General features: G+C 55.4%; 7 protein-coding genes across 23 annotated transcripts in view; all 7 read left to right on the top strand.

Moving 5' to 3' along the window:
- The window catches only part of EHD1 (EH domain containing 1), a 22,558-nt gene extending 22,545 nt beyond the window's left edge, over nt 1-13 (top strand). The window contains exon 5 of the mRNA XM_036764558.1: nt 1-13. This exon is cut by the window's left edge and continues 2,112 nt beyond it. The gene's annotated coding sequence lies outside the window, so the exon portion shown is untranslated.
- Nucleotides 14-15,658: 15,645 nt separating this feature from the next.
- CDC42BPG (CDC42 binding protein kinase gamma) lies at nt 15,659-39,917 on the top strand. Its single transcript, XM_036763931.1, has 37 exons — nt 15,659-15,963; nt 20,282-20,373; nt 20,463-20,546; nt 20,826-20,921; nt 21,334-21,482; nt 22,019-22,112; nt 22,198-22,398; nt 23,052-23,300; nt 24,532-24,602; nt 24,911-25,017; nt 25,100-25,183; nt 25,745-25,824; nt 26,151-26,330; nt 27,197-27,289; nt 27,731-27,864; nt 27,962-28,037; nt 28,183-28,289; nt 28,413-28,527; nt 28,960-29,108; nt 29,697-29,785; nt 30,086-30,138; nt 30,438-30,545; nt 30,987-31,040; nt 31,508-31,613; nt 31,754-31,887; nt 31,990-32,129; nt 34,083-34,164; nt 34,420-34,636; nt 35,018-35,080; nt 35,208-35,792; nt 36,023-36,120; nt 36,367-36,451; nt 37,045-37,165; nt 37,382-37,490; nt 38,349-38,475; nt 38,606-38,691; nt 39,370-39,917. Exons 1-37 carry the CDS (start codon nt 15,795-15,797, stop codon nt 39,424-39,426), a joined length of 4,644 nt encoding a protein of 1,547 aa, XP_036619826.1. The 5' UTR covers nt 15,659-15,794; the 3' UTR covers nt 39,427-39,917.
- Nucleotides 39,918-44,608: 4,691 nt separating this feature from the next.
- MEN1 (menin 1) lies at nt 44,609-50,520 on the top strand. The gene is made up of 10 exons (XM_036765641.1): nt 44,609-44,659; nt 46,299-46,749; nt 47,435-47,643; nt 47,803-47,931; nt 48,109-48,149; nt 48,244-48,331; nt 48,903-49,039; nt 49,235-49,370; nt 49,621-49,785; nt 49,902-50,520. Exons 2-10 carry the CDS (start codon nt 46,305-46,307, stop codon nt 50,349-50,351), a joined length of 1,800 nt encoding a protein of 599 aa, XP_036621536.1. The 5' UTR covers nt 44,609-44,659; nt 46,299-46,304; the 3' UTR covers nt 50,352-50,520.
- A 235-nt stretch (nt 50,521-50,755) lies between these two features.
- Nucleotides 50,756-67,345, top strand: MAP4K2 (mitogen-activated protein kinase kinase kinase kinase 2). The gene is made up of 32 exons (XM_036764584.1): nt 50,756-50,936; nt 51,172-51,229; nt 51,340-51,430; nt 51,700-51,764; nt 52,145-52,200; nt 52,613-52,660; nt 52,981-53,023; nt 53,394-53,466; nt 53,544-53,675; nt 53,760-53,822; nt 54,071-54,152; nt 54,362-54,469; nt 54,561-54,639; nt 54,779-54,837; nt 55,940-55,983; nt 56,078-56,116; nt 58,949-58,982; nt 59,147-59,252; nt 59,424-59,512; nt 59,635-59,676; nt 59,903-59,987; nt 60,202-60,281; nt 60,568-60,628; nt 60,991-61,114; nt 61,569-61,627; nt 62,789-62,892; nt 63,311-63,488; nt 64,275-64,343; nt 64,447-64,533; nt 65,912-65,982; nt 66,070-66,125; nt 66,777-67,345. Exons 1-32 carry the CDS (start codon nt 50,841-50,843, stop codon nt 66,862-66,864), a joined length of 2,469 nt encoding a protein of 822 aa, XP_036620479.1. The 5' UTR covers nt 50,756-50,840; the 3' UTR covers nt 66,865-67,345.
- Nucleotides 67,346-83,796: 16,451 nt separating this feature from the next.
- SF1 (splicing factor 1) lies at nt 83,797-98,186 on the top strand. Of its 11 annotated transcripts, XM_036762931.1 has the most exons (14): nt 84,055-84,252; nt 85,668-85,796; nt 88,491-88,566; nt 91,667-91,819; nt 92,031-92,120; nt 92,425-92,608; nt 93,181-93,296; nt 93,398-93,505; nt 94,603-94,783; nt 95,049-95,322; nt 95,717-95,776; nt 95,902-96,078; nt 96,767-96,971; nt 97,425-98,186. In XM_036762931.1, the coding sequence occupies exons 1-14, from the start codon at nt 84,222-84,224 to the stop codon at nt 97,549-97,551; spliced, it is 1,911 nt and encodes a 636-aa protein (XP_036618826.1). In that variant the 5' UTR covers nt 84,055-84,221; the 3' UTR covers nt 97,552-98,186. The 11 variants fall into 11 exon arrangements, with proteins under 11 accessions (XP_036618821.1, XP_036618823.1, XP_036618826.1 ...); XM_036762926.1 differs by lacking the exon at nt 96,767-96,971 and having other exon boundaries at nt 83,797-84,252; nt 95,049-95,326; XM_036762928.1 differs by lacking the exon at nt 96,767-96,971 and having other exon boundaries at nt 84,053-84,252.
- A 4,150-nt stretch (nt 98,187-102,336) lies between these two features.
- PYGM (glycogen phosphorylase, muscle associated) lies at nt 102,337-120,784 on the top strand. Its single transcript, XM_036762831.1, has 20 exons — nt 102,337-103,035; nt 104,163-104,264; nt 104,524-104,602; nt 104,753-104,856; nt 105,109-105,240; nt 109,198-109,309; nt 109,634-109,716; nt 110,179-110,322; nt 110,720-110,812; nt 111,079-111,225; nt 111,312-111,475; nt 111,681-111,795; nt 113,167-113,268; nt 113,516-113,663; nt 115,845-115,903; nt 116,095-116,236; nt 118,506-118,713; nt 119,596-119,730; nt 120,055-120,121; nt 120,317-120,784. The coding sequence occupies exons 1-20, from the start codon at nt 102,793-102,795 to the stop codon at nt 120,464-120,466; spliced, it is 2,529 nt and encodes an 842-aa protein (XP_036618726.1). The 5' UTR covers nt 102,337-102,792; the 3' UTR covers nt 120,467-120,784.
- A 1,439-nt stretch (nt 120,785-122,223) lies between these two features.
- RASGRP2 (RAS guanyl releasing protein 2) lies at nt 122,224-134,164 on the top strand. 7 transcript variants are annotated; one of them, XM_036762832.1, is made up of 17 exons: nt 122,224-122,357; nt 125,289-125,427; nt 126,952-127,079; nt 127,188-127,273; nt 127,554-127,685; nt 127,811-127,961; nt 128,299-128,472; nt 129,160-129,276; nt 129,551-129,832; nt 129,964-130,041; nt 130,192-130,314; nt 131,228-131,343; nt 132,001-132,142; nt 132,621-132,657; nt 132,814-132,987; nt 133,578-133,645; nt 133,896-134,153. In XM_036762832.1, exons 2-16 carry the CDS (start codon nt 125,355-125,357, stop codon nt 133,640-133,642), a joined length of 1,878 nt encoding a protein of 625 aa, XP_036618727.1. In that variant the 5' UTR covers nt 122,224-122,357; nt 125,289-125,354; the 3' UTR covers nt 133,643-133,645; nt 133,896-134,153. The 7 variants fall into 7 exon arrangements, with proteins under 7 accessions (XP_036618727.1, XP_036618732.1, XP_036618731.1 ...); XM_036762837.1 differs by lacking the exons at nt 122,224-122,357; nt 126,952-127,079 and adding exons at nt 122,457-122,530; nt 126,200-126,302 and having other exon boundaries at nt 127,211-127,273; nt 133,896-134,164; XM_036762836.1 differs by lacking the exons at nt 122,224-122,357; nt 126,952-127,079 and adding exons at nt 122,487-122,802; nt 126,200-126,302 and having other exon boundaries at nt 127,211-127,273.
- The last annotated feature ends 1,250 nt before the right edge of the window (nt 134,165-135,414 follow it).

Here is a 135,414-nt window from a genome sequence, read left to right as displayed (position 1 = left end):
AAATAGTGCGTAAGCTGTTCACTGGTGATTATTGGCACATTTCTGTGGACGCTGGGTGCTGGGTCTCTTGGCCTCTCCCACTGAGTTTTTTCCTTGCTGAAATGCTGGGGCCAGGAATCTGCCTTACAAGCCTGCCTCCTGTTTGGTCCCATTCAAAGTGGGCTAGTTGAGAGAGGGAGGGAGAGGGTGGAATGGGCCTCGGCATTCCCTCCCAGCTTGGCTCCCCCAGGCCTTAGCTGGAGGGGTGGCTACCTGGCCTCTCCCATGGCCTTAGCTGGAAGGGTGCTGCTCCCTGATGAGACATGATAAGCCACACCCTATGGGGAGGGGGTGGGGCAGGAAGAGAAGACCACAAGGAATCATTTATTGGGCCCTTACAGACAGTCTGGCTCCAAGTTAGGCACCTGAGGGTCTCTTAGAGGCCCATCACCCATAGACTCAGAGATTTTTATCAGGAACTTAGCCCAAATAAATTGACATTTTTGTATAATCTACCTCTAATTATAGCATTCTAATGATAGGTCACTAATTAAAGTGTTTGGGAGGGTGGGTCTGAAGGAACAGCAACGGCCCACACCTCCATGACAGCTCCAAAACACTTCTGGTAACAAACGAGCCCTGGGGAGTGTAAGATGTTAGACCCATTTTACGGGAAGTGAAGTGATTTACCCAGGGTCAGACGGGTCTTGAACCCAGATTATCAACATGCCTCGGCCCTTTGGGTGGGGAATCTGGGTGAATGCAGGCAAAAAGACCACAGTTGACTTGAGTGGGAGGAGAAGGGTACAGATGAGGCCTTGGGGCTTTGAAGGCCAGTTGCCAGTGCCAGGTCCAGAGGAGGGATGAGTGAACAGCGCCCTGCTGGTTACGGAAGGTGCCCTCGGGCTCCAGACCCTTGTCTATGTCCAGTTGACTTAAGACAAGTCCGAGGCACTGTTTGTATTGGAAGCAGGCTGCAGTGCAGGTGTAGCGAAGGACCACCGGCCATTCCTGAGGCCCCTCCGCAGACAGGGACATCAGGAGGAGGAATAGGACCGCACCTCCATCAGGACAGCTGGCTACATCCTCCTAGGCCCCTATAGTTGGCCCACAGCAGCCTGAGCCCTGGAGCACAGGGCGTGAGGCCACGAGGGGATGCCCATCCACTGGGGAATGGCTGAACAAGCTGTGGTATATGAATGTAATGGAATACTATGGTGCTATAAGAAATGGGGAAGATACAGACTTCATAATAACCTGGGAAGACCTACATGATATAATGCTGAGTGAGAGGAGCAGAACATTGTACACGACCGCAGACATACTGCTTCTGTGATGACTAACCTTGATAGACTTCGCCCTTCTCAGCAATACAAGGCTCAAAGACAGCTCCAAAGGACTCAAGATGGAGAGAGCCGGCTACATCCAGAGAAAGAACTGTGGAGTCTGAATGCAGATTGAGGCACACTGTTTGCTCTCTTTTTCTCTTCTATTTTGGATTTGTTTCTTCTTTCTCATGATTCATTCCATTGGTCATAATTCTTCTTTACAACTTGACTATTGTCTAAGTAAGTTTAATGCGAAGCTGTATGTAGAAGATATATTGGATTCCATGCCTTCTTGGGAGGGAGGGGAAGAAAATCTGGAACTCAAAAACATGGGGAACTGAGTGTTGTGAACTAAAAAATAAAAAAAAAAATCTTAATTTAAAAAAAATAAAAGAAAACATGAGGCCAAGGGTAGGACAGCCAGGGCTTTCGGTCTCATTGGCCAGTCTGGCAACTCCTGGGATTCCACCCAGCCCAGGGAGAGCAGAGCACAAGATACCCCCTCCCCACTGCACCTGACATGCCCACTGCAGAAAGAGTCCCTTGGAAGAAATGCCCCTTCCAAACAAAGCCGATAGTGTCAGAAAGGACCTGACTCAGTCACTAATCAGCTATGACTCTCGGCAAGGTGCTTCACAGTTCTACTGGCCTGTTTCCTCGGCAAAATAAAAATACCAGATGGGTGAATCAACCACCATGCATTTTTAACAATTTTCAGTTTCCGATGAACCAAAATCCACCTTCTCTCCCTCCTCCTTCCCTCTCCTCCAATTGAAAAAGAAAGAAAAAAAGTCCCTTTTAATAAATTTGCAGTCAAGCAAAATAGATTATGGGCCATTTCATATATACATATACGTGCATACATATACATACATACGTGTATATACACAAGCATGCATACACACACACACACACACATATTACATGTCTCAATCTGAAATTCTGCAGAACGTGCCGTCTGCCCCAGGTGTGGGGAGCTTTCCTCAGTTTTCCCTCATGGAGCTTCCAGTTTACTCAGTAGATACAATGTATACAGAGAGAACATAAAGGCTAGATACAAAGCAAGAAATCCCCGCTGATAGGGAGAGAGCGTTAATCACTCGGGGGCATCTGAAAAGCCTCTCGAAGGTGGCCCAGGAGCCTGGAAAGGAGCTGGGGGTGAGGGAGAGCATCCGGCATGGGGGACGGCTCATGCCAAGGTGTGCAGGCAGGAGGTAGCCGTGTTTGGGGAGCATTAGGCCAGTGTGGCTAGAGTTGAGAGCACAGGAAGGGTGGTGATGTATAATCCACTTGGAAAGGTCGGTGGCAGCAGGACTGTGAAGGGCTTGAATTGTTCTAGAGAAGCTAACTGGGGCGTGGGGGGTTGGGGATAGAGGGAGTAACCAGAGCTTCTCAGGCAGATTGAAGGACGGCAGGAGGGCTTGAGGAATATCCAATGGGTGGTTGTGTCGGGGATGGACCAGAAGCTGGGGGAACAATTCACTGTAGAAACAGTTCAGGGGAAGAGAGATGAGGGCGGAGGCCGGGGTGGTGGATGGTGCAAGGGGACCATTGTGGGGGTGGAAAAGATGGGATGTGGGGGCTGCGGTGGAGAGTACAAGTCAAGATGGAGGTTCCCTCATCGCTGACCAACCTGAAGGACTAGCAGAATGGCGGCATCCTCCACCGTAGCCAGAGAGATGGGGCTAGAGAGAAAGAACGAATTCTGTCAGGGAAATGTTGGTTTGAGATGCCCATGGGCATGGAGATGTGGATTCGGGAATAGTCTGCGTGGAGAAGCTAGCTGAATCCCTAGGAGCTGATGAGTTCGAGTCAATGTGAAGAGAGGGGAGGAGGGGAGGGTCCAGGTTCCACCCACTAGGGTCCTGGAGAGTGAGCCTGCAAAGGAGACTGAGGAGGAGCCATGAGAGTCAGGAGACCAGAAGGTGTGCAGGGCCACATGTTCAGTGGAAAGGCAGGCAGATCCACCTATGAATGGATCAGACATTGGTGACCGGGCAGAGAGCTTTTGGTTTAGCGCCAGGAGACAAATGACAAGGGATTGAGAAGAAAGTGGGGGCTGAGAAATGGGAGAGCTTTTTCTAAGAGGCAGGCTGTGAAAGGAGGGAGAAGTGTAGGATGACTTGAGGGCATGGTGGGGTTAAGGGAAGGTTTTCTAAAGGCTGCTGGAGATCTAAGGAGGCTTGTGGCCAGGAGGAACCCAGGCAGCAGATAAAGAACGCTGGACAATTAGGGATTCCAAGGGTCAAGCTTCGGTAGGAGACAGGTGGGTTGAGTTGAAGGGCGTGAGTAGAGCGGGTCGAGGTTGACTGATGAGCACAGGAGCTGCCTTTTCCTAACCCAGGCTGGAAAGAAAGAGAAGAGGATGGTGTGAAGAACAGGAAGGTCCTCTGCTGAGGATGTGGATGGGAGTGGATGGGATGTGGATGGGAGAAGTGGATGGGAGCAGACGGGGAGAGGAGTGGTAGAGTGAGTCAGGGCCGAGTAAGAACTAACCACTCGGGTCAGATTCTCCCTTGAGCTCTAAGTCTCACGAGTCTATAAATAAATGTTTTCAAACCAAGGCCATCCCTCCCTAAGTCACCCCCTGACCCCCTCTTTGGAGCCTGGCCTATACTCCCGCCAAGGGTGGAGCTGGAGACTAGTCGGCGCCTGAAGGGGTTTGGGCCTGCGTGCCCCCAGCTGGGGAGGGGAAGCTTCATCCAGGCTTCCTCTGGGCCCAGGCAAAGTTGATAATTAGAATAGCAGACGGGGCGCCTATCCCCCAGTTGTTCAGCCAGGCCAGCTGGGGGTGGGTGGGAAGCCATCTGGCTTATTAACTGGAGGCAGCAGGAGCAGAGCCGATGAGGATAATAAATGTCCCTCCTGTTGGGGTGACACTTCATAGTTTGCTGGGCTCTGATGCACACATGAGCTCATTTGAAAACTTTCCGCAGAATTCTGAGGCTTGGCTGGGCCCCTGGTGAAAGCTGACCAGTCCCACCCAGGAAAGGGAAGGTCAACAAGCACTGAGCATCTGGGGAATGCCATCATAGCCTGATCTGCAAGAATCTGACCTTAGCCTCTATTCTGTCCTGGGACTGGAACAAGGTTCAAAATCCTGTGCAGTACTTGAGGACCTCCAGCTCACTACCTTAGGAAGCAGCCCATTTCACTTTAGGACAGGGCTTTTTTGTTTGTTTGTTTTAAATACCGCATCTCTCCATCTTAGCAGCCTGAGCTGATGGGAGGCAACTCAGGTGCCTGATCCACTACTGGTCTTTGATGGGCTCCTTTACTGACCTGGGCCAGTTTTAGGCCTTCCTTGGGCACTCTGTGGCCCCTCCTCCCACCCCATCCCTGACCCATGCAAGGGCTCATCAAATTAATGCCAAATTTAGCACAGACACCCAATAGCCACAGCCTGTGGCTCCAAACCCTAGAGTTGCCAGATCTGCCAGCCTCCCTGGTAACTGTTCCAGGTGTACATCACGGGTGACCCCATCGGTCATTTTAATAAATGTAGAAATCTGCATCATCAGTGCATCACGAGAGGCTTAGCTTTCTGAATAGGGAGTGACTATTCTCATTCAGTCCTGGGAACCATGGATTAAGAAGAACATCATCAGCTGGAGAGTGTCTGAGGAGGGCGATCAGGCTGGTGGAAGGCTGAGCTGAGACTGTTCAGGCTGGTGAGGAAGCCTCATGAGGACAGGAGAACTGTCTTCAAGCAACTGAGGGTCTGTCATGTGGGAGGGGGAAGAGCCATGTGGGAGGGGGAAGAGCTCTGCTCTGTTTGGCTCCAAAGGGCAGAATCAGGATCAGCCAAGGGGGAGAGGCTACTAAGAGGCCAGTTTAGGCTTGGTGTCTTCCTGCAGCTAGAGCTGCCTTGAGGTGACAAGGGACTGAATGGAGAAGTCATGGGTCTCCTTCCTTGGGGCTCTTCCAGCAAAGGCTTCTGGATGGTGCCTTGTCAGGGCTGCTCTGTGAGGCTGCCTCTCAGGCAGGGTTGGATTCAAGGTCCCTTGTGTTCCTTCACAAGCCCGGGAGGGCCTTTCTTTGCCCCTTCCCCTCAGGAGGTTAGACCCAAGGCCAGTGAGCTTCCTGAGCTCAGCTTTGGCATAAGCAGTTGACACCCCTGATTCCAGTCAGGACTAATGGGGGCAGGAAGAAGGGGGTGGAGCGGCATGAGAGTTCAAACTTGAATTGGACCTAACAAGGGACTTTGCCAAGGTCACACCTGTTGGTAGGAAGGTGCAGAGCTGAGATTCAAACCTAGGTCCCTACCTAGGACCCCCAAATCAGTTCTCTTTTCACTCTAGTACCTCATTTCTTAGGTTCAGCAGCGGAAAAAGGAGGGGACAGGAATGTCCCTGGCCCTTCTTGCTAGCCTGTGAGGGGACTGGCCAACGTGTCCTGCTCCAGCATTGGGTTAAAGGAACTGGAGGCATAGAGAAGAGCAGGGATCTAGGGAAGAGCCAGAGATGGAGCCTAGAACCCCTCCCCTTGGCCAGTCAATCAGCCAGCATTGGGTAATCACCTGTTATGTGCCAGGCCCGGGGCATGGTGCCAGTGCTGAAAGTCGAAAATGAAACAACGCTTGATCTCAAGAAGCTTCCACTCTGACCTTCCTTCCCAGTGCTTCTCACCACCCTCATTCCAGCTGAGGGCAGGGGAGGCCCTGGAGGCCATGGCAGAGCCTAGGGCAGCCCTCTTCCAGCAGGGTGAGAGGGTGAGGGAGCTTTTGCTTCCCCTAAAAGAGATAAGGAGGGCCCCAAGAGCACACTCCCGCAGGCAGCTCTGTGAAGGCAGAGACCATATCATTCTCACTTTTGCTTTTCTAGCACCCCCCAACTAGGCCGTGCACATAGAAGGGACCTAATGGTGGAACAGGAAGGAGCGCCCAATGTCAGAGTGCATTGAGAGCAGGTTCAGGTCAGAGGAGAGACGATAGAAGGAAACACCAGGGGCACCACTGGGAAGCCTGGGCCATGGAAAACTCACCTCACCATGCCGCTGCTAAGAGGGCTCACCGTCACAGTGCTAGACATTCTGCCATTAATGCTCCCTTCTCTCCACCGGTTCAAGATAGCTTTCTCCAGGATCCAGCTTTAAAGTGCCAATGATCCTGTAATGAGAGGAGCCCCCTGCTCCTCACCGTAGAACCAGAGACTCACAGAATCTCACAACTAGAAGGGATCTCAGCAACTATCTACTGACTGTTATTGCTAGCATTCGTCTAAGGCTTCATGGTTTACAAAGCACTTGGCATGTTCTCTCCAGCCTCACAACAACCCCATTCTCCCCATTTTATACATGAGTAAACTGAGGCTCAGTTAAGTGACTCGCCCAGAGACACATAGCTAGTGTCTGAGGATTTGAACTAGGGTCTCTCTGACTCCAAGTCCTCCTAGTTGCGATCTAACCCAGTTAAGTGAATTTTGGCCCATATGTAAAGAGTCCAGAAAGATAGGTTGGGGGAGGCAGTTATGAAGGACCTCGAGTGCCAAACCAAAGCCTGGGTCATTTATTCTCAAGGCAGGCAGTCGGGAGCTACAGGTGCTTCTTAGGCCACAGCTTAGCTTTTGTGGGTATGAGTTTAGCCTCAGGCAGAGGTGAAGAGGGAACAGGCTGCGGAACTGCCCAGAGGCGGAGGAGGGGGTTCAGGAGAGAGCTCGTCTAGCTCTGACCCAAGATATCTGAAAAGGTAGTATGGAGCCAGATTGTGGAGGCCCCAAAATGCGGGGCTGATGACTTTGTGCTGGACCTTAGGGGCGATGGGGAGCCCTGGAAGGCTTGTGAGTGGCAGAGCGATGTCATACTGGGGCTGTCAGTGCCCAGTTCTGCCCTAGCTAGAGGAAAGAGATGTTTTTTTCTTTCAAAAGGTAGTGGGAAAGAATTTAAGTTATTCAGTTCTGAGGCAAAACTTATAAGGTAGGATGAGAAATAGAGAGGGGCATCAGGGTGTCATAGAAATTGGAAAAACTGACTTGGATAGAATGCCTTGGTGATGGCACAGGGCTTGATGGATATTATCTCAGTTAATCTGCACAATAACCCAGGGGGCAGCTCTCCTTGTTGGGGAAACTGAGGCAGAGGGAGGGTGAGTGAGTTTCCCACAAGAGCCACAAGGAGAGTAAGGGACAGGGATGGTCACTTGAATCCCAGCCTCCCTAACTTCAGGTCTGCCTCTCTTCGCTCGGGGCCACCCTTCCCTCCATAACTGGTTATCTCTAGCACATCTGGTATATGAGCGGGAGGGACATAGCACCCAGTTCTTGCTGCACACATTATGTTCTCCATCGGCTGCTAGTCCACAGCCGGTTGCAATGATGCAGAGTTGACACTACGTGATATCAGAAAGTCTTGTAATTGTGTGTGAGCTGGAAGAGTTGGTGACTAAGCAGTGCTGAGCCTGAACTGAGCATCCATGCCCAAGGTGGGACCTGCCCGTCGCCCTGTCTCTCTTCCGGTGCCTGCTGGGTGGGGAAGGGGCAGATGGTCACTTCCTCCCCTCATGTGTCCGTGGTGCCCTGTTCCTTTGTCTCTGTCCTCTCCTGATCTTAGGTGAATGAGTGTTCCCAGGCAAATATGGGAGTTCTGAGAGCCCGTCAGTCCTTGTTGGTGAATGGCCTTCATAGCATGAGCCCCATGGCAGGGACGTGATTATAGAGTAATCTTGAGATGCAAGAAAAACCATCCAGGAGAAGGAAGTGGTCAACATCCTCTGGGGGTGTGGTTCCTGAGGAGAAAGGGCCAGGCATCCCTACTAACTGCAACTCACAGGGTGGGCAAAGCTACCAGGAAGCCTGGGGGAGACACAGGAGGAGGCATGTGCCATGTGGGAGGACCAGACCAGTATCCTGACCCCCATCTCCCCTCAGACCCTGATGGGCTCTTCCCTACACAGGATTAGGAACAAATGGCAGATAATACGTGAACTGAGTGGGTCGGCAGAGAGGAACCCCCACCCCCTTCCTGTCCTAAACCCTCTGATCTAACCACTTGCTTCAGACCGGCCCCTTCCCCTGCCTGTTTCTCCCCCAGAGTTGGCCCTATCTGCCACTTGCTGCCTGTCTCCTCCCAAGGGCAGAATTGATGATTTCCGTTTTCACAACCCAAAGCTCTATGTAGGGACCAGAGTCCTCCCTACCCCCACACCCGTGGTTGGTGATTTCCTGAATGGTTGAGACAGAGACTACTCAACCTTGAGTCCAAAGCAGAACTCATCTTTTTCTTCCCCTACTCTTTCCTAACACCATTGGCTCGAGCCCCCACCGGCTGTGCACCTTCCTTTTGCTTAAAGATAGAGAACCAAGATACAAACACTTCCCTTTCCAACACCTCAGGGACATACCTGTCCATCAGAGGCAGGGTGGGGGCAGATTCAGGCCAGGTGAGGTCACCTTCCCAGAGAGGAAGGTGACGTCCTGAGTGGAGGGAGGATCCTCAGTCTCTGGGTGACCCCGCCTGAAACTTAGCTCAGTTCCTACCTAGCACTGGTCCCACCAACTCGGTTTCCAGATTAGCTGAGGAAACCTTCATCTCAACTTCCAGTCGACAGGAAACCCAAGGTCCTCCCAAAAGCAATCACTTCTCAAGGTATCCTCAAGGTATTGACATTGTGTTGGCTGCAAAGCTGAACTCTGGCATGATACGGAGCCCTCTGGACCTTTTGAACTCCCAAAGTCTCAGCTCCACTGGGCTCTCCTCCCTTCACCAGCCTCTGAGCCACCCATCCCTACCGCTTCCCCACCCCCACCCCAGGAACTCTGAGGAAGAGATACACAAAGTTGAACAGGGAATGTCAGAGATAGGAGGGACCTTGGAACAGGGGATGTCAGGGCTGGGAGGGGCCTTGGAACAGGGGATGTCAGGGCTGGGAGGGGCCTTGGAACAGGGGATGTCAGGGCTGGGAGGGGCCTTAGAACTCAAACAACCAAAAATAAGCCTGCTTTAGTTCAAAGAACGTTGGACCTGGAGTGGGTGGGGTGGGGTAGAGGGAACATGTTTTTATATGGCACCTACTATGTGCAGGCACTGTTAAGCATTTTTTTAAAAAAAACAATGATCTCATCCAACCTTTACAACAACCCTGTGAAGTAAGTGCTGTTCTTACCCCAATTTTACAGATGAGGAAACTGAGGCAACCAGAGGTTGAGTGACCTTCCCAGAGTCCTAGAACCATGAAGTGTCTGAGGCTGGATCTGAACTCGGGTCTTCCTGCCGCCAGGCACCTGGATTCCGATTCTGTCTTTGGCTGTCATGTGACCTGACCTCTCTGCCTCAGTTTCTCCATGGAGTCCCTAGCGCCATTCTCAGCTGAGACTCCAGAATCAGGACCGTTGCAAACCATAAAGTGCTCCAGACATAACAACATAACCCAGACACATCGAAAGTCCTGTAACCGCAGCAGAAGCCTGCTTAGTGCGGGGGCAGGGAATACACACCGGCATCGAACAGTCCCTGCCCTCAGGGAGCTCACGTTCTAGGGCTGGGCAAGGACCCAGAAGCATCTTCAAATCACAGAGCTTTTAAGCTGAAAGTCCAAAGGGAAGGTGCTGAGGGGTCTCTGGGCACGAGCTAGGTGACCGGACTTCTGTCCTGTGTGGCTTGGGGACTCTGAGGTCCCTTCCAACTCCTCGGATTCCCCTAATTTTACAGACGAGAAAATGGAGAGCCAGAGGTGAAGGCATGGCTGGAGAGCTACGATTTGAATCCTGGACCCTTTGACTCCAAGCCAGCCCCTTCCTCAGGGTGACATCTCGCCCCTTGTCATAGTTGTGAAAGTCGCTCGTTTGTCCCACAAACATGAAGGATGCTGCCTGCAGTAAACAGGGCCCTAGGCTGGATGTAAGTGGTTCTGTAAAGTGCCTTTAACGGTCCTTGTGGCCAGCCGGAACTCACACCAGTCTGCACAGCTCTAAGAGAACATGGGATGTGAGAACCAGGCTCAAGAGCCGCAAGCAGCTACTGTGAAGGGCCCCCTTCCCAGCTGGGAGGAATCCTGGAGGGCTTCCTGGAGGAAGAGGCGTTTGCTCTCAGCAGGGTAAGGGTAGGGAGGATTCAACTGCAAACCTCTCCAGAGCCCTGCCCAGATGGGCTTTACTTCTGGGTCTCCACTAATAGGGTGGTTGAATGAGTGAACCATCAAGTCCTGGTGAATCTGCTGCCCTCTGGTGGTTGCTGAGGGGCAGGGCAAGGTGCTGGAAACCCTGTGGAGGCATCTACCCCAGCATCCCCACCCTAGGCCAGGGCAGGCCATTTTCCTCCCTCCTGGTCTCTGGCGCCCCCATGTGGCTACCTGAGGAAGGAGCCCTCCCTAGCCCCCTCCTCCCTCTTGGGAAAGCACCCAGAGAGCATCTGCTCCTACCCCATCCAGCATTTTAGAGCTTGCTCAGCCCTCCTGGCACAGTGGAAAGAGGGTTGGCTTTGGAGTGAAGAACCTGGATTCCAATCCCAGCTAGGCCACTGGGTCACCTGTGTGACCTTGGCCGTATCTCTCACCCTCTCTCGAACTCAGTTCCTTATGTGTGAAACTTAGGGATTTGGACCTAGTGACCTCTAGGGTCATTCCCAGCTGTCCATCATGATTCTATGATCCCCTCACTTGACAGATGGAGAAACTAAGGCTTAGAGAAGGAAAGGGACTAGCCCCAGTTGTGAGAACTCTCTGCATCCTCAAATTAATCGATCAACCAACAAAGCATTTATTAAGTACCTACTGTGTGCCAGGCATTTTACAATTATCATCTCACTGGATCCTCTGAGATGCCTGTGGGACACCCCGTTAGAGATGTCTCAAAGGCATTTGGAAATGTGAGTGTGGAAGGCGAGAAAGAGGTTAGGGCTGAGTAAGCAGATGCATAGAGATGATCCCCAAGGGAGAGAGGGTAGAGAAGAGGACCCAGGACATTCCTTTGGGTGACACCTCTGGTTAACAGGCAGGACAAGGATGGTGATCCAGTAAAGGACTATGAGGAGGAGTGGTCAGAGAGGTAGGAGGAGAACCAAAAGGGGGGGGGAGACAGAGAGAAGAGACGGACAGACAGACAGACAGACAGAAACAGGCAGAGACAGAGAGACACAGAAATAGAGAGAGATGGACAGACAGAAACAGGCAGAGACACATGGAGAGAGACAGAGAGAGAGAGAGGGAGACAGATAGACAGACAGAGACAGAGGCAGAGATAGGTATCCTGAAAACCTAGAGAGAAGAGAGTATCTCTGAGAAGGTGGTGAAATCTTACAGCATCAAAGTCTGTCGAGGGGTCAAAAAAGGTAAGGCTAGAGAAAAGGCCATTGGATCTGTTAATGAAGAGAGCACCGGTACTTTTGGGGTGGGGGAGCAGTTGTGGTGGAATGATAAAGTCAGAAGCCGGATTGTGAGGAGTTAAGAAGAGAGTGAACATGGAGGAGCACAGCCTTCTCAAGGAATTTAGCCAGGAAAGGGAGGAGAGATCCAGGACGGAAAGCTTGTGAGGATGCTTGGATCTGGGAGGACTTTTGAAGGATGGGGGAGACCAGGGTGCATATGTTGGCGCCAGCAGAGATGCTGTAGGAAGAGCCTGAAGATAAGTCAGTGAGGAGGGTGGGAAGGTGGGTCTTCTCCTGACTCCTGAGCACCTAACAGGCTCCACTTTGGGAGATGCCTCTATGGGCCCAGGTCTGGCTCTTCCAAGTCCACCGGGAAAGAAAGCAGTCATTTCCTAAATGTCTCTTGAATGGAATGGCTTTGGAGCGGGGAAGTGATGCCCTGGGTCAGGGGCCTTTGCTGGTCAGGTTTCCTTTGAAGCCCAGGCATCCACAGCCCGGAGCAGCCTCTCGCAGCCTGCTGAGCCTGGGTATGGGAAGGCTTTATATTGGACAGAGTTGTGATTTCCTCACAACAGCCCTTTAAGAATACAGATGGTACTGTCTCCATTTTTCCAGGTGAGGAAACTGAGGCTTAGAGTGTCTTGGTCTCACAGCAGACACTGAACATGGGGGAGGACCGATGCCACGGGGGACCCAAGCACGATGGAGAGAATGTCAGGGAGGAGAAGTGTTGGCTGGAAGCTAGGGAAGCAGCCACACCAACCTCTCCTCCTGTGGTCAGGGCCTGCCTCCACGGGGCCCAGGAGGAAGCACTGAGGCTTCTCTGAGCCCCACTGTAGAGTGGGGGACCTGCCTTTGTCAGGTGCCTACCCTGTGCTGAGGGCTTTGCAGGTATTATCTCCGCCAGGACGGGAGGAATATGAGGGAAGGAACCCTTCAGGATGGACAGAAGGTATAATGGAGGGAGACCGGAGGGCGGGGCTGACTCTCACTTGTTGCTGCTAATCCCCAGTGAAACCCCAAATGTCCCCTTTGTGTGGGTCAGATCCCCAGGCCAGGCAGCTCTGGCGCAGAGAAAACCCTGTGGGGAGGTCTGATAACCTCGTGGGAAGGCAGGTCCAGCAGCTGGAATTTGCCAGAGAACAACGTCCAACCACCCCAGGGGAATGGAAGTGTGCCTCTCTGAGGTTAGGGCCCGCCTGGGGCAGGTTTGCTTTCTGCTCCTGGACCATTGTTCGGAGGCTGAGCAGGTGTGAGTGAGTGATCTGTATTGCTGGAGGGGAACCCAGAGGCAGAGGGCTGCCGGCCTGTGGAAAATACTAGCTATTTACCTCAGTTTCCCCATCTGTAAGGCAGGCATAATAAGAGCACCTCCCCCCCCAGGGTTGTTGTGAGGATCCCAAGAAACAACCATTGTAAAGTGTTTAGCACACAGTAGGTGCTATCTAAATGCTTATCACAGCCACACAGGCCCTGTTCTTCCTCTCCTGAGACATTCCTTTCCAAGCCCTGCCTGGAATGCTTTCTCTCTCAGCATCTCCTGTTGGCTTCAAAGTTCAGCTCAAGCCTGACCTCCTCCTCCAGGAAGCTCTGTGGGGGCAGGGCCTGGCACACAGTGGGCCCACAGAATAAATGCTTGTGAATCCTGATCTCTTACTCCATCCTGGAAGCATGGCGTCAGGGCAGTATTGATGGGACCTAGAGGGAGGGAGAGGAGCTGAAAAAAAATTCTGAGATAATGAGAGGAGGAGAGACCAGGAAATGACAAGGCTGGAAAGATTGGGGAGTGGGGCAGAATAATTCCAAGAGGGAGAGAATGCACTAAGACTTAGAGGGCTCAGAAAAAGTCTTATGGAGGAGGAGACCCCTAGTGCTGAACTTGGAAGGAAGCTAGGAATTCTGGGAGGGAAAGATGAGCAGGGAGGAACCCTGGGCATAGGGCCCGTGGTGGGAGATAGAAGCCAGAGCCTACCATACAGTACTTGCCTTTCACATACTCAGTAATCCAGTCAAAATGGCCTTCTGGCTCCTAGCCACCACAGTTCATCTCCCCCTCTCCAGGCCTTTGCACCGGCTGTCCCCCATGCCTGGAATGCCGTCCCTCCTCACCTCTAAATGTCTTGCAAAAATTGCCTTTAGTAAGAAAAGATAAGCAAAAATTGTCTTTACCTGATGCTTCCTTTTCTTGCCCCCTGCTCAATTCTCAAACCCTCGCAGTTGGGTTTGGATTCCAGAGACTCCACTCCAACTCTCCTTCGGAAGTTCAGTTCAATTCAACCAAGCATTTATTAAGCGCTTACTGGGTTCCAAGCACAAAGACAGAAGGGAAGCCGGTCCCTTGTTGCAGATCTGACTCCTTTCCTTTGGTCTAATGAGATGTGACCCAAAAAATCCATTCTGTGCAAGCTGATCCAATAAGCATTTATTAAGCACCTCCTGTGTGCTCAGGTGCAGAGGCTACAAAGACAAGAGCCCAAAAGAAGACAATCCCGGCCAGCACGGGGACCATGGGACAGGGACTTGGATTCTTCTGGGGATGGGGGCAGGGAGCTCTACACAGATAAGTAGCTGAAAAGAAACACAAAGGAATCTCTGGGTAGGGGGGCCAGTGCTTAACAATTGAGAGGATATGGAAGTTCTTGCAGGAGGCGGCCCTTGGGCTGGGCTTTGAATGGAAGCAGGAGCTCCAAGAGGTGAAGAGGAAGAACATTCCAGGCATGGGGGGCAAAGGCTGGGTGGTTGGAAGCAACTAGGATGCCAGTTTGGAAAGGGGGATTGGGAAGGGCCAGGAGAATGAAGCTCTGGGTTTGTGTACTTGGAAACTCAGGATGGAAAAGTGCGTGCTCTGAGGGTTGAATCACTTGGGGAGCCAGCAGTGGGGCAGGAGGTCCAGAGAATGACGGACAAGGGACCAAAAGAACCTCTGCTCCAGCTCGTCCCTGGGCCAGAATTCCTTTACAACCTGTACCAGGAGGGGTCCTCTGGGCTGCCCTTGGACCTCCCCCCGGGGCCAGATCCCTCTCCCCCCATTCCCTTGCTGGCCCACTCTGACACCAGGACGGCTTTTCTGGTCCAGCCCCAATCTACCACTTCGCTGGGAAGCAAGCAGAGAAATCAGCCTCTCGTGGCTTGTTTCCCCTTGGGACTAGATGCTCTCCCAGGGTTCTTGTGCCTCTAAATCTTTTCTCCTCATACTGACCACGGTTTCTGTAGTTCCTGGAGGTACAGGAGAGGGTTACCTCGGAAAAAACCAAACCAAAGCTCTGTGAGTCTGCAGTGCAAGTATAATCACCTCCTCATTTTACATACGAGGAAACTGAGTCCCAGAAGGGAAGTGATTAACCCAAAGGGAGCCCAGGGAGCCCTTCTAACCACAGGTCTCCGAACTCCAAATACAGCACCTTCCACAAGCCCGCGCTGGCCCTCACTTCTCCCTGGGCCTTTCCAGCGGTGATGCCTGGGAATTCTAGGTGAAAGGGTCCTGGGGAGGCCGGGAGGGAGACATGGCGTCATTGTCAGTAATGGCCAGGACAGAGGAGGGACTACATCTCCCAGGAGGCCCTGGGCCGCCCCAACGCCCCAAGGCCCCTTACCCAAGACCGAGACCAGGACCAGATTGGCCTGGGGTGGGCCGAGTTCGTGGTCTTTCTGCTTGATGCCCCAGGTGGGGCCACGAGTTTGGTCGGAGGAGCAGGGGAGGCGGCAGGGACAGGCTTGGGAACCCCCCCCCCACACACACACACATACACACACACACACACACACACACACACACACACACACACACACACACACACAATCGCTCAACTTCCTGAACAAGACTTGGGCACCCTCCCCGTCCCACCCATGCTGCCACCTCCACCTCCGGCCGGCGGCCCCTGATTGGCCACCAGCTACCTGTCCGTCAGGGGCGGGGCTGGGACAGCCCCAGCCCAGGTGAGGCCGCCAGCTCGCCCGCCCGGAGAGGAAGGTGACAGCCGGGGAGGGAGGGAGGGGGGTCCAGACGCGGGGGGAGGGGGCCGCGGGTCATCGCCAGCCATGCAGCCGGCCGGGCCCTAGCCCAGGAGCACCGGGGGCTGCCGGGGGGCCGGCTCCTCCGGCCCGCAGCACCTGCCCCCCTCCAGCCCAGCGCAGCCCAGACCAGACCAGGCCGGCGCAGCGGAGCCCCGGCGGAGCGCAGCAGAGCGCACCATGGAGCGCAGCCTGGAGGCCCTGGACAGGCTGGTGCGCGGGGAGCGCGGGGGCCCGGAGCCGGCCGGCCTCCTGGACGGGCTGCTGGATCTCCTGCTGGGGCTGCACCAGGAGCTCTCCAGCGCCCCGCTGCGCCGGGAGAGGAACGTGGCGCACTTCCTCAGCTGGGGTAAGTGGGCTGGAGGTGGGCCGGGGTGGCCGACGCTCTCCCCATGCCCTGCTGGGGAAAGCCACCTGGCAAAGTACTGCCCGAGACTTGGAAGGGCTCCGAGGAGAGGGAGGGACGAGCCCAGCCATTCCAGGGCGCATCCACGCGGGGCTAAGCCTGCCCGCCCACCCACACACTCTCTGATGCGCCTCTCGCATACACCTAGGGGGACGCTCCCCCATTAGGACTCAGGCACATGCCGCGCTCACACACGCAGCCGCTCCCTGCCCGGTCGCACACATGCTCGGGCAAACGCTGCCTCTCCAGCCCTTTTGTTACTGGCCGTGAGCAAGACTCTGGCCCTCTTTTAGCCTCCCCACCTGTGCAGGGACCCCTCTGGTGGAAGGGACATCAATCAGATGACGCTCCACCTTCCCCCATCTCAAATCTCCCAGAGGGACCCAGCCCCCTTTCGGTGGACCGTGGCGGCTGAGTCACCTGGGAGTGTCTGGCCCAGGGTGACCCTGAACCCCAGGCGGAGGAACTCAGCTAGGGCTCTGGCTGCGGGGCCACAGTCCCCCAGCCCTGCCCGCCCCAGTGTCCCAGGTACCCAGCTGCAGAGCTGGGCTTCCCGAGGGTGGGGCCTTGGCTGAGTGTTTGCCCAGCCCAGGGCCTTTGGCATTCCTGCTGCTCCTCAGCCTGCTCAGGCCTCCGCTTCACAACCCAGATGTTCGGGGACATCCAGCCCCTGCTCTAATCATGGCATGCAGCCTTAGGAGCAAGCGGGTGCCCCGGATTTTCTACCTATGCTACCTCCTTCTCCCTCTCTAACTCTGTGCTTCCAGGAACTTCCTCTCCCCTGACTTTCCCCAGTGAGGCTGCTGTTTCTGGACTCTCTAACTCTTCTCTGTAGAGTTCTGATCCCTGGGTTGTAGGTTCCCACTAGCTGTTTGTTCGTGGGCAAAATGCTTCCCTTCTCTGGCCCTTAGTTCGCCCAGCTGTAAAATGAGAGCATGGACCCAGATGGCACCTAATAGATGCTTTTTGAATAGAATTTAAGCCCAGATGATGTTTAAGGTTCCTTCCAGCTCTGCCGTTCTCTCTCTCTCTCTCTCTCTCTCTCTCTCTCTCTCTCTCTCTCTCTCTCTCTCAATATTTGGCTCTCATTCTTCTCCCTCCTGGACTCCTGTGTGTGTGTGTGTGTGTGTGTGTGTGTGTGTGTGTGTTTATGTGTGGGGGTGACTCATTCCTCCTCTGCTGTGACTCGCCCTGCTCCCCAGGTTGCGTTGGGGGGTCCTCCCCATTCCTACAGAAGCCTAGAATTAGGGTTAGAGACTGAACTTCATCTGCCTAAGTGACCACTCTCACCTAATTCCCCTCTGGGCACTCTAGGGCCGCTCCCACCGCCACATACGTTTCTCTTCTTCCCTTTTCTCCCCCCCCCCCCCCAGGCTAACGAGGCAATTAATTTCTGGAAGGAGTCTCCCATACCTCCCCCGCTATAGGGTTTCTGTTTATTAAACCTGTGGAGCAGCTCTGTGTGGAAGCCCACAAACCAGCCTGGTTGATGGGGAGCTTACCTCCTGAAAGGAGAAACTGAGGCAGAGAATGGACCTGAGCTTCAAGACCCAGGAACTTGGCCTTTCATTTTCCCCGGTCCCTAATTTCCTCTCTAGCCCCTGGCCCACCTCTCCCTCCTCCTACTTAGGACTGATCCCCAGGTCTGCAGTGATCCAAGTAAATTCACCAGGGACTGTGCTAGGTTTGGAGGCGCTGGAGGAAAACAAAGCTCTCTGGGAGCTCTTGTCTGGGCCTCAGTTTCCCCTTTGGCAGTGAGGGAGTTAGACTAGATCAAGGGTTCTTAACCTGGGGTCTGGGAACTTAAAGTTTTTGGATAACTTTTTCAATATAATTGCTTCAGTGAGTTTTATCTTATGCATTTAAAAACAATTCTGAGCAGCTGTCTGGGAGCTGCCGCAGACACAAAAAGGTTAAGAAGCCCCTTCCTGCTCCGAATCCCAGGGGCCTGTGGTATGCCCTCCCTGGAGCAAGGGTGGGGAGAGAAAGGCCAGTATGGGGGGGGGGGGGGCAGGACACGGAGAAGGGGCTGCCTGGATGGGAAGATCAGAGGTATGGTTCCAGGTGGAGGCAGGGGAGGCGCCTAAGGGCAGAGAGAGAAAAGGATTGGAGGGGACCAGAGAGGGGAGGATGGGGGCGGGGGGATGGGAGGGCCTGGGAGGGGTGGAGGGAGGGTAGTGGCTGTTTATTCCTCTCTAGGCTGTGTTTACACTCTCAGTAAAAGGTTTCTTGCCTGGGCTTCCCCAGGGGAGTCAGCTTGGGGCAGGGCTTGAACCCTGCGTCATAGCCCGGAGGGACTGAGTTGTGTGCCCTGGGTTTAGCCAGATTGTCCCATCATTCGGGCTTCCCTCCCCATCCCCAGCCTGGCCTCCCATCTGCTTTCCCCACTTCTAGAAAGACCCATTTATTTGAAGCTTGACTTGCTGGCTACTTGTTCCCTGTGGGACCTTGGGCAAATAACCTTACCTCTCTGGGTCTCAGTTTCTCCTTATGTAAAATTGAGGGAGAGGCCCTTCCAGGTCCCCTGATCCTTTGCCAAGATCCCACTCCCCTCCAGCTCCCCCATCCCGCCCTCTCTCCCTCTCCCCTGGCTCCCACTTTGGCTTCTCTCCAGAAGCCAGGCAGATGCCCCCCAGCCCAAGGCTGGCAAGGGCAAGGGCCCCAGCCCAATGCCTCCTCCTCCTGCCCCCCCCATGCTTTCCCTATGAAGAATGTCACCAATCCGGTTCCCCAAGACAGGTCCAGGCCTGGCCCCTGCCAAGGGGAGCCTGGAGCTCAGAGCCTGGAGCCTGGGTAGGGTGAGCTAGGGATGGGGTTATGCCCCCCAGTATCCCCGGTGGACCTTCCCCAGCTTTTCTTCTTAGGGGCTGGGGGACTATAAGTCTTAGCCCCCATGGAGATGGCCATTCACACTGGGTCAAGTAGAGTGTGGGTGCTGCCCTAGAGGTGGGGGGCAGTAAGTAGTAACCCTCTGGGTGGGTTTCTAGGTAGTTGTGGATTAGAGGGAAGGGTAACTGACAGTGTTCCGAAAATTTCCCCCCTCCTCCTGCCCATTACTCAACTCCTACCCATTGTCGGCGATGGCTTAGACTACAACTGCCATCAGCCCCTGGGAGGAGAGCTAACTGACCTGGACTCATGGGAATTGTAGTACTCCCACCCAACTTAGAGAAAGCATAGTCACATAGCTCGTGGGGTCTGGAGAGCACTGCAAGTAGTTCCTTACAGCTGGGATTGGTTCCTCACCTGGACAGTGGAGAAAGCTATCAAGGGACCCCTTCTCAGAATCAGCACTTTGAGGCATAGAATAAAAGACAAGAGGATTCTAAAGGAAACCAATTAGATTGAAATAGATTTTATTTAAAGTAAGTTCACAGATCTCAGGCTAAGACCCTTATCTCATTGGATCAGAAGACCTTGAGCCAAAAAGATATCTGACATCTGGTCTGGCTGCTTCAGTGATTTTTTTTTTCTCTTAATTTTTTTTTAAATTCTGAACTTAACAAACTCCAAATAAAGTGGGCATTTCCATGTAAAACATAGAATGTGAAAGTGTGACTGGTCTATGTCACTTACTTTTCTTTAAAAATATATAAAATAAATTCATCCTGTAGCTTTCAAAGCAGCCCTGCTTATCTGGGATGCTTTCTGGCTTTCTGTTCTGTGAATTCAAAAGAAAAGAAAGATGCTCCAATGATCCTCCCTCCCTTCCTTCCTTCTTTCTTTCCTCACTCCCTCCCTCCTTCTCTCTACCTCCTTTACTTCATTCCTTCTCTCCCTCCCTCTCTTCCTTCCTCCCCCCTCCCTTCCTTCCTTCCTTCCTTCCTTCCTTCCTTCCTTCCTCCCTTCTTTCCTCACTCCCGCCTTCCTCCCTCCCTCCTTCCTTCCCTCCCTCCCTCCTCCCTCCCTCCCTCCTCTCTCTCCCTCCCTTACTTCACTCCTTCCCTTCCTTCCTTTCTCTCTCCCTCCCTTTCCTCCTCCCTTCCTCCCTCCCTTCCTTTCTCCCTCCTTCTCTCCCTCCCTCCTTTTCTTCCTTCATTCCTTCCTGGAGGGGGCAGAGGCAGGATCCAAAGCCAGGCCCCCCAATGCTGTATTACCTGTCTCCTTCCTTTTACAAAGGGGGAGCTGAAGGTCGGGGAGCAGTGGCATGCCCAAGATCCCCGAACAAGCTTGCAGCAGAGCGGGATCAGCGTGTGTTACCTGAAGCCGTGGGCAGGGGCTCCTCCTCTCCCCTCACTCAAGCCTTTCTCTCCCCTCCCAGCTGCCCCCTTCGTGACAAAGGTGAAAGGTCTGAGGCTTCAGAGGGACGACTTTGAGATCCTCAAAGTGATTGGCCGGGGGGCCTTTGGGGAGGTGAGTTCCCAAGGGCTGGAGGTGGGCAGGGACCAGGGTCCTCGCCTGGAGGGCTACATGACCCTTGCTCTCCCTGGGGCCCCCCACAGGTCGCGGTGGTAAGACAGAAGAACACAGAGCAGATCTTTGCCATGAAGTTGCTGCACAAATGGGAAATGCTGAAAAGGGCTGAGGTCAGTGGGTCCATCCCTGTGCCTTCTGGGGCACAGAGGGCCGAGGTCAGCGGGTCTGTCCCTCTGCCTGCTGGGGCATGGAATGTCAGGGAGTTGTCAGGAACTTTGAGCTTAACTGGTTCAGACTCCTCGGTTTACAGTTGGGGAAACTGAGTCATGGAGGGCCACTCAGAGACTTGGCCAAACCGGGATAGGACCGGTTAGGCGGGAGCTTTTGTGAATGGGGCGAGGGCTGTTCTGGTTGCCCCATGCACCGACGTCTTTCTTTCTCTCCTCCAGACCGCCTGCTTCCGGGAGGAGCGTGACGTCCTGGTGAAAGGAGATGGCCGCTGGGTGACAAAGCTCCATTGTGCTTTCCAGGATGATGACTATCTGGTGGGCTTTGCAGTGAGGGTCTGGCCAGGGCCTTTGTGGCATAGGATCAGGGCAGGGCCGAGGCACGGGAAATTGTCTGTGAGGCCAATTGACCAGTCCATAGCTACTGCTAACCCTCCATCTGGTCCCCCTATCTAGACCATGGGGTAGCTGGGAGAGGGTCAGCACTGAGGGTCTGAGAGTGACACACGCCCCCGGGATTCACAAGGGAGGTTTGGTACCTTTGGGAGCAGGGGTGCTAGGGCCCATGGTGCTTTGAGCTGCCGAGTACTCCCCGGGGGGGTTGGGATATAAGGGACAGGGGGTGGTGACAATGGGTCAAATGTGATATTGTGGGTAGAGCACTTAGTGAAGTGCCTGGCACATAGTAGGAACTTAATAGATGCTTATTCCCTTCTCACACCCTGCCCAGTACTTGGTCATGGACTACTATGCTGGTGGAGACCTGCTGACCTTGCTGAGTCGCTTTGAGGACCGGCTGCCCCAAGAGCTGGCCCAGTTCTACCTGGCAGAGATGGTGCTGGCCATCCACTCCCTGCACCAGCTGGGCTATGTGCACAGGTGCCAGGCTCCTCCAAGTCCCTGTACTAGGACCAGGCAACCCTCAAAGTTGTCTCTGTCCCCTTCCCACCCACCAGGTCAACCCGCCTGCCCTTCCTCCCCACAAGGATCCAGGAGTCCTGGTCCCCTACCCTCTACCTCCCAAATTTGAACATCTGGCCCCTTCCCACCCCGCCCCCATTCTACCTTCCCTCCCCCCAAGGACCCAGGAGTTCTGGTCCCCTGCCCTCTATCCCTCACAGACTCTAGTTTCCTTCTCAGAATCCAGGGACCATTCCATGTTGTCCTGCTACAGAGCAGGAGCATACCTCAGAGGTCATTGAGCCCAAGCCCCTCATTCTATAGATGAGGGGAGGGAGGCCCAGAGAGGGAAAGTCAGGTAGTTGAGAGGCCTGGGCTCTCTGTTCTGCTGTGTGACCCTGGGCCAGATGCTTCCCTCTCTGGGCCTTGGTTGTCCCTGTACAATGCGTCAGACTCTGAGGTCCCTCCCTGTTCGTTCTGCATCCTCTGACCTGATCCCGGCTCTCCTGATGCAGGGATGTCAAGCCGGACAACGTGCTCCTGGACACAAACGGGCACATTCGCCTGGCCGACTTTGGCTCCTGCCTGCGGCTCAATGCCAATGGAATGGTGAGGGGAGGCTCCCTGGGAGCAGTGTGAACTCAGGCACCATCTGACACCCCCACCTCACCCTGCCCTTGTCCCTGACCTCCAGGTGGACTCCTCGGTGGCCGTCGGCACCCCTGACTACATCTCCCCTGAGATCCTCCAGGCCATGGAGGAAGGAAAGGGCCACTATGGGCCACAATGTGACTGGTGGTCCTTGGGGGTCTGTATGTATGAGCTGCTCTTTGGAGAAACCCCCTTTTACGCTGAGTCTCTGGTGGAGACCTACGGCAAGATCATGAACTATGAGGTCAGCAGGGCGGGATGGGAGAAGAAGGTGGAAGAAGGCCTTGGGGTGCCAGACAGAGGGCAGAAAGGGAGAGGAGAGGCGACCACAGTAGCCTTTGTGACCCTGGCAAATCCCTTTCCCTCGCTGGGCCTCATCTGTGAAGTGAGGGGCTTGGACCTCTACAGACCTGTGAACTCAGGGTTCTAGGCAAGGGGAAGTGGATACATACCCAAGTTCTAGACTCAGGAAGAAGCCTTGGGGTTTGAGCTAGGGGATAGCCAACTGAGTTCTAGGACAAGTGTCTGGGTTCTAGGATGAAATGAGGTGGGGATGCCCATGGGCTTAGACTATGGGAAGGGAGCAATGCCTGGGGTTCTAGGCTAGAACAAGGATGCTCAAGGTTCAAGGCTAGGGGCTGAAGATAGCCACCCAGGTTCTAGCTTGGAAGAACATATGCTTAGGTTGTAGGGAGGGGCCCAGAGGGGCTCTAAGGTTCTAGGCTGGGGAGGACTTTGAGGGACCAGGTTCTGGTGTGGGTTCTAGAGTCGAGTGAGGAGGCCTGAGGTTCTAGATTGGGGGTGAGATGCAGACTTCTGGGTTCTGGTTCAGTGACTGGGCTCTGGAGAAGGGGGTCAGCTGAATCTGGGGTCCCAGCACTCTCTCCCCTCCTTCAGGACCACCTGCAGTTTCCCCCAGATATCCCTGAGGTGTCAGAGAGCGCCCGGGACCTGATCCGCAAACTCCTGTGCCGCCAGGAAGAGAGGCTGGGCCGGGGGGGCCTGGATGACTTTCGGGGGCATCCCTTCTTTGAGGGGGTGGACTGGGAGCAGCTCCCAAGCAGCACTGCCCCCTACATCCCAGAGCTCCAGGGGCCCGTGGACACCTCCAACTTTGATGTGGACGATGACACCCTTAACCACCCGGTGAGGGGACAATGCCAGGCTGGGGGACTGCCTGCCTCCTGGGTCTCTGGGGCTGTAAGAACTACAATTCCCAGAATACTCCTAGGCCCATAACTCAGTGTTGGTGTTCGCATCCTCCCACCTTCAAGATGACGGTAGTTTAATCTGGACTCAAGAGAGCCAACTTTGGGGTGGTGCGGTGGGGCAGCTGCCCTTCTCTCCCAGCCCAGGATCCCTAGGGCTATCAGGGTGAAGCCTAGATGCAGGGCAGGACTACAACTCCCAGCAGCCTCTGTGGGTGGCCAGCCAGGTCCTAGGGAGGCCTACCCCATAAAGTCTCATGGGAGTTGTAGTCTTTGTGCCAGGAGGCCTGGCCAGGATGTGGGGAAGCCGCCCTTTGGTCCATGTTTCCCAGAGCGGAATCTCACGGCTTTTCCATCTCTGCATTTTAGAGCTTGAGTCAGTTCAGGCCTGCAAGCACTTATGAAGTGCCAGTTGAATATGTCGCTGGGCTAGTCAGGTGATATAAAGAGAGGGGACCTTGAGAGCCATCCTTAGGCACCCAGGCAATGGGAAGGGTGCCTAGCTCTGCCATTGCCTCCTACCTGTGGCCTTCTCTGGGCCTCGGTTTCCCACTGTGAAATCCCCCAAGTTGGGACCCAGTGGTCTTCAGGACCCTCCTTCAGTTCTCAGTCCTCCGATGGGGAGAAGAATGATTATGAAAACAACTGACATGGGGGAGAGGCCCTGGCAAGATGCCAACCAAGGGGCCAGGGATGGGGAGGGGTCCCATCTGTCCTGGAAGGAAGAAGTGGATTTTAAAAGGCAGAGATGGGGAAGGGGGATGGGGTTGGTCGTAGGCATGCGACACAGCTTGGGCAAAAGCTTAGCGGTGAGAACGAGGCACAGAGTTTTGATTTGAAGGTAAAGCAGAGAGAGAGAGAAGGCTGGGCAGACATGGAGGATGCAGCCATGTTAGGGAGAGCCTCACTGCCTCAGTTTCCTCCTCTGTAAAACGAGAGGTTTGGACTAGACGGCCATCTCTATGGCCCCTTTCAGCTCCAAGCAGAGCAGGGGAGGCACAGGCTCAGAGCTATGCCTCCCACATCGGTGGCCGAGGGAGGCTGGATCAAGTCGAGGAGGGACCAGAGGCTCTTGTGCCTTTGGCAGTTCTGGGGCAGTCACCTCGCCTGACGCCCAGGGAGTGAGGATGTGTCTATCCCCTCCCCTTCACCTTCCTTTCTTCCTCTAGGGGACCCTGCCACCTGCTTCCCACGGGACTTTCTCAGGCCACCACCTGCCTTTCGTGGGTTTCACCTTCACGTGAGTGTAACCTTCCCCCATTATCCCCAGCCCTTCTTGGCTTCCACCTCCTTCCGCATTGTTGGGAATCTGTGGGCAGGGCTGGGGTGGGGGAGAGGATGACCAGAGATGGGGAGGACCAGGGCTGGGGTGGGGGGGGCCAGGGCCAGGGGGGATGGCCAGGGCTGGGCCAGGGGCCCTTTAAGTTATAGCTGCAAGCCAGGGGCTCATCGTGCCCCCACCCCCATCTCTCCCAGTGGAGTGCAGCTGTCGCCAGGGTCCATGGCGTGCCTGCCTCTCACTGCCCCCGGTCTCCTCCTCATCTCCAGCCCCAGGTCCAGCTCAGACAGGAGCCCTGACCTCCCAGCCTCTGGTCTGGAGCAGAGAATGTGGAACCTGGAGCAGGAGAAAGCAGAGCTGAGCCAGAAGCTGCAAGGTGAGTGGGCACGTGCCCACTGGGGTCCCAGGGGAGGGAGGCTGTGTCTCCCTAGAGCTTCTCAGGGACACCTCTTCCCCAGATGCCCTGCAGAAAGCCACCCCTGGCCAGAAGGAGCTGGAGCAGCTGAGGAAGGAGACGGAGACCCTTCGGAAGAAGCTGGCAGGTACTGGCTGGGTGGGGGACGCAGCTGGCCCCTCACTCATCTCCAGGCCTGATGTTCAGTGGAGAGCACACCAGCTCTGGAATGGAGGAGAGGAAATAAGCATTTATTAAGCACCTACTGTGTGCCAGTCCCTGTGCTAAGCACGTTACAGTCATCTCACTTGATCTCACAACAACCCTGGGGGGCAGCTGATGTTTTGATCCCTATTTTACAGTTGAGGAAACTGAGGCAAACAGAGTTTGTGACTTGCCCAGGGCCTCTGAGATAGCAGGATTTGACCTCGGGTCTTCCTGCTTCCAGGCCCAGCTCTCTATCCATTGTGCTTCTGGCCGCACTTGCCCGCTTTGGGCCTGAATTTTTCCATCTCTACCAGTGGCTTTGGCCTGAGCTCCGGCTAACATCCGGAGGTGCCCCGGCCCCAGGCCCACTGGGGCCTCTGCCCTTCTTGGCTCCTCTGCCTGAGGAGCCCTGAGCTTTCACGTGCAGCAGCCATGTGGGCAGGGAGGCTGCTGGGACTGTAGCCACTCCTGCGTCATTCACTTCTGTCTCTCTCCCCGATAGAAGCCCAGGCTGAGGGTGCTGCAGGTGAGTGGCCGGTCCCTGGGAGCAGCTGGCAGCAGGAGAGAGACCAGCTTGGCCAGGTTTGTGCCCCCTTGTCACTGCCTGTGGGGCTTGTGGCACTGGGTGGGGGCGGTGCCGGGCTTTGAGTTGGGCCAGGGTTTAAACCCTGGCTTTGCTGTTGACTGACTGGGTGGCCTTGGGCCATTCACCTCCATTCTGAGCTTGTTCTGAGGTCACTCCTGGCTCTCTGCCAGCCAGACTCTTGGGCCCTTCCCTTCCCTAGGATGCTCCGGGATCCCTGGGGGGCCCTGGAGGCTGGGGGCGGTTACAGAGCCACCTCCAAAGCAGGCCAGGCTTGCAGATCCCAGCTGGAGTCTCCATCCCATCCTTGTCTCTCTACTCCTAGGACCTGTCAGAGGCCCGGGCCCAGCTGCAGGCCCAGGCCCAGGAGCTAGTCATCTCTGACGGGAGGCAGAAGGAACTGCGGCGGAGGCTTCAGGAGGCTGAGGAGGCCACAGGAGCTGCCAGGAGTCAGGCCCAGGCCCTGAGCCACCAGCTGGAGGATGCCCGGGAAGCCCAGAACCAGGTAGCTGAGCCCAACACAGGACCCTGAGGCTGGGGGCAAGCCCCTTCTCCGCTTGGGGCGTCAGTGGCTCATTTGGATTAGATGATATGAGCTCCTGGTTATTGCTGGCTCGGCCTGAGGCGGGGCCTGGCATGGTGGGTAGAGGCCAGCCTTGCATAATAGCCTTGGAGCCCTGGGCATCATTCTCAGTGCCTGGGGCTGCTCTCTCATATTCTCAGTTAACCAAGTGAGCATCTGTCGAGTGCCTGGCACCCCTCTGGCCTCTGCATGGCCCTTGTCTCCTGGGGCAGTGTGCGTCTGCATTGGCATCAGCAGAGGGAGTTATCATGCTGGGAGTGCTCAATGGTGATGCAGGCCCAGGCCCCAACTGCCTTGGGATTTGCAAACGGGTTTCCTCCCCCAGCCTGGCGAGGCACGTGCAGCCGGTTTTCTCCATGTTGTCTGCTCTCCATCCTACAGAGGAGATACATGGCCTGCCTGTGGTCATGGGGCTCCTGAGCGTCCGAGGCAGGATTTGAACCCAGCTCTCCTGCTGAGGCACTCAGGTGACCTAATGGATGAGCTCCAGGCCTAGAGTCAGGAAGACCTGAGTTCAAATGTGGGCTGACATTTGCTAGCTAAGTAGCCCTGGGCACTGAGCGCATGGGCCTCATTTTTCTCATCTCTAACATGGGAATGGTAATGAGAGCACCTCCTTCACAGGGGGATCAAGTGAGATAACATTTGTAGCGTGCTTAGCAAAGTGCCCGGTGCACAGTAGGGGCCTAATAAATGCTTATCCCCCCGAGCCAAGCGCTTTCTGTGCTCTGCCCAAGGTCACGGTCCTAGGGGATTTCTGACCCTGTGACCTTTGCCCCCCACTTCAGCTAGAGGCCAAGGTGGCTGCCCTGAGCAGTGAAGTGACGCGGCTCCGGAAGCAGAGGGACAGGAGCAGGGAGAAGGAGAGGTCCAGAGTCAAGGTAGCCTGGAAGAGCAGGGTGGGGGCCACGTAACGGGCATTGTTCGGGTCCTTAGGCCTCTGTGGCGGGTGCTTAGTAAATGCTCGTTCAGTCATTGAACCCTGCTCCAATTGAGAAACCTCAGGGACTTCCCTCAGCCCCTTCTGACTCTTGGTTGATGCCTGAAAATCCGCCATTAGAGTTTCATTCCTTTAGCTTAACTGTTTTCCTGAACACACATGTTTTTGTTCATCTTTCTGCCTTGTGTGTGAGTGAGCTGCTTGGACCCTTGACTGAGAGCACACTGATGGGGAGGGAGCACGTGGGCCCTGAGGTGGAGGAGGGCACGCACAGCCTGTGGCTCCCGAAAAGGGCTTTGGGGATGAGGGCCCTTTCGACTTTGCTCTTTGGGGAGGGGCGGAGGCTTGGGGCTGGGAGCTGATTTTTTTGTACTGTCTACAGGCCATCCATCCACCCCCTGAGACCAATGGCTCTGGCCCCAGAAGCCCTGTGCACCCAGGGGCTGGCCAGCAGGAGGCCCTGAAGAAGGAGCTGGAGGCTTTGAGATCTCAGCTGGACCAGGCTCGGAGCCAGGGGTGAGAAGAGAGGGCAGGGCAGGGCGGGACCTTGGGGCACTGGTGCCAGGGGCCACCTTGAGCTCAGAGAGCCATCAGCTGTCTTCTTCCCCGGCAGCACCAGCCCAAAGGGGAAGGATGAACTTATCCGGCTACAGGAGGAGAATAGACGTCTAACCCAGGAGCAGGAGCAGGTGAGCTGGGGCCCTCCTGGGCTTGAGTCCCTAGCTTCCCCTCTTTGGCCAGCCTTGGCACAACCGTATCTGGGAGGGCTTCCTGGAGAAGCTGGCATTTGGGGATCTCATTATTTGGGGCTCTCTGCTTCTCCCTTCTGGGAAGCTCTCGGGAGAACTGGAGCGAGAGAAACAGATCAAGAAACAGCTGGAAGGAGAGAGACGGGAGAGGGAGAGCACCTGGGAGGCCCAGATTTCCGACATCCTCACCTGGTGGGTGAGGCTCCCTGCTGGCTGCTGCAGGGGAGCCCAGGGGGTGGCGGTGGGGGGGTGGGGTGGGGAGCAGGGAGGGGCGAGCAAAGGCTCCTGAGCCAAGCCCCTCCTGCCCTCCCACAGGGTGAATGACGAGAAGGTCTCTCGAGGCTATCTGCAGGCTCTGGCCACCAAGATGGCAGAGGAGCTGGAGGCCTTACGTGCTGCGGGCGCCCAGACGCTCCCAGCCCGGCCACTTGTGAGTCCCTGGGCCTGGGGCATCTGGGTGGGGGGCCTAGAAGGTCCCCAAAAGTCTCCTTAGTGTCTGGACATTGTGCCTGGAATTCCAGCAGTGGCCCAATAGTGCCTGCTCTGGACTCCTCTATTCAAATGGAAATCAAGGCAGAGAATGTTAAGAATCTGAACCCTGACTTGGGAATGAATCGCTCTCAGAACCATAGACTGTTAGGGCTGGGAGGGGCCTTTAGAGATCCAACAGGTTAACCATCATAGAGCCCATTGTACGGATGAGGACCCTGAAGCCCAGAAAGGAGAATGGATTTGCCTACAGTTCCACGGCCGATTAGTGATGGAGCCCACCTTGGGACATGCATGTGGGATGGGAGTCTGGGGCAACCTTGGAGGGAGGGAGGGCGGGCGTCTCACTGGATCTGGCCTTGTTGTGGGCCAGGACCACCAGTGGAAGGCCCGGCGGCTCCAGAAGATGGAGGCCTCGGCCAAGCTGGAGCTGCAGTCCGCCCTGGAGGCTGAAATCCGAGCCAAGCAGAACCTTCAGGAGGAGCTGGGTCGGGTGCAGGAAGCCCAGCGCCAAGCTGAGAGGTAGGCCCCCTGAGGATAGGGAGGGGCAGCCCTGGGCCTCCCTGTCTCTGGGGGGCTACTGGATGAGGGAAGGATGTGGTCCCAGGGGAGAAGGAGGCTCCAGGGGCATCCCTGGAGAGGATGTAGTCAGGGAGGGGAGGGAAAGGGTAACAGAAGAGGCTGGTTAGCAGAATAGACATTCCAACTTAAGCCCATGTGACATTATAGCTGAGAATGCCCACCGACTAGAACAGCGGAAGTCATGGCTGGGAGGGACCTAGAACACAGAACTAGGAAGGATCTAGAACACAAAACCAGGAAGGACCTAGAATACAGAGCTGGGAGGGACCCAGAACTAGAAAGGACCTAGAACACAGAGCTAGGAGAGGCACCTAGAACACTGAGCAGGGATGGCCCTTAGGCCGCCCTCTAGACCATCGCCTTATTTTCTCTGGCACCTGTGGCCTGGGAAGCCCCCCTCCATCTTCACCTCACCTTGTCTCTGGACTCTAGCTCCCAGGGGCTGGGTTTGGGGAATGCTCCCTGATGGAGGGAGTTAGTGTTGTGAGGGGGCTGCTGTAGACAAGGTCCCCCTCTCTCCGTCTCCAGCCACCTGAAGGAGGCCGAGAGGCGGAACCAGGCCCTGCAGCAGGAGCTGGCCACCCTGCGGGAGGAGCTGAAGGCCCGGGGGCAGGGGGGTAAGAGCCCAGTGGTGGGAGGTGGGAGCCTTCCCAGAGGCCCGAGGGTTGGGGGTCAGATCCTGGCCTGGCTGCCTGCCTTCTGCCCCTTCATCTCTCAGCTTCTAAGATGAGGACAGTCACCATGCCAGGCTTTGGTCCTAACCAGAGGCGCTATGCCAGTGACGGTACAGGCCTGAACAATAGATGGTTACAACCAAGGACAAAACCGGAGCTGGGAGGGCCTGGACAAGCTTGTGACACCCCCCTTCCCGGGCTCTCCCTCCTGGACTCGACTTCCTATTCCCTTTCTCTCTCCAGATTCCAAACAGTCCAATTCCCTGATTCCGTTCCTGTCCTTTCGGAGCTCAGAGGTGGGGTGGGGGTGGGGGAAGAGGCAGGGCAAGGGGGGATGAGCAGGGGGTAGAGACAGGGCAGGGGGGGATGGGTAGGGAGTGGGGGGATGGGTGGGGGGTAGAGGCAGGGCAGGGGGGGATGGGTAGGGGGTGGGGGAGAGGTGGGGCAGGGGGAGAAGTAGGGCAGGGGTAGGAGGTGGGGAAGAGGCAGGCCAGGTTTGGGTTCTTCCTGGGTGGTTTGGATGGAGGAGGAGGAGGGAATGGCTTTTTACCCGCTGCCTTCCTCCTCCCACCCCTCCCCTGACCCGGCCCTGCAGAAGGATGCTTCAAAGGAGGCTGCCAGCTCCTCAGACGTCCCTGACTCCTGGCGCCTGGGGGCTGAGGCAGAGCTGCGGCCAGAGGGCCGACGCAGCATGCGGTTGGGGGTGAGGCCCTGGCACTGAGTGGAGGCCAGACCCTTCCCTCCCTCTCCCCCAACCCCTGCCCATCCCTCTCCAGCCCTCATTTGTTTATTCATTCAACAAGCAGTTATTAAGTGCCTACTGTGTACTGGGCACTATATTCAGTGCTGGGGATACAGAGACAGAAATAAGCCAGCCCCTGTCCTCAGGGAATTTATGTTCTATTGGAAGAAATAACATCTTCCATGGATACAGAAATACAAGATATCTGCCAAAGAAATGCTATGTAATGTGGGTGGGGGGCAAGGAGGGAGGGGGACTTATGCCTGTGGCAGATCAGGAACGGCCCAAGCTGGGCCTCCTAGCTCCCGCTTCCCTCCCCAAACCCAGGCATCGTTTCTACTGGCCCTGGGTCCTGGTGCTCCCTGACCCCCTTGATAAGTGTCTCTTTCTCTCTGGGTACAGGCTGTGTTTCCCCGAGCCCCGGCCCCAGCCCCAGCTGACAGTCTTCCAGCCAAGGTCAGAGCCAAGGCAGAGGCTGTGGGCAGGGAAGGATCTGACACAGACTGTCTAATTAGAAAGCCCCTTCATGGAGCCCTCCTGTGTGCCCTGGCCTCAGCTACCTGCCTGTGGGAGACCCAGGAGGGATCTTAAGACAGGAAACCTCCTAGCTGGGAGGGATCTTAGAACAGGGAATGTCTTAGCTGGGAGGGATCTTAGAACAGGGAATGTCCTAGCTGGGAGGGATCTTAGAACATGGAACATCAGAGCCTGGAGGGATCTTAGAACAGGTTACATCCCACCTGGGAGGTATCTTAGAACAGGGAACGTCCCAGCTGGGAGGGACCTCAGAATGGAGAACGTTACTGAAGAATTCCCACTGGGCAGAGTGTCAGGAGATGACACTGGATGCATAGGGGGTGCAGCGTCTGCCTCAAGGTCGGACTTGGTACCTGGAGTGTAACCTGGCTGTCTTCCCTTCCCAGCCTGGTTCCCATGCCCTGCGCCCCCGGAGCTTCCTGTCCCCCACCAAGTGTCTGCGATGCACCTCGCTCATGCTCGGCCTCAGCCGCCAAGGGCTGGCTTGTGAAGGTGAGATGCCTTTCTTCTGCCCCAGACTCCCGAGCTCCCTCCTTGGTCCCATGCCCCTCTCTCCTGGTTGGCTCTGTGCCTGCACTGCCCGGTGCCCTGGCTCCACTTACTGTCCCTTCTGTCTCTCCTGCATGCCCCAGCCTGCAGTTATTTCTGCCATTCTGCCTGTGCCCCCCTGGCCCCTCCCTGCCCTGTGCCCCCTGAGCTCCTCCGGACAGTCCTGGGGGTGAACGCCGAGACTGGCATTGGTACAGCTTATGAGGGCTTCCTGTCGGTGAGTGGGGCCCCGGGAGGGGTGAGGTCAGGAGGGACGGACTCAGGGCTGGCTCAGGGGTGGCCCCCCTGATCCGTGGCTCCCTCCTCCACCCCTGCCCAGGTGCCGCGCCCCTCGGGGGTGCGCCGAGGCTGGCAGAGGGTGTTTGCCATGCTCAGCGACCTCCGCCTCCTCCTGTATGATGCCCCTGACCCTAAGCTCTGTCCCGCAAGCAATGCCCTCATCCAGACATTAGACCTGAGGTGGGTAAAGTCCAGGGGAGGGAGGTTTGGGCGTGGACAAAGGCCTACAGTGTAGACAGTCTGGGAGAGAGGCTGCAGGAGGATGGGAAGGAGGATGGCAGCTGGGAGCCGAGGGTCCTGGAGGTTGGATACAGGAGAGGAGAGGCTGCAGGAGGCAGGGAGGGAGGAGCAACGTGTTCCTTAACCAGGAGGGAGGTCTCTGGTGGAGTGCCCCAAGGATCTGCCCTGTCCCCGTGCCATTCTGCATTGTCATCGATGATCTGAGGACACTTCTCCTGAATCCATGGCTCGTTGGTCCTCCGCCAAGGGGCCCCAGAATGGTCAGGATACACTGGAGCCCTGGGCCTGACCTGGGAAGCCAGAAAGAGTAGGGATGGATTGCAGAGGGACAGGAGGCCTCGAGGCCAGCCCCTTCTAGGCATCTCCGATGGGTCAGCCGGCCCTACACCATCTACCAGCCACGTGGGTAGGGAGGGCTGCCTTCCACCTAGGGCTCCAGGTGCTTCCCTGGGGGCCTCTGCCCATGACCACCCTTCAGACACTTGAGGACAGCCATCACAACCTCATGAGTCTTCCTTAGGATGTCGAGGCCAGGTCTTGGGTTCAGACAATCCTTGTCAGAAACCCAAAGCGAGGGAGGCTGAACATTCCCATCTACTTCTGGGCTATAGAACCCGGCTTCTCTTCCCTGTGAATGGGCTCTATCTCCCCAGTAGGATGGAAACTCCTTGAGGGCAGGCACAGCCTCCCTGTTGTATTTGTAGCCCTGACTTGGCGCATAGACAGCAGGTGCTTAACAGAACATTGACAGAGGCGTGGCTAGACAGCAGCCCCTGGGAAAAAGACCCAGAGATCAGAGTGGGCAGCAAGCTCTCCCAATATCCGAGGCTGCATTGGGACGTGGCAGCAACAGAAGCCGATGGTGCTAGAGGGATGCGTTCAGAAATGCCGAGCTTCCAGAACTAGGGAGGTGACGATCCTTCTGTTGTCCTGGAGAGCTGTGGGCGCTCTGGGGCTGGGTGCCTGCTTGTGGTTTAAATTGATATCTTTGGGTTTCCCCTCTGCCTCCCAGAGAGGTATCCTTCAAGACAATGAATAGAGAAGGAAAGAACGAACAGCTCAGCAAAAGTAAACACATCTACTGATTCTGAGTCCTATGTTGTATTCCACACCTGCAGCCCCCTACCTCTGCCAGAAAGGGAGGGGAGTTGGATCTGACTGTTCAGGAAAGATAAGCTAGTCCAATAAGAGCTTGTCCAGAAGAGGGTAAAGGACCTTGGTGGAAGGAGTCCTTGAAGGACCTGGGAATGTTTATTTGGAGAAGAGAAGAATTGGAGGCTGGGCAGGATGTTTGTTGTTCAGTCTTTTCAGTCATGCCTGACTCTCTGTGCCCCACTGGGGGTTTTCGTGACAAAGACACTAGAGCGGTTTGCCATTTCCTTCTTCAGCTCATTTTACAGATGAGGAAACTGAGGCAGGCAGGGTAAAGTGACTTGCCCAGGGTCACACAGCTAGCGAGTGTCTGAGGCTGGATTTGAACTCAGGGAGATGAGTCTTCCTGACTCCAGGCCCGGCACTCTGTGGTGCCCTCTGGCTGTCCCAGGCAGGGCGCATCTGAAGGGGAGTCACTTAGAAGAAGGGTCCACTTTGCTCTGCTGGCTCCCAGAGGGGAAAACAGGGATGCTTCAGACCTGCTGTCAGGTCCAGCCCCAGGGGTAGCATGGCTGCCTCCAACAGGGTGGGCCTTGCCCCACTGCTGAGCTTGGTCCTGTGCCCGAAGGACCTCTTCCCAGGGACACCATCGGGAGGATTCCTCTTTAAGTGGGCATTCGATGCCTCTGAGATTCTGGGCGGGTGGTTGAGCACCAGGAGGGTGCTGCAGGGAAGAGGGGAGGGAGTGGGGACCAGGAGATGAGAAGGGGAGGTGCCACTCCTGTTCTCTGTGGCTCTCAGGGACCCCCAGTTCTCAGCCGCCCCAGTCCTGGCATCTGATGTCATCCATGCACAATCCCGGGACCTACCGCGTATCTTCAGGGTGAGTGTCTGTAAAGGGAGATTCTGGGCCATGGTCCCCTCCCCACACTGTCCCCAGTGCTGGTTGTCCAGACCGTCAGTCCTGGGGAGTCCCCACAGGCCCCATGTCCAGTTGTCACAGGTGGGCATCCAGTGGGCAGGAGGGTGGGATGAGCGGAACCCTGTTAGTATGGTGGATCAGAACCTCCCCACCCTGTGATCGCTGGGGCTCCCCACCCTCCCCATCGCCAGCATCTCCAACCTGACTTCCCCTCAGGTAACGGCATCCCAGCTGACTGTCCCCCCGACCCTGTGCTCTGTGCTGTTGCTGGCCGACAGTGAGGCGGAGAGGACCCGCTGGCTGCAAGTCCTGGGGGAGTTGCACCGCCTCCTGATGGACATGCGGCCCCGGCCCCTGCCCGTCTATACCCTGAAGGAGGCCTATGACAATGGGCTGCCCCTGCTACCCCATGCTCTCTGTGCGGCCATCATTGGTGAGACTCCTCCCTACATGTGGGCTACTGTGGAAGGTGGGGCTCCCCGCCACACCGGTGTGCTGGGGGAGGGGCAGGGCCAGCCTGGGTACAGTGGGGAAGGCACAGGGCCAACCTGGGTATAGTGGGGAAGGGGCAGGACCAGAGTCAGGAGTCAAACTTGAACCCTTCCCCTCTGTCTCCACCTCCTGGGCCACTTTGCTCCTGCGGCCTGCAGAGAGTGCTGGAGGAGGCTGGGAGGTGCTCTGAGAGGCCAGGGCCTCCTGGGGAGGGGGCTAAGGCAGGAGCTGAAGTGTAGGTGAGCTTGGCCCCAGAGGCTAGGGACTCGCCGGGCCAGGCAGCTCCTTTACTTAGGGCTCCCTTTACTCCTCCTTCCTCTAGACCAAGAGCGTCTGGCCCTGGGCACTGAAGAAGGACTCTATGTCATCCACCTGCATACCAACGGTGAGGCCGGGATGGGGCATGGAAGGCTGGAGGGTGAACCAGCAGCAGGGGCTGATGGGGAGATAACTGGGCAGGGGCCATGGGTGATGGGCACAGTTGAAGCTGATGCCCTCGCCCCCTTCCCCAGATATCTTCCAGGTGGGCGAGTGTAAGCGGGTCCAGCGCTTGGCAGTCAGCCAGCCCGCAGGGCTCCTGGCCGTACTGTGTGGCCGAGGCCCCAGTGTCCGCCTCTTTGCCCTGGATGAGCTAGAGAGCAGTGAGGCAGTGGGGGCCAAGATCGCCGAGTCCAGGGGCTGCCAGAGCCTGGCAGCAGGCCGGGTCTTACAGGCCAGCACAGCTGTACTCTGTGTGGCTGTCAAGCGGCAGGTCCTCTGCTACCAGCTGGGTCCTGGCCCTGGACCCTGGCACCGGCGCATCCGAGAGCTGCAGGTGCCCGGGCCAGTGCAGAGCCTGGTGCTGGTGGGTGACCGGCTGTGTGTGGGGGCAGCTGGAGCCTTTGCCCTCTACCCGCTGCTCAACGAGGCGGCCCCTCTAGTGCTGGGCTCAGGGCTGGCCACCGAGGGTCCGGGCCCCAGTGAGGCGCTGGGCGCTGTTGAGCTCAGCCTCAGTGAGTTCCTGCTCCTCCTTTCCACGGTGGGCATCTACGTGGACAGGACAGGAAAGAAGTCCAGGAGCCAGGAGCTCCTCTGGCCTGCGGCCCCCATAGGCTGGGGTGAGTTGGGGCATCAGGGCTGGGAGGCGAGCACAGGATGAGGGGAGGGCCCAGCAGAGACAGAGCCCTCAAATCTTTGTTTGCACCCTCTGTGAAATGGGCATAATGATGCTTGAACCTTTGGGGTTGGTGTGAGGAGGTTGCTGTGTAAACCTCGGGAGATGAGAGCTGCTGTTAACAGTGATAATGGGGGTAAGTATGCCCCCTTCTTCTCTACCTCCAACCACCAGGCTACACAGCCCCCTACCTGACAGTGTTCAGTGAGAATGCCATTGATGTGTTTGATGTTCGGAAGGCAGAGTGGGTCCAGTCTGTGCCACTCAAGAAGGTATGGCTGCCAAACCCCAGGGAGGGGAGGGCACAGGGTGAGAGGGACAGATGTAGAAGGGGGTGACCCCTAGCCCTCCAAGGACAGGGTTGGTCTCCATCCAAGGAAATGAGCTGAGGATCCCTCCCTGGGCAGCCCTCCCAAGTCCCCTCTCCTCCCTGGGCCTCAGTATCCCTTCCTGTAAAATGAGAGGGTCCCTTCCAGCACTAACTCTCTGGCTCTGTGCTCTATGCCACTGTCCCTCAGGTCCGTCCCCTGAACGCTGAGGGCTCCCTTTGTCTCTATGGCTCCGAGAAAGTCCGACTGACCTACCTCAGGAATCGCCTGGCTGGTAAGTGTAGCTGTGCATGGGCAAGCTAATGGGCACTCTCCCTGGGACCCCCGGAAGCCTTAGCCACGGGCCATTCCCCTTTCCGGAGATGCACCAGGCTACACCGGCAATGTGTGGCACTCAGAGGCAGGACCTGGGGCCTAGCCCCAGCTCGGACCCTTCCCAGCTGTAAGATCTCAGCAAGTCGATTTCCCTCTCTGAGCTTCAGTTTGCCTTCTCTGAAGTGGGGAGAATGATCCTGTGCCGCCTTGCCTGCTGAGAGGCTGACGGGCTGGCCCTGGAGTCAGGAGGAGAGATCTGGCTTTAAGTATGGTCTCTGCCCCTGCCTAGCTGAGTGACTCTGGGCATTAACAAGCGGCCAGTCTGTATGAGTGCATAACAGGTCTAGACCAAAGCGGCCAGCTGCTCAGGAAAGGGCATCTTGGGGATCCTCCACAAGTGCCCGCCCTCCTTCTGCCGTGGCTGGAGGTGACATGGCCCCCTCAGGGCCCCCCAGCTGGACCGTCCTAGCACAGCTCAGAGGCAGTCACTGGCCGCCAGGGCTCCCTGTGTTTATGCTGGGGATTCCTGAAGCGGGAGGGCTGCTGTTACAGAGAAGGATGAGTTTGACATCCCTGACCTGACTGACAACAGCCGGCGCCAGCTGTTCCGGACCAAGAGCAAACGGCGTTTTTTTTTCCGGGTCTCTGAGGAGCAGCGCCAGCAGCAGCGCAGGTAGAGGCCAGTCCCTGGGCGGCAGGTCCCTGGCTCCTGGCCCCGGGGCAGTAGGTCCTTGGCCTCTGGCCCCAGCCCATCTGTTTCCTTCCTCTATCAGAGCCCAGAGGCCCCTGTTGCCCTTGAGGTCTGTCCCTTTTCTGGGGTTAGGGGCTGCCCTGCAGGAGGGCGTGTTGGGCTGCACACTCCTTAGTGCCTATCCTGCCATCATTCCAGAGAGATGCTGAAGGACCCCTTTGTACGCTCTAAGTTCATCTCTCCACCAATGAACTTCAGCCACTTGGCTCACATGGGTCCGGGAGATGGGAGGCCAGAGCTGCCCCTGGTGAGTGGCCAGTTGATGGGGAGGTGAGGGGGGTGGGAGGGGTGGCCAGTGTGCTGGAGAGTATGGGAGCGTGTGAGGGCGGGGCCAGGCCTCAGTATATCCTACAGGGGCCAGAAGGCAGGGAGGGGCAGAAGCTTCTTTGGAGGCCACCTTAGCCAAGTGCTTGGAGCTCTGCATATACCTCCCCCCAACCCTGTCTAGACTAGTCTAGGGCAGCCTCTTGGCCACATATGGCCCTCTGGGTCCTCCAGTGGGGCCCTTTGACTAAATCCAAACTTCACAGAAGTGGAAAGAGCACAGAATCTGGAGTGGGAGGACTCATTGACCTTGGACAAGTCATCCCCCCTGAGCTTGCATGTCCCCATCTGTAAAGCGAAAGCATTGTTCCAGATAACGTCACTGCCAGGGTCAAGGCCTCGGCTGCGGCACCTCCAGTAATCTTAGCATCAAAGGAGAGGGTCCCCAGCCATCACCCCCAGGAGGGAATTGGGTGTCGCAAAGGCCAGTGACTTGCCTGGAGTTGGGCTCCTGGTTTCCAGACTGGGCTCTGACTTTGGCTGGGGCTCTGACCACTGCACACTGGTCCTGTTTGTGCCAAGTGAGGTGAACAGGAAGGAACAGAAGCTGCCAGAGGGCAGGGATTGTCAGATTCTTTGGATCTGCCTCCCCAGTGCCTGGCAGGGCACCTGGCCCATGCCAGGGGGCTGACAAACGCAAATTGACTGGTATTCCCAGTACCTGGCACATAGTAGGCACGTGGATAGAAACTGAGGGCAGGCAGCCAGCGGCTGAGTAGAGAATGGAGCTCAGGGTCTAGGGAAGGCTCTTTCGTCTTGACATTGCGCCCCTTTCCTGTAGGCTCCTGAGGACAAGGGCCGGGGAGGAGGCCGCAGTCATGGCCCTGTGAGGCCCCACAGCTTTTCAGAGGCTCCCCGACGCCCAGCCTCCATGGGCAGCGAGGTCTTTGTGCCAGACACAGACTCCGGTAAGAGGCCTACCTCCTGTTCATCCCATTCCTTCCCTCCCACTCTGCCCGGGCCCACAGGTCCGGGGCTCACCCGGCTTCCCTCGCCCAGGCACTGTGCGGCCAGCTCACCGGGCCACTCTTTCCACAGTGAGGAGGAAGCCCAGGACGTCCCTCTCCAGTGAGTCGGTGTCCTGTAGCCAGGCCCTCCTGAGTCCAGCCGTCTCTTTGAGCCAGGTGAAGAGCCCCGGGTGGAGGCATGTGTTCTAGGCTGTGGCTAGCTCCCTCTTCCCTCTTGTCTCATTCCCAAACTGAGGCAGATGCTCCCCTGGGAGAACCTTTTCTCCCTAATAATCACCCCATGGGTGTTTGTCCTGTTTATACATGTAAGCATTGGCTGGGGACTTGGAGCAGAAAATTTCAGAGCAGCAAAGGGTCTTAGGATAAGGGTCCTTAGAATACGGAATGTCAGATCTAAGAGGGTCCTTAGCACACGGAACATTAGAATTGGAAGGGAAACAGTTGAACCCCCTTGTTTTAAAGGGAGACACTGAGGCCTAGAAGGGGGTGTAGCTTTCCTAAGGCCAAGACTAGAACTAATTTCTTGTCCAATGTATTCGCCATTGGTCTATACTGTCCTAGATGTCTTAGAACAGTCTAGATTTCAGTTCTTTTAAGGTTTTACAAAAAGAATCTCCTTTTAGACTTTGAGTTCTGAATTTTGGTTCCAAAAATGTGGCCTGGGGATCCCTACCCCCTCATCCTGGGGGGACCTTCTGACCAGAGTGGGGCCCTAGGGAAGGAGTCCAGGGTACCTATGAGCACCTACGATGGGGTGGGGGGAGCCCGGGGTGCCTATGGGGACCCATGAGGGGGTGGGGGTCCTTTCCCTGATCCCCTGCCTCCTCCTCTCAGATCTCAGACCGTCCCCGGAGCCTTCCTCCGGCCCCTGAATCAGAGAGTTCACGCTGAGTCTCCCTGGCTAGGAATGCCAGCCCCTCCCCACACCAGCCCCGAAGAGGGGGAATGGAAGGAGGAAAGTGACCCACAGTGGACTGTTTTGGATCCAGGAAGGGGCTGGAGCGCCCCCTGTGGGCCACGGAGGTGTACAGGAGGGCATGGGGGCAGCAGACAGCACTTGCCCAGGGTCCAAGTTCAGGCAGGACCCGGACCTCTCTGACCAGGGTCGGCTCGAGCCTTATGATCCCAATTTCCAACCTTCCCTCATCCGCCCGGCCCTGCCCACAGAGTCAGCCAAACATTCACCTCCCCTGCTCTGTGTTGTCCTGATCAAGGAGAAGAGAGCCCTTGGTAGGGCTGTGCCCAAACAGCTGCTCAGCCCCCTGGTGGGGAGGACCCTGCTTGTGCCAAAGCCCTGTGCCCCAGGCATCAGGCTGCTCTTGGATGGAAGGGTGGGTGGGTCCAAGAGAAGGGAAGGGCCAAACTTTGGGGAAGTGGAAGGAGGAGCCCCAGGTGGCAGGTTTGGGGCGGGGAGGGGAAGGGGGGCCTTGTCAGCTGCGGCCGCTTTCTCTGCCCAGATATAAATGACTGAGGGACTGGGGCTGTGGAAGCAGGGGAAGAGAACCTCTGGGAGACCACATCCTGAGAGAAGGCTGACGAAGGCACTTGGGTAAGAGAAGGAAGGTGGAGGGAGAGAAAGAAAACGGGCTAGGGAGAGTCAGAGAGAAGTGGGGAGAGTGTGGAAGCACAGATAGAGGACAGGATTGGGACAGAGGACAGGGTTGGGACAGAGGACCTGGGATCCCAAGGTAACTGCTGTCAGTCAGTCAACACTTAGGAAGTGCCTACTGGGTGCTAAGGGCTAGTCCCCTCACCAATCTGGGCCTTGGGGTTTCTAAGGTGCTTGCAGATCTAAATCATACAATCCCATGATCCTGAGAGAGGGCCAGGGGGAGAAAAGGATGAGAGGAAGAGGAGGGACAAAAGAAAGGGAGAAGGTAGACAGTGAAGTGAAAGGGAGAAAGGAGGAGAGTTAGAGGAAGAATGGGGAGGGGCAAAGACAGGAGGAGGGCAGGGATGGAGAAAGGCATAGAAGGGGAGAAGGAGGGGCATGGTGCTGGGGGTGAGGGGAGGCAGAAGAGTGATGGAGAAAAAGCAGGCAGGACCTAAAGCGGGGTTCCCCTGGGGCAGGGCTGGAGGGAGAAGCCTTTCCTACCCGCCTTGCCATCATCTAATCAGCCTGGAGGTGGAGATGATGGGGGAGGGGGAGAGGGGGTCGGGGTTATTTATGAGGGGCTAAATTGTGGGGGATGGGGAGGGCTGCGGGGATGCTGGGGGATCCGTTCTGATTTGGACTATCTAACCCTTTGTTTGGAGGGAGGGTGACTTCAAGTTTCCGACAACTCTGTATTAGGGAGATAAAGGAGGGGATTTCATTATTGTATCATTATGGTTATTATTATTTTGAAACCTCCCGCTGTCTCAGTTGGGGGACAAGCCAAGTATTTATCTGATGGACACTGGAAGGATCAACACCAATATTGGATGTGACAAAAGAATCTAATAAAGATGTCTTTATAAGCTGCCTTCCGGCCCCTCCCCTCACTGCGCCCTGGGTGCGTGTGGGGAGGGCGGGTCACAGATCAGCCGGCTCTTCCCAGCAGACAACGTGGGGCTGGGTGGGGCAGAGGGGCTCAGGAGAGGACTCTGGGCTACACCCCTCCTCTACCCAGGGCGCTGTGCTGGCCGCCTGGGCTAGGCACGAATTCACCTACTGCTCGGGCTTCCCTCACCTTTTCTGGATGTCTAAGTGATGTTGATGGGCGAGGCTCTGGAAACCCTGGGGATGGGGGGCGTCCCCCTCCCCCCGTTTCCAGCAGTCATGCTCTGCCCTTTGATCCTCAGTTGGGGAAGGGTGTCTGCTTTTCATTGGCCAGAGATGTAGAGGAGGAGGCTGGGTCAGGGTAGGTGTCTTGGAGCTCTTCCCTGATTCCCCTGGACGGTGGCCAGGACCCAGTCCATGGTTCCCAGGGGCCAGGAAAGAGATTGCTACATTTTATTTCTGGTCACACTGATAGTGGGTGCTTAATAACCTAAATTGCAGAGTGAATGAATTACTCAGGGCTACACGGAGTTCCCACGGACAAGCAGGGAGGCACAAACCCCAAAGAAATCAAAGCTGGAAGTGCACCCGGGGAGCAATGGGCCAGTACACCCACATACACCCAAATCTTCCTAGGAGCATGTCAGAAGGGTAGCAAAGAAATAAATACAAAGTATATGTCCGTGGCTCCCACAGCTAATCAAAATGTTGCCAGCCCCTGCATGTGGGGGGGGGGGGGCTGTCCGCTCACATGTAGCCGGCTCCACTAGAGAAAGAAATGGCAAACCAAGCCAGTATTTTTGCGGAGAGGACCCCCCAGGGACAGTATTGGTGTCCTATGGTCCAAGGGGTCACAAAGAGTCAGATACAACTGAACAATTACATAGTGTAGGAGGTGTGATTTTCGAGTTCAAGCTAACTTCTGATCCCTTTCCCTTTTATTATTGGGGGAGGCTGGACCCCAAGCTTGATAGCCGAGGCTTGACCCTTTTCCTACCAAATACCAGTTCCACTCATAGCACTGAGCCAAGAAAACCATTTATCCTAATCAGAGAAAGTATACATAGGAGAATGTATGCCCAATAATAGAGAGGAGGAGCTCTCCCATAGGGAGCAAAGTAACTCAGCTTCACCAAGAAAGAAAGTCCCAGATCTCAGCCAAGGGGACACTCACCAAGTCTAGTCCAGTCTAGCCAGCCTCGGGAAGGGATGTGGAGACTGCTTGCTCCTCTCATGTTGGCTTCTTCCCTGTCTCAAAGGATTTATTTCAGGAGATCAGAGTTGGAGCTAGAACGGACCTTGTGGGTCATCTATTCTCACACTCATTTTTCTAGATTTAAAACAAAACAAAATAAAACGAAACTAGGGATTGTGGAGAGAGCTGCGAAGCAGGAGGTAAGCTTGTACCTTGCGCTGTTTGCAGAGAGCTAGGGTAGCCCAAGTTTCGAGCGCCACCTGGTGGCCCGTGCCCTGTAGAGACCACTCCAAGTCACAGCTAGTGAAGAAATACTGGGGCGGGGGTGGGGTGGGGGGAGGAAAGGAGGTCGACTTGAGCATTGCAAACTATCAAGTATTCTACAAACCATCTTTGCCCTCAAAGAGCTTCCATTTTACTGGGAGCATACAACATACAGGTGGAAAGGTGGGTGGGGGCCAGCTGGTGGAGGCCCTTCAGTCTCTGGAGGGGATGGGTGCTGGGGGATGGGCTTGGAGCTGCAGGAAGACAGATCCCTTTGGCAGCAGAGTGGAGGCACTGTAGGCAGGGAGATCAAGAAGGAGGCCATCACAAAAGTCCAAGCGCAGGGCAAGGAGGGCCTGAAAGAGGGCAGAGGCTGTGTAACTGGAGAGAAGGGGATGGATGAAAGAGACAGAGATGTGGAATCTATAATTGGCAACTTGGAATGGAGATCACAGAAGGACTGAGCTGCCAGCAGCCTCGGGACACTGAGCACAATCCCCGTCATCTCGAAGATTTCAGGATGCCATTCTTTTTGGTTCTCCTCCTCCCTCTTAGATGGTTTCTTCTCAGCCTTCTTGGCTGGATCCTCCTCCAGATCCTGCCCTCAAGTACAGAGCTCCGGCCTGGGCCTTCTCTTCTCCTTCTGTCCTGCTTCTCTTGGGGACCCCACCAGTTCTCATGGATCTATGCTGAGGATCCTCACATCTACCTCTCCTGCCCCGGTCTCTCTGCTGACCTCGAGTTTCACATCTTCTTTTCCCTGAACCTACTCCCGGTGACTGTACAGGGCACCCCCATCTTCCCAGGTCCCCAGGTCCTCAGACTCCCAACCTAGTCCTGGGATTCCTCACCCTTTCTCCGCCCCCCATATCTGAGCCTATCATTTTCACCTTTGGAATTTCTCTCGAATTCTCCCCCTTTTCTCCTCTAACACTGCCCCTATCCTGTTGCAGACCTCCATCTCCTTACACCTGGATTATTGTAATAGCTGCTTGGGTGGGGGTGGGGGCGCTGCCTGCCTCAAGCCTTTCCTCACTCCATTCGGCATCTAAAGTGATTTTCCTGAAGTGCAGCTCTGACCAGTCACTCCCTGCTCACTAAACTCCAGGGGCTCCCGATGGCCCCCAGGATCGAATACAAAGACTCTGTTTGCCTTCAAAGCCCCTCCTAACGTGCCCCCTCCTCCGACTCGGATCCAGCCACCCTGGCCTCCTGGCGGCTCCATGGACAAGATGTTCCATCTCCCTATGGCCAGCGCTGCCCGTCCTGGTGCGATCTCTGCTCCCTCACCTCCACCTCCTGCTCTCCCCGGCCTCCTCCCGGCTGAAATCTCCCGTCTACAGGAAGCCTTCCCACCTCTCTCGATCCGAGCGCCTTCCTTCTGCTATCAGCGTGTCTTATTGTCCCATGCACCCTCTCTAAGTACGGGTTTGTTTGCGCGGCGTCTCTCCCAATAGACCGTAAGCTCCTGGAGGGCAGGACCTGCCTGTTTTTGCATCCCCAGGGCTCAGAACAGTGCCTGGCACACAGCAGGCGGTTAATAAGGGCTGACTGATTGACTGACCTTCCCGAGTACGTCTTAGCACTGCCTGAAATGTCACCATTGAGGCTTCGTTGCTCTTCGCCCACCCGTTGGGGGTGATCCGAGGAGCACAACTAGAAGTGGGCGCCAGTTAACAGAGAGACGGAGGGAAAACGTGCCAAAGTCAGATCATTCTCCCTCTGAAGGCAGTGAGCTCCCCTTCCTTGGAGGTCTCCAAGCAGCGGCTAGATGGGGTGGGGGGCGAGGGGGTACGGGGTTCCCAGAGAAGCACGCTTAGGCTGGTACTCCCTTTGCAATCCTCGGAACCCGGGACACTTGAGCTGTTCCCGCTGTTCCCGCAGCCGAAACTACAACTCCCAGAATCCAGTGTGGCTGAAACACGTGCTTCCGGCGTCCGCCTTCCGCCCTGCAGGTGCCGAGGCGCGTCCGACAGCTTTTCCCAAGAGCCCCTTCGGCTCCGCCCTGGTCCCCGGAGGGGCCTTCCGGCGTGGGGTTCCCGCGTGAGCGTCAGCGGCCGGCGAGAACTCCATGTTCCAGCAAGCTCCGCGCGGGTGGGGGGCGGAGCGGACTCCATCTCCCTGCATGCTCCGGGCCCCGCGGGCTCCTGGGCAAGCTCCTTGTGTGGGATGTACGAGCGGAGGTGGGCGCGGGGCCGGGGGCTTGGGGCCCGGGGGAGGGGTCGCAGATGACCACTGGGGCTCTGGCCCGGCGCGAGGAGGACGGGGGAGGGGGCAGCAGGCCGGGGGGAGGGGGAGGAGGAGAAGGAGGGGGAGGGGGAGGAGCTGCAGGTGCGAGGGAAGGGGAGGGGGCTTGAAGTGACAGGGAGGGTCGTGGGGGAGGGGGCCGGGGAGGTGTAGGCGAGGGTCCTGGAGGGGTCGAGGGACGTGGGTGACGGGAGGGAGCAGGGTCGTGGAGGAGGGTGGTCGGGGGAGGGGGTGGGAAGTGAAGGGAGGGGTCGTGAAGGGGGAGGGGCAAGGGTGACCGGAGAGGTGTAGTGATCCTGGGAGGAAGGGAGGGGTGGGGTCTTGGGGAAGGGGGGGGAGCTTGGGGTGGCAGGGGAGGGGGCGGGGTGACAGGGGAGGGGGAGAGGTGCCTCCCCATAAGGGACGTGCCAGAATGGGGAAGGGGCTGCTGGGGGAGCCCCTCTGCTCCTCTAGGGAGGGGTACCCTGGAAAGAGGAGGCTGGAGCTGGCGAAGGGGCCCCGGAATCAGGCTTAGGATCTGTCTGTGGAGAGCCACAAGGGCCCTTCAAGGTCATTTCACTGATCTGTTAGTTTTACTGATGGGGAAACTGAGGTGCAGAGCAAGGGCTTTGCCTGTGGTAGGCTGGTGGGGGGTCTAGTGCTCTTCTCCAACTCAGCAGGCATTGAAATGCCAGGAGAAGGATACAAAAAGAAAAGTTCTTGTCCTCAGGGAGCTTCCTCTCTAAGGGGCCTGGAAAGCAGTGCCTGAGGACCTGGGAGAGTCCAGGGAGTAGGAGGCCACACTTCCTGCCACCCTGGTCCCAGGGGCAGGAGGGGGGACTCCAGCAAGGGATCTGAGGCATCTCTGTCACTTGGAGGGAGAGAAAATGGGGTGGGGGGAAGAGTGTGGGTTTATAGGGAGGTTGGTAGGACCTCCCTGATCCTCTGGGTCACACCCTTCCATTGTGCTCTTGAAGCTGCCACGGTTAGAGCAGAAGAGACTTATTTTAAGGTCCCACTGAGGCAGAATTCAAATCAAAGACACCAAGGGAAGGGGTGTGTGAAGCAGGAGTGAGGTAGAGGGAAACAGAATGAAAACACCAGCCTCAAATCCTTCTCCTTACCTCTGCCCTTGGCCAAATGCCCTTTCTCAGCGGGCCTCGGTTTCCGTATCTATAGAATGAGACTTTTGGTTAGATGGTCTCTAAGGTTGTCATCAGTCCTATGTCCTATAAGTCTATGGTGCAGAGGGATGGGAGAGGTTTATGATGGGACTCAGGGAAGGGGAGGTGAGACAAGGGTGACGGGATGCTTGCAGAGAGGGATAGGGGACACAAGGAAGATGTGGGGCCCCCTGAGAGAGGGATTCCTTAGGACAGGTAAAGAGAAACAGGAGGAAGTCCTGAATTGGGATGTGTTGGTGGGGAGGTTGTAAAGGGGACCAGAGAGGGCAGTGAGAGGTGAAGGCCTTTAGGGAGGGTCAAGTAGCAAAGTCCGATGGGGGCCACTGGACAGAAGGGGGAGGGTGAAGGCCCTTGGGATGGCCCCACCAGGGCATAGTGACAGGATCAGAGTCCTCCCTTTTCCTCTGCCCAGGTCACCATGGGGCTGAAGGCTGCCCAGAAGAACCTGTTCCCTCTGCGTTCCATCGATGATGTGGTGAGGCTCTTCGCAGCCGAGCTGAACCGGGAGGAGCCCGACTTGGTGCTGCTGTCCCTGGTGCTGGGCTTTGTGGAGCATTTCCTGGCAGTCAATCGTGTGATCCCCACCAATGTGCCTGAGCTCACCTTCCAGCCCAGTCCAGCCCCCGATCCCCCGGGGGGCCTCACCTACTTCCCTGTGGCTGACCTCTCCATCATCGCGGCCCTCCATGCCAGGTTCACGGCCCAGATCCGGGGCGCTGTGGACCTGTCTCTCTACCCCCGAGAGGGGGGTGTTTCTAGCCGAGAGCTGGTAAAGAAGGTCTCAGATGTCATATGGAACAGCCTGAGCCGTTCCTACTTCAAGGACCGTGCTCACATCCAGTCCCTTTTCAGCTTCATCACAGGTTTGGGCTGGTGGGGAAAGGGACCCTTTCTGCTAAAGCTGAGACCCCTCAGACCCTGGCATGGAGCTTGAGGGAGGACAGGCAGATCCAAGGTGTACTTTAGGGGGGGTACACTCTAGAGATGTGTGTGCTGATCTCTTAGGAGGGAGTCAGGAAGCCTGGGCTCACTCTTGCCCCAGGTCATGGATGTGGCTTAGCCTTGGGGAGGAAGCTGGGTTCTGGTCCCAGGATCCTAGAGGCAGAGCCAGAAGGGACCTGAGAGGCTGCCCGGACCACATGAAGATAGGGTTCTAGGCCAGTCCTGGGAATCCAGAGCCAGCTGGGAAGGGTCACTGGATATCTGCCCTGTCTCCCCCTCAGGAATCTTGTGAGACAGTAGTGGCGGGGATATTCGGCAAAGCACGGGCCAGATGTTGATGCCTTGTAATTTACATGAATATCAGTGCAGAAGCTGCTGAAGGGCACAGGCAGAGACTACAGGGCCCTGGGGACAATGAGTTGGGCTCATGTAAACAGACTTCCGGGAGGAAGGGGGAGACAAAGAAGGAAGGGGATGGAACAGGAGAAGGAGGCCGCTAACTGGCCAGGGGATGGCTTGGGCCCAGGTAGGAGGCCCAGTTGTGGTTCTCTCTGCCTGGCTCCAGGGCAGGGGCTGGTAGAAGTCCCCTCCCCTCTCTGCTTACAGGCACCAAGCTGGACAGCTCCGGGGTGGCCTTTGCAGTGGTGGGGGCCTGCCAGGCCCTGGGCCTCCGAGATGTCCACCTGGCCCTATCTGAGGACCACGCCTGGGTTGTGTTTGGCCCTGATGGAGAACAGACGGCTGAGGTTACATGGCATGGGAAAGGCAATGAGGATCGACGGGGTCAGACAGTGAACGCCGGCGTGGCTGAGCGAGTAATGCCACCTCCCCCGCCAATTACCTGACAGCTGTAGCCCCTCCCCAGGGCACACAGTTCACTGGCCCCCAAGTCATGCTGCTTCCCGGGAGAGGGGGAATGAGAGTTTGTTTGTGGGGTTGGGAAGCTAACCAGAATCTCCTGTCTTGTCCCCAAGAGCTGGTTGTACCTAAAGGGTTCCTATTTGCGCTGTGACCGCAAGATGGAGGTGGCCTTCATGGTGTGTGCTATCAATCCGTCCATTGATCTGCACACGGACTCTCTGGAGCTGCTGCAGCTCCAGCAGGTGAGGCCCCAGGCTCCCTCCCCCTACCGCTGCCCCCCCCCCTTAGTTCCTCATGGATTTTCCTCAGGATTGGGCTCTGAGTGCCTTGCCAGACTTGTCTCCCCTCTAGCCTTCCAGGGTCAGGCTCCCAGCCCTGTAGGACCCCCAGGTCACATCTCTGTCATTTTTCACCCACAGAAACTTCTCTGGTTGCTTTATGACTTGGGACACCTGGAAAGGTGAGCGATGGAGAAGGTCAGGAGGAAGGTGGAGGGAAGGGGAGAAATGGGTGCCCAGGTCATGGCGGGCATCAGCCCCATGCCTTCTCTGCAGGTACCCAATGGCTCTGGGAAACCTGGCGGACCTGGAGGAGCTGGAGCCAACACCTGGCCGGCCAGACCCTCTCACCATCTACCATAAGGTGTGTGTATCTGTGGAAGAGAGGGGCATGCAATTACGTAGGGTAGGGAGGACTTCAGGGAGCCAGGGAAGGGAGGTGGCTTGCTGCCTGGGAGGCAGAGGGGAAATGAAAGCCAGGTCAGAGCAGAGTCCCTGCATTGCTCTGGCTCCAGAAGGGCGTCTGATTGTCACACACACACAAAACACAGTGGACACCTACCTGCGTGGAGCTCCCAGCCTGGGGAGTAGGACACCCACAATCCACAGTAACCAACCAGCAGGTGTGTGCCTGGCTCTGCTGGCCTTGGCCTGAAGACATCCTAATTTACATCCTGGTGGGGAGCCTCATAGGGATCATCCTTAGGCCACCTCCAGGTGCTTTGTAGGCCCCAAGGGCCATAAGCTTTCGAGCTGCTGCCCATTGTCATGATGTGCCCAGCTGGGGTCAGCAGCTGAACATTGTGTCCTGGACAGCAGGAATGGGCTGATTTAGCCTTGGGTGGTCAGGGAGTTTTTGGTGATGGTGACCCACAAAGAGCAGGCAGGCCAGCTGGCTGGATGGTGTCCTGAGCTTCTGAATCCCCCACCCCTAGGGCATCGCCTCTGCCAAGACCTACTATAGGGACGAGCACATCTATCCCTACATGTACCTGGCTGGCTACCACTGCCGTAATCGAAATGTCCGAGAAGCCCTGCAGGCCTGGGCGGACACAGCCACCGTCATCCAGGAGTGAGGCACCTGCCTGTTCTTCCTCTCTCCCCTCAAGCACACGGCCCTCCTTGGATCCCCCAGACCCCTTCTCTCTGCTTGGGTGAATGGGGAGTTGGGGACAGTCCTTTCCTCCTTGTAACTGCCTGAGGGGCTAAAGAGGGGGATGGGGGAGGAGGCTGGGGGCTTGTGCTCACTCAGCCTCCCTCCTCCCAGCTACAATTACTGCCGGGAGGATGAGGAAATCTACAAGGAATTCTTTGAGGTGGCCAATGACGTGGTCCCCAACCTGCTGAAGGAGGCTGCCGCCCTGGCAGAGGCTGGGGAAGATCGAGGTGGTGAGCATGCTCAGGTAAAGGGAGCAGCGGGCCTGCTTCCCCTGGCCCTGGAACCTTGGTTTGAAATCTTTGGGGGATGGTTGCCATTGCAACCTGATCTTCTGCATTTAAAAATGTTATTCTGAGAAGGGGGTTTCCTTGGCACCATGGGGGGCACGTTCCTAGAACTCTGAGCTGCAGGAGACGAGCCCCCTTTGTAGCTGAGCCCCCAGTGTGTTCCTGTGGGGAATTTGGCTGCAGGGGCCTAACCTGTGTGTTGCCCAGGGCTCCCCGGCCCAGGGTTCAGCCCTGCAGGATCCCGAGTGCTTTGCCCACCTCCTGCGCTTCTATGATGGCATCTGTAAGTGGGAGGAGGGCAGTCCAACACCTGTGCTGCACGTGGGCTGGGCCACCTTCCTGGTGCAGTCGTTGGGACGCTTCGAGGGGCAGGTGAGCTGGGGCCCCCGGTGCTACCCACCAGAGGCTGGGACGGGGAACAGATTAGGGTGCCCTCCAACAACCAGGGGTGGGGTGGGGCAGGATCAAACCTTCCTGTGGGTCCCCAGGTCCGGCAGAAGGTCCGGATTGTTAGCCGGGAGGCAGAGACGGCAGAGACTGAGGAGCCCTGGGGAGAGGAGGCCCGGGAAGGCCGAAGGAGGGGCCCCCGGCGAGAGTCCAAGCCTGAGGAGCCGCCACCCCCCAAGAAGCTGGCCCTGGACAAGAACATCCCCAGGAGGCCTGGGGTGACCCCAGGGGTTCCCAAGGGCCCCGAAGGGGGAGGACCAGTCCCAGCCCCAGCCCCTCCGGCCTCCCCGCCCCCTGAGGGCCCTGTGCTCACCTTCCAGAGTGAGAAGATGAAGGGCATGAAGGAATTGCTGGTGGCCACCAAGATCAATTCCAGTGCCATTAAGCTACAGCTCACTGCCCAGTCCCAAGTGCAGATGAAAAAACAGAAGGTGTCCACACCCAGCGACTACACTCTGTCTTTCCTCAAGAGGCAGCGAAAGGGGCTCTGAGGGGCCCCTCCTCTCCCTGGGCCCTGCCCTAGTTCTGGGCCTGGGCCATCCTGGATCCCCGGAGTAAGCCCGAGGGCCCCGGGGGTAGCTTAACCCTTTCCTGCCTGTTTGTACATAGATTTATTTTTCAGTCTCCAGGAAGATAAATAAATTTTTGTAACAAAACCGAGACTCTCGCGGTTATGCCGTTGGGCGCGGGGTCGGGGGTGGGCACCCACTGGTGAGTGGGCACAGGCTGGCGGGCTCCCTCCGCCTGCCCCTGAGGGCCGGCCGTGCCGTCCGGTCCTTTCGCGGGGCGGGGCGGGGGCGACGGGGAATCCCCGGGACGCCCCCTGCGCCCCGCCCCGGCCCCGCCCCGATGCCCGCCCGCCCAGCTCCGGCTAGGGCTCGGCTCCGACTTGGGCTCCTCCCCTCGGGGCGGGCGGGCGGCACTGGGCTGCTGCTGCTGCGGGCTCCCGGGCGGGCCGGCCGGCCACCGCCACCGGGGCCATGTCGCTGCTGCGGGACGTGTCGCTGCAGGATCCCCGGGAGCGCTTCGAGCTGCTGCAGCGGGTGGGGGCTGGCACCTACGGGGATGTGTACAAGGTGCGGGCGGGGCGGGATGCACCGGGGGTGGTGGTGGGAGGGAGGGGGGCAGCGGGGGGGGGGGGGCGCTGCGTGCTGCCCACCCCGCCTGCGGCTGGCCCTCAGCCGCCCCCAGCAGCCCGCTGCCGCCTGCCGGGCGGACCCCACCCGGCCCAGCCCCGGAAAGGGGAAAGAGGCCAGGTTCCCCTTCATCTCCATCCCGGGGGAACCCCGCTAGCCTCCGGACTCCTTACAGGCCCGGGACACGGAGACTTCGGAGCTGGCTGCCGTGAAGATCGTCAAACTGGACCCAGGTGAGACACCTTGGCTGCGGGGCTTGGGGGGGCTGCCTCCCTCCGCTCTTCTCCCCCCACCCCCGCCAGCAGAGCTCGGCAGGTGACTCAGGCCTCTCTCCTTCCTTCAGGAGATGACATCAGCTCCCTCCAGCAGGAGCTCACCATCCTCAAAGAGTGTCGGCATCCCAACGTGGTCACTTACTTAGGCAGCTACCTCAGGTGACCACCCCTCCCCTTGGCCTCAGCTGGGTGCCTGCAGCCGGAGGATGCCATCTTGGGACACCCTCTTGGTGTAGCTGAGAGAACATGCCAGCCGTAGAGCTGGGACGCTGGCTAATGCATTACCCTGTCATCCTGGCCGGGTCACTGGCCCTCCCTCAGCCTCTTTCCTTCTCTGTAAAATCAGGAGCTGGGTCTAGATGTCTCAAAGTCCCCTCCTAGGACCCTTCCCCCCTGGGACTGTAAGTCTCTCTCCTTGTCTTCTTCAGAAATGACAGGTTATGGATCTGCATGGAGTTCTGTGGAGGAGGGTCCCTTCAGGAGATCTACCAGGGTGAGGCCCAGGCCCCCTTTCCCCCAGAGCCCTTGTCTCCAGCCCTGAGCTGCTGCTTCAGCCGGTGGAGAATGGGGCATCTTCCCAGGCACAAACTCTAGGTGGGGGGCTGAAGCCCTCCCAAGATCCCCAGGCTCCAGGCTTCTCCTCATCTTCCTCAAGAGGCACTGTGAGGGCATGGACCCTGACCCCATGGGGGGAGCCTTCATGCTGCTCCCAATTATGCTTTGGAGCTCAGGTCTCTTTGCATGTCCCCAGCCTGGTCTGGAGTGTTGAACTGATTTCTCCTTCTTCCCCAACCTTAGCAGGGCTTTTCCCTTTGAGTGGAGAGGGCCCTGGCTTCACTGGCCTGCCTCTACCTCCATCTCTCCTTTTTTCAGCCACTGGACCTCTGGAAGAAAAACAGATTGCCTACGTGTGCCGGGAGGCCCTAAAGGTGGGGGGCCTCCTTCCTCTGCTTTCAACCCCCTGGTAGTTCTTTTCCTGCTTCTACTCTTCCTTTCCTTCTCTGCCTAGGCTGGGCTAGGGAGAGAGCCCAGCTGTTCCCTAGAGGCCCACTCATTGGTCCTTAGGGTGGGGAGGGCCTCTTGGTCCTGGTGGGAGACTGGTGCCAGAGGGGGAGGGCCTGTTCCCCTGTTGCCGGAAGCTGCTCATTTTCCTCTTGCCTCACCCGCTTCCTGTTTGGGGGAGAGTAAGGTGGGAGGAAGCAGCTTGGGGTGGGGGGCCCCTCCCAACCCCCCACTGAGCTCCTGCCCCTGCCCTGCCCCTGGGGGGGTTTGGGGACCCTGGAAGTGGAAGGGAGAAGCTGGCAGCCTGAGGGCTGACCCAAAGGTTTCTCTTGTTCTCAGGGTTTGCATCATCTCCATTCTCAGGGGAAGATTCACAGAGACATCAAGGTGGGGGAGAGAGAGAGAGAGAGAGAGAGAGAGAGAGAGAGAGAGTGTGTGTGTGTGTGTGTGTGTGTGTGTGTGTGTGTGTGTGTGTAGGGGGAGAGACAGACAGAGAGATGGGAGGTTTGGGGACCTGCTGGGGCAGCAGTTTTGTGGGCAGAGTGTTGTGGGAGCTATAGGGCCCCCACAGGATGGAAAGTATGTAAGCATGGGAGGGAGAACTAAGCAAGTAGGGGGGCTCCCTGGGGGAAGGCAAAGATTATAGAAACTGTCACACAAATACTGTCTAGGTGGGGCACATAACTTACCCTCCTCTCTCCCCACAGGGAGCCAACCTTCTCCTCACTCTCCATGGAGACGTCAAACTGGGTCAGTGCCTGGTGGGGGGGAGAGCCCAGGGGTGATTGAGGGGATGAGAACTGGGGTGGGCAGAGCCAGAAGAGATGGGGCTCTGGGAGAATCCTTGAACACCCCCCTCAAACTGCCTCCTAGTCTCTTGGACGGAGGTTGGGTTAGTCAGCTAGCCTGAATCCCTATGGCCTGAATCCATTTGGAAGCCTGGGGATCTGGGAAGCTTTGAGCCCCTCTGAGGGGAGGGGTGGGGTGGGCTCCAGCTGAACCAGAGACAGGGAGCTGAGCCAAGGGGCCAGGTGTATCCTGATTCCAGAGCTGGAGGCAGAGGGGGGAAGTCTGACTGTCTGGGTTGGGGACCTGGCCGCTCATCCCCTGCTCTCTCTAGCTGACTTTGGTGTGTCTGGTGAGCTCACGGCATCAGTGGCCAAGAGGAAGTCCTTCATTGGGACACCGTACTGGTAAGAGCTTCTCCCATGCCCTAGAAGGGGCTCCCCTGGGGGGCTCAGAGAAGGTGACACTGTCTCCCTGCTCCCAGGATGGCCCCCGAAGTGGCCGCTGTGGAGCGGAAAGGGGGTTACAACGAACTCTGTGATGTCTGGGCCATCGGGATCACTGCCATCGAGCTGGCTGAGCTACAGCCTCCACTCTTCCACCTGCACCCCATGAGGTCAGTCAGTGCCTTCACCCCCCACACCTGAGCCCCAGCCCTGAGCCTCTGACCACTGACTCTGCTCTCCCATTCCTCCTGCAGGGCATTAATGCTGATGTCTAAGAGCAGCTTCCAACCTCCCAAGCTGAAGGAGAAGGCCTGCTGGTGAGTAGCATGAGCTCCACTTCTTACCTCCAGACCTTTGCCTGGGCTGCCCCCCATGCCTGGAATGCACTCCCTCCTCAGCTTCTACCTAGTAGAATCTTTACCTTCTTTCAAGGCTCTGCTCTGGTGACTCCTCCCATCAAAGCTTTCCTGATCTCCCCTGTGCCAAGCTGGGTGTGTGTGTGGTAGTGGTCACTGGGGCTGCCCCAGGGACCTTGGCCCAGCTCTGACCCTGTCCTGGCTCTCAGGTCCCAGAATTTCCACCATTTCCTCAAGCTGGCTTTGACCAAAAACCCCAAGAAAAGGCCCCCTGCTGAGAAGCTTCTGCAGGTCAGAGAAACTTTGGGAGAGGAGGAGGAAGGGAGTGCTTTGGAGGGTGAGCCGGGACAGTTAGTGGCATGGGCGGCTGAGGGGAGAAGGGTTTCTGTCACTTGGAAGGGCCCTAGGCTTTTGAGCTGGCAGCTGGGGAGGGTGTGTTGTGTTGGGGTGGCTCAGAACCTCTCTGAAGTTTGATTCCTTCTCCCCCCACCCACCTCCAGCACCCTTTCACAGCCCAGACCCTCTCTCGGACCCTCCTCATGCAGCTCCTGGACAAACTCAACGATCCCCACCTGGGCATCCCTACCCCAGAAGACTGTGACCTGGAGGTGAAAGGAGCCTCAGGCCTTGGGGGGCTGAGGGTAGGGGGCAGCAGGCATCCTGGGGTGGGGTGAGCCTCACCAAACCTTTCTGCTGCAGACCTATGACATATTTCCTGACACGATCCACTCCAGGGGACAGCATAGTCAGGCAGAAAGGACCCCATCGGAGATCCAGTGTGAGTTACAGCAAGTAGTGGAAGGATGAAGAAGCTGGGCTCACCATTTCTGCCTCTGTCTTCTCACCCTTTCTGTCCCCTTGCCCCAGGTTCTCAGTCCCTGCTGGGCTCCCTGCCTTATTGTGCAATCTCATTCTAGTTCACCAGGTCAAGTTTGGTGCTCCCAGGAGAAAGGAGACAGAGCCACTGTGTGAGCCGGTAGGAAGCCATGGAAGGGGAGAATGTGTGCCCAGGGTCTTGGCCCAGCATTTTTATAGGCCTTCAAAATGGGCATGGTGTTATACCAAGCCTGTGGGATGGTTCTTCTCTAGGCCCAGGGCCTTCTGGTGAGAGGCTGCCAAGAGTGCTTGGGGCTGGTTTTCCCTCCCACCCCTGGCTCTGGGTTAAGAGGCCCCAGACTCAAATGCTGCTTCTAACCCTCACCTTGACCTTGACCTTGTCTACCTCCTCCGGCCTGTGGGATGGCTCTCGCACTGGGCCCAATCCTCAGGACTTTGGTACTTTTTTTGTTCTTAATTTTTATTGGTGTGTTTTGTTTTTATGTTAGAAACATTTCCAGGTTACTCCTCCCTCCCCATTCCCAGCTCCTCCAGTGTGCCTGTTTTCCCACAACCCCTCCAGCATTCATCATTTTCCTTTTTTTTTGTCATCTTTGCCAATCTGATGGGGCTGAGGTGGAATCTCACGTTGCTTTAATTTAATTAATGGCAATTAGTTGGCGTAGTAGACAGAATTCTGGACTTGGAGTCAGGAAGTCCTGAGTTCAAATCTAGCCTCAGATCCTTTCTGGCTGTGGGAATTTGGGCAAGTTATTCAACTTCCATTTGTCTCATTTTCCTCAACTCTAAAGTGGGTTTAATGATATAATGAAAGAAAACCTCCCAGGGTTGTTAAGATAATAAAATAATATTTACAAATGCTTTGTAAACCTTAAGCATTTTACATATGTATATATGTATGTATGTATATACGTACGTGTATTATATATATAATCTATATCTAGGTATTAGTTTTATTTTTCTTACTAATTTGCATTTCTCCAGTAGTGGCTTGGAGCATTTTTTCCTTTGGCTATAAATGGCCTAGGCTTCTCCACAGGGTATGGTGGGGAATCCCTGCACAGGTCCAGCAGGGCCCTTGCATTGCCCTTGGGAATTGTCTGTACATTTCCTTAAACTAGTTCTCAGTTGGGGAATGATTCCTATTCTTGGGACTTTGAATCAGTTCCTTATATGTCTTGGAAATGAGGCCTTTATCCCAGAAGCGTGTGATTCTCGGTAATGCCCTTCTCTCTTCACAGTGGGAGGAGGAATGGACGCTGTTAGAGAAGGAGGAGCTGACCGGGTAGGTGAGGACAGTGGCAGGGGTCTGGGGAGGGCCGGGCCGTACAGGGGCTTGGCCTCTGGCTCAGGGGCCCCCTCTCTGTTTCCCTTCTTAGGAGTCTGCTGAAGTCAGTCCAAGAGGCCTTGGAGGAAAGGTGAGCCTGGGACTGGAGGGACAGGGAGTCCCCTGGAAGCTCAGAGCGAGGGTGGCCAGCCCTGGGCAGCGCTCCCTGCTAAAGGCCTCGGGTGGTCAGAAGCCACAGCCTCCTGAGGCTGCCCGCCGCACTTTTGTATACAGCTCTGTCTGCTAGCCACCGTCTTCATCCTCTCTTGAGACTCCTCACCTAAACTCAGCAGACACTGGCCCTGGGGGTGCAAAGACAAAACTTGAAGAATCCCTGCCCTCAAGCAGCTTCCATTCTCCCAGGGCACAGGAGACACCCTGTGTCCCCTGATGAATAAATACAAGGGCATTTGAGAAGGGAGCAGTGACTGCTGAGCTGGGATGGGGAATTGGAGAGAGGAATCCCTCCCTCCTTTGAGAGGGAGCGTGTGAGCAGAGGCCGGAGGAGGCGGGGGCTGCTAAGGGGTGGACGTCCTGCGCCTGGGCCGAGGACCTGTGTGTAGGAGATGAGAGGCTGAATTCGGGGGCAGCTAGTTATCCTGTCTGGCTGGAATGGAGAGAGGGTGAGGGGAGGACAGGTAAAGGGGAACCTAAGGCAGTAGGATCGTTGTTGAGGATCATAAATGCTGGGCCAGAGGAGTCTGTATCTTGTCCTCAAGGTCATTGGGAGACGTCTTAACCCAAGAGTGACAGACGTGTGCCTCAGGGAGATCACCTTGGCAGAACAAGGGAAGGACCAGAGGCTGAGGAGGAGGCCTGAATGAGAGGGTGACTCTGTGAAGGGAGTGAGTGGAGCAGATGGGAGCTGTGCTGGAGAGGAAGAAACTAGGAGATTTGGCAGTGTGCGTCAGAGGGGAGGTTCAAGGCGGACACTGAGGTTGTAAACCTGGGAACCTGAGAAGATAGTGGTGCCTGCCAGAGACATGGCATGGGGGGTGGGGAGGAATGATGAGGGAGAGGACTTTCTGATGCCAGTGGGAAATCCAGAAGCGAATGCCGTGAAGGTAAACTGGGCTTCTGGAGGTGAGGGAGGGGTCTGTGGTTGGGAGTCATCTGTGTAGAGATGATCATTGAGATCTCCTAGGGGGAGTATAGGGAGAGAAGAGAAGAGGGCATGGACATGGCCCTGGTTGGGGGACACACTCCTACTGGGTGACGCTGGTCTAGCCAGAGACAGGCAGTTGGAGAGATGAGTGTTATATAGCCCACTGGGCCAAGGAGGGTGTCGTGTGTGTGTGTGGGGGGGGGGGTATTGGGGGGAAAATTGATGAGTTCAGAAGCAGCTGAGGGAGGATAAGAATTGCAATTTAAAGCCCTCCAGGAGACCATTGATCACCTTGGAGAACAGTCAAGTGGTGAGGGTGGAAACTGGATCACAAAGGCTTGGGAAGGGATGAAGGGAGATGGGAGGCCAGTCCTGTGCATGGCAGAGTCAAGTAAAACCATTTGCTTCAAAAAGATGGTGGAGGCCCAGGCCTGTTGGTAGACCAGGGAAGGAGCTGGTAGATATTGAAGACAAGAAGGACACATTGAGGGGCCAAGCTGGAGAGGAGGGGCAGCCAAGCATGGCTTTGCAGGAGTCAGAAGAGGGATTGATCTTGTCAAGGAGAAGGAGCATCTCTGTTAGAGACTCCTGGAATAAAGGAATAAACAATAAAGGATGAGATTTCTTTTTTAAAAAAAGATTAGTTATTGTTTTCAATGAACAAGCCTTGGGACCATAGATTCTTAAGGTACAGAGTGGGAGAGCCCACTCTTTTCTCTATGAAGTAGGAGGTGAGATTCTCGGCTGGGAGAAGAGACGTTAAAGGTGCCAGGGGGTGTTGAGGAAGAGAAGCTTTGGGAGCCAGGAGTGTGGTGCGAGAAGTAGCACTGAGTGTGCTGCTTTGGGCCCAGTGTGTGCGGGGGGGGGGGGGGGGGTCTGAGAGGAGCCCCCAGGACTGGAGAGGGCAGCCAGGGATGAAGGGGCTTGTGGGGGGGGCAAGAAGATGGAGGGAGTGGAGAAGGAAGAGGTATGTGGTGAGGGCAGTTTGTTAACCATCGAATGACATTTCCTGAGGGTCCTGTGGACGGGTGGCAGAGCAGAGTGGGACCTGAGTGAGGGGGGAAGGGCGGTGCTGGACAGGGATAACAGAGCAGGAAGTGGCCACTGGGCAAGGGAGTTTTTCCTTGGCAAATCTGAATCACAGGTACAAGAGGAAGAGGAAGTTGAAATATGTTAGGCCCAGGCTAGAAAGGTACTGATTGAATAGGGGCCCCACCCTCCCTGGCCAGTGTTCATGAAGGGCTGTGTTCACTTGTTCTCCCTCCAGACACTTGGGGGCAGGAGGGATATTGGGGTGTGTGGTGGGACTGGCAGGTACCGGTTGATCAGACCCCCCAGGGGCCTCCCAGGGGGGTGCCCACAACAGATGTAGAGGGGACATTTGGCTCTTGGTATTGCTTGGTGCCCATGTCCATATGATGCCCACCCTTCCCTCTGGCTGGAATGCCCTCCCTCCTGACCTCCCCTTCTACATGAGTCGCTCCTGATCCCTGGGCCATGAACATTCTCTCTGGAAGTTGCTTGGACTTGCTTCCTTCTAAATGTAGATGATAAGCTCCTTGAGGGCAGGGACTCTATCTCTAGTGTCTCTGAGAGAGTGTGGCCTGTAGGAAGTGCCCATGGAACTAAATGGCATTCAAGTCTGTGGCTCTGGGCCTGGCCAGAGTCCTGCCAGGGAGCAGCCGGGTCTGGGGGACCTTTAGGTATGGAGTGATATTGGTTTTCCTCATAACCTCATGGTGGTCATGAGGAAGGTACTTGGCCAACTCCTGCATGGTCCAAAGAGCTTGTTGTCATCAGCGTTCTCTCCCCTGATAGGAGTCTGACCATGAAGCCGGCTCTGGAGGAACAGGTGGGACTGAGACAGCAGCGGGCCTGGGTTCGGGGGTACTTGGGGGTGTTGGGGAGGGAACATGCCTGGGTGCCCAGAAGGGAGCAGGGCCTAACGAGCTAGGCCCAAAAGCTTAAGGAGCTGGACGCCTGACTCAGGGTACCACTTGGTCTCTTCTTCCCCAGGACCTGGACTCCCCTGAGGATGGAACAGGAACCATCAAGCGGTCACCATTCGGGGGGCCCGGACCCCCAGGACCTTCTGATGTAGACTCTCCTGACTCCCCTCCAGGTAAGGTTTAGGCAGATTTGGGGGTCACTGAGGTTCTAGAAAGCTCCTCTCATGCCCAGGCCCATATGGGGAAACCCAGCGGGGAGAGGGAAGGAGGAGGGGGAGGAATGGATCTAATGTGGGGGAGGGGAAGAGGAGTGGAAGATGACAGCAGGTCCCTGTGCCCTCCAGAGACCCCAGACTTGCTTCTGCCCGGCTCTGAAACCCCGCCATTGCTGTCTACGGAATGGGCCACCATGAAGAGAAAAGAAGACACTGAGGTCAGCAAAGATTCCCGAGACCCGGGGTGGGGATGGGGGGACCCAAGGGGAGGAGGAGTGGGGAGGGATCATGGGGAGAACTGGACGGAACTGGCTTTGAGCCCCCTCCCTTCCCTTCTCAGAGATCCTGCTGTCATGGCCTCCCACCCACCCCCAAAGTTCATGTAAGTGTCTCCCTTATGGCGCCTGCCTGGGTCCTTCCTTCTCCTACCCCCAGCCTCGAACCTACTAGTCTGTGCTCAAATCTGTGCTGTTTTTACAGATGAGGGGACTTAGGCCCCAGTTACGCAGCTGGGAAGGGTCTGGGCTGGGCTGAGAAGGCATGCCCATGGTCTCTCCCTTCTGTCCTTTCTCTTCCCTGTCCTTGATCCTGCCCATTCTCTGCCTCAGATGGGCGCTTGCTTCTCCAAAGTGTTCAATGGCTGCCCGCTTCAGATTCACGCTGCTATAACCTGGATTCACCCTGTTACCCGAGGTAGGACGGTGTCAGCAGCATCACCTGCCGTGGGCCTTCTGTGAGGCCCCCAAGGAGCAGGGGCTGGGGCGGGGGCAGGAAAGAAGCCAGGCCCCTGGACTGTGGGGATGGCCTCGGTGGGGGGGACTTCTTATCTGACCCCCACCCACCCCACCCTCTCCCCACACTGGGGGAGGCAGCTGATTGTCTCTGACCCCATCTTCTGCTATTCCAGACCAGTTCTTGGTGGTGGGGGCCGAGGAGGGGATCTATACCCTCAATCTACACGAATTACACGAAGATACCTTGGAGAAAGTAAGGAGGGGGGGTGCAGAGCTCAACCCTCAGGCAGGCAGAGCAGGACCCTAGTCTGTCCCAGTGGAGGCCCAGCCATATGCAAGGTCCTCGTGTTGGGTGCTGTGGGCACCAGGAACAGACAGGGGTAGCAGAGACAGGACTCAGGGTGATTGGTGGTGGGCAGGAGAGGTCCAGGTGGAGACCGTGGGCTCTGGGTTCATCCCCAGTGGCTAGGGGGCTGCGGGGGTGGGGGGCTCAAGGCCCGGCGGCTGAGTGAGCAGCGTGCCATGTCTCTGTCCTCCAGCTGATTCCCCAGCGCTGCTTCTGGCTGTACTGCGTCAACAATGTTCTTCTCTCCCTGTCAGGTGCAGAGGGGACTGCAGGGCTGGGGCGGGGCTGGGGAGGGGGTCACCACCACTAACGCCAGCATCAGAGGCCCTTTGTTGCAACCTTGAGGGAACTGAGGCACGGGGAGTTGAGGGACTTCCTCAAAGTCACACTGGTACTAAGTGGCAGCTTTCTTTCTGGTTCCCATGCTCGCTAAGCTGCATGACCCTGAGCAAGGGGCTTCACCTCTCTTGGCCTTGGTTTCCCTATCTGTAAAACAGGGCAATGATCCTTGCTTTGAGCTCCTTCACAAGGAAGGTCTCGATCAGCTTCACAGTGAGATAGAAATGTTATCAGAGGTCAGAATGATCCTGATCTCTCCCCTGCCCTCTCCTCACAGGAAAAACCACCCACGTCTGGGCTCATGACCTGCCAGCGCTGTTTGAGCAACGTCGGCAGCAGCAGCAGCGACACGTCCCTCTCTCTATCCCTACCCACCGGCTCACCCAGCGGATCATCCCCAGGTAGAGTCGGGGCAGGGGTAGGGAGGGCCCTTTGGTTCTGGGAGGGAGAGCTGGGAGCAGGGGTGAGAGTGTGAAGGAGAGCAGGGGGCATCCCTCCCCATCCTCTTCCCCTTCCCCAGGCTCTTTTGGCTCTGTCCCTTTGGACCCAGATGGACCCAGGGTGTCTGGCAAGGCCAGCTTAATCAGTCTGAGAGGTCCAGGTGGATTCTGAACCACCTAAGACCAGGTCTGGGTTCACTCCAGAGCTTAGCAGGCACTCGGGAACAGCCCTCCTCTCTTAGAATCTGCTGGGTTGGCAGTGGCCTGGGGTAGGGCTAGCCTAAGCCCTCTGACCCTGGCCCACTCTACAAGCCTCCGATGGGGTAGGAGCAAGGGTGTGGTGGGCCAGGGCCTCCCTTGCCCAGCAGCAGGAGGCCTGGGGTCCCGGGCTAGCTCATGCCAGCCTTCCCTGCAGGCGCTTTGCACTCTCTACGAAGATTGCGGACACCAAAGGCTGTCTCAAGTGCCGTGTGGGTAAGAGCCAGGGGCAGGCCTGAGGTGCCACACCTTAATGCTGACCATCCATCTCCTGCACCTGACTCCCCTCTGTCCTCATCTCTGCTGGCCAGAGTCCTGCTCACGCAACCTGCCAGGCCTCAAGCCCCGCACCCCCGCAACCTCCCAGCCACTGGGGATGGACCTAGGCCCTACATTCCTAGAGCCTGCGTTCTCCACCTGGACCTCTCCTGGGTACCACCTGGGCACTGATTAAGCATCTTCTGTGTGCCAGTCACACGGCTAGGCCTTTGGGACATAGAGGGAGGAGGGGTATAACACAGCCCATCTACTGAGAAGTAAAACTGAGGGACTTTGAGGAAGGAAGAGAATCAGGGAAGGCTTCACAGAAGAGGTGGCACCCGAGCCAAGCCTCAAAAGAAGATAAGGAAAGATGGGGGTGGGGGGGAGGAAGCGACCATTCCAGACATGGCCTGTGCAATTTCATGGAGGTGGGAGATGACAAGTTGAATTCTTGAGTTAGTTAACTAGTAGTCCAGTCGGTCTGGAAGGAGAGTGTGTGAAGGGCAGGGCTCTCCAGTAGGCCAAATATTGCTCATGCCTGTGCCTGGGCTCATGTGTTGGCTAGTTTTGATGAATTGCTTTCCCCCTCCCCTCCTTTTCTCCTCCCCCTCCAAGAGATGGTAGCTGTCAGGGGAGGGATATATTTGAAAAGGAAGGTGATATAAAAAACCAACGATGTCAGTAATTTAAAACAAAAAGGAAACGAGGTTAGAAAGGCGATGGAAAAGGTTTTAGATGCTTTTATCGTCAGTCACTGAAGCTTAGGGGGGCTGCTGTGGGTCAGACCCGTGCCCTGGGCAGATGGCTTTGTTAGCTGGCTGGTGGGTGGATGGAGAGGAGAGCCTGGGAGGCTGGTCAGCACCACTCACGGAGCATAGAAGAGAGGGCCTGAGGGCCATACTGGGATGAGAACTGTCACTGGCCGAGTCAGTGGTCTGAGGAGCTGAGGCGAAGGAGGTCAAAGGCTTCCCTTCTCTTCCTCCCTGCTCCCGGCTGTGGCATAGCACGTGGGACTGGAAGTCAGCAGACCAGAGCTCGAATCTTGCACAGTAGGTGCTTAATACGTGTTTGTGGAATGGAGCTGAGGCCCAGCTGGTGGGCTCTTCCCCTCCACAGTTCGAAATCCCTACACGGGGAGCACCTTCCTGCTGGCCGCCCTGCCCTCCAGCCTGCTGCTCCTGCAGTGGTATGAGCCTCTGAAGAAATTCCTGCTTCTCAAGGTTTGGGAGCCTGAAGGGGGCACAGGGAGGCTGTCAGGGGCTGGGGTGGGCACACAGGATCTCTGAGCCCGCCCATCCCTGGCTGGGAGCAGAGAGAGACCCTCGGGGGCTGGCTGGGGTGGGCACACAGGGTCTCTGAGCCAGCCCATCTCTGGCTCGGGGCAGAGGGAGACCCTCGGGGGTTGGCTGGGGTGGGCACACAGGGTCTCTGAGCCCGCCCATCCTTGGCTGGGGGCAGAGGGAGGCTCTCGGGGGCTGGCTGGGGTGGGCACACAGGATCTCTGAGCCCGCCCATCCTTGGCTGGGGGCAGAGGGAGGCCCTCGGGGGCTGGCTGGGGTGGGCACACAGGGTCTCTGAGCCCGCCCATCCTTGGCCGGGGTGAGGAAGGCTGTTGCCTGTACTTTTCTGGCCTTGCAGAATTTCGCCACCGTCCTGCCCAATCCTTTGGGGCTCCTGGAGCCTCTGATACTGGAAGGGAAGGAGCTGCCTCAGGTGTGCATGGGGGCCACTGGTCCCGGGAGACCTGGTCTCGGCCTCCAGTTCCACATCCTCCCACTAGAAGCGGGTCCCGCCCCTGACTTCCTCATCCCTCCTGGTGAGCAAGGAGCCGTGGCCTCCAGGATGGAGGCAGAGGAGGCTGACTCCCACTGCGGGCTCATGCTAAGGGTCTCTAGAACTGAAGGATGCCCCTTCATTCTACAGATGGGGAAACTGAGGCAGGGGAGCCTCCTAAGACCTCAGGATCTCAGCTCTAGAGTCAGGGGGACCTTAGAGGGCATTCGTTCCTCCTTGTCCCATTGGGGAAACTGAGGGCAGTGACTTGTAGGGTCCTGGAGCCTCTCTAGTCCCCCCCCCAATAGTGACAGAAGCAAGATCTGAACCTGGGTTCTCTGGCGGTTCATTCTGCTGTCCTTGACTGCCCCTGAAAGGGCTTACAAAGCACTTTCCTCAAAAGATCCCAGTGGAGTCAGCGAAGCAAAGATTATCCCCCCATTTTACAGAGATGACAGCTGAGGCTCCAGAAGGGACCGGGGCCTGCCTGAAATCACACAGCAGAAGACCTGGGTTTGAATCCTGCCTCTGCTCCTTGCTCATGAGACCTTGAGAGAATCCCCTCTGGTCTTGGGGCCTCAGCTTCACCATCTCTAAAATGAGGGAGTTGGGCTACATTGCCCCAGGCCCATTCCAGCTCCCGACTGCCCTTAGGGGCCTGTCCCTTACTGCCCCGCCCTGGGCCTCAGTTTCTCCATCTGTAAAACAATGTCAAGGGGGGGGGTGATAACATGGACAGAAGAAGCAGGAGCATTCAGAGGAGATGCTGGGGATCAGGGAAGGAGGCGGGCAGGACCCTGATCACAACCCCCTGCTTCCCCGCCCCCAGAGGGGGCTCCAGGTGCTGCCCAGCAGGTGGTCCAGGTGGACCGAGACACAGTGCTGGTGTGCTTTGAGCGTGAGTGACGTCCTGGGTGGGGTGGGGGGCATGAGGGGGGAGGGGCTGGGGGGGCCTCTGTCCTTGGGGCTCCACCAAGCCCTGCCTGCCTCCTTCCCCACAGGCTGTGTGAGGATAGTCAGCCTTCAGGGGACCCCCACAGGCGCCCTGGCCCCAGAGCTCACCTTTGACTTTCCCATCGAGACTGTGGGTGAGTGGATGCCGGAGGTGGGGGAGCCGAGAGGGGGCAGAGTGTGCGTGTAGTGTGTGAGTGCATGGGTGTGTACGTGCTTGCACATGTGAAGCAGTGTGTGCAGGGGTGTGTGGTTGTATGTGCACTCACTCACATCTGGATGCTGCCACTTCACGATCCTGGGGATGTCCCTCCCAGGCAGGGCAAGCCGCTCCTCTAGGTACCCATGCACCCCCAGGCCCTGGTCCAGAGCCCAGCCTTTGGGGCTTCTCAGTGCTGCTGACGTCCGGGGACCAAGTCCCTCTGCACCCCCCGCCTCCGCTCCCGGGCTGGCCCCCTGCTTTCCATCCCGTCCTTCCCAGAGATGCCCAAAGCGATGCCCATCAGGACGGCCTAGGTGCCCGAGGCCTCCGCTGCTCCCCAGTGGTGCGGCAGTGACAGATGAGGTGGGAAGGAGGTTCCCTGGTCACAGGGACAGGCTGTTCTGGAGGGAGAGTGGAGGCAGAAATCCAGCCTCAGACTCTTTAGCCATGTCACTGGACCTGTCTGCCTCTGTTTCCTCCTCCATAAAATGGGGCCAAGACTAGCACCTGCCCCTCTGGGTGGATCCCCCACAAAGCGCTCGGTGGACCTGGGAGTGCCGGAGAGCCCCCAGCTGTTACCACCGCAGGCACTTATGGAGGCCTGGCAAGGCTCTGCTTGTCTCGGCCTGGCTAGTAGCCTTCTTCTTCCAATGCCCGGGCTGGATGCTGCCCCTTCCAGGAAGCCGTCCCTGTTCTACCAGCAGCCGAAAGGCATTCCTTGTCCCTCGTCACGCCATCACAGGAGCATTGGAGCTGAGGCCTGGAAAGGTCACCCACAGGACCCTAGATCAGAGGCCCTCAAGCCCAGTCCCCTCCCCATTTTACAGATGAAGAAAATGAGGCAAACAGGTTAACTGCCAGGATCACACAGCTAGTAAGCATCTGAAGCTGGATTTGAACTCTGCTCTTCCTGCCTCCAGGCCAGGCTCTCTTCGGCACCCCCTTGAGGCCTCTCTCCCAGTACTCCCCCTTGGTAGACTGAACTCCCTCCTCAATCATCTTCCTCACCTGGCTCGTGGCAGGGAGATGCCTTATACATGTTGACTGGCTGCTTGATGGGCAGGCGGGTGCACTGATGTGATCTGGACAGTTCTGTCAGGATGGAAAATGTGGAAACCTCGCCTGGGAGGCCACTGGCCAGACCAGCTGTGCCTATGTGGCTTTGGGCAGGTCATTTAGCCTCCTGGAGCCTCAGTTTCCCTGGTTGGACTAGGTGGCTTCCAAGGTGGCATCTGTGAAGAGGGGGTGGGAGCAGAGAGGACGGGGTAGCTCTGGCCCCCAAGGGCCTTGCTGACTCTCCCCCTTGGCTTTAGTCTGTCTGCAGGACAGTGTGTTGGCTTTCTGGCAGCATGGCATGCAGGGGCGGAGCCTGGAGACAAATGAGGTGAGGCCTGGCCTCGGTGGGGGGGGGGGCTCCCCCAGCAGGGCCAGAATACCTCCTGCTTGTTGTGACACCCGTCTTCTCCCCCAGCTGACTCAGGAGATCACTGATGAGACAAGGATATTCCAAGTGCTCGGGGCCCATCGGTAAGAGTGGGAGCCTGTGGGGGGGGGCAGGGTGATAGGGATGGGCAGAAGTTGGCTGAATGCCAACGGAGAAGTTGTCGGGGAGCTAGGAGGGTTCCTGATTGAGAGTGAGCTGGGGTTTGAAGACTGGACCAATGAGGTCACTCCGGAAAGTTCAGGCAGACAAGGGAAACCTGGGGGCTTCTGGCTGGCTGTGCTTCTCTGCAGCCATCTCCACAGCCCGACACCCCCAGCCTCGAGGAAAGCAAGGTGGAGTTCCCCAGGAAATAGGGTAACTGAGGAGCAGAGGGCCATCTTGTTACCTCACGTTGCTGGGTTATTTCTGAAGGGGTCTATTCCCTGTGGAAACCAGAGAAAGAGGGAGCAGATGCTGGTTATGGTGGAAGAGGTAGAAGTGGCTGGTGGAGATGAAAAGTGGGTCCAGCAGGTGTGTCAGCCCAGGAGTCAAAGTGCTTGCTGGTCAGGAATGTCTAAGAGGCCTCAGGACAGGTAGTCTGGAGCCTGGGGGTGTTTAGAAGGAGTGCTGGCCGTCCTTGGGACCATCCTCCAGCTGGCCAGGATCCCTGAGGCCAGGTCTGGGGCCTTTATGGCTTGAGGGACTCTGGCTTTCATCCTGTCTGCTTTGAACTGGCCATTGTCTCCTCCCACCAGAGACATCATCCTGCAGAGCACCCCCACGGACAACCCCGGGGCTCACAGCAACCTGTATATCCTCACTGGCCATCAGAGCAGCTACTGAACCCTGCCAGCCTCACCGCCATGCCCACGCCACGGGGCCCACTCTGGGAGATGCCCCATCTGCAGAGCCTGGGGTCGTGGGCCTTTCCGTTTAGCTGAGGGGGCTCTGACGTTCCTGAGATGTGTTCCAGTGCGTTTGTTGGGGGCAGGGAGGGGAGCTGGGGAATCTCCCCTATATGTACACCTCTGCAATAACTGGACTAGACCAAGCTGCTGTGACTTTGTCCTGTACCCGCTGTGTGCCCCCACAACATTCCCAGCTGCCCCTCCAGGAACTCCTTCCCCACAGGGGGGCTGTAGGCTTTCTCTTGGACGGATTTGGGTGTTGGCCACTATAAGTACTAAAGAAATGGTCATGGCCCCCTGGGCAGGTGGTGGAAGCCTTCTCTTCTTGCCCTGGGCTTCTGCCCCTGTTCATGGCCCAGGGGAACATAGTATTTAACAGAGAATTATATTGGTATTAAAGTCCACTGGTTTTCCTCCTTTGGGTCCTGTGGTTATTTGGGCAGTGTGCAGACCCGGAGCATTTTTGCTGCAGCCCCTCATTGGAGACACCGTGTTTGATTTTCATGACATTCACATGGCCCGTAATGCCAGGTGCTGCTCAGGCATACTTCCAGGGCTGCCACGCTTCTACTCTGGAATTCCAGAGGCTGCCCTCCGAACAGTGGCAGGGCTCAGGCCTAAGTTAGCTGGGGTGGGCTAGATGGCCTGGGGCCCAGCAGGAGGGAGGACTGCTTGGCTGGAGTGGAAGGAGAGAAGCCCCATGGGAAGAGTAGATTCTGTAATGTTAAACACCTTGTGAGCATCTGTTAGGAAGGAGCCTGGCCAAAGTGACCAGGCCTTTGTCCAGGTGCAGCTGCATGTAGGGGGCAACGACAGCTTCAGAGTCGTCAGTAGCGTAGAAACAATAGAGTTTGGCCCTAGGAGTCATGAGTTAAAATGGGAAGCTATCTTTGGGCCCCTTGGCGAGCCCCCACCGGTCCACTTGCCTTTCTCCTGGATTGTCTCCAGTGGGGTTTGCACCCATCCTGGGTGTAACGAGTCCTCATTTCAGTTCTGACCCACACAGAGTAATGGAGTCAGCGGCCCATGGGAAGCCTGAAGATAGAGGATTGTGACAATGTTGCTTGCAGCTACTGTGGGTGTGTTAGGCCAACAACACCAGTGCACAGAAAGGCTGCCAGCACAGGTTCTTTGATCTGCTTTTCTAAGGAAAGCAACTTTAAGGGGTTAACAGTCTCACTTTAATCAAACATACATATAAAATTCACTTAGTTCAGGGGGAAAAGCCAGCACCCTGAACTTCGGGGCAAATACAAACAGAAATTACAAACAGACAATATAAACAGATCGACATTTCTGTCTAAGCAAATCATAATATACAGTTACCAGAGAAGCGCCAACATCCGGGTGTTTGCCAAAGGTGGGGGGCTCTTAACAACGGCTGCCCAGAGTCTCCACGCCAACACTCTTCCGATGAGTGAGAGCCCCAAATAAAACGCTAACCTCTGAGTTTATATGCCCTGTTCAGGGTGACGCTTCTTCAGGCATCACAACCATGCAACTCAAACCTATGTGAACTAGGCTTTCTTGTTTCTTTTTTTCCTTTTTTTTTTGAGGGGGGAAGGTGGGGCAATTGGGGTTAAGTGACTTGCCCAAGGTCACACAGCTAGTAAGTGTGTCAAGCGTCTGAGGCTGCATTTGAACTCAGGTCCTCCTGAGCACCTCAGGCCCATGCTCTACTCACAGCTCCACCTAGCTGTCCCTGGCTTTCTCTTTTCTTAAGCAGGTTAGTAAAGACACAAAGGCACTTGATTATTTCAGTGCTCCAAAAAGGAAAACAGTAAAAAAGTCGCACCTTAATTACCAATACAAGGATGAAATGGGGAAAACTTAAGAGGGGTCTGAAGCCCTGTCACTTACCACGGGCAAATCCCTCCACTTTTCCCATCTGTGAAATGGAGAGGATGGTGCCTGCCTTTGAGGCCATGAGGCTATTTGAGCACTTTGAAAATTACAAAACCAATTCCCATACATGTGGCAATTGATTCATATTGATTATATATTGATTTTAAATATATGCGCATATATATATACATATACATATACATATATATATATATATATATATAATCTTATTGGAATTCTAGAATAAATAACTGGGCCAAGGGCTGGGTGGTGGAGGAAAAGCCCATGAGCAGGAGGCAGGAGGCTTAAATCCCAGTCTGATGTTGACTCCCTCTGTGATCCTCCTGGGCAAGCTGCCTTGCCTTTCTCTACCTCAGTTTCCTCATCTATAAAAGGAGAGGGTTTGGACTCAGATGACCTTGAATCCTTTTCAATTCTAATTCTTGTGACTTTATGATCTTAAAGACTGAAAAGGCTTAGAAGGTGGAAAAACCAAGGCCCGTATGAGCACTGAGCAAAGCCCAAAAACTTATCCAAGGGTGGGGCGGGAAGACCATCTTTCACAAAGATGAAAGTGGCGTCTATATTGGTCTTTTTTCTGGTTCCTTTGATTAAAACAACAACAACAACAACCGTAGAAAGTGTATTCATGAGGTCAGGACTATGTAGAGACCCAACACAGCACAGGCAAATTAGAGATGAGGCAGAACAAAGATGGTGGCCCAGAAAACACCTTGCTCCAAGGGGGCTCCAAAGCCGATGATAGCATGACTTCACTACCAACAGCCAGAAATCTCGAGTGGAGTGTGTTCATACAGTGGTGACAGCAGTAGAAAGGCTAGCTCTGAGCGGCAGCGAGAAGAGAGACTACAAGGGCAGTCTTTGCCTTGATGTTTGAGGCACACCTGGCTCCAATAAGACTTTGCACATAGTAGGTGCTTGATAAATATTTGCTGGATTGGTTTGGAGAGAGTGGAAGGCTATGTCAGCTGTTGCTTCAGACCTAATTAATAAACACCAGGCCACTCAGTCTTAGGAAGTGGGAGTCGGCGTTGCCACATAAGTCAACATTTATTGAGCACCAACTGTGTGCTGAAACAGCCGCCACTAACTTCCTTCCATGAGAAGCCACACTTGTCCTGAGAAGCAGTTTTGGTCTTCTTTGTTCTTCCCCATCCCTTATATGGTCCCTGTCTATAGTTTTGGATTATACAGATCAGTACGGATTAGTGTGGATAGTTGCAGGTTGTTTCTCTATTGCTATAATTCATTTATGATATGACCTTTTATACATACCATGGTTCCATCTGGAGCTTGTCTAGTAGATGGCGCAAATGCTGGTCTCTCATTTCTGCCAGACTACTTCCAGTTTTACCAACATGTTTTGTCCAGTGGTAAGTCCTTATTCTAGATGTTGGGATTTGGGGGACTTATCAAACACTCTACTGTGTTCATTTGTGCCCTGAGAGGCAGTGTGCTACCTCGGAGAGAAAGAAGTTAACTGGGTTCTCACCCCACCCTGGGCACTCACCAATGGTGTGAGCACTGAGGAGATCTCTGATCCTTAGGTCCCTCATCCTTAAAATGGTGGTTGTGACGACCAGATGCAATAATGTAGGCAAAGTGCTTTAGAAACACTCAAGCCCTGAAGCAATGTCAGCCTACGGAGGTACAGATGGGAAGGGCCTTGAAGGCCATCTAGTCTAACCCTTTCACTTTACTGAAGAGGAAGATCAAGTCTGGCGGGTGAGAGGGAGAGGGTGGCAGCCAAGAGCCTCCAAATCCCATGCTGTTTATACCACAGCAGGCTGACTTTTATGACTCTTGTCTTCACTGAGCCTTATTTGCCTGGGAACTACGGGCGAGTCAGACCCCCCACTGTCCTGGGCAAGCTGGTGGACTCTCCATTAGATGGGAGCATTACTGAATGCTTTTTGTAGAGACGAGTAACACTCGTGTGACTAAGTAATGAGAATTTTCCTAGCCATGTGGCCAAGGGGAAACCAGGGGATGGGATTTGACTTTTCATACAGTCCTTGGCAAGATTTTTTACCAAAGACTAAAAATATTTGAGTCACTGTGGGATTAGGGGGTGATTTGTCATGGATAGGAAGCTCTCTCTCTCAGATAGGAAACAGAAGAGGGAGAAATAGGCCCTTCTATGAATGGGGAATTATAAACAGTGGTGTCCCTGGGGGATTTGTGCTAGCGTAGACCTCATTAAACCTTCTGATAAATGACTGGGAAGTTAAGTGCACACCATGAAGTGTTCAAGCCTGTAGGATCCAACAAACGTCAATCAAGTGACTGCTACAAGGCCTGGCATTTGGAATACAAAGAAGAATGACACTGTCTGTGCCCTCAAGTAGCTTCCATTCTATAAATATCAGCCCCCCCCCCCCCCCCCCCGCCCCATGGTCCCTTCTGGCTCTATGATCTTCGTGAGGAGGCAACAAGGGGCAGAAGAGCTCCAGTGTAGACAAGACAGACTGGTTAACATACTCTGCCACTGACCAGCCAGACCGCCCCTAGAAGATGGTGGGGCTCTAAGCTCACCCATGGTCGGAAGCCACACAAACTGAAACATGCGGGCACTGAGGGAGGTTTGGGAAAAGCACAAGGAAAAACTGCTTCAGACTTATGGCTGAAGGATCCTTGGGGTTGTGGGGGTGGGTGGGCACCCCTTCTGTCCTTGCTAACGAGGGCCTCTCTCCCATGCAGCAGATGGCCTTTCTGAGGGCCTTCCACCAGCCCACCTCCCTGACCTGGCTGGCCTGCATGCTGGATTGTCGTTCGGTCGTGTCTAACTCTGTGACCCCTCTTGGGGTTGTGGGGGTGGGTGGGCACCACTTCTGTCCTTGCTAACGAGGGCCCCTCTCCTGCGCAGCAGATGGCCTTCTGAGGGGCCTTCCACCAGCCTACCTCCCTGACCTGGCTGGCCTGCATGCTGGATTGTTGTTCGGTCGTGCCTAACTCTGTGGCCCCTCTTGGGGCTTTCTTGGCAAAGACAGTAGAGTGGTTTGCTATTTCCTTCTCCTGCTTATTTGACAGATGAGGAAACTGAGGCAAACAGGGCTAAGCGACTTGCCCAGGGTCAAACAGCTGGGAAGTGTCTGAGGCCAGATTGGAACTGGGGAAGATGAATCCTCCTGACTTCAGGCCTGGCTCTCTATCCACTGTGCCACCTGGCTACCCTGAGATACCAGGCATCCACAGGAAACCCAAGATTAGGAGAGCCTACCCAAGCTGGCCCTTGCTGAGATGGCCTTTGAGACTCTACAGAAGGACAAATTACTCCAAGGAGGTAGTATAGTCAAGAAGCATTTATTGAACACGTGCTGTGTGTCAGGCACTGTTCTTAATGCTGGGGATACAGAGAAAGGCTAGAAGAATGGTATGGTCTCAAGCTTTCCCTTTGAAGGGGATGAGTCATACTAAGAAACTGGGTTATAGTCCTTTCTCTGTCATAGGTTAGCCACCATGTCAGTCAACTCCCAAGACATTTATCTGCGAAATGGGGGCAGCAACCAAACAGGGCTGGTGTGACAATGATGGCTCACAGGATCCTAGATCTAGAAGGGACCTCAGTGACAGTCTTTTCCAGCCCCTCATGTCACAGATGAGGAGGCAAGGTCCTTGGAGTCGTGACTTGTCTGAGGTCACCCAGATGTTAACTATCACAGGCAGGCATTGAACCCAGATCTTTTACCACTAAAGCCACTGGTTTTTCCGTTGTATCACACTAATTTTGAAATACTGTCAGTCTGAATATAGGTGAACTACAATTTATGCACCTGTTGTCAACACCTGTCATTTTCACTTTTGGAGTATCACTTGGATTGGTTGTGTTTGTCCTTCCTTCTCGAAGAGGACCGAGATATCAGGAAAATGGTGACATGACTCGCAATTGACTTTGATTTGAGTGAGAGAGGGCTGTGCAAGGTCACCAGCCTCACTTTCTCCTCCAGAGCCATTTGGGTCCAGTAGCCTGATGTTCACCAGGATGACTGGAGATGGCCCAAGATGCACTGGGAGACCCTGGCCCTTTCAGGCTAAGGCCTTTTCAGGTTCTCACTTTGAGTGAGGTAACACCCCTTCAGTAGATAGGCCTCTTCCTCTCCTCTGACACTCTGCTGCAGGCCCTCATCACCTCACCCCTGGACTACAGCAATAGCTGCTGGGGAGGGCAGTCTACCTGCCTCTAGTCTCTCCCCACTCCAGTCCATCCTCCAACCACTGATGTTCATCAAAGGATTTTCCTAAAGCACAGGTCCAACCATGTCACCCCCTTACCATGTTGCTCCAGTGGCTCCTTATTCCCTGAAATACCAAATACTCTGTATGGTATTCCTACCTTCCTGCCCACCACATGCAGGTAGAGGAGTTAGCTTTGGTTAAGGGGCAGGGCCGCCTCTTCATGTGAGCTGGGGTGGGGGGAGAGACAGCAGCAGAAGGCATATGAGTGATATAAGGAGGAGGGGAGAAGAGAGCGGGCTTGGAAAATGGCCTTGGTTTTTTTCTGTAAAATATGAGGCAAGATTCTCAGCTAAAAAAAAAAATAGGAGGATGGGAATGTTTGAGAAAAGATGACAAATCTGGAGTGGGAGAGTGAGTTGATGAGGGAGGCATAGTAGGATTGCCGATGAGCAGTGAGGGCCTAGTGGAGGTTGTGTGGCATAAATGTGCAGTGGACCCAGTTGGAATGGCTGCATGATTTTCACCCCCTTCACTCAGCAGAGTCTGTAAACTGCTTTGCAAATCTTAAAGCACAATATATAAATGTGAGCCACTGTCACCTTGCTAGAAAGTCTTTTTTTGCCGGGGGGGGGGGGGGGGTGGGGTGCGTCAAGCTCTGGAGCTGAAAGGGGCCCAAGAAGCTATCTAGACCGCCCTTCCCCCATCTCACACACCAGAAAAAGGAGGCCCAGAGACATTAAGTGACTTCACCAAGGTTACTCAGCTAGTAAGTGATCCCAGTTCTCCAAGTCTAAATTTGCTATTTCCCCCACTGTACCAGACTGCTTTTCTAAAGAATGAGAGGACCTTCTGAGGACCAGCCATGTTAGGTCTAGAGAGACTCACTCTCACCACAAGGCTGCCCATGACAACTCAGGAAACAAGAAAAAGGCAAAGGGTTCTTTGTTCCTGGACACCCCCTTTACTTCTTGGGTGGTGTAGTATTAAGGGGGAAGGGGTGCAGAGGAGCTGCCAAGAATAGGATTTGGAAATGTGAGCTTAGCTGTAGATGCTCGGAATGTGACATCTCCCAATTAGCAACTGATGAGCAAAAATGCCTCTGGAAGACATGAAGAGGTGATGGGCCATCCCTCATCAAGTTTCGCTGATTCTGAAACAATCACAGAATCCAAGAGGTGGAAGAGGAGTCAGCGGCTATCTGGTCTCATCTCTAATCTGAATTTGGGTGAAAGGGATCCTCACTATAACATAACCAACAAGTGCTTGTCTAAGCCTTGCTTGAAGACCTCCGGGAAGAAGAGCCTACCACCTCCAGAGGCAGTCCAGCCTCCTTTTGGATGGCTCTAATGGGTAGGAACGGTTTTCTCACCGGGGTCTAAATTGCTCTCCATAAAAGGGGCAGAGTAAAAAGAGAGAGATAATAGAATTAATGGGGGAAATAGGATGGAGGGAATTACAGTTAGCAATTGTAACAGTGAAAAAAATTTTGAAGAAAGTTTCTCCAATAAAGGCCCCATTTCTCAAATATATAGAGAATGGAGTCAAATTTCTAAAAGTAAGAGCCTTTCCTCAATTGAGAAATGACTGAAAGTTATGGTCAGTTTTCAGATGAAGTCATCAAAGCTATCTATAGCTACATGAAAAATGCTCCAAATCACTATTTAATTAATTTTTAGTTTTCAGCATTCACTTTTATAAGATTTTGAGTTCTAAAATTTTTGCCCTATCTCCCCTCCCCCTTCCCCAAGACAGCATGTAATCTAAATCACTTTTGATTGGAGAAATGCAAAAGAAAAATTCTTAGGTATTACTTCACACCTATTAGATTAGTTAATAGGACGGAAAAGAAAAATGACAAACGTTACAGGGGATATAGGAAAATTGAGACACTAATACATGCTTAGTGGAATTGTGAACTGATTCAAGTATTATGTAGAACAATTTGAAATTATGCCCAAAGGGCTATAAAACCATGCACACACCCTTTGACTCCACAATGCCACTACTAGGTCTGTATCTCAAAAGAGATAAAAAAACAAAAAGGAAAGGGACCTATATGTACAAAAATACTTATAGCAGCTCTTTTTCGGTGGCAAAGAATTGGAAATTGGGGAAATTCCCCATCAATTGGGGGAATGGCTGAACAGGTTGTGGTACATGGTTGTGATGAAATACTATTGTGCTGTAAGAAATGATGAGCAGGGTGCTCTCAGAAAAACCTGGAAAGGCTTGAATGAACTGATGCAAAGTGGAATGAGCAGAGCCAGGAGAACATTGTACACAGTAGCAGTAACACTGTAAGATGATTAGCTGTGAATGACTTCGTTATTCTCAACAACACAATGATCCAAGACAACGCCGAAGGACTTTAGATGAAAAAGGCTATCCATCCGCACAGAAAGCATACTTAAAAAAAATTCTTTTTTGGGTGGGGGGGGGTTGGTCTATGTTTTCTTTTACAACATGATTAATATGGAAATCTATTTTGCATGACTACATATCTCTATCAAATTGCTTGCCTTCTCAAGAGGGAGAGAATTTGAAACTCAAAAATTTAAAAATGAATGTTAAAAACTGTTTTTACATGCAACTGGAGAAAAATAAAATACTAAATAATTAAAAAATAAATTTGCCTCCAGGCAACTCTGGTTCTGTCCATGGGTCCAAGTCACACAGCCTCCCTGTTCCCTATGACAGACCTTCCAATCCCTGCAGATGGCCATCCTGAGTATTCTTTGGGTGAAATAGCTCCGAGTATATAAACTGATCTCCTGAAGCAGGGGTGGGAAATGACCCAAGTAGGGGTGAGTTATAGGGCTCAATTCATCTGCAAAGGACTAGTTTCTAGAGATGAGGGATTGTACATGCCAGCCTCTATGGTGTTAATGTGATTAATGATCTTCCCCACCCATAAATCCCATTAATAGGTTTCAGGTGGAGCTAGCTAAGGGAAGCTTGATTAGGGGAGGCTTGTTTGTAGGAAGGCTTATACCCTTTTGAAAATCAGGTCCCAAGAGGTGTGAAGCCCTCAGGCTCTGAAAAGGGTATATATATATATACTCTGAGGGTATCTGTTAAGCTAGATCTCTCAGGACTTCAGGAAGAGAGGATGAAGGCAAGGAGACAACTAGGGTTTGTGAGTGAGTGTTTATGGGAAGGCACCAAGAGAGGGGAAGGTTACGGGAAGGCTCGGCTCCCTGCTGTCATACTGTTTTAATTTCCTTGCTGTTATACTGAAGCGGACTTGCTGGTTTTGGGATTCCATAGCTGCTATGTTGAATTGGAGTTATTGGTTTTGGGATTTGATCCTCCGGTGTCTGAATAAATGTTTTACTTCTGACTTCTATATGGAGAGTCTCATATTCTGCAATACAGAACTATATAGGCATATGTATGGTCGCCATCAATATTGTGACACTTGCCTAACCGATACTGCCTCTAAGACCCCTCTGGTCCTACGCGCCCCCCCCCCATCCTCCTCCTCCAATCTTCCCCAAACAAACTGCCCATCGAGCCTCCCCTTCTCTGTATGATCCAATACTGCTGTGGAGCCCTCCAAATGCCCCAGAACTTACAGTCCAGCCAAAGAGATAAGGACTCACAAGTGCTGAACCTAATTAAACTGGCAGATAATTATCAAAGAAGCCAGATGGGGCAGAATGAAAAAAAAATGTAGGATTTGGAACGAGGAAGAATTAATAATCACACAAGCAGACGTTCTTAACCTGGGGTTTGGGAACTTGTATTTATATATATTTTGGCAACTGTCATTGTTCGGTTGTGTCTGGCTCTTGGTGACCCCATTTGGGGTTTTCTTGGCAGAGATACTGGAGTGTTTTGCCATTTCCTTCTCCAGCTCATTTTATAGATGAGGGAACTGAGGAAAACGGGGTGAAGTGACCTGTCCAGGGTCACATGGCTGGTTAAGTGTCTGAGACAGGATTTGAACTCAGGTCTTCCTGAGTCCATAGGTTTCACCAGACCAGAAGACCAAAGGTGTCCAAACCCCAAAGAAGATTAAGAACTCCTGATTTACTTATGCAGCTTACATTTATGAGCCTAGCATTGTGCTGAGCCCCAACAGAACAAAGGCCAGACAATTCATGCCCTCAAGCTGTTTGCATTCCAGTAAGGTGAGATTCCTCACTGGAGAGAGTTGCCCTGGAAAGCAGAGGGGCTGCTGAGGGATGCCTCTGGGCAATGTTGATTGGGAAGTGTTTCCAAAGAGGAGGTGGAAAGCAGGTGTGTGTGGGTGGGTGTGGGCAGGAAGGTGGACATTCTGGGAGGTGAAGAACACAAGGCTCTGGGGCCAGAGTTGGGGTGCTGGGTTTGAGGAGGGGGCTGAAGCAGGAAGATGGAAGCCCTGGTTCCATTATTTAGGAAGAAATTATTCAATCCTCTGAGCCTTGTCCAGATACCAGCCCTGGAGGTTAAGGCTGCTCGCGGAGGCTGCCATGCCTGCTGTAGGGCCTTGGACTGGGCCTTTGGACCAACTAGACAGTGAGGGGAAAGGTTAGTGAGAGGCTGGACGATGCTTACTTCTTTAAAATAATTTATTGCAACTGCCTTATAAGCAACATTCCACACTTGTAGTCCCCAGCCTCACCCACGAAAGGAGGCCGGTGCATTTTCACAATCCCTGGCCCAAATTTGGTCATTATAACTCAAGTATTTGGCCTCTTTTGAGAAGACCTTAAGGCTGTTTCAATAGCAATAAACTGATCAGCCCGGCGCCCCCTGCCAGGCCCTGTTCTAGGCACCAGAAGACCCAAGACAACAACCACAGCCTTTGCTCCCTGGGGCAGAAGAGCAAAAGGAAGGAAAGCAACGTTGATGTGGCAAAGCACATGGTTGGGGATGAGAAGGGGATCCCGAGGCAGGCCCTGAGGAGACAAAGCCTTTAGGGCATGGAGAACCACGTGGGAGCAGGGCAGCTTGGCTAGGGTGGCCAAGGCACGTGGGGGAGAAGTCACAAAACCAGCAGCTGGAGTCTCATTGTGCAAGGTCATGGAGTCACACAGCGACGGCTCGGACAAAGACAGGGATTGTGGGCTCGTCACACGTGCAGATGACACAAAGCCAGGGCAGACACCCTGGATGACAGTCAGGATCCCAAAGGATCTTGACAGGCTGAATGAGAGAAGAGGAACCACGGTAATATTTACACTTGGCCACAGAGAGTCACCTTGGCAGCCCAGAAGAGGGGAGGTGTGGAGGCCTTAACGGACTGCACAGCAGCCCCTGAAACCTAAACAGAAAGCCAACACTATCTCTTTGCCGTTGTTTATCCTTTCCGGCTCTTCTTGGCAGAGATCCTGGGGTGATTTTCCGTTTCTTTCTCCAGCTCATTTTACAGATGAGGAAACTGAGGCAAGCAGGATGAAGCAACTTGCCCAGAAGCTAGTGTCTGAGCCTGGATTTGAACTCAGATCTTCCTCGCTCCAGGTCTCTAACCACTGTACCATTCAGCTGCAGCGAGGTGACCTGGTAGGTAAGAGTGCCAGGCCGGAGCTGATTCACATCCCATGTCTACTCGGTTCTAGGTGCCACATTTCAGAAACAATGATAAGCTAGCCAGCATCCAGTAGCTGGCAACCAGATGAAGTGCCTTGAGAGCCTGCCATGTGAGGGACCTCTAGGTGACACAGTGGACAAGAGAGCTGGGCCTGGGGGCAGGAAGACCTGAGTTCAAATCTGGCCTGAGGCCCTTGGCCTCGGTCTCCTCATGTGTAAAATGGGGCTTATAATAGTACCTAGCTCCCAGGGTTGCTGTGAAGCTTGAGATTCTCTGTAAAGCGCTTGGCACAGCGCCTGGCACATGGTGCTACATCCTTGTTATCCTCATCTTTAATAGGATTACTCTGTGAAGGACTCTTAAGTCCTTCACAGCTCTGGCCTGGGTGTGTATCTTAAGGGCAGGTCCACTTCTTCTCCTGGGTCCCAGAGGTCCATTTCAGCGCCATTTAAAGGATCCACTTTGAGTAGGGTGTATTTGCTGAGCAGAAACAGACACATCTCCCTGCGCATCTGGGCCATGCTCCCCCACCAGTCGGGGAGAAAGTGGCCTCTAGCTTAGGGACCACACGGCAAAGGGGCAACCGACAATGCCCGTGGCCTCCTTTTCTGGACTCCTCATGACGCCCCCGAAGCATGTGTAGCACTCTGCTGGGCCCCGAGGACTGAGGTCTTTGTAGGCTCCTCAAGCTGCGTTTTTGTGTTTCGTCATGCTCCCTGGAGGTGCCTTTCCTCAGTGTGGCCAGCTTGCGTTAATGTGACTAGGTCAGTTTCTCTAGTGACACTGTCAGTGGCTGAGGGGAGGGAAGGGGACACTACTTCTGGGGTCACTCCCCTCCCACACTGCTGTCTTTTGATTGCAGTCTTCAAAGAGATCTAAAAGCTTAATTTTTGAAAGAAGTTCCTACAATGCTTCTCTGATATACGTAGGCCCAGAGGGGTGTCTAATTCAGGGGTTCCCATCTTGGAAACATGCTAAAGATGCTTTAACGGAGCCCTGAGCAGCAAATAAAAGCCCAATTATGTTACAAACACATTTTTCCTCTGTGATACCCAGCATGCCCATGTTTGAAACAGCCATGAATTTGTTTCTGCAGTGACCGTCATGATCATGCACATGATTTCTGGTGTTCCTGGGGCATCTGATGAGTTCTTGCAGTTTCTCAACCTATCATCAAATTGTTCTCAAGCCACCACCAGGACTCAACCTTCTAATGCAAAATGACTCCCGAGGCATGGTAGGAAGCATGCCCACAGACTCATGGGCGTTCTGCCTGCTGCCCCAGGTCTGCTGCCCCAGGGCTGCTCATTCTCTTCTGTTCCCCTGTAATCAAACCTCATCAGCTGTATAATCTTGGGATCACCGTGGTTGCAAGCTGGCCTTCTTGCAGCACAAATGTGGAGCTGTTTTCATCACTGGGTGTGTACACTGTAAGCCATTTGATGAAGCCCTCATGGACCATCACAATATGCTGCAGAAATACTTTCTGTGGCCCCTCGTGGAAGTCCCGAGGCTGATGTTAAGTATAAACCTATTATCTTCTCCTCTGGTGGACGTTCAAATCAACCAGTCAGCAACACTGGATAATGTTCCTGTAGTTTCTATGAGAGTGTAACAGTTGTGCCAGGTGTGGAAAAGAGAGATTCCCCATCTGAAGACAGCCTTCCCTTCCCAAGACTAGTTTATATATAAAACAAAGCAGTAAGTGCTACTGTGCTCTAAGGACATTTACCACTTAATAGGGCACTTGGGATAAGGCAGCAGACAAGTAAATATTTTATATTCTAACGAGCTCTTCATTTTCATTGATTGATTAGGTGGCCAAAAATAAAAAATGAATTTCCATCTTCCAGCAGAAAACTTAAAAAGTTTTCCTGCCATTTTCCACCTCTTCTCTGTGTGAGCAAATGATAGTATTCTTGTTTTAAATCGAAACACACATATAGATGCAGAACCAGATTTAAGACCGTTTATCTGGTGTTGAGCCAAATATTACAAACTTGTCTTCAAATAAAGTCCAACATAAAAATTAACTGATTGTTACATTCTATTAAACATTTCCCAAGCTGCAACTTATTGCAGTAAAAATGGTTTTCTTATTTAACAAAATTTATAAAATAAAGACATTTAATATGAAGTCTCGCAGATAATTAGCCTTATGGATTATGTCTTTATTTCTTGCAGAATGTCCTACATAAAGCATCCATAATTATTTTGTAATTAGTTTTACATTAAGAATTTTTAACCAATCCTAGTATATCTTGTCATCTGACTTCACCGCGTGGCCTGGAGCACTTCATTGTACACACCTGCTTTATAGCTCTGATTAATTATTCAATAGAGGTATCTAAGGATTGTTCACACTTTATTTAAATGTTTGCTACCAGAACGCGATCAAGGAGGCATTCTCCACCATAAAGGTGTCTCGGTATAGGACATCGTTAGTTGCTGTATTCCTGAGGGTGGGGCCATGGAACCCCCTCCCACATAGGACTCTTCCCCCAGACTTCCATTTGCCACCCTCAGCAAATCTGTTGGAAGGTATATGGTAAAGTTCCTAGTCTCAGATTCTGACTGGCTCTTGTGACCTGGGGAAGCTCAGCATCATCCTTTCTCAAGTCCTTCCCCAGTAATTTTCCTAAAATGCAGGTCTGACCCAGGCCTGAGTCCCTCTTGCCTCTAGGACCAAATACAAACCTTTCCAACTTAGTTCCTGGTCCAGGGACCTCTACGATCCAACCTAATTGGCATCCTTGCTGGTTCACTCCGATTCCCATCTTTGCGGTCTATCTCCTGATGCCTCTTCCTGGCTTTCTTCAAGATTCAGATGGAGGACTGCCTCTGCAGGAGGACTTTCCTGGGCACCCTCCCCCTCCCAAGTGACCTTCCTACTCAGCATCTCTGTCTATACCTCTATGGAACACTGTGTTGTATGTGCCATCTGGCTCCCGTTAGAATATAAGTTCCTGGAGGGCAGGGGCCTTTTCATAGACTTTGGATCTCCAACAACAATTAAGTTTAAGTAATTGCTTTTAAGGTTTGCAAAGGATTTGCAGATGTGACTGAACAATGCATGGAAGTGCTTGCTGAGCATTAGATGGAGTGCACCTTAGCCCTGGCCGGGGGAGGGGGGACCGCTAGTGAAAGACAAGGGAGATGGGAGATGGCACTAGGTGTGAGACGGTGGGCTGGACCACGAAGGCTGGAGAGCTAGCGGAGCGCTGGGCTTAGGCCTGGGGGCAAAAAAAGGGCCCCTAAGGTCCCCAGGGTTCTCTCCTCTCTAACCTGGGGGGTTTGTTTTCAGAGGAAAAGTTCTGATTCCTCTGAGCCCTTAGGAAAATTCCTGACCAGCAGCAGAGGCTGAGCTCCTTTCTCCATAACCTTAATCCAGTTGATTGCAAATACTTAAGTAATAAAACTTCCCCAGGCATGATGGAGGACCTATGGGCATGGAAGAAGGGGGAGCTGGGCAAAGGGCCGGCCTGTTATTCTCAGGACTTCCTAGGCCTCCTCCCTTTGCACCGGCCTCCGAAATCCGGAACTTGTGAATTTCCTCCCAGGTGTCCCCTCTCGGCCCCTGCCTCCTCAGAGCTTCTCTCTCTCACCCCGACAAATCGCTTACGGAAAGACCCAGCCTCTGACAGCTGGGAATGTTCACCGCCCATTCCCCCAAATTCTCTCACCTAGTTAAGGAAACTCTGATTAAGCGCTTACTAAGCGCCCGGGATACAAAGAGAGACAAAAGCCAGTCCCTGCCTGGAGGGGCTCCCCACAGAACGGGCAAGGCAACACGGAGGACGTCTGATCCAGGCTATAGACCGGAGGAGGAACGTTTCCAGTAGCATGCCTGAGGGACAGCCAGAGAGAATGCCGGGAGCCCCGAAATATCAGAGCCAAAAAGGGTGGTTGCAAGCCCACCCTGAGACTAGGAAGGGGTGGGGGCCTGGAGGCAGGAAGACTCATCTCCCTAAACTCACTTCCTAGCTGGGTGACCCTGGGCAAATCACTTCACCCTCTTTGCCTCAGTTTCCCCATCTGTGAAATGAGCTGGAGAAGGACACGGCCAACCGTCTAACGTCTCGGACAAGAAAACCCCAAGTGCGGACCCGAAGGACCAGAGGCGACTGAAGGATGAGCCTGGAAAAGCTTTAAATGCCGAGCTGAAGGATGTACCTGTGATCTCAGACGCGGTAACACCGACAGCGTTCGTTAAGCTTTTACCAAACACCGGGTCCTGCGCCGGGGATGCCGGTACAGAGGAAATGAACGCTAACTGCTCTTCTAAGTGGGGGGGGGGGGGTCCCAAGTACAGATGAGAAGATACAGGGCAGGGGTCTGGAGAGGCCCTCGAGGTCCTCAAGTGCGGCCCTCTGACTGAATCCAAGTTCACAGAATCCCCAAGGGGATTTGGAATGAAGAGGACTTGGACTTGGGCAAAAGGCTGAACCCGAGGACCTAGAAGGCCGCAGGTCCCCTCTGCTGGGCACGTCTGCGCGCAGGAGGGAGACCGCGGTCCGGTGGGGTCGGCCCTGGGCCAGGACGAGAAGGGGGATGATGCTGGGGGCAGGAGGGGGGCGTTCCCCCGCCGGAGGTGGGCAGCGGCCACGGAGGGTCTCAGGACAAGGGGGCGAGGCCGTGCGGGTCCAAATCGGTTTGGCAGGTGTGGCTGGGAGTGGATGGGACGGGGGCACGATGATGCCATGGTCCCCTGGGCTCCCAGGCTGCGAACCTGAACCGGGCCAGCACCGATCCGCTGACCCGGGCTCCAAAACCAGAAGGGACGGATGGGCCCCCGGCCCTGGAGTGGGGACGAGACCAAGCTCCTGCACTGCCCACACTTGTCCGGGAGGAAGTGGCACCTCTGGGCCTCAGTTTCCCCACCTAAAGCAGCACAGATTCCTGGGTCTCTTCCGGTCAGATCAGCACGGGGGGGGGGGGGGGGGGGACAGAGAGCCTGAGATCACGTAGCAAAGCACTACGGCCAGGTGGGAACTCCACTACTCTCTGCCGCCGGCGAGGGGCGGGTCGCCTTCCAGCCGGCCCACCTCCCCGCCATGGGGCTCCGTGCGCAAGCACCGCCCCCCCCCCTCCCGGAGGGCCGTGCCCTCTTCTCCAATCAGGGGGAAACTGCTCTCCTGGGCGAAGGGGGTGGGGGTGGGGCGAGAGGCGAGAATTTGGCGCAGCCAATCCCGACCCACTTCTGCGCTTGACGGACTGTACTCAGATCAGCCAATTAGAGGGCCTCTGCTCCTTGACGTCATAGAGTTCTCCGTTTCCCCTCCCCCCACGCACCCAGGTAGTCTAGAACTCAGTTCGCGCAGTAACAAATGGAGAGTGCACCGCGCCCCCTCCCACCCCGGCCGCCATTTCCTCTCTCCTCCTAACGGCTCGGGCCAATCCCGGCTCACCTAGCGCCCGGCCGCGGCTCCGCCAATCCGAGCGCCACCATCCCCGCCCCGGCCCGAGCGATCACCAATCGGCGGCGGGCGCTCCGTCCGCTGGCCCGCCCCCTCGTCCCCGGAGCCCCCCTCCTCCCTCTTTGTGCGTCTCGCGCCGCCCGCCCGCCGTCGTCGCCGCCGCGCCCGCCGCGTGAGAGGAAGGAGCTCGCGCTCGCTCCGCGGTGCGGTCCGGTCCGCTCGGAGTAGGCTCGCCGCCCGCGCCGCGGCCCCGCGAAGGTTCGCGAAGCCCAAGTCGCCGCCCCGGAGCCGCCCTCACCGCCGGTCCCCAGGGGCGCCATGGCGACCGGAGCGAACGCCACGCCGCTGGGTAAGCTGCACCCGCCGGCCGCGGCCCCGCCCGGCCTCCCCCCGGGGCCCGGGCCCAAGCGGGCCTTCGAGCCGCCGCCGCCGCCGCCGCCGGGGCCGGGGGGGAGCGGGCCGGGGCCCGGGGCGGGACTGCCGCTGGGGCCCGTGGGCCCGGGGCTGATGGCGGCGCCGCTGGCCGCGGCCTTCCCCTTCGCGGCGCTGCCGCCGCCGCCCCCGCCCCCACCGCCGCCCGCAGCCGCCCCCGGTCCGGCCTCCGGGCCCCCGCCGCAGCCGCCCCCGCCGCCGGGCCCCGCGTACCCGCAGCCGCAGGCGCAGCCGCCCCCGCCGCCTCCTCCGCCGCAGCCGCCCCAGCCGCCGGCGCTCTTCCAGCACGTGTCGCCGCCGCAGCCGCCGCCGCAGCCGCTCCAGGACCCGCAGCCGGGCCCGGCCGGCGGGGGAGGAGGTGAGTCGGACGCTGAGAGCGAGCGAGAGAGAGGCCGGCGGCGCGCGGACAGGCCGGCCGCCCGAGGGGCGCGCGGCACTACGGCGGCGGCACGCGGCGGCGGGGCGGGCGGGGCGCGCGCGCAGCGGGGGGGAAGGGGGAGGGGGCGGGGGGGCCCCGGGCCCGTGGTGGGGGGCACGCCGCCGCCGCCTGCGCGCGCAGCCCGAGCCGGGGGGGGGGGGGCGGCGGGCGCGCACGCGCCGTCCTTTACGGGTTGGGAGGGGGCAGGGCAGGGACGGAAACGCCGCGCGCAGGCGCGGGCTGCTTGGCCGGCCGCGCCGGGGCTCTTTGGTGCGCCTGCGCGCCTATGGAAGCCAATCGAAGGGGGGGAAGGGGGCCCGAGCTGAGGCAGCTTCCACTGCGGGCGCCTCCTGGTGGACGGGTGGAGAGGGAGGGGGCTGGGGCACTCCCGCCTCCTATGGGGCGGCCTGTGAGGAAGGAGGGCCGGGGGCTGGCGGAGGAGCCTCGGCCATGCTGGGCCTGTCGGGCGGTGAGAGTGGGGCACGAGGGTCCCGGAGCTGGGGGCATCGCGGCCCTCCCTCGGCCTGCCCGCGGTTGCCTTGGGTGTATGGGGGGGGTCCCCTGAGTCTTGGGCCTGGTCGTGCTCAGATGGGGGGGGGCGCTCAGGGTTTCCAAGTGTCACCCCTGTTAGCGGAGGCTCAGCAGGAAGCCTCATGAACCCGTGGTCCAAGTCCAGTCTCTGGTCAAGCCCCCGGTCACTGCGAGGTTTGGGAGTTTGTAGTGACCTGGGTTCAAACTGGGGTCCCCTGAGGTTTCTCAGACTCTGCTCCTTTCTTGTGCTTGTGGAAGGTTTGAGATCCCCGCCTGGGACTCAGCTTTTGGGCCGGCATCAGGCGTCCCCGGGCCCACCGTAGGATCTACGCCGGCAGCTCTGCAGGTTTTGTTTGGGTCTAACGGACAACGTTTACCCCCAGATTTCCCAAATAAGAAGCGGAAGAGGAGCCGATGGAACCAGGATACGATGGAACAGAAGACGGTGATTCCGGGAATGCCCACGGTCATCCCCCCTGGACTTACTCGGGAGCAAGAAAGAGCTTATATAGGTAAATACACGTTCTGTATGCAGACCTATCGAATGGTGTTGTGGCTCATCTGAGAAACGTCACTGACTGCTGAACGAAGTGTCATAATTTTGTTTTCAAAGTTTTAAAAACTTGGGCTATCGTCAGGTTATGACTGTTTAACGTTTGAACTCACCAGTGTTTGCTTAATGAGTACTGCACTGAGCAGCCCTGTCCCGGTCTGTTCACCACAGCCTTGTTCTCCATGGGTGCCAGGAAAGTGTGTGTGTAGGGGGTGGTGGAATCCTGGGGACAGAGAATGAGATTAGTCCCACCTGCATTTTCCCTCAGAACAACTGCTTACTCAGTTAATGAGGTGGGGAAAGGCAGGGGGATCAAGCCTCTTAAGTCAGGGTTTCTAGGGGTCCCCAATAAGCAGGCGCTTGTGGAAGTGAGTGCCCCTTCTTTTGCCCAACAAGGATAGCATCTTCCAAAGTGGTGCCATGGTGTGGCCTGCAAGGGGTGCAAAAAGCTGCAACAGCTGAATTTTAATGTCATAGATGCTTAAGAGAAAATGTGGTGGTGGTGGTGGTTAATCTTTCCTTACGTTTGGTTCCAGAAATTGAACCTTCCCCCCTCAGCATCTGTTCTGGTTTGGTCTCTGGAACTGTTTGAAAGAGGCTCTTGTATTCGCTCATAAAGAACTTTTCTGGAAAAGGGATACTGCTTGTGAACGGAGCTGGGGTTGGGTAGTCGAAAAAGTCTAATGTTACTTGGGGAGATGGGACATTTCAGGTGTTAAAAGAATTGCTTCTGTATTGGGAATAACTGCCACATTGCAGTTGAAGTTAACCTCCAAGTGACCTGTCTGGTTTTTTGATAAAAGGTTTTAATGCAAGAACTTGTGTTCATTTGCAAACTTGCGCAGGTGTCTAAAAAAGTCCATTTAAACAATTCATTTTTCGTTTAAGGAGGCTGTGGCCTTAAACAAATCCAGAGGCCTCTTCAAGGCAGGCAGCAAAGGTGTTTTCCTGGGTCTGTGCCATGGATTTCTTTTTTCTGCCTTTGCAAACCTGAGAGTTTTGACCTCTTTCTGGGCCTCCATGGGGCTCCTTAGGTGCAGATGACCCCAGATGTGGGCCTTCTGATTGGCCTTCCTTACCCTGGAAAGCCTGCCCTCTAGTGGAAGGTTGCTCTGGGAAACTAACACATTTAGGAAAGGCGAGAGAGAGACCCTTTGCCTTGGAAAGCAGCCCAGCACTATAGACCGCTTTGTACTTCGGTCTCTGTGTTAATGGACAAAGCCCCAGAGTTATTTACAGCAGTAATCAGTGTAGAGTCAAAGGGCAACCCAGGGTAGAACTTAGTTAACCCCAAACCACAGAACTTAGACACAACCAACCACTGGTGCAAGGAATTGCATTAGTCATTAGTGTGTTGGGCTTTATCCAGAAGGCCAAGAGAAACTGTGTCTCTTAAGTCTCCCATACCCACATTTCAGTAAGTAAATTGTAATCGTGAAGGTGAATCTCACCTTGGGCTGCTGAACCTGGGCTCTGGCATGAGAGAAGAAAGTAGATACCTTCAGTTGGAAGTACGTTAACTCCCATTCAGTTAAAAGCTTGGTAGGACATTGCCCTTGGTTGCAGGTTTGCCTAACAATCCAAACTCTCACTTGGTTTAAAGGTAAGAAGTAGGTGATCACTCAAACACCTTTGGGGAAAATGGTCTTGTGTCCCTACAGGTCTCATTATCTCTGAAATCAAATAATGGTCGCTCAGGGACACTGGTAGATTATCATCATTATTATTAATATGATTGTGAAACCCTCACCTTCCTTTCTTCTATACAGCCTCGAATGTCGAGAACCAAGGTGGGGGGTCACATGTTACTCCCTTTTGCCTTTTGTGCCTGTCCCCCTAAAACCTTTGTGGTAAAAAACAAAACCCCAAAACAATTCTTGCATCTGTGGCTATTGGTTTATTTATGTATATCGCTTGTAACCTAACACGTGAATAGCAGGTATATTGGCAGCTATATCTAATATGGATGGGCCTGGTGGTATGAAATAGGATGTATGTGAATCTCTGTACTGTAAGGTGTTGAAGCGATCACCAGATTATCTTAAGGGGATTTGGAAGGAGAATCAGTATGCCCAGTAGCACGATCTACACTGGGAAGGAAATGATCTTTGCTCAACTGGTATCACTTCCCATATTAATCCTGCCCTGTATTTATTAATTGGTCCTCAGCACAAATCATGTTACTTGTTCTAATGGAAAAAAAGAAAAAAACTTGGCCCTGAAGAGATTACCTGGTGGGGGGGGAGGGGCGGGGCAGGGGTATTGCTGATCTCCATGATTATTTCTGTTGCCAATTGTAGCAAGCTTTTGTCACTGGGACTGGTAGAGCAGATACATCTCAGCTCCCCCTAAATTGTTTTGTTGTTAGTCTTAGTCATTAGGCAGCCTTTATTGCTAACCCCTCTTCCAACAAACTGTTTGCTTCCCAATTGATAACTTTCTCTGAAGAGAAAACTAGCTAGAGATATAAATGGACTCCTGTCAAGGATATGATTGGTAGGTGGTTGGGGGTTTTCCTCAGTTTGTTCCCTGGTCAGTCATCCCTTTCAAAGTCTCCAAGTTCTTCATGCTTTGATGTTGAGATTTGAGATGTTTTTTGGTAACATTGTCTTTTTTCCATCCTTTTTTTCTTTCCTAACCTGGTTTCTTCCAGTGCAACTGCAGATAGAAGACCTGACTCGCAAACTGCGCACAGGAGACCTGGGCATCCCCCCTAACCCTGAGGACAGGTTGGGAAACAGTTTTAACCAGCTGACAGTAACGCTTTTACCTTTTTCTCAATACATTTTTGGTGGCAACATAATGTGTCATTTCAATGAAATCCTGATAAGATGCCTTTGGTACTCTGACTCTTTGGGGAAGCTAAGATTTAAATACAATTCTATAACAATATATTCGAGCAGTTAACAGTTAGAAATTTGGAATGAAACTTAATTTTTAGCAAAACCAAAAGTCGCAGGAAATGGACAACTGGTTTCCAATTGGTAAGCGTGTAGATTTGAACCTGTTACTGGTACAGGGCAAGTCAGGCGGCCAGTTAACTGACCTTTCAGAGCCTGCTTTGGCCATGAGCCCATGTAGCATCTTCCTCACAGGTACACACGGTGCAGGATTAAGAATACATTTTTTTGTGCATCCTTGAGGTTGAAGCAGCCCAGACACTCAATCTGATTACGCCAGTTTTCTCCTCATGGTTTTAAAGTCAGATGAGATTTCTAACCAACTTCCTTCACTGCCAGCTAATAATAATGCAGCTTTGGCCCATGCCTGGGGGTGTTGGGAGGAGGGCCTAGGGTCTCTCATCTGTTTGGGGTGAAATGCAGCCCTCAAACCTTTTTTTTAACGGGGGTAATGGGGCCCTCCCAAACCAGCTGTGGTCACGTTGGTCTTTCAGCTCACAGTCTCGGACCGTTGCTCTGAGGGGGACTTCACTTTTTTAACCAGTTGTTTTATTGGCTTGTTGATCTTGGAATAGCTGTGATCTGGTTGTCTAAAGAGGAGGGCAAGACTCCCTCCATTTACATTCGATTTTCGGTTAGAGCATGCAGCACAATTGAGCTCATTTTGCTTTAAAACTCGAGTTTTGTGTCTAATTTGTTTTTGGCTTTCATTACCCAATTAATGGTGCATTAAATCAGGAAGATGATGTAATGGGCCGCAGGCCACTCACTCATGCATCTTTCTGCTGCCCCTTGTTTGCCAGGAAACAAATTAACTTCCTTCCTTCTCCACATTGACCCCTTAGTTTTACTTATCCCATTACATTTCATTAATTTTTCACTTGCAGTGTTTTGTCGTGGGTTGGGCTGTTTTTTCCTTTTTCTTTTTTTTCCTTTTTTCTTTATTTTTTTTTTTTGGAGGGTTACGTGTTCTAGGTTACAGGCCACAACTGTAGAGTGCCCTTTTGGCTTTTTTCCCTTTAACTATGTGTTTACAGGTTACTAAACCAATCTCTAAAAGGTGAATTTTTAACAAACCCTTTGCTCCCTGGAGGAATTGGGATTAGAGTTTAGTTTTATCTAATTTGCTGTTATGGAGGTGAAGAAGTTAAACCAATCTAACTACTAGAAAACTAGCTTTTGTTTTTTCCCTGGTCATGGGAAGGGGTGAAGTTGTTGTCAATAGCCAGTTTGGTGTGAGGGCTGGAAACCTAAACTTTGTCCCCAGTCAGCCAGACATGCCTGTCCCCTGGTAGAAGCACAGGGCCAGGTGGAAATCTGGCCAGGCTTGTCTGATCTTCTCCACGTCAAGCCTGGGGTTACACATCAAACCTGAACAGAGCCGAGTTTTTCCTTCCCCACCCATTCTTTTGGAGAGAGTCCGTATGGCCAAGGTTGGAGGCAAACGCATGAATCAGTTTCCTATCTTACTAAGTGATTGCTTAAGAAGGTATTAACTTTGAAATTAAGCCACATCATGCAATTTCATTGCTGCTTAGCTTGCACAGTTTAAACTGTTAATGAACCTCTTGTAGCTTAAGTGTGTAAGATGGGGTAGTAGATGACAATGGGGGACTCTTGTTTCCTACTGTTGACTTCTTGGATTGTGCCAACAGTTTATCCAGATGCTAGAAACGGAGGTGTCCTTTAGTCGTCATTAGTCATGAACAAACCTGACCTTTTATTCTACCGTGTGTCTAACAAACATGTGGCGTGACATGGTTCCTTTAGGCTGAGAAGACAGTGGGAGCAGCCGCTTTCAGTCCTTGCTCTCCAGCTAGGCAAGGCGAGGGCCTCTCATCTCAAACCAAGGCTACTCCAGGATGGTTTTTGATAACCTGATCCATATGCTCTCTTCCCTTCTTGCAGCTGCTACTAAATTGTCATTCACAATGTCAAGCTCTGGTCCTTTTTATAACCATACTCAAAATTCTAGGAGTGTAACCTCTTTTTTATCACTGCAAAAACAGCTGTGGTAAACTGACCTTTTTATAATTGGTATTTTTTACTTGTAGCAACAGCATTTTACTCTTTAAAAAAGAGAACGAATCTGCTTTGCTTTCTGGGCTTGTAAACCCTGGGGGAGAACGAGACGGGTTTTCCCCAACCTTGCTGTTTGCAGGCCCAGACCCTAGGCAGGTGTTTGTTTGACCAAATCTGCATTCGCAGCCTCTTCTAGAAGCTGCAGTACCATTTTAACGATTTTCTCTACTCAGACTCCCCAACCTCTAACCCTTAAACAGCCAGAAAACAGGTTGACTCGTGGGCCTTTGGTGCAGCCTGCCAGGACATTGATGGAAAAGCAGACGCGAAGCCTTGAACCATCTCTCTCCCTTGTGGCAGCCACGTAGCTGCGGTAGCCTTGAGTCCCAGCTAGATTGGATCAAAGATTTAATCATGATGATAGCTTATGTTATCGAATAATAAATAGTCATGCTGTTTGGGGGGTACAGGCATTCTTCTCCCTAGTAGAGCACAAATATCTAAATTTTGACTTCATGGCTCATTGCGTTGCATAGAACGTTCATGCCAATTCCATTTTTTTCTCAATTCACACAATTTATATGTGCCCCCGCCCCCCTCCGCCTACCAGGGTGAGAGTGTGGCCGAGAACCACAGTTACTATTCTTACTGCCCCCAGTATCCCTACAAAGGCTAGGGTCCATTTTTTCCTCTCATCCCCTTTCCTCTTCTCTCCCTACCCCCAGTGTTGTAAGCCAGCTTACGCCTCCCCATCACACACTATATTGAATAGCACACGTTATGGTCGGTTCCTCCGAAGAGTGGCATTAGGGTCTGAGAGGTTAGGTGGGTCCAGGGGAAGACTTATTGTAGTCCTGATGGGACAGGCAGAGGGGTGAAGAGTTTGACGCCATGCTGTTTCCCACAGGTCCCCTTCCCCTGAGCCCATTTACAATAGCGAGGGGAAGCGGCTCAACACGAGGGAATTTCGGACCCGGAAGAAGCTGGAGGAAGAAAGACACAACCTCATCACTGAGATGGTGGCGCTCAACCCCGACTTCAAACCACCTGCAGATTACAAGTGAGGGAGGGCTGAGTTAGAACCTCTGAGGTGGATGGAAGCCAATTTGGTCCCATTTCCCTTGGTTTTCATGTCTCTCAAATGGGAGGACTGTAGACAAGCTTTTACAGATTTGATGTTGGCTATCTCTTAGGAGAGCAAATTGAAGGCATTGGGGGAGAGGTGCTGTGCCCCTGAGAATGTGATCTTGAGAATGTGTTGTCTTGTATAGACCTCCAGCAACCCGGGTAAGCGACAAGGTAATGATACCGCAAGATGAGTATCCAGAAATCAACTTCGTGGGACTTCTCATTGGTCCCAGGTGAGCGCAGCCCCAGGAGAGATGAGAGCTGGCACTCTGGGGCTCTTGAGAGGCTGCTTTTCCTCCTAGGTTTTTGGTAGGGAAAAGTACTTGAGCTGGTCTAGAGCTTCCCCATTTTACCACAGAGAAATCAAATCTCCATAGTCCGCCACTTGACCAGAGGTCACATGGGGGGAGGGAGAGGGGCAGTTTTCTGGATTTTCAGTTCCTTATCCACATTGCCTAGCCCATTTTTGTTGCCTACTCTTTGTTAACAGGAGTCTTACAATTACTAATCTTTTCTCACTTTGCACCTACCTCATAGGGGCAACACTTTGAAGAATATCGAGAAAGAGTGCAATGCCAAGATTATGATCCGGGGAAAAGGGTCTGTGAAGGAAGGCAAGGTGGGGCGCAAGGATGGGCAGATGCTGCCAGGGGAAGACGAGCCTCTCCATGCCCTAGTTACTGCCAACACCATGGAGAATGTCAAAAAGGCAGTAGAGCAGGTAAGTGAATCTTGGTATGGTTTTACAAACCTCCTTTTTCAAAATGCTGGCTTGTCCTCACATCCCTCAGAGAACCATTTCTTCTAACAAATGAGAAGGGGGGGAAGATGGGAAGACAGTTTGGCTAACTAATAGCAGACAGAGCGTTCCATACCTGAAGGTCCCTACCTCTTCAGAGAAGGGAGGAAGGAGCGTTTTCATGTGTTCAGGGCAGGGCCACGCTTGCCATCTTAATTATGGGTACTTACTTTCAGGTTGGGCTTTTTCCCCACATTTTTACATTTGCAGTATAGACATGTTCCCTTTGCAGAAGTTCATTTTTCATGCTTCTCTGTATTTTTACTCTGTTTTTAAAGCTTAGTGATGTTCCAGACACTGGTATTATAACTGTAGTTGGTTTGACTGTTGCCCACGTCATGGGTATTTTTTTTCCCAGTTGTTGGCTTTTACAAAAAGTGATGGTGTAAATTGTCTGACGTATATGGCCCTTTGGCCTGTATTTGGAGATGCAGGAGTTCACTTGAATGCCATTCTTTGTTTTGAGTTACCCCTTGATCTCTGTAACTTCCTAGATCCGGAACATTCTGAAACAGGGCATTGAAACGCCAGAGGACCAGAATGACCTACGGAAGATGCAGCTTCGAGAGTTAGCCCGCTTGAATGGGACTCTCCGGGAGGATGACAACAGGTATTTGGGCAAGTGGTTTTCAGAGTGGTTGTGGAGGAAAGGCCTGGCGGGGGTGGAAAGAGGGAGCTCCGCCCTCGAGCTGACTCCTCCTTTCTTGGCAGGATTTTAAGACCATGGCAGAGTTCAGAGACCCGAAGCATCACAAATACCACCGTCTGCACCAAGTGTGGAGGGGCCGGCCACATCGCTTCTGACTGCAAATTCCAAAGGTGGGCCCTGTGTTTAAGTGTTTAAGTGGTTCTTGCTCACTGGCCTGGTCTCTGTGCCAAGCACTTGACAGGTGGGATCTCACCTGACTCTCACAGTGACCCGGGGAGGTGACTGCTTCTGTCATCCTCATTTTATAGATGGGAAGATTGAAGACAGGTTGAATGACTTGCCCAGGGTAACATAACTAGTAAGGCTGAATTTGAACGCAAGTCTTCCTGCCTCCAGATCCAGCTGTGTGCCCTTTGGTGCCTGGTGCCCCCTAACTGCCCTTTGTATGTTAAAAGTAGAGGTAGTTTAAGCTGAGCCCAAGCCAAGGTTGAACTTGATCAGCTGGGTAAAGCAGGCCTTCTACCATCCTGTGCGTGCATGTGTGTGCGCGCGCGCGCTGAGTGATGGTGAGCATAGGGGAAAGGGGGAATATCACAGCAAGAACTGGGCCTTTGTCTCTGGAGGTTGGTGTTTGCATCCGTACCAAATGTACCGATTGCTGCTAGAGATAAGTTTGTGGTGACCAGAAGTTTTAAACTGATGCCAAATGGGCCTTCTTAGATTGCAAAACATCCTTGAATTGGAGTTTTTCTAAAGACTATTAATAATATTTACTTCCAAAATTTCCCTTTTCTGCACCTAATTCAGAATTCTGCCCCCTCCCCTTCTCAAAATATCTACAAGATCGTACCCTTAGTGCCCTCTGTTGGTCCCGTACAAGTAGACAAACCTAGCACATGATGTGGATCTTGGTGGCCAGGGAGGTCTGGAGCATGTTGCTCCTTTTTTATGCTGTTAATCCAGAGGAAGATGACTGGATTTAAGTGAGAATCTGGGTTTGCCCTCTTCTCTCCCCCCTCCCCCCATCACTTCTATGACTTTTAGAGGTTTCATTGAAGCAATCAGTAGGGTCACTTGTCATGTGGTGGTGGTGTCCCATCAATGAACCTGAGGCAGAGCCCATCACAGCAACCCTAGGTCTTAGAAATAGGTGCAGTTTGAATCCTTGCCCCTTCTTTGATGTGTTGGTGTGTCTTTGCTGACCTAGCACAATAGCTTCAAGGCCTTCAGTCTTGCATGTTGAGGAAGGTTCTTTTTTTCCTTCTAGGCCTGGCGACCCACAGTCAGCACAGGACAAAGCCCGCATGGATAAAGAATACCTGTCCCTCATGGCAGAGTTGGGTGAAGCTCCTGTCCCAGCTTCTGCTGGCTCTGCCTCTGGGCCTGCCACCACACCCCTGGCCAGCGCTCCTCGACCTGCTGCCCCTGCCAACAACCCGCCACCGCCGGTGAGTTCTAGGCGTTTCACTCTCTGGCTAGGTTGCTCTCTTCCTTTTGTGTTTGGGAGCAACAGAAGCCAGGTTTTCAGGTTGACAGGTGATGTGGTCACTTGGGCAACATTGTTCTCCCAGGTTGTCAGGTCATTATAAGAGATAAAGGGATCTTTTGAGGTTCTCTCACCCTCCATTTTGGGTCCGGCTACACAGTCTGAGAGAACAATGTTGCCACCCACAAATGCAGGCAAGAGCATAGACTGGAAATGCTCTCACATAGTCTCTTATGTCCACTACCCAGAGCCGCCCACCATGGATGAACTCGGGACCCTCAGAGAATCGTCCATACCATGGAATGCATGGCGGAGGACCTGGTGGGCCTGGCGGTGGACCTCACAACTTTCCCCATCCGCTGCCCAGCCTGACAGGTGGGCATGGCGGTCATCCTATGCAGCACAACCCTAATGGGCCTCCACCCCCCTGGATGCAGCCACCACCACCACCGATGAACCAGGGGCCCCACCCACCTGGGCACCATGGCCCTCCTCCAATGGGTAAGTAAGTGTCAGACCAGAAACCTTGGGGATTTGGGGTAGGCTGTGGCAGGGGGGAGGTGTCGTGCCAGGCTACTGTGAGAGTCTAGAGCAGCTCTCGAAGTGACTGGACTAGGAGACTGGATTTGGGGTGTGCCCTTGGCATTCCATGGGCCTGTGGCTGGGAAGGAGGAGCACAGCTCCCATTTGGTCATGGGGAGCTGATCCCTGGGTTGGGAGGGGAAGGGATCAGCTCTTCTAGCAGGCCAGATATGGGGGTTTTCATGGGTCTTTTGGACCCTCTTACCTGGAGTAACAAACCCTGGGCTGCGGCTGTGGCGGTGGCAGTGGGGGCGGGAGTCTTATCTAGCCAGTTCAAATGTCCTGCTAAGTCCCTGCTCTTCCTTCCATCAAGATCAGTACCTGGGAAGTACGCCTGTGGGCTCTGGGGTCTATCGCCTACATCAAGGAAAAGGTAATGGAGCTGGGTGTCCGGCATGGGGGGGTACCCCCCCTCATGTGGCCACTCGCCTCCCCTGCCTCGGGAACTTTAAGCAGTGGCTGTGCCTTGTGGTCTCACCCTTTTCTTCTGCCTTACAGGTATGATGCCGCCTCCGCCTATGGGCATGATGCCGCCGCCGCCGCCTCCCAGTGGGCAGCCCCCACCCCCTCCCTCTGGCCCTCTTCCCCCATGGCAGCAGCAGCAGCAGCAGCCTCCGCCTCCCCCGCCGCCCAGCAGCAGTATGGCTTCCAGTACCCCCTTGCCATGGCAGCAAAGTGAGTAGAAGACTCCTCGTTGTGGGGGAGGGGGGGCAGTGGGGGAGGCGACAGCCATCCAGATGATCTCATGGTGGGTGGCATAACAAGCTAGAGTGGGTGGGTTTAGGAATAAGGTTCCATGATGTGTGGTGTGGCGTGATTCTGGTATGGTGGATGTCAAGGCCTTGGGGCCTGTTGGGGGGCAGGCCTCATTTTCCTCCCTGCTGGACCACTAGTGTAGGCAGCCGGTGTGAGCCCGGGGTGGTCTGGGGCAAGGATGGCTTCACGTGAAGGGGGGGCTCTCTGGCTGCATGGACATGGAGGGAAGTGAGACTGAAGGGGTGGGCCAGGGTGGGGGTGGCGTGAGCGCGACTGGTCTTGAGGCTGAGAGTGCCGTTGGCGGCGTGATGGGGGCAAGGGCGTCAGGGCTGGTTCTCGTGTGTTCCCCTCAGCCCTTCCTGGGGCCTTGGTGACAAGGGGCTTTTTCTGTGAAGCCCCAGAGACCTCTAGGCTGACCCAGGGTACATCCTGCCCGCCCCTGCCACTCCCCTTCCCCAAGACAGCCTCTCCCCCCTCCACCCCCAATGTAACTAAGCATGCTGAGCAAGGAGCAGGCGCCCCTGGCCCCCAAATCCCGAGCCGGCAGCCTCACAGAGCCGCGGCGTGCCCCCCGCGCGTGTGACCTTGGGCTTCTTTACCACCCCAGATACGACGACTACCACCACGAGCGCTGGCACAGGGTCCATCCCGCCATGGCAACAGCAGCAGGCGGCTGCCGCAGCTTCTCCAGGAGCCCCTCAGATGCAAGGCAACCCCACTATGGTGCCCCTGCCCCCCGGGGTCCAGCCGCCTCTGCCGCCCGGGGCCCCCCCCCCTCCGCCGCCTCCGCCACCTGGTTCCGCCGGCATGATGTACGCCCCGCCCCCTCCTCCTCCGCCTCCCATGGACCCTTCTAACTTTGTCACCATGATGGGCATGGGGGTGGCGGGCATGCCACCCTTCGGGATGCCTCCAGCTCCCCCACCGCCTCCACCACAGAACTAGACTTGATTTTTTTTTTAAGAAAATATATATATTATATATATATTATATATATATATAATTGGTCTCGTTAAAACACACGCCGAACCTCACCATATGGAGCCAGACATTGGGACGCACGCATGTTGTGTGTGTGTGCACGCACAGGGCTGGGCTGTGCGAGGAAGCCTGTCCCGGGCGACTGAGGACTCGCTTGGGAAGCAGGCAGGCGATAGTAGGGGCGCCAGCTTGGGCTCTCCTGGCACCCCGTAGCATCGAGTCTCTTCTTTGTCTTCTCTCTCCTCACCCAACTCCCCTTGCCCCTCCCCAAACGGGGCCGCCAGGATCCGTCCCCGCGGCGGTGGCCCGCGCCATGCGAGTGAGGACTTTCCGCGCCCATTGGTGACCCTTCCGGGGAGACAGCCTCAGCAGCGCCCCTGGTGGACAGGATGGTTCGGCAAGGCAGCCTGACTTATTTTTGTGGACGGAATCGGAACACGCTGGCTCCATATCGTGAATTTTTTATTATTTTTTTTTCTTCCTTTTCCTTTGTATTTCCTTTTCTCTTCCTTTCCTCAGACTCCGTCCAAGGAGATGCTGTCCCCGGTCTTCCGCTGCAGTTAGGCCCCCTTTCCTTCTTCCCAGGCCTAGATTGTTGGCTTTCTGCAGCAGAGGGAGCAAATGGAGATTTCCCCCATGGTGGGCTGGGTAGAAAGGGCATCAGGGGCCTTCCGTCTTGGCTTGGGAGTTTTAGAGAGAGAGAGCCTGAAGAAGTTGTGTCCAGCCCCTCACAAATCCCCTTGTGGGGCAGTGGCAGGGTTTCCGCCTCCTGCCTGCTTTCAGATCCCATTCGCTCCTCCTGCTGACAGAATGTCTTTCTTCAATTTATTTTAGTCCCAAATGTCCGAATGTTTTGTGGTGGGGGGAGAGGGTACCCCTCTGCTCCCTCCCTCCCCCCTTCCCTCTTCATGGAGTGATTATGTGGACAATGATGTGTAAAGCGCTCTCTCCTCCTCACCGCTTTCTCTGCAGAAATTTCTTTTGGCCTATTTGGTGTACAGTAAAACACTGCATTAAAAGGGGATGTTCCATTGAGTAAAACAGCAGTGTGGCTTCCTGGGTCTTCTGTTCTGGACTCTCCTTTGCCTTTGAATATGTACTTCATCTCCCTAGCCAGTGTTGGGGCTCTGCCCCCAGGTAGGGTGGGCTAACATAACTGAAAGACCTCCAGCTCTTTAAAGGCCCTCCCTGGGAGTGGCCAGGGTTTGGGGATTTATGTCTGCAGGCAGGCAGCCACCCACCTGACAGGCTCTGGGGCCTCCCTGAAAGGTCAGGCTAGCTAATCCGGCCTGTCACGTCAAGCACAGAGCAGCTAAAATTAACCCCGCCAAGTGGCTTTTAGCCTCTCCAGAGCCGGGACAGAGAGTGGGAAGGCAACTGAGCTCCCCTTACCTGGTGCTGCTCTCTGAGAAGCATTTTCTTGCTCGTGAGAGTCTCTTCTACTATATTCTGCCCAGTCTGGTGGTCCTGCACCCACAGGGAACAGCCCCAAAAACCATTGGCCTGGGGTCACATTGACAGCTAATTAAGAGTGTATCTCCCTCCCTCTGGGCCCATGGCTGAGCTGCACATCCACCCTCCCTCTGGGGATACCTTGGATACTCCATAGCTACCTGCTGCTGTTCTCCCTTTTGGGCAACTTATGACCCAGAGGCCCCAGCACAGGTGCAGCTTAGGGCCAGATCCTCTTCTGTGACTGTTCCTTCCTAGCTTTCCATTGCAAGGGGAGGATGTGTCCAGAATCCAAAGCCTTTGTAAAGCCTAGGAGTGGTTCTCTCCCCTCAGAGTTTAAGCTTTGAAGGGAAGAGGTGGGGGGTGATTGCGAAGCTTCCTTCTCTTGAACCTTGAGTCTCATTGTTCGCCTCCTGCCTTGGTTTCCCTGGTGGGCTCATAGGGTGGTTAATTAGCCCTTTGAAGCTCTGGAGGAGGCTGAGCGTTGCTGTATGAGTTTTAGAAACAAAATCAATCAAGGGCTTAGCCACAGCCCAGCTCACTGGGCTTTCTCCTCTGAAGACTGCTAGACTCTTGGGATCATTCCCTCTGCTTCCCTCTATCCACCTTCATCAAGGATTTGGTGATACCAAGCCGATGAATGGGAAAGTTGAGGCAGCAGAGAAACACTTATCCTCCCTGACAAGTTTCCCGTCTGTTCGCTCGTGTAAAGGCAGTGCCAGGAATGGGTGGAGGTTTTCTCTCCCACACCAATCCTTCCTGAAATGGGCAAAAGTTTAAGAGCATCCCCCCCCCCCCAGCTGGAGAATGAGCTTTGAAGTCCATGGTCTGGAAAGGGAGCAGTGAACTGATACCACAAGGGAAAGGTCACAGTGAATTGGACACCGAGTTGGCCGAGGCTTGTGGAGAAACCCAAGATCTGCTCAGAGACAGGTGCCCTGTTTCCGGGGTACAGAAAAGGGCTAAGCATCATGCAGAGGCAGATTGCTTGTGCCTGCCAGGGCCAGGGCTAAGTGAACCCTGGATTATGAGGCACCCGGATCTTGCTGGGGTGGCAGACTCAGTCTGGCCACTAGAGGGGCCAGCCCTGTACCTGTGGGACGGCTGGCCTTCAGGTGGCAGGGCAGGGAAAGCCTTTTCTGAAGCTGAGCAACTCTTAAGCAAGTGCCAGTGACAATGTGCCAGCAGGGGATTGGGCATCAGGGCCTTAAGTTTGAATCTACCTGGTAGGCCTTCCGCCTCGCCTGCAAAAAAAAAAAAAAAGATTGGACCTTGCAGATCTCCAAGATGGCCTTTCTGCTCTAGTCCTAAGTGATCAGAAGCCTTATGGCAGGGTGTGGGGACAACTGATGAGACCTTTTTGGAGTGAGGGCTTGAATGGGCAGGGGCTTGTGGAGCCCAAGATAGTCCCCACAAAAACTCAGCCTGTTTGGGAAAAGGAGGGACCACAGGCAAAATGAAGCTATTAAGTGGGGATGGTGTGCCTTTGATGGAAGGGAATTCCTTTCTCCACAGGGTGGGGGAGAGGTGGGCCAGTCCCCTCTTCAGGAGAAAGAGTTGGAACCTTTGTAGTATCCAAAAGGACTTGGATCCATGGGAGGCTGGTTGGCTTTTGCCTGGCCACGGAGCCACAGGTTTCAGGTAGTTAAACCTTAATCTGTGGCCGCTTGCTGACGTCATTTAAAGTTTGGTCAAAAAGCTCAGACAAGGCAGCGTTGCTTTCTAGAAGTCTCAGGTTTAGTACAGTGTTTTCATTTTAGAGATGGAAATACTGAGGCCAGCCTAAGGGATTAGGCTCCTTGGATCCTGGATTAAGAACCACATGTCCCATGGCCTGAAGGCTTCCCTCCTTCCAGTCTCTTCCATATGGCTGCCAGGTTTGAGTGTGGCATTGCCCTGCTTGAAGGTGGTGAGGGGTCCCTGTTGCCTGGAAGATAGGCTACGGCTCCCCCAGCCTGGCCATGGTGCATTCTGCATTCCCAACACATTAGGCTGCTAGCTAGCTAGACATGTCATTTTCTGCCATATGTTTGTGAGCATGCAGGCCCTCCGCTGTCCCCCAGAGGGGACATCGAGCCAGAGCATCAGGGTGGGGTGCCCCGGGAGGAAGGCCTTGAATGGGAGACACAGAGGAGGTTTGATTCAGTGCTGACAGCACACCAATACCTAAAGGTGGAGGAGGCCTGAGGGGTTGGTTTCTTCGGTCCTTTCATTTTACGTATGAGAAAACCGAGGCCTGGCCTCATTCTTGCCATCCAGCATTCCCATTCCTGAGGCTTTTTCTTCCTTGGAACTGCAGAACTTGAACTTTAGGGCCAGAAGGGCCTCGGGGTCCTCTGGTCCCTCAAGCTCCAGCTCCCAAGGAAGGAGGCAGAAGCCCTGACTTTTTGGCCTCATTTAATCACCACCTCTCCTGCAGGCCTTCACCCATCTCAGCCTCCACTTTGAATTGGCCAAATGCACTCAACATACAAACTGTTTCAGAGCCCAAAGGGCAACATGAAGAGGAGTGGGAGTGCCAGGGGCTGCCTCCCAGCCCGGAGAGGAGGCCCCTGCCTGCTTGGCCATAATGGGGCATGGAGGGGCTCAGGGAGGCCAGTAGCTGGAAAGGTCACAGGCTTCAGGACCCGTGGCCAGGGGAGTCCAAGGGTCTGTGGGGGAGGCTGTCAAAGCAAATGACTGGGTGCCCCAGATTGAGGCCTGCAGTGGGTCTCGGGGGGATTGAGGCCTGGGTAGGCAGGACTACATTTCCCAGGGATCACTGCTGTTGGATGAGGTGAGGGGAGGCTTGCTGGGGACAGCTGGCTGGGGCCCAGGACCTGTAATCTGACCTCTCTTCTCTGAAGGTCACTGTATTTAAGGCCTTCTTGAAGGACAGCGACAGAGGCTGCTAGAAAGGGATTGGGTTTGGTGGGGGAAGGGGTAGGGGGCTCTCTTTTCAAAACATGTTTTTGGTCAGGTCGATGGACTCTCGCCCTGAGACTCCTGCCCAGCCCTCTTCCCCCCAGCCTCCAGAACATGCAGCCTTTCAGAAACACGTGCCCCTGAAAAACAGCAGACTCTTGTATTCCTAGAACCAGGTGCCCTGTTCCCTCTGCCACTCTGGGCTTGGTGGAGCTCTGCCCCAGACTCATCTGGTTCCTTATGACTGGTTTAGGCCTTTCCTCACTGAAAGCCTTAATTTTCTTTTCTGAAAAATGGGAACAATAATCCCCGAAGCACCTGCTTCAGGGCTGTTGGGAAAAATGATGAAAGTGGAGCATCCTCATGGCATGAGTTCCCCCTTTGAGGGAGGATCAGGCAGAGGAGTGAGGAGAGGACTCAGTTTAAATCCTGCCTCTGATAAAGGGTGACCCTGGGCAGGTCACTTGACTCAATGAGCCTTAGTTTCCTCATCTGTAAAATGGAGATAAAGTCCCTGAAGGAATTCTTCAGGGCGTCCAGGTCTCGGTTCCGGGTCTATAACTCCAAGGTATTTCCTTGACAGTTCTGAACCACGAACAGAATTCCAAAGGAAATCTACCATCATGACCCCAGGCAGCTTGCCCCCTTCCCAGTTCCCTCTCCACCCCCGTCAGTTGGTTCAGCAGGAGGAGAGCCCTTGACACCGGCCAGAGGGACACTGGTCCCTCTGGCTAGGAAGCGCTGGTCAAAAAACCACAGACTTATCTGGTTCCTTCCCTAGAGGAATCAGGTTCCTCCTCCCTTCAATTTCTTTGTTCACAGCCGCTCCACTTCCCTGGTAAGGAGATAGGGAGCAGAGAGACCCTGCCCCCCCACCTTCCTTCCCCAAGTTTGGGGGCAGGGGAGGAAAGGGACTGAGTGTTCGAGGCCTGGAGGAAGTGGGTCACGTAGGCTAAGGGTTGGTAATGGGCTTGGACAGCTAGGCCCTGCCTGGGTGGAGCTGGCAGCCGCTCTCCATGCTCATCCCCAAAATAACTCTTGGAAGGAGGTCCCAGCACCCACACATTATGCATTCATGAGGGGTGGGGAAGCTTCATGAGCAGGCCATGCATAATGCATCAGGCCAGGCCTTAAAACCTGGGTCTGGTGGGGGCCGCCCTCCACTCCCTGGGTTGGAGGCTCTGGGCAGATTCCACCTGTCCCTGGAAGACGTGCCAGCCCTGTGCCAGGAGCCTGCAAGACTTCTCTGTGCCTGCCCCGGGCCCTTCCAGCCTTTGCCAAGCTCACTGCGTAGCCATGTCTCGGCCCCTGTCTGACCATGAGAAACGCAAACAGATCAGCGTGCGCGGCCTTGCTGGTGTGGAGAATGTGTCCGAGCTGAAGAAGAACTTCAACCGGCATCTGCACTTCACCCTGGTCAAGGACCGAAATGTAGCCACGCCCCGAGACTATTACTTTGCCCTGGCGCACACTGTGCGGGACCACCTGGTGGGCCGCTGGATACGTACCCAGCAGCATTACTACGAGAAGGACCCCAAGGTGACTGGGGACCCCGAGGCCAGGCTGGGGGCCCCGAAATGCTGCTGGGGACCCTGGGGCCAGGCTGGGGGTGCGGGGTATGAGCCCCAAAATGCTGCTGGGGACCCCAGGGGCCAGGCTGGGAAGATAAGGGGTGAAGGGGGGGGGACATGTAAGCTCCAAAATGGGCAAGAGCAGAGGCTTGGGGAAGCCCGTTTCCAGACTGTCAGAGAACTCACGCAGAGTGGGACACTGAGGTAGATTCGGAGTGCCTGCTCCCTCCTTTTACAGTAGGAACACCGGCTCCAGCCTTGGGAGACACATGCCCAAGGTCATACAATTGGGGCTTCTCTCTGGTCGAACCAGAAGGCCTCGAAGGCCTCCCCCAGCTGTGGACTGCTGTGCCCTCTGGGTCTATTGCATTAATCCTCCAGGAGCCTTAGTTTCCCTTCTGTGAAACGAGGGGGTTGGACCAGATGGCCTCGAAGGCTGTGTCTAGCTCCAGTGTTCCATGGCTCTGTTGGCCCACTGGGGCTCAGGGTGGGACGGGGTGGCATGATGGCACAGGCCTGGGGCAGGAGGGGAGCGAGACCCAGACTATGAGGCCCAGGGAGTCTAACATGGCAGAGACTACAGAAGGGACCCAGGGCCCGGCGTCAGGCGGGGCAGCTGCCTCCGATTTGGCCCCGAGCCAGAGGGACACATGGCAGAGTCTGTGTCTTGGGAAGCAGCTGCCTCCCCCCAGGGGTGCCAGGATCAGGTAGCAGGGGTCACTGGCAAAGGTCAGAAACATAACACTCCTCAGGCCGGGGGAGGATTGTAAGGAGGAGGAGGAGAAGGAGAAGGAGGAGGAGGAGGGATGGGGAGTCAGAGGAGAAGCTTCCTCTGGGTGGGAGCTTTAAGGGGCAGGAGCAGGTGGGGAGCCCGGGTCTGATGCGCAGGGGAGCAGAGCTGCTGTTAAGGGAGAAAGGAGGGAGCCAGAGCCTGGGAGGGGAGGGGCCTGGAAATGGAAGGGGCACATCTGGACGTGGGCTCCCTGCCAAGGAAAGCCAAGCCTGCCTCTGCTCACCTGGGGAAGGGGAAAGCCTGACAGGCATAGTGTGGATGGAGGGTCCTAGTGGACACCAGCCTGCCTCCCCTGTCCCCAGCGCATCTACTACCTCTCCTTGGAGTTCTATATGGGCCGAACTCTGCAGAACACGATGGTGAACCTGGCCCTGGAGAATGCCTGTGACGAGGCCACGTACCAGGTGTCCTGGGGGGCTGGGGAAGCGGGACTGGGGGTGACAGGTGGCTGAGGAGGCATCTTGAGGGGACTGAGGGGATGCCCTGGGGGCTGAGGGGACAGGGAGGGGACAGGGAACAGAGGGGACAGCCAGAGGGCTGAGGGATGCCTGGGTCTGATGCCTGGGATGCTCTCAGGGCTGAGGGGGCTGAGGAGGTTGCCTTTGACCATCCCCATCCTCATTTCTTCCTCCGCCTCTGTTTCCCCATGTCTGTCTCCTCCAGCTGGGCTTGGACATGGAAGAGCTGGAGGAGATTGAAGAAGATGCGGGCCTGGGGAATGGGGGCCTGGGACGCCTGGCTGGTGAGTTAGCAGCAGGGCACGAACGGGGTCAGGAAAGGAGATGGGGGGTGGTGAGCCTGGAGCTGGGGTGGGGGACTCGGGGTCAGGGCAGCAGCCGGCTGGGCTCTTCCCTGTCCCGAGCTCCCCCCCAAGGCTATGGTTCTCTTGCAGCCTGCTTCCTGGACTCCATGGCCACCCTGGGCCTGGCTGCCTACGGCTATGGGATTCGGTATGAGTTTGGCATTTTCAACCAGAAGATCAGCGGGGGCTGGCAGGTGAGGGGCCCTTCCCACGTGGACTCCTGAGTCCAGGGCTAACAAACGTCACCTCTTCTGACTGGGTCTCCCCCCACCCCATCTGGGCCACCCTCTTTCCCTCCCACCCCTCCCAAGCCCTCCAGCTTTGGCAGGAAAAGCTCAGCCCTTGGGCCAAAGGAGATGTCTCCCGGAAGGGGCTGAGGGCCAGAATCCATCACCCTCCTCTGACCCATTTCTTGGGGGCTCTCTCCCACCCCATTTCTGGCCCAGATGGAGGAGGCGGATGACTGGCTTCGCTACGGCAATCCTTGGGAGAAGGCCCGGCCCGAGTTCATGCTGCCTGTCCATTTCTACGGCCGCGTGGAGCACACCCACCAGGGTGCCAAGTGGGTGGATACCCAGGTAAGCCCTAAGGGCTAGAAATCAGGGCGAGAACAGACTGGCACTGCCTGGGACATCCAGGGCTGCAGACTATCCGAAACGTAGACATGAAAGAGAGCGGCTCAAAGACCACCCTGCTCACCTAGCCCAGGCCTTTTTTAAAATGATGAAGCCCCCAGATTTATGAGAAGTCATCGACCTAATCATCATTTTAGTAATAACTTTTTAAAGTGTAATTTTTTTCCTCGTTAACAAAAATATCTCCCCCCGTCCCAACTGGAAAAAAAAAAGGAAATGTGGTCACAATACACACAATGAAGCAAAACAAATCCCCACTTTGGCCACAGCCAACGCGCAGCAAGGGCCATCCTCTTGATGGGGGCTTGTCATTCAAGCAACCTGAGTTTTAAGCCTTTCAAACTGCTCTTTATTTGACCAAGGATGCCTTCTGCAGCTTGAAGACTTCCAGTGACAGGGAACTCACTGCCTTTCAAGGCAATCTGTCCCCTTGGGGACAGCTCACGCTGTTTTTTTAAAGCCAATCTTTTGTTCCTGTATCACCTTTCACTTCCCAGCATAGTCCTTTGCCCTTCCTCTTCCGGACAGTTGAGATTGGTCTGATTCATGCTGGCCTCAAAGTCAGGAAGAGTCTAGTTCAGATTCCTCTTCTGAAAGTAGCTGTGTGACCTTCCCCCTTCGTGCCTCAGTTTCTCCTTCTGTAGAATGAAAGGGTTGGACGTGATGGCCTCGAAGGCCCCTTCCAGCTCCGAATCTATGATGCTGTGATGAGGTTTTTCCTTCTATCACACACTCCTTCCTGGGACGTTCACCCCTCCGCCGCTCCTCACCTTGCAGTGGGTAGGAATGCGTGCAAAGCCAGAGGTCCAAGCCCTCCCAGAGTGGCTGAGTCGGGGGTGGGGGGGGAGAGAACGAGGCCCTCCGTGTGCTGACCAGTCCGTATTTCTGAAAAGGCTTTGCCTCGCTGGCAGCTGCCAAGCAGCATCTTAATAGCTGGGCATTCGGAATTGGTTCTCAGGGAAGGCCGTTGTTGAGCTCAGCCATCAACAAGGCCTGGCTTCTGGTTGGTGGGGATGGTGCATGGTCTATTAGGTATTAATGGGTTGTTAGGAATCCCTGTTTGCCCACGGTGAGGCCCGGGTGTCCTAAACAGGCTGCCTATTAGGTATTGACGATTCCATCCTTCCTTATTAACTGCCGGCTGTAACTGCTGGTTAGCGCCTGTCTGCGGCCCATTCATCATGGGGCTTAGAGAATTGATCATAACTAGCTGCAGTCAGTCACTGAAGGCTTCGCTAGCCTCCTGTGGGCACCAGGTCCTGAGCAGGGAGACATCGGGGGGCAGGAGAAAGAATAGGGATCTTGGGTCAGAGAATCTGGTCTCGTGCTTAATTGTGTGACCCTGGGCAAGTCCCCTCCCTCCCCAGGGCCTCAGGCTCCTCATGTGTCCAGTAAGATTGGGATGACCTCTGAGGCCCTTCGAGCTCTGGCTTTTTGGTTCTGGGTACAGTTCTTGGTCTCCCTGTCTGCACCTTTGGCATTCCCAGAGGGAGGCTTTTTGGCCCCAAGCTGTGACCTTCAACTACCAGGCACCATCACAGCTGAGGGACGTGGAGGAAGGGACCTTGGAGGCTGTGTCACCCGGGCAGTCTACGCACTTCATAAAAAACCATTTTGACCACGGTCTTCTGCTAGGATTGGTTGCCCTTGTAACCCTCTCTTATTCTATGCTTTTAAAAATAATCCCAAGAAGGGGTCTGCTTGGCTTTACTGGACGGTCCAGGCCCCGCCTCCACCGGACCCACACACAAAGGGGAGAATCCCCTGGACTGGACCACACGCTCACCACGAGCTAAAGCCCTGTGTGAGCCTCTGTGGTCCTCCCGGCCAAATAACGGCATGCTTCTGGGCTCACGTGCCCACTGAAACCTTGTTTGTTAGGAGGAGTCCCAGGGTGTACGGCACTCAGCCCCGGGAGGGAGGGGTCATTATTATTGTGCACATGAGGAAGCGAAGACCAAGAGACGTCCAATGATTTGTCCAGGGTCAGTGACAAGTATTTGTTAAGTGCCTACTGTGTGCCAGCTAAGCACTGGGGATGCCAAGAAAGGCACAAGACAGTCCCTGTCCTCAAGAAGCTCCCCATCTAAGGGAGATGACAACATGTAAACAAATAGATTCACATAAGGGATAGAGGGGGTGACCCCAAAGCCAGTAAAGCTAAAAATGGGCTATGACTTTGGGGATAACCCCATAAAGTGTTTACATGGGAGGTGCCTCAGAGAGCAGGAACTAGCCAGATTGGGGGGAGGGCATGTGTCGGGAAAGGAAGATTGCACAAGGTAGTGTTAGCCAAGCCTTGTCCGACGCAGGCACGGAGGCCAGGTCTGGCTGACCCCCAGCCCCTGAGTGGAGAGATCATGGAATGTGAGAGCCAGGAAAGACCATCTAACTGTCCCATTGTATAGATGGGAAAACCAAGACCCAGAGACCTTTTTTTTTTTTAACTTGACCCATGATTCTGTTTGTGGGGAAGTCACAGTGAGGGAGATCAGCCCTTGCTCTTAGAGACTGAGAGACTTGGAAACTCCAGGGGACCTAAGAGGTGAAGTGACTGGCCCAAGGTCACAGAGTACGAGTGGAGTAGGACTTGAACCCAGGATTGCTAGCTCTCAGGTCCCTTTGTAGCCCCTCTGCCAGTCTAGGGAGAAAGAGTCCCGGCTTTGGAGGTGGGGGCCCAGCTTCCAGCCCCAGTGAGGTCACGTTCTACCTGGGAGACCATGTGGGGCTCGCTCTGTTCTGAATGTTCTGATGATGTGGAGGCGGGGCTGGCCTGGTCAGGACAGGAACTGGGGTATCCTTGTGCCAACTCAGCACGCCTGCTATGTGCTTCCTTTCATTGAGAGGGCACTACTCCTGGTCATTCCATACTGACTGCCCTCTGCCCCACTCCCCGGCTGATCAGCCCCGGGGCATTCTGGGGAGGGCTCCTGCCTGTTACTTCTAGGATCTATCAGGGGCTAATTAGCGGCCCACATTGAAGCTTGTTTCTTGGCCTCTCGGCCTCCAGAGATGCTCATGACCAGCATAATTGGCTATTGAACGCCCATGGACGGGGATTGTTAATAGCTTCTGTATCAGGAGAGAGAGGGACTGAACCTATGACTTCCTTGGTCTAGAGAATTCCCTGATGAGGAAGCTCCCTCCACCAATTCAGGTCTGCACCCTCTCTGCCAACTTACAGGCTTTGTGAGTTGTCTGTTGCCTCTCAGGGGAGGTTAAGTGACTTGCTCGGGGTCACCCAGCCACGAGGCATCAGAGGTAGGATTAGAACCCAGCTCCTACTGGATCCAAAGCTAGCTGCCTACTCTGTATTACTGAATTAGCAACATCACAGCCTCTGATCTCATCAGTGCGCGTACTTCTTTGGCCTCTGCAGAGCTCAGGGTGCTCTGGGGGTGGGGGGCAGGGGGAGCTATGGGGTGTGGGGGCTCGAATCCTTAAGTTTCAGAAGGAAGTTTGCCAGGGGTCCCGCAGTGAGGGGAACACTTAAAACGCCTGATGTTGTCATCGGCATTTTATAGGTGGGCCAACAGAGGCCCTGAGATGGGAAGGGACTCAGAACCTAATGTGTCAGAGCTGGGGGGAACCTTATAACCTAGAACATGGGATGTACAAGCTGAGATGAAGCTTAGAAGCTAGAACATGAAAAACATGAATGTCAGAAGAGGGAGGGACCTTAGAATTTTAGAACATGGAATGTCAGAGGTGGGAGGAAACTGAGAACATGGAACGTCAGAGAAAGGAAGATTGTTTCAAGATTCAAGATTGTTTAAAGCCCCATTTTTCAGATGAAGGAAATGAGCCAGGTAGGAAGTGTGTTCTATATTAGACACAGTGAATTAGTGACAGAGTCAGGACCAGGACTCCTGGGTCCTGAACACGTTCTCATGCCTCTAGGTGGTCCTGGCCATGCCCTACGACACCCCCGTGCCTGGCTATCGTAACAACACCGTGAACACCATGCGCTTGTGGTCTGCCAAAGCCCCCAACGACTTCAACCTCAAAGACTGTGAGTTCTCCCACGGGCCCCCTTCTCCTTGTCTTCTTCCTCCCCTGAGGCCTGCCGAGCTAGGCAGCCCTCCCCACCCACCCGATTTCCTAAGGGCCACCAAGTGTGGTACCTCATAGAGCTGGGAAACGGGGCCAGGGCACAGGAGAGGTGGCCTAACCATCTCTGTCGCCGGGTCGGTCTCGTGCCTGTATGACACAGACCCCCCACAAGTGTGGTCACAAGAACAGCTTCAGGAAGTTGGGATTTGGGGGGATCTGGAGAAAGGACAGGGTTCCTGTTGTCAGACACAGGCCATTTCCATCTCCTCCATGCTTTCTGTAGTCAACGTCGGTGGATACATCCAGGCTGTGTTAGACAGGAATCTGGCCGAGAACATCTCCCGGGTCCTGTATCCCAATGACAATGTGAGTACTGCCATCTCCGGGGAGCACCAGTCCCACCATGTCCTGCAGCCAATCCCAGAGCTGGGGATGGTGGTGACAGGAAATGGGTAGAAGGAAAAGAGGAGGAGGAACCCAGCTCATAGTGTGGGTGAGCAAAGTTCTGGGGCCAGAGCACCTGGAGACTAAGCAGGAAGAGGGCGCTGGGTCTCTGGGTCCCCGAGGGACGGGAAAACTTAGTTACAGAAAGGCTCGGCTTGAGAAGGGGAGAGGGTGCTGGTGCCCCTCAGTCTTGCTTAGGAGAGCAGCCCCAGCATGCTGCCACATCCTTCCTTTCTTCCCCAGCGATTCTCCTAATGCCTGAACCCCCTTCATCCCTGGCTCCACTGACCCTTCCCCTCTCCCCCCCACACCACTGACCTTTCCCATCTCCCTCCCACCCCCCTCCATCTCTGGTCCCACTGACCTTCCCCCCTCTTCCCCCAGTTCTTTGAAGGGAAGGAACTTCGGCTAAAGCAGGAGTACTTTGTGGTAGCAGCTACCCTTCAGGACATCATCCGCCGCTTCAAATCGTCCAAGTTTGGCTCCCGGGACCCCGTGCGCACCAGCTTCGATGCCTTCCCAGACAAGGTGGAGCCCCCACCCCACATTTGGACCCAGCCCAAGGGACTCTACCAGCTTGGGTTGGAGAAAGTCCGGGGGTGGGCAGGGAGTAGAGGGTCTCTGCCAGGGGGCCAGGGGAGGATGTGCCTCTTCTCCCGTGTCTGTGATCCCCCAGGTCTGGATTTCTCCTCTCTGGCCCTATCAGGGCACACTCAGCCTCCTACGTGGAGATTTTCTGGCCTCCCTCACTTGTATGAACACATTGGTGTGCCTGCCTAATAGAAGGAAATCTCCTTCAGGACAGGGATCGTTTCATTTCTGAGCAGCCCAGCACTTGCACACATGTGGTGCCTACTAAGTGCTGAGTTGAGTGGGTAGCGAGGGAGCTCGGGGCCAACTGCCTGCCCCTTGGTGTTTGGTCCAGGTGGCTATCCAGCTGAATGACACCCACCCGTCCTTGGCCATCCCCGAGCTGATGCGGATTCTGGTGGACCTGGAGAAACTGGACTGGGACAAGGTAACATGGCTGATGGGGGGACATGGGACCCTCCCCCAAGGCCCTCGAGGGCCCCACTGCCCAACGGTTAGTGTCGTGCCCCCCAATTGCCTTCTGCTTCCCTAGCCGTGGATAGATGTGCTCAGGGCCAAGGAGGATGCTCCATCCATAGCTGGAAAGTGAGTGTCGTCACATGGGTGGTGGCAGTCAGGACACACCAGGCCCCTTTCAATGCCCTTGCCGCTGGCCCTGGCCCTGGGTGCTGTGCTCTCCTCTGCCCTCCCCAGGCCTGGGATGTGACTGTGAGGACCTGCGCCTACACCAACCACACCGTGCTGCCCGAGGCCCTGGAGCGCTGGCCCGTCCACCTGATGGAGACTCTGTTGCCCCGGCACCTGCAGATCATCTACGAAATCAACCAGAGGTTTCTCAATGTGGGTGCTGGAGGTGGGGAGATAGGGGAGGGCCCGTCTGGGGGCTCACAGTGCCCGCTGGGCTGAGTCCCGATGTCCCTTGGCAGCGGGTGGCGGCGGCGTACCCAGGGGACATGGACCGGCTGCGGCGCATGTCACTGGTGGAGGAAGGTGGCGTGAAGAGGATTAATATGGCCCATCTGTGCATCGCTGGCTCCCACGCGGTCAACGGGGTAGCCCGGATCCACTCCGAGATCCTCAAGAAAACCATGTGAGCCCGTCCTGCCCCTCTGGCTCCCAACCCCCAAAGGGCCCCACACCCAGCACAGGCACCATTGCTCCTGTGTGCCCTGCAAGGCCTCCGCACGCGTGCCCAGGCCTGGCTCTGCTACGCGCTCGGCCCGTGACCTCTGAGGAGCTCCGCTCCTTCTAGGGCCAGCCCGCCCTTTCCTTTATCTCCTCTCTGGCCTCCGCAGCTTCAAGGATTTCTATGAATTGGAACCCCACAAGTTCCAGAACAAGACCAATGGGATCACACCCAGGCGCTGGCTGGTGCTCTGCAACCCGGGTCTGGCAGAGGTCATTGCAGAGGTGAGGGGGCAGCCACAGGGGTGACGGTGTGGATGAGGGGACCCAGGCCTCCTGCCCAGAGAGAGAGTGTAGCTGTCACAGGAGACAGTAACCCACAGGCACCGGCCAGGCAGAGCTGGGAGGGGTCTTAGAACAAGGGATGGCAGAGCTGGGAGGGGCCTTAGAACAAGGGATGGCAGAGCTGGGAGGGGCCTTAGAACATGGAATGTTAGGGATGAGAGGGGCCTTAGAATAGGGGATGACAGAGTTGGGAGGGGCCTTAGAACAGGGAATGTTAGGGATGAGAGGGGCCTTAGAATAGGGGATGACAGAGTTGGGAGGGGCCTTAGAACAAGGGATGGCAGAGCTGGGAGGGGCCTTAGAACAGGGAATGTCAGAGCTTAGAGGGGCCTTAGAACATGGAATGTTAGGGATGAGAGGGGCCTTAGAATAGGGGATGACAGAGTTGGGAGGGGCCTTAGAACAAGGGATGACAGAGTTGGGAGGGGCCTTAGAACAAGGGATGGCAGAGCTGGGAGGGGCCTTAGAACAAGGGATGGCAGAGCTGGGAGGGGCCTTAGAACAAGGGATGGCAGAGCTGGGAGGGGCCTTAGAACAGGGAATGTCAGAGCTTAGAGGGGCCTTAGAATAGGGGATGACAGAGCTGGGAGGGGCCTTAGAACAGTAGGTGGCAGAGCTGGGAGGGGCCTTAGAACAAGGGATGGCAGAGCTGGGAGGGGCCTTAGAACAAGGGATGGCAGAGCTGGGAGGGGCCTTAGAACAGGGAATGTCAGAGCTTAGAGGGGCCTTAGAATAGGGGATGACAGAGCTGGGAGGGGCCTTAGAACAAGGGATGGCAGAGCTGGGAGGGGCCTTAAAACAGGGAATGTCAGAGCTTAGAGGGGCCTTAGAATAGGGGATGACAGAGTTGGGAGGGGCCTTAGAACAGTAGGTGGCAGAGCTGGGGCATCTTTAGAGTCCAGTTCAAGCCTCTTTTTTCACAAGTAAGGCCCAGAGGGGCTGTGATTTCCCCAAGGCCACGCAGTGCAGGCTGCAAGTCTTGCGGGGCTCATTAGGAGGGTGTCCACGGTGTGGTCTAGGCTGGGGGTGGGGGGTTAGGGAAGCGCTCCCTGGGGCTCCACACTGAGGAGGAGGAGGGTGTGCACACCCAGAGAAGCTCAGTCTGCCCTCCCTAACTACCCCAGAGTTAAGGCTGTCTGGGTTTCTTCTCCGATGGGATAATGTTGCACACACTCCTCCGTGCCTTGGAGAGACTGGAAGCTCCTGGAGGGCAGATGTTGCTCCTCCTGTCTTTGCCGCCCCACGCCCACCCAGCGCACAGTAGGTGCTTCATAATAGCCTGTTGATTGACAATGTGGTGCCCCCACACAGAGGATTGGGGAGGACTACATCTCCGACCTGGACCAGCTTCGGAAGCTGCTGTCCTACGTGGATGACGAGGCCTTCATCCGAGACGTGGCCAAGGTCAAGCAGGTGAGCCACGGGGGCACCGGGAGGAGGGGATTCCTGGGGGATGGGGAAGAACGGGATGTCCAAACGGCCAGCGACACGGCCCTGCCCTCAAAGCTTACAGGGAATATTATATCACCCAAGGCAGGGTCCAGTGAGGGCACAGGAGAGACGGGCCATAGGGATGCAGGCTAGATGGGGAGGGGCAATCCTGGAAGGCTTCCCTGGGGAGGAGCCCCTGAGCCCCCCGTCCCTCCATCTCCCCGGACAGGAAAACAAGCTGAAGTTCGCCGCGTACCTGGAGCGAGAGTACCACGTGCACATCAACCCCAGCTCGCTGTTCGACGTCCAGGTGAAACGGATCCACGAGTACAAGCGCCAGCTGCTGAACTGCCTCCACGTCATCACCCTGTACAACCGTGAGCGGCCCTTCCCCTCCCCGCTCTGGGGCGCCCTCCCTCTCTCCCTCCCTCCCACCCCTTCCTTCCTCCCCTGCCTCCAGGTGCCCAGGGGGAGAAGCAGCAAAGACCTGGGCAGATGTGACCCCCCCCCCCAGGGACTGTCCGTCAGTTAGTCAGTCAACAAACATCTGAGCTGGTTGCCGGCCAGAGATGCAAAGCCCACATCAGCAGCCCCTGCCCTCAGAAGCAGGCGTAGGAATATCTCCAAACTTAAATATGAGGGTGTTTTTGAGGGGAGGCGTGAAGAGCCGAGGGCGGAGGCGCCGAGCTTTAAAGGGATGAGGGATGCTGAGAGGCTACCCGGCCCGGCTCTGGGGACTGGCCAGGGTGAGGGATGGGCACGTGTGGCCGGACCGGAGCCTGTGTGAAGGGGAATTAGATGGATGTAAAATGTACGTAATATATGTTATATGTAACACAACACACACACACAAATACATACACGCATAGTCACATGTACATAGACATACACGCACATACATGCACACATATTCACTCACACACATACACTCTCACACACGTATATCCATAAAATAAGTCTGGAAAGGTGTATTGGCACCGGACCGTGGAGGATTTTAAGGGCCAAGCTGGGGTACTTTGTATGAGAGCCGCCGACGTGCCCACTTCACAGAGATCACGGGGAGGAGCAGAGGGTGGGACTCCTGCCCAGATCCTCCTTCTGATCCCACACTTAGCCCTCAGGCCACTATACACAAAACCTTCCCAAATGATAGCCATAGTTGACGTTTATATGGTTTCAAGGGCTGGCCTTTTTGGAGTGAGGAAGAGCCGATTGACGCTTACTAACTGTGATATAAGCAGGAGATTTTACCCCTTCAAGACTCAGTTTCCTTTTCTGGAGAATAGGAGATAATAACGCAGGCATTGGGACTCCCCCTCAGATCCGTTGTGAAAACCCCTAATGGGCTGACTGGTGTTAGTGGCTGTTGATAAAGATGAGAATGAAGTCCCCCGGGGAAGCCCCCACTGAGGGAGCGCCAGGACTGACTGGACATGGCTGCGCAACCCCATTTAGACTGGGTCATAGGGCTTGGAGAGAAGGCTTGGGGCAGGTGAAATAGTCTGGGGCAGTGAGCAGCAATATTGGTACTTGCAGTCTGAATCCCTGGGTTCAAGTGCTGGCTAGGCTTCTCTGAGCCTCAGTTTATCATCTCAAAAATGGGTATTGTGACATTTGCGTGACTGAACTCACTGAAGTATTGAGGGGGAAAAGCCTAGACAGAAGCTATTAAGTGGGAGCCACCTCCCTTGGGCTCAGTGGGGAAAGGCCAAATGAGGCAGAGTGTGGGGGAGGCTGCAACCCCAGCAGTAGGCCCTTGGGCCATGGTGGAGGAAAGGGTGGAGAGCCTACTGAGGGCTTCACTGGCCTCCAGCTGATCCTCAGAGGCCATGGGGGCCAAAGAAGAAAGGGCACGGCAGGGTCAGGCAGACACCTAGAGTTCCCACTGTGGGGAGCATCATTAATGGAGAGGTGACTCATGATCCACAAGGGGGGAGTCCCAGGGCTCCCTCTAGCCATGCGCCCCAGGGACACAAACTGCTCCACGTCCCCTGGGAGGAGCCATCTGGTCCTCCCAGCGTCCCAGGAGTGATCGAGGGAGGGAGGCCAAGAAGGCCAGAAGGCCCATGTTGTCAGTAGGCCTTGGCGGAAGGAGCAGAGGTGAGGGAGGGGTCCAGGCTGCACCTGGTAGAGGAGATGACTCCATGTTCCCACCAACCTCAGGGCTGGGAGATTCTCCTGGGAAACTAACAAGCCCGAGTTGGCATTGGGTAATTGCCGTTGAGGGTCTTCTCATTCAACCCTCACAACCCATGGGTGTAGGTGCTGCTTGAGCCCCCTGTTACAAAGGGAGAAACTGAGGCACAGGGAAGCGCCCACATCTGTGCAGCAAAGTCAGGACCGATGGACATTTTTTTGACTCCGAGACTTGATGGCTTTCCATTGTGTCTCTGAGTTCCTATATGGGCTGACTAGAGCAGGAGGAAGGAACAGGGGTGAGGTTCAGGAGGCGACCCTCTCCTCTCTTTGGGCCGCTCAGTGCTCGAAGTCAGGGGCAGCTGTCTCAGGGGCTACCTGGGAGAATCTGATCCCGGCTCTTCCCTGTTCTTTCTCCCTAGGTATTAAGAAGGAGCCCAACAGGTTCTTTGTTCCCCGGACGGTGATGATTGGGGGGAAGGTGAGCCCCTCACTCTGGAGGTGGAGGGGCCGGTTCCTTTGACCCTCAGAGGGTTGGCACTGCTGTGGAGGGCAACTTTGGGGCCCATGGGGACAAAGCTGATGGGAGCCTCTAACTCCCCTGGGGTCCGGGAAGGGGGTAATGATGGGGCAGGACACCATGGGCTCTGACCCCAAGGTCTCCTCCCCCAGGCAGCCCCCGGTTATCACATGGCAAAAATGATCATCAAGCTCATCACATCCATCGGTGACGTTGTCAACAACGATCCCGTTGTTGGGGACCGGCTCAAAGTTATCTTTCTAGAGAATTACCGAGTTTCGTTGGCCGAGAAAGGTCTGTGCCGGGGAAGGGGCGAGGGGGTGCTTTCTGTCCAGGTCTGCAGCCACATGAGGGTAGACCTCAGGACGGGGGGTCAGGAGGCCCTCCTCAGACGCGTCCTAGCCACGGGGCCCAAGATTTAGAATGGCTCACGCTCCCCATCACCCAGGCAGCTTCCTCTCCTGTCTTGCTTTCCCCACACATCTCACCCATGGTTGAGTCTTGTTTCTACTTTCAAAACAACTTTCAAATATATGCGTGTCCATGGGGCAGCTAGGTGGCGCGGTGAGTAGAGCACTGGCCCTGGAGTCAGGAGGACCTGAGTTCCAATCCGGCCTCAGACACTTGACGCATGTACTAGCTGTGTGACCTTGGGCAAGTCACTTAACCCCAATTGCCCTGCCAAAAAAAAAAAGCAAAAAAAATATATATATATGCGTGTCCTTCCATACATATGCAGTCCCCACCCTGATACAGGCCTCGATCTCTCGCCTGGACTTTTGCAGTAAGCTGCTGCTGGGTCTCTCTGCCTCCAGTCTCTCCCCACTTGTGTCCGTCCTCCACCAAGGTGACTTACCTAAAGGGTAACCTCCCTAATTAAACTCCACTGGCTCCCAGCTACCCTGAGGATCAAACCCCAACTCCTCTGGCTTTTAAAGCCCTTCACAACCCGGCTCCTTCTATCCTTCCTACTCATCCAGTCTTCTCACACGTTCTCCTCTTGGCCCCTTCCCCACTCTCCAACGCAGATTCACTGGCCATGTGGATTCCCTAGACCATAACACTTCATTTCCTCCTTGGGGATTTCCCCAGGCCTGGAATGCTCCAGACTTAGCTCACACTCCCCCTTCTGAGAGCTGTGCTCCATCCGTTCTGTGCGTAGCTTGGATGTGTGTGCGTGTGTGTGTGTGCGTGTGTGTGTGCGCGTGTGTGTACGCGTGTGCGCGTGTGTGTGTGTGTGTACGCGTGTGCGTGTGCATGTGTGTGCGTGTGCGTGTGTGTGTGCGTGTGTGTGTGTAATTATTTGCGTGTTCTCTGCCCCATTAGACTGAGTTTCTTGAGGACAGGGACTTCTTTTGCCTTTCTTTGTTTCCTTAGCACAGGGCCTGGCGCACAGTAGGGGCTTAATCAATGCTTGTAGACTGATCTCAGTCTTTCTAATGCCTGAACATATACATGTGTATGTATTTATGTATGTGTATAAATGTATGTATGTGTATGAATGTGTGTATATATGTAAGTATATGTGTATAAATGTGCATGCATGTATACGACTGGTCCAGCCCTTGCCTGAAGACCTCCGCTGTGACTCAGGGCTCACCTCCTCCCAGAGCAGCCCCTTCCCCTCTGGAACGGCTCTGAGGGTGTGGAAGGTTTTCCAATATCTGCATCCATCGGTGTCTGTGTTAAATTCACCCCCTGCTCCTGATTCTGCCCTTTGGGGCCAAGCAGAGCTGGAGGGACCTGAGAGATCATTGGGTCCAACCCCCTCATTTCCCAAATGAAGAAACCGGAGCTCGGAGACCTCCCATTACTTACCCAAGGTCACACAGCCAGAATTCCAGTGCAGGGGGCCCCTGGCTTCGAATCTGGGGCTCTTGTGACTCCCTCCTCTGAAGGCTAGCCCCAGATCCTTGCAGGGGTGCTCGTGTCTGTGCCCCCCATCTTCTGCTCTCCAGGCTAACCACCCCGGTTCCTTCAGCTGGGCCTCAAGGCCTTTCCCCATCCTGGCAGCCTGCTGTGCTCGCTGTCCTCCTTATCCACCTTTCATAGACTGTGGTCCCTAGAACTGAACTCCATACTCCAGAGAGGGCCTGACTATGGCAGAGGGCAGGGAGACCATCTCTTTTTCGAACACTGGCCCCATTTCAGGCAGCGCAAGATCATATTACTGTCTTTGAATGCCCTTTCCCACTGCTGAGTGAGCTTGCCATCCACTAAGACCTTCTGATCTTTTCTAGCACCAGCACTTTCTATCTGCACCTCCCCCATCATATACTTGGGAAGCTTGTGCCCAAGGACAAATTCTATTGAATTCCTGTCAGATTTAAGCCAGTGCTCCGGCCTGTCAGGATCTTGATTGTCACCCAGTAGGTTAGCAGCCCTTCCCGGCTTTGTGTCATTGGTTATCCAAGGCATTGATAGACTTAGGGACTGGCTCTGTAGAGGGACCTTCCAGGTGAGGAAAGTCCCCCTACTAGTGCAGTACAGCACCTCCCCAAGGCCCTCCGGTCAGGGAGCTGACATCCTGTGACTGTCTCCTCTCCTCTCCTCCGCCCCTCAGTGATCCCAGCTTCAGACCTCTCGGAGCAGATCTCTACAGCAGGCACCGAGGCATCGGGCACTGGCAACATGAAGTTCATGCTGAATGGAGCCCTGACCATCGGCACCATGGATGGGGCTAATGTGGAGATGGCCGAGGAGGCTGGCGAGGAGAATTTCTTCATTTTCGGAATGAGGGTGGAGGACGTGGACCGGCTCGACCAGAGGGGGTATGGTGCTCCAGAGTTAGCTGGGGAGGTCCTGTCCAGAAGAAGGTGACAGAGATCTGGAACCAAATAGCAGCAGGGCCTTGAATGCCAGGATTAGGAGTTGGGACTCGAATCAGCGTTAGGGAGCCATCGCTGGAAAGCATTGACGAGGTGGGGCCTGGGTATGGGGACCATTTCATTAGCACTCTGAACAGGATGGATTGGAGTAGGTAGAGAATGGAGGCAAGGGGGCTGGGTGAGAGGTGACCTGAACTGGTGGAGGGGAGAGAGAATTGGCCAGACTTGGTAACTGATTGCACATGGGGGAGGGGGAGTTAGGGAGAGGGAAGAAATACAGATAACCCCAAAGTGGAGCTGGGTAACTGGGAGAAGGCTAGTGCCCTCGACAGAAATGGGGAAGCAGGATCGTAAGTTTGAGGGGCCAGCAGGCTGCGTGGCTGCAAGGGTGGCCCTGGAACTCTGGAGAGAGATGGGCCAGGACTGAGAAGGCAGAGGCTGGCCAAGGGAGAGAGTGTGGAGAGAGAAGCTGCCCATGGCTTGGATTGGGGAGGGGGCACAGGGGCCTAAGATGCATGGCCCTGGATGAAAGGGATCTGATTGGAGGAGCCTGAGAAGCTGAGGTAGGGAAGCTAGGACGAGGAAATGAAATGGGTTCATAACCCTCTACCTGTCCTGGGCCACTGAACTAGAAATGCCAAGAAATCTCAGAGCCAGGCCCTGCCCTCAGGGAGCTCCCACTGTTGGCATACAGCCAAAGGAGGGAAGGGAGAAGGCCACCAAAGTGAGCCAGAAGAGTCAGGCAGAAGCGGATGACGTTGTGCGATCTGGGGGATCAAGGAGAGTGGAGAAGGGGAGGCTGAGCAGGTGGACCCTCCCCAACAGGTACAATGCCCAGGAATACTATGACCGCATCCCTGAGCTCCGGCAGGTCATCGAACAGCTTAGCAGCGGCTTCTTCTCTCCCAAACAGCCTGACCTGTTCAAGGACATTGTCAACATGCTCATGCACCACGACCGGTCAGCAGGGCCTGCACATGGCCATAGATGGGGGGTGGGGAGCAGCGGTGTGCATGTGTGGGTGAGATCACCAGGGTCCCTGTTGGCCACTCCTGGGAAATGAGGGGTGAGAGGGGGAAGGACAATGGGCCAGGTCTGAGTCCTGGACAAAACAATCACCTGCTGTTTGTTACTGGAGATATGCTCCCCTTAGTGCCTCAGTTTCTCCAACCACAAATTAAAAGGGACTGAAAAAATCTATCATTGATGAAGTTTCTTCCTCTTCTCTCCTCCACCCCAACTCTACATTTCCTGTCCCAATCTTGCCTTCCTTTCCCTCCCCAGTTTTAAGGTCTTTGCTGACTACGAAGCTTATATCCAGTGCCAGGAGAAAGTCAGCGACTTATACAAGGTGAGGCAAGGACCTCTGGACTCCTGGGTTCCTGTGCCGGGAGTGGGGGGTGGGTGTGGAGGGAGAACACCCCTTGGGGCTCCTGCCCCAGGCTTCCAACCTCTGCAATTGAATTGGGAGGCCTGAGTACCTGGGTTCCCGCCCTCAGTGGCCTGGATGCTGGGGTTCTAGAGTTGGGCTCTTTGGCTTTCCTAGAACCCTCGGGAATGGACTCGGATGGTAATCAAGAATATTGCCACATCGGGGAAGTTCTCCAGTGACCGAACGATTGCACAGTATGCCCGGGAAATCTGGGGTGTGGAGCCCTCCCGTCAGCGCCTGGCTGCCCCGGATGAAGTGGTCTGAGCAGTGGCCCCCACCACACGTGCTCACCCAGATCTCTTGCCCTGGCCCGCAAAGTGCCTGGAACCTCTGCTTCCCTAAGTCCCTGGACTCTGATGATTTGATCTGGTGGCATCATTCAGGGTTACTGACACTCCACACCCATGTCCCCACTCCACTTGATTGAACCCCAGGTTCTCCTCCCTAGAGGCCTCCCCGATGTTATTTGTTGGGGGAGGGGTCTGTGCCTAGACCCCTCCAGCCCTAGGGAGGGGCTCAGCCCAGAGCTCTTCCCCACCTTCTTGGGTAAAAACTTCACCAATTAAAAGTGTCACCAAAGGCCGACCGGGTCTGAGTGCTTTTGTTACTATCCCGGAGTGTGTGTGGGCTGGGCCTGGGGGTGGGGTGGGAGCCTTGGGGGAGGGGGTATTTTTAGCTCCTGGGTGGAGGGAGAGCGGCAGCAGGGTGACGCCCCACCTCAGAGCCTAGCAGGTGCTCCCTACTTGAGCTCAGCTGGGAGGCCCAGGGCCAACCCCTCCCTGATCTGGCTTTCAGTCGCACGTCCCTGCTCCCCATCTCTCGGCCTCTAGCTGCTTGGGCCCCAGCACTGTGCCCATACTAGGTCCTGATCCAGGCTCTTGGGTTTGGGGAAGGAGGGGGACCGGCCTTGCCTCCGCCCCCTCCCCTGGGACTGGCTCTCCTTCCCGGCCTATTTCCTCTCAGTTTGGGGCGGAGCTGCACCGGGGCTGGACGGAAGGGGGAATCGCACTTCTCGCCCCGGTCCCCACCCCCCACCAGCCTTAGGTCTCCCAGTCCAAACCTCCGCAACCCCGGGGGCCGGGGCTGAGGGGCATGTCCAGCCCAGGCACCGCCTCCTGGAGAGCCAATAGGAGGAAGCCCGGCCCCCCTAAGCCCACTCGTGGGTTGGGGCGGGTCCTGGGGCAGGGGAGCCCCGGGAGCTGTTCTGAGCTCTCAGAGCCGGAGCGGGCAGCTTTTCTGGGCGCGCCCTCCGGGACTGGGGAGGAAGGAGGAGACGCGGTGGGGAAAGGGAGGTTTGGGGCAGGTGGTTTCGTTGTGAGTACGTTGGAACCCCAAACGGCCGGAAACCATTTAACGGTTTGCCCAGCCCCTAATCTCACAACCTGAAGCCAGCAGCCCTTCTCATCCAGCCTGCCCGACCATCTCTACCCCCTCCCCCAGGACCCAGGCGTCCGAGGCTTCCTTATCAATGCCCTCTTCCTCTTCCTGCTGGCCTTTCCCGGGGGGACCTGTCCCATCAGTGCCTCATCGCCATTTCAATGATGCGCCCCTCGCCGGGATTCAGGCGGGTCTGGGTCCCCAGTCTCCCATTATCGGTGCCCACCACCATCTCCAGGCTCTTTTCTCATTGGTGGAGTCCGGTCAGAGCCTCCAGTATCTTCCACTGGTGCCCCACAATCACCTCCAGGCTAGCATCCCTTCGTGGACCAAGACGCCCCGGGCCCCCACTGCCCCATCAACGAACTGTCCCATTCCCTTCCCTCCAGGCATCCAGGGTCCCCAGTGCACCCTCAATAGCCCCCACCCCCGCAGGAAGTCAGAGTTAGGGCGCAGGGAGGGGGAACCCCGTGGGAACTGTGTTTGTTTCGAGAACAGGAACCGGGGCCGGTCCGGGGTGTGGTGCCCCCCCCTCACCGCAGCCTCTTCCTGTCCCTCCCCCAATTTCCTCCCGCTTAACCCCGGGCCGGGGGGGGGGCTTCTCCAGCCTCAGCAAGGGCACCGACCCCTGTCCCCAACCCAGGGGTGCAACCTTGGAGCCTGGCAGTCCCAGGCTGCCTCTGTCACCACCCCCCGCCCGTCACCCCATGTGGGGGTCCCAAGCCTTTCGGCAGGGGATGGGTTAAGTATCCTGCAGCGCCCCGCGTGTGCCAGGCGGGTGAGTGGCATCGGGCACAGGCGGCAAGGCCAGGGGAGGGCGGGGGGGGGGAGCCAGAGGGGGAGGGGTTGAGGGGAGGAGGCTGCAGAGGGAGGGGGCGGGGAGGAGGAGATGCCGGGGAGAGGGAGCGCATTGGGGAAGGAGCCGGGGACGTCGGTGGTCCAGAGGCTGAGGTACAGCCCGAGAGAAACCGGGAGATCTACGGTCCTGCGTGGGAAGGGGACAGAGGGAGGGGAACCCCGGAGCCACCGGAGAAGGGGAGGGGGGCAGGAGGCTAGAGAAAGTGCAGCAGAGGAAAGGAGAGAGGGGACCAGGACGCAACCAAAACCGAGAGGAGGACGAGGGTGGGGGGAGGAGGAGGAAGAGGAGGAAGGCTCCCCTGCTTCTGGCCCCCCTGGAAGCAGAAGCTGCAGGGGGCAGTCACTGGACCCCAGCCGATCCCAGGGTAAGTGGTCGCTCTTCCACCAGGGGGCACTGGATGTGGGATGCGGGGTGTCGCAGGTGGGCTGCGGTAGGATTCCCCTTTCTACCTGGGACCCAGCCTGGCCATGGCATGTGGGAGGGTGGAGGGCAGGGAGCATCAGAGGAGAAAGCTTAGGAAGAATGGGCCAGAAAGGGGAGGGGCTCTGGCTTCTAGGCTTGGATTTGGGGCAGGAAGGAAGCTTAGGGCTTGTCTGGTTCCCTGATCCCATTCACCTTAGGGAGGCAGAGCTCAAAGCCCAGGGAAGGGTGCTGGGAGGGAACATTCCAGGGACAGGAGAGAGCAAATGAAGGGGCCGATTCTCTGGAGGGGAAGGAAAGGGACGGGTTCTCAAGGGCAGGAGCGGAAGGGTATCTCACCTGAAGGAGAAAAAAGACAGGTCCAGGGATGGAGGCCCATGACCCATGCTCCTGTAGGTGTGAGAATGTGACTCTGTGTGTGTGTGTGTGTGTGTGTGTGTGTGTGTGTGTGTGTGCGCGCGCGCGCGCGCGCACGCTCTTGAGTGCGCACCTGCAAGCATGAGCTCGAGTGCAGTGGCCCATTGTGTATTTGTGAGCTGTGGGAGAATGAGGTCCACACTATTCAGAGTGCTGTGGTCTAGTCTTTGTGGGCCCAGGTGTCCTGTGCATGTGCACAGGTGTCCTGAAACATGCCAGTGTGACTATGGGCCTCTGGCACTTGCTCCTTGCTGAGGCCAAAGGGCAGGGTTGGCTATTAGGGTAGTTGTGGTGCCTTGGGGCTGGGGTGAGGCAGCCAGGCTCCTAAACAGCCTAAATGGCCTGGGGAAAGGGAACAGATCTTAAGATCCTAGATGGAGATCTGGAAGGGACCTGGGAGACCATTCAGGTCCCTCATGTTACAGCAAACTGAGGCAGAGTTGGGGAGAGTCTGGCCAAGGTCACATAGATAATAAGGGGCAGAGATGAGATTTGAACCCAGATCCTCTAACTCCAAGTTCATTGTACTTTTTCCTACCCCACACTGCCTTCTCAGGTGGAGGCAAGAGAGGTTGGACCAGTCTGAGCCCTCGTCTTATTCTAAATCCTCATCTACAACAGTGGATTTGGAACATCTGCCCCCTCCCCGTCCCCTCCATGGGCTTGGCTCTGCCGTGTCTGACCTCTGAGGGCTCTTGTAGCTCACAACTTTGGGCCTTCCTTCCTTTGGGCCTCAGTTTACTCCTCCATAAAATAAGGAGGAGGGGTTAGGTACTCATCAGCCTCTTGCATCTCCCCATCCTCAAAGGACTGGATTCCTGAGTTGGGAGGGGAGGTGGGATGCTGGGTTCCTAGGCTGGGGTGAAATCCTAGGGCTTGGCAGATCTGGCTGACTGGAGGGGAGGGGGGAGAATCCTCGAGATCTGGGCTCTCTCTTGTTTTGCCTTGATCCCATCTTTCCTCTGTTCTGCTTGTGTGTTGGGCCATCAGGGATGCTAGGAGCCTGGGTGACTCTCCTAGAGCCTAGCTATTGGAGAGCTGTTGGCTGGGAGATGTGTATGGCTGGGATGAGACTGAGGGGAGACATGCCAAGCCTTCTACTCTTCTGGGACATGTGGGGAAAGCGAAACACACTGGTTGGACCTAGTGAGGGGAGTAGGGCTTCGGAGGGTGGGCCTCCAGGGTTTCAGAGAGGGTAGGAGCTCTTAGGGGTACAGTGGGCTTGGGATCAGGCCCCGGCTCATCCTTCCCAGGCTTTGGGACTCCCTCCCACTGACTCATCTGTCCCAAGCCCAGGAATGTGTTTCTCCACTCCCTCAGCAGGGCAGGCCCCTGGGGGCTCTCTCCAACCCATTGTCATCAGGCTTTAGGCCTGGGGAGGCCTGGGTTCCTTTTCTCCCCGCCTCTCTCTGTCCCCCCCCCTGCCTCTGGCTCTGTCCTCCCACCCACTGGGGGAGAAATTCCTCTAAGGCTCCTTCAGGCTCCCAGTTCCCAAAATAACCCTGCGGGGGCAGGGAGACTGAGGAGCTTTGGAAGCCTCGGGTGGGGGGGAAGGAGGGGCTGTGCTGGGGCTGGGGAAGGCTGCAGGTGCCTTTTGGGGAGAGGAGGAGGCCCTGACCCCTCCTCCTGCTGCCTGCTGCTGTACTTGGACCCAGGGATCCTAGAGCAGAGTCTTGCTGCTTGGGTCCTTGGTCGATCTGGGCCTCTCTGGTCAGCTACTCCATCCCCATTCCCAGTCCCAGCTCCACCGACCCATTGCCCCCCCATCCCCCTGTTCGGGGCCCGGAAGCCTCAGTAGGGAACATTTCTCCAGCAGAGGGTTACACAATCCCTGGGTCACAGACTGCTCAGCAGAACTGCCCAAAGGAGGGGGGATCCTGGTCCCCCTCAGTGGGGGTGTGTGTGAGATAGCAGGGGGCGGGTCCTCTCTTCCCACCCTGTTCCTGTCTGCAGGGAAGCTCTTCCCCAGAGGTAGCTGCCCCCTCAGTGTTTTTCTCTCTTCTGGGGGTGCAGGGGCCCTGGGTCTGAGCCAAGTATTCAGGTCTCCCTGGGGACACGGCCAGGATCCCGGGACTCGACATGTCGGGGACACTGGATCTTGAGAAGGGCTGCACCGTGGAGGAGCTGCTCCGGGGCTGTATCGAGGCCTTCGGTGAGTTGGGAGAAACGGGTACCCCAAGGCCTCCAGCTGCTTCCCAGAACCAATGGACTCCAAAAAGCTGGACTGGCCCGGAGCCCTTGGCTTAGTGGGACCGGGGACCGACGAGTGAGGAAGGCATTAGGCAGGACCAGGGAGCTTTAGACTTGGAGTTTCGGGGCCTGAACTCTTCCACTCGCTCACTATGTGGCCCTCCTAGGATCATTCCATTGCCTTGGGCCTCAGTTTCTCCATCTTGTCAAGCGAGGGTGTTTGCTGCAATGATCTCCAGAACTCCTCTTAGCCCTGACTGTCCATGATCTTAGGAGGGAAAGGTCCAGAAGAGGCTTAGTTTACTGGGGGATCCCCTTTCCCCAGCCAGGTTGTTTGGACTCTATCTGCTCCCGGGGCTCCAGGAAGTCTCTGTCTCTTCTCACGGGGACTGTTTCCGGCTGATGGGGACCGCTTATCTGGGGGGAGGCAAGGGGGGGTATCCTCCCTCGCTTCTCCTCTCTCCTCGCCCTCAGGAAGTGACCTCTGGATTCCTGACCCCGCTGGAACCCAGGCTCCTTCCGCTCCAGCTGGGGCTCTCCCTTCCCGCCTCGGATCCCTAACTCTGGAGGTCCTGGGGGGGTGGCTGGGCTTGGCCTGCCCAAAGACGGGGCGTGGCCACCAAGCCACACCCACGGGAAGGTCCTTGGGTCGGATGGGCGGGGCCAGACCGGTCCCCTGAGGGGCTCCGAGTGGGGTGGCAGTGAGCCAATTCACCATTACTACCCTTTCCCAGACGACTCCGGGAAGGTGCGGGACCCCCAGCTGGTGCGTATGTTTCTTATGATGCATCCGTGGTACATCCCGTCCTCCCAACTGGCTGCTAAGCTGCTCCACATATATCCTTCCCTCGGACCCTGGCCCCCACAGTTCCCCCCGGCCCCTTTCGCGTTTGCCTGGAAACCAGCCTCTCCCTCTCTCCCCAGAACGCCCGGGCTCTGGCCTTGCTAGGGGAGGCAGAGGTGTAGCGGATTGGGAGACGGAGGACCTGGGTTCCATTTCTGGCTCCGCTGAGAGTGGCCCTGGGAAAGTCCCTTGCCTTCAGCTTGATCGTTTTCTCTTCTGTCACACGAGTGTAGAGAGGACATGGTCTCTGAGGCTTTCCTCCTTCCCCGTCTCTGACAGTCCATGTACCCAGCCCTGACGTCCCCCGTTCTAAGGCCCTTTCCATCTCTGACGTTCCTCGTTCTAGGGTCCTTTCCAGCCCTGACGTTCCCTGTTCTAAGGCCCTTTCCAGCCCTGACATTCCCCGTTCTAGGGTCCTTTCCAGCTCTCACGTTCCCCATTCTCTGTTCTAAGGTCCCTACCAGCTCTAAATCCTGGGATCCCGTGATCTCCCCAGATCCCAGGAGTCTTGTCCCCATCCTTCGCCTCCATTTAGAGCCCGGATGTGTTGTCTCTAGCCTGCCTCTCGTCTTAGGATCCAGGGGTCCTGTCGTTCATTCTCAGCCAGTACTTTGTAATAATGAAGTGCCTACTATGTGCCAGGGACGTGGCTAGGAGCCAGGGATACAGGGACAAACCGCAAGACTGCATTCTACTGGTCCTTCTCAGCTCGAAATCCTATGACCCTACGATTTTTCCCCAGGACACTATGGGCCTCAGTTTCTTCATCGGTAAAAGAAGGGGTTGGACTAGATGGCCTCTGAAATTCCTTTCTTTTCTAAAGTTGGGATCCCATGAACTCAGGCGTCCTACCCCAGCCTTCCCCTCCTGTCCCTCAGTTTTCCTTGACCTCCCCCTTCACCTACCAACAATCTCGGAAGGACAATTCCAACTCGCTGCAAGTGAAGACCTGCCACCTGGTCCGGTGAGTGCCAGTCATCCCAGGGCCTCTCCTCCAAGCGACTCTTAGGTTTCCCGTCCCATACCTCCCAATATACTGGCAAGCGCCTGAGCACACTGCAGACTACAACTCCCATCAACCCCTGGGACAACCACCACCCAGGTTAATGGCCCCTTGGCTGGAGGATGACGGGAACTGTAGTTCTTTGAGGTCTTGCTGTAGGGAGCCGATCAGACCGGTAGCCCAGAGACCTTACCTGAGAGGGGAAGGGACGGGCGGTCAAGATCGCCCTGCTCTGTTCCAGGTACTGGATCTCGGCCTTCCCCGCCGAGTTTGACTTGAATCCTGAGCTGGCAGAGCAGATCAAGGAGCTGAAGTCTCTGCTGGACCGAGAGGGGAACCGACGGCACAGCAGCCTCATTGACATCGAAAGTGTGTATGTGCGCTGGGTCTAGGCACGAGTGGCTGGGATCCTAGGGGTGAGCGTGCTCTCACGTAAGGTGGAAGCCTTCGGGGTGGAGTCTGGATGCTGACAGCCCGCCTCTGATCACTGCCCTTCAGCCCCACGTACAAATGGAAGCGCCAGGTGACCCAGCGGAACCCAGTGGGTCAGAAGAAGCGCAAGATGTCCCTGCTGTTTGACCACTTGGAGCCCCTGGAGCTGGCAGAGCATCTCACCTACCTGGAGTATCGCTCCTTCCGCAAGATCCTGGTGCGGGCTGGGGGAGGTGGGGAACTGGTACAAAGACAGTCAGCAATGAGGGTCTGGCTCAGACGCTGCAGCTGAGGGGTCAGGGCAACAGGGACGGAAGTCACGGCAGGTAAGGTTAGTATGCGAGTGGTGGGGGGTGCCATCAGGAGCCATAGGGCCTTGGAGGGTCTGCAGCTGGACAGAGGGTTCAGGCAAAGTGGACCCAGTACCAGGCACTGGCTTGATGGCCCTCGTGTGGGCAGGACTTCCAAGGAGGCCAAGGAAGGAAGACGTAGAAGGTGGGTGAGGCCAGGCCTGACAGGAGAACTCACAGCCCTGCTCCCTCCTCATTCTCCAGTTCCAGGACTACCACAGCTTTGTGACCCATGGTTGCACAGTGGACAATCCTGTCTTGGAGCGCTTCATCTCCCTCTTTAATAGCGTCTCCCAGTGGGTGCAGCTTATGGTTCTGAGCAAGCCCACAGCCCCCCAGCGGGCCCAGGTCATCACCCACTTCATCCACGTGGCTGAGGTGCTGACCCATATCCTCCTGCCCACTCTCCATATCCCTTCACTTGATTTCCTTCTCTCCCAATCCCCACTCCTACCCCTGAGCCCCTTGGGTTCACGAATAAATCCCTAGGAAGTGCATCAGGGTTTGGCGGGAGAACCAGCAACCCTGCCCCACCCACAACCCCCTTCTCTCTACTGAGTGAGTTTGGAGGGTCCTCTGGATCATGCCTATGGCTCACACCACACCTCTTTCTTCTGTGTGCTTGCTTTCCTGTTCTCCCTTCTATCTGCCCCATTTTGTCTGTCTATGGCCACATACCCTTCTGTTTATCCCACCATCCCTTTGTCTTTCTGTTTGTGCATCCTTCTGTCCATCTGCCTCCCTCCTTCTGTTTGTCCATCCATTTACCCATCCATTGATATATTGGCTTGTGTGTTCTTTTTGTCCCATCCATCTGCCTATTTACCTACGTGTTCTGCCTGTCTCTATCCGTCCATATGTCTCTCTATCTGTCCATCTGTCCAACCATGCATCTGTTTCTCCATCTGTCCATCCATCCTCTTGCCTGTCTGCCTGTCTTTCTGGCCATTTGTCCATCCATCCTTTTGTTTTTCTATCTATCTTCTTTGCCTTCCTGCCTCCTGGTCCTCTGGCCTCTCTCTCTGTCTCTTGTCGGCTCACCCCGTCCTGGCCTGGGGCCCACAGAAGCTGCTCCAGCTGCAGAACTTCAACACACTCATGGCTGTGGTTGGGGGCCTGAGCCACAGCTCCATCTCTCGACTCAAGGAGACACACAGCCATGTCAGCCCAGACTCTGTCAAGGTATGGGTTGCGGGGAGGGGAGGAGGAGCAGGATGTGGGGGGATGGGTGGGAAGACTCTTATCTGACTCCTACCTCTGACCTCTCTGCCTGGGGACCCAAGGGGCTTTGACCTTCCTTCCAGACCTAGCTTTGGTCAATGTTTGAGGGCAGACAGAAGGTGCATTGGGGCTCTGAGCCCTTGACCTCTGAACAGACTGATTGTGCTGGTGATGAGCAGGTGTCTAGGGCCTGAGTCTTCCGGTGCTGTGACTTCTGGCCCTTGATCCCCCCCAGCTCTGGGAAGGCCTGACAGAGCTGGTAACAGCTACTGGCAACTACAGCAACTATCGTCGCCGGCTGGCAGCCTGCGTGGGCTTCCGGTTCCCCATTCTGGGTGTGCATCTCAAGGACTTGGTGGCCATACAGCTGGCCCTTCCTGACTGGCTGGATGCTGCTCACACTCGGCTCAATGGGGCCAAGATGCGCCAGCTCTTCGCCATCCTGGAGGAGCTGGCCATGGTGACCAGCCTTCGACCACCCATACAAGCCAACCCAGACCTATTGAGCTTGCTCACGGTGAGTGCCTGCTGGGCCCTGTAGGTTATTAGGCACAGAGCTCACAGGTTCATTCTGGGCTAGACTCACCGCTGGACTGGGCTGAGGGCCACAGCTGGTTCCAAGAATGTGACTGGTCTAATGCCTTCCAGGTGTCTCTGGATCAGTACCAGACTGAGGATGAGTTGTACCAGCTGTCCCTGCAGAGAGAGCCTCGTTTGAAGTCCTCGGTGAGCCGGGCCCTGATCCTGCAGCAGAGACCCTCTCCCTCCTCCTTCCCACCCCATCTTTCCTGGACCGTTGGCTCTCTGCCATCACAGCAGAGGCAGCCCTCAACCCTTGCCCTCGCCTTTAACCTGAGCTGGTGACTGTTCCTGCAGCCAACTAGCCCGACCACCTGCACTCCGCCCCCACGGCCCCCCGTCCTGGAGGAGTGGACTGCAGCTGCCAAGCCCAAACTGGACCAGGCACTGGTGGTGGAGCACATTGAGAAGATGGTGGAGGTGAGGTCCGGCTCCTCCCCGTATCCCTGGAGCCCTTCCCTACGTTGGGAGGAGATTGTGTCCAATCAAGAAGTGGGATGTTCAGGCTGTCGAAGAAAAGACTCAGGGGAACAGCTTAGCTCTCCTCCGTGGGAATCTGAAGGATTCTTTGGCGGTAGAGGAAGGGTTAGATTTATTCTCCTTGGCCCCCCCAGGGCAGAGCTCGGAGCGGTGGGAGAAGTTGCAGAAAGGCAAATTTCTTTCTTTCTTTTATTTTTTCCCAATGAACAAAAATCTATTTTCTCTTCCTTCCACCTCCTCCACCACCCCACCCCCGCCTTGGGGAAAAAGAAAAACAAAACCCTTGTATGAAATATGCATAATCAAGCAAAACAAATTCCTGAATTGGCCATGTCCAAAAAAGATATTCATTCTGCACCCTGAGCACATCACCTAGAGGTGAACTTAGACCCTTTGAGGAAAAGCTGCCAGATAATTAGAACTGTCCAAAAGGCTGCCTCCGGAGGTAGGCACTCCTAGAAATCTGCAAACAGTAACTGGATGGAGCAGTTGTTGGGGATATGTTATAGGAGATATTGCCTTGAGTCTTTTCCAACTGAGTGTCTGTGACCCTGAGAGTGGCCCATGGGAGGATGGGGCATGGCATGGCCCCAACATCTCCTCCCAACCCTGGGAGAGCAGGGACAGGAAGCACACCCAGCATCCTCTCCCACATTGATCTATCTGGGCTCTTTCCTGGCTTGAAAGTCCTGCCATTAGGGTCATGGGGGCTATGGGGGACTGGGGGATGGACATTGGGCCCTCTCATTCTAACTAGGTGACTGAGTCTCAAAGGGTTAGAGGCCCAGAATATGGGGGTCAGGTTGGAAAGAGGAGGCTGACTCTCCTCTATGTCTCCTTGGGCACCCATCAGTCTGTGTTCCGGAACTTTGATGTGGATGGGGATGGCCACATCTCCCAGGAGGAATTCCAGATCATCCGAGGGAATTTCCCTTACCTCATCGCCTTCGGGGACCTCGACCAGAACCAGTGAGGCTGGGGCTGGGGCTGCGGCTGCGGCTGCAGCTGGGGAGGGGGCTAGAAGCCAGTGTTCAGTCCCAAGCCTGTCTGAAATTTGGTCTCCTCACACCTGTGAAGTGGGGACAGGTCTTTCTCCATGTGTTACTGGGTTGGAGGGAGGAAGAAGGGTGAGCAGTGGTTATCACGAAGCAATCATCTACAAGGAGCTTGGGAGCCCCTACTTTGATGGGAATGTAACAGTCTCCAGACTGAGCTGATCCTTCCTAATTTGGACTAGTGAGGGAGGTGGAGGAACCAGGCTGAATTAACTGTGGCATGTCATTAGACATCTCCTTGTTCCCGGAGCTAACAGCCAGCAAAGTGTTGGCAAATGGCCTTCTTGTAGGCCTGGCTTTAATGATGGGATAAGAATGGTCTGTAATTAGCAGCATTCCTCTGCCTACTAAAATCCTTGAGAACCGGTTTGTCCTCTTAAGTAGGTTAAACATGCCCCTTGTATTAGCATTCAGAGGCTTCAACTGTGAAACAAACCCTTTTGTCCAAGGGGTGCAAAGGGAAACCCAACTTTCCCAAGTTCCAAGTTTGGCACTGGGGGACACGGCTGGCAACAGGTCTGCCCTTGGGGTGGAGATTTGAGCTCTGACTCGGCCTGCTCCTCTGCTCCAGGGATGGTTGTATCAGCCGGGAGGAGATGGTCTCCTATTTCCTGCGATCCAGTTCTGTGCTGGGGGGCCGCATGGGCTTCGTCCACAATTTCCAGGAGAGTAACTCCCTGAGGCCTGTTGCCTGCAGGCACTGCAAGGCCCTGGTGAGCCCCCTCTTCTTCCCCCACCCCCTCCTGGTCTTAGCTCCCTCCTTAGTTCCAAGCTCAGCCCACCCATCCCTTTGAAGTGGGTCAAGATGCAGTGGGTGAAGGAGAATGTGGAACTACAATCTGGGGATGCCAGTGGATATCTGAAGGGTTGTCCTGTGGAAGGGGGATTAATCTTGTGTTTGGCCCCAGAGGGCAGATGTGGGAGCAGGGGTGGTGGGGCAGAACATAAAAGGGCACATGGAGGCTTGATGTCCAGAAGACTTCTCTGTTGTTGCAGTTGTCCCAAAGTTGACCAGCTGCCTCAGGAGGGAGTAGGTTCCCTTTCACTGGAAACCCTCAAGTATCAGGGACTCGATGCCGGGGTGCAGGGTGGTTTCTGGGGACAGAAGAAAGAAGCAGAGAGAATCCAGGCTGGTGCCAGGTTGGGGAGGAGCTTGAATGCCAGGCTAAGGACTCTGACCTTTCGTTTCAGATCCTGGGCATCTACAAACAAGGCCTGAAGTGTCGAGGTGAGGGGAGGCCTGGAGATGAGGAGAGGACCCCAATTGTGGGTGGAGTGACAGTTGTCCAAGAGGCTAAGGATGCTGGGAGGGGGTGGAGGACTGACAAGACCTCTGGGGGCATTGAACCCAGCTTCTGCACCCTCTCTCCAACCCCACTTCCAGCTTGTGGAGTGAGCTGCCACAAACAGTGTCGAGATCGGCTGTCCGTGGAGTGCCGACGCCGGGCCCAGAGCGTGAGCATGGAGGGCCCACCTGCACCCTCACCCACACACACCCCTCTTCGAGCCTTCAGCTTTTCTTTGCCTCGCCCCGGCAGGCGAGGATCCCGGCCACCAGGTAGGAGGGGGCCCTGATTTTATCTGGGTCTTGGGTGGCCAAGGAAGCATGAATTTCTTCATCAGTCAGGGTCATCAGCTCAGGATTCATAGTTTGTCTGAGAGGTGTTTCAGTAGAGCAAGGAACTCTTATTTTGGTGAGGAAATGCATGAGGAAAAGAACTGCTTCTGATGGTAACCAGCTACCATGCTTTGGGGTCAGAGAGCTCAAGGGTCTATCTAGAAGGTAGGGAGGGATGGAAGACTCAAGTTACCGGGTGTGTGTGTGTGTGTGTGTGTGTGTGTGTGTGTGTGTGTGTGTGGTGGAATGGGGCAGAGCTCTTAATTTGTAAGGGGACAAGGGAGGGGGAGTTGCTTGGTATGAGCCACTAGCCTTCAGATCCCTAAGCTCTTGAGGGAAGTGCCTGTCCCTCTCTGATAAGATCCCTGGCCTCTGATACCCCACTGTCCCTAGACTGGGCCCCATCCTGTTTGCTTTAGTGATGGGAAGGATCTGGAAAGTCTCTCAGTGGGCAAGGGGGAGGTACCTCCATGTCAGTGAGACCCAGGCATCTTTGACTGTCCTCTTTCCTCCCTGGGCACTACCCTCAGCTCCAGAGATCCAGGAAGAAGGGGTCCAGTCTGTGGAAGATGGCGTCTTTGACATCCACTTATAACAGGTGTGTCCTGAGACCCTTCTTATCCATTGGGAGCAGGGACCAAGGATGGTAGTGAGTGGAGACTGTGACTCTCTTGGGGGAGGCAGGTTTCCTGGAATTACAGACTCTCGGTGGCCAGCTATTGCAACACCCTCTCCCCCCATGGAAGGGGCCATTCTGGCTTTGCTTGGAAGCCTCAGGTGAGAGGGAGTGCCCTCCTTCCCAGGGCAGTCCCTCCCACTGTTTGAAACCCCCGCTTGCCTGTTTGCAGATCTCCTCTGGCTTCTCCTTTCTGCAGCTGCTGTCTCTGGGGCATGGACTCACCCCTGGTACTGGAGAGGCACAGACCAGAGCCATGGACCTGGGAGAGCTGGGGCTACAGCCGGGGTTACAGCTGGGGCTGCTGGGGGGGAGCTGAAGGTGGGGCAGGAGAAGGACATGGGGCCACAGGGAACAGGGGGACTTAGGTTCTCCCAGGTTGTACAAACTCTTGTGAATATTTGTATTTTCCAAATGGAATTAAAAAAAAAACCAAGGCTGATGGGATCAGGTGTTTCACAACTTAAGGTCTTGGACTCCTAAAACTGGAAATGTGAGCATCTTAGAACCTTTGAGCCATGAGTGGGTCCATAAACTCATAGAACCTGCGCCATTTGGACCTGCTGCATCTGAGAACCTTCCAGCCAGGGAACTCTTGGTAGCATCTCAGAATGAACAAGAAGGAAAGCTTAGGAGCTATCCAGACTAGCCTCCTACTCACTGCAGGAATTCCCTCCACGGTGTCCCAGCGACATCCAGGGAGACAGAGCTCACTAGAGGCAGCCTGGGGGTGGGGGGTGTGGAGGATGCTTGGTCTCATGCCCTTGTACGTCTGATCAGGTGCTGTCCCAGGGGCCTTGGTGCTGGGGGGTGGCACAGACCCCTCCAGGGTTTCCAGTCCTCTGGTTCTCTCTACCCTGTATACACACACACACACACACACACCCCAAAACTCCCTGGCCTTGATCTCCCAATGAGACCCAAGTGTCCTGTCCCCTGCCCTAAAAGCCACACAGAAGAAGAATGATTTCTAGAGGAAATGTGCATTGATCCAGGGCTCCTTGCCTCCGGCTGGCCCCTGCTTCCCCCCTGGCTGCCCTGGGCAAAGATCCCAAAGGTTCAAGAGCTGGGATGTGAGAGTGCTTGGTGGAGCCCTAGGGATGAGGACCTTGGTGGGGACAGGGTTGGAAGGGTGCTTTGGGGGTTCCCTCCCTCCCCTGTGGATCAGTATCCCCCTTTCCCCAGCCCTGGGGATGTGTGTGTGGGGGCAGGACTCCTCTTCTGGGCTGCACCTGCAGATGAGGCAGGATTTTTCCTAAGTGTGGGGGGGGCGATGGGGGCTTTTCCTGAGGTGTATGGGGGGGATGGGGGAGGATCCCAAACAACACCCCCCACTCTCCAAGATGGGGGCAGAGGAAGTTCATTCTCTGAATGAGCCCTGTCCTTGGCTTTCTCCCCTGGTGCCCCAATCCTGGTTCTGCCCCCATCCTGGGGCCTTGTCTCCTCTGCATTGGTCCCCCCCCCCAGCTCTCCCCTCCCCCCTCTTGAGGCTGTAATATCCGTTTCACGATTTGGGGGCCGAGTTGCTATAACAACAGACGGTGATTGTGTTGTGAAGCCTTCCCGCTCCTGCTCCCCCTCTCCTGGCAGCTCTCCCTCTCTGCCTCTTCCCCCCAGCCCGAGCTAGCTGCTTCTCTGTCCCGTTGGGACCCTTTGCTCCCCTTCTTGCAGACCCCTCAACATCCCTCTCC

This window comes from Trichosurus vulpecula, chromosome 6 (assembly GCF_011100635.1).
Source record: "Trichosurus vulpecula isolate mTriVul1 chromosome 6, mTriVul1.pri, whole genome shotgun sequence".
In the NCBI taxonomy this organism is placed as follows: domain Eukaryota; kingdom Metazoa; phylum Chordata; class Mammalia; order Diprotodontia; family Phalangeridae; genus Trichosurus; species Trichosurus vulpecula.
The sequence above is the reverse complement of the archived record's forward strand: the minus strand, read 5'-3'. Positions and strand labels throughout refer to the sequence as shown.

Coding starts and splice junctions, on each gene's coding strand:
- CDC42BPG (XM_036763931.1), top strand. CDS start 15,795: ATGGAGCGCAGCCTGGAGGCCCTGGACAGGCTGGTGCGCGGGGAGCGC. Junction 22,113..22,197: donor GGCTCAATGCCAATGGAATG/GTGAGGGGAGGC, acceptor CCTGACCTCCAG/GTGGACTCCTCGGTGGCCGT. Junction 27,865..27,961: donor GACCAGGCTCGGAGCCAGGG/GTGAGAAGAGAG, acceptor CTTCCCCGGCAG/CACCAGCCCAAAGGGGAAGG.
- MEN1 (XM_036765641.1), top strand. CDS start 46,305: ATGGGGCTGAAGGCTGCCCAGAAGAACCTGTTCCCTCTGCGTTCCATC. Junction 47,644..47,802: donor ACGCCGGCGTGGCTGAGCGA/GTAATGCCACCT, acceptor CTTGTCCCCAAG/AGCTGGTTGTACCTAAAGGG. Junction 47,932..48,108: donor AGCTGCTGCAGCTCCAGCAG/GTGAGGCCCCAG, acceptor TTTCACCCACAG/AAACTTCTCTGGTTGCTTTA.
- MAP4K2 (XM_036764584.1), top strand. CDS start 50,841: ATGTCGCTGCTGCGGGACGTGTCGCTGCAGGATCCCCGGGAGCGCTTC. Junction 51,765..52,144: donor CCTTCAGGAGATCTACCAGG/GTGAGGCCCAGG, acceptor TCCTTTTTTCAG/CCACTGGACCTCTGGAAGAA. Junction 64,534..65,911: donor CTTTCCCATCGAGACTGTGG/GTGAGTGGATGC, acceptor CCTTGGCTTTAG/TCTGTCTGCAGGACAGTGTG.
- SF1 (XM_036762920.1), top strand. CDS start 84,222: ATGGCGACCGGAGCGAACGCCACGCCGCTGG. Junction 85,797..88,490: donor GCAAGAAAGAGCTTATATAG/GTAAATACACGT, acceptor GGTTTCTTCCAG/TGCAACTGCAGATAGAAGAC. Junction 93,297..93,397: donor CTCCGGGAGGATGACAACAG/GTATTTGGGCAA, acceptor CTTTCTTGGCAG/GATTTTAAGACCATGGCAGA.
- PYGM (XM_036762831.1), top strand. CDS start 102,793: ATGTCTCGGCCCCTGTCTGACCATGAGAAACGCAAACAGATCAGCGTG. Junction 110,813..111,078: donor AGAAACTGGACTGGGACAAG/GTAACATGGCTG, acceptor TGCCCTCCCCAG/GCCTGGGATGTGACTGTGAG. Junction 111,226..111,311: donor TCAACCAGAGGTTTCTCAAT/GTGGGTGCTGGA, acceptor GTCCCTTGGCAG/CGGGTGGCGGCGGCGTACCC.
- RASGRP2 (XM_036762832.1), top strand. CDS start 125,355: ATGTCGGGGACACTGGATCTTGAGAAGGGCTGCACCGTGGAGGAGCTG. Junction 127,080..127,187: donor GGGCCTCAGTTTCTTCATCG/GTAAAAGAAGGG, acceptor CCTGTCCCTCAG/TTTTCCTTGACCTCCCCCTT. Junction 132,658..132,813: donor ACAAGGCCTGAAGTGTCGAG/GTGAGGGGAGGC, acceptor CCCCACTTCCAG/CTTGTGGAGTGAGCTGCCAC.